At 41.7% G+C, this 144,179-nt stretch overlaps 1 protein-coding gene across 1 annotated transcript; it reads right to left on the bottom strand.

Moving 5' to 3' along the window:
• Nucleotides 1–56,208: 56,208 nt before the first annotated feature.
• Nucleotides 56,209–134,491, bottom strand: ACSL3 (acyl-CoA synthetase long chain family member 3). Its single transcript, XM_068967061.1, has 15 exons — nt 134,312–134,491; nt 89,003–89,419; nt 79,172–79,349; nt 77,863–77,972; nt 76,682–76,820; nt 74,916–75,066; nt 73,631–73,754; nt 73,015–73,086; nt 71,040–71,179; nt 68,888–69,060; nt 66,877–66,951; nt 65,642–65,833; nt 63,953–64,067; nt 62,417–62,574; nt 56,209–58,228 (listed from the first exon to the last, which is right to left on the bottom strand). Exons 2-15 carry the CDS (start codon nt 89,378–89,380, stop codon nt 58,071–58,073), a joined length of 2,163 nt encoding a protein of 720 aa, XP_068823162.1. The 5' UTR covers nt 89,381–89,419; nt 134,312–134,491; the 3' UTR covers nt 56,209–58,070.
• Between the last annotated feature and the right edge of the window lie 9,688 nt (nt 134,492–144,179).

The raw sequence follows: 144,179 nt of genomic DNA, 5'->3' as shown, positions 1-144,179 counted from the left end.
GCTATACTCCAATAAAAATTAATTTTAAAAAAATTTTGTTACGAACAAGGGAATGTCTGTAAAGCATTTTTCACTGTGTCTATTCCCTGGTGGCTCAGATGATAAAGGATCTGCCTGCAATGCGGAAGACCCGGGTTTGATCCTCCAGTTGGGAAGATCCCCTAAAGAAGGGAATGGCAACCCACTCCAGTATTCTTGCCTGGGAAATCCCAAGGACAGAGTAGCCCAGTGGGCTACAGTCCATGGGATAGCAAACAGTCAGACACGACTGAGCGATGTGAAAAATGCTCAAAAAATGGTTGCATCAATATGATTCCCTTCACCCAACTCACAGAGTAACATCACTCCATCCATGATGTTGTTATGCCAAAAACATATCAAAATGTATGTTCTGATATCAAAATGTATCAGAACACTCCTGACTATATAGACCCTTCTTCTCAAAGTCCTCCCCCAACTCCCAACTGGCAGACTGTGGAATAAGGCTCAGTATGCTTGGCCTCCATTGCGTGTATCTCACCCAAGAATGCACTGCAGAAAAAAAAATTCAATAGCAACAGTTTGGCTTCCTTTTCCTTTCTACCTACCCAAGATTGTATTTTCTAATTTTGCCAATAATAAGTTTATGAGTTCTGCAAAAACATTTTAGAATTTACAAAAATCTCACACCTACTCTATCTCATTTTACATTTAGATTAACCTCATTATAACATTGGAGAAGGCAATGGCACCCCACTCCAGTACTCTTGCCTGGAAAATCCCGTGGACAGAGGAGCCTGGTGGGCTGCAGTCCATGGGGTCGCTAAGAGTCGGACATGACTGAGCGACTTCACTTTCCCTTTTCACTTTCATGCATTGGAGAAGGAAATGGCAACCCACTCCAGTGTTCTTGCCTGGAGAATCCCAAGGACGGGGGAGCCTGGTGGGCTGCCATCTATGGGGTCGCATAGAGTCGGACACGACTGAAGCGACTTAGCAGCAGCAGCAGCCGCATTATAACATTTTTCAATATGGGATTAGAAAATTAGAAACAGGTAATATAATCTGTCCCAGGACACAAAAAGAGCAGGGGGAGGGCCAGGATTTCAAATCCAAGTCTTCCAGCTCTGAACCTTGCATTCTTCAGCTTCTGATCTAGAAGTAATTTTCTAGGAATTTCTACCATACAAAAATGATATTTCTGAGTATCTTTCAGTCTGGGTATGATGAGGCCCTACATCTGATTTCTTTTGACCCCAGGTCTAAACTTCAGGGAAATTAAATCGCACTTATTAAGCACAGCCTGGGGCTTCAAGACTTTAATTAGTCACTGTCCTTGTACGAATTTTCTGGAGTAAGAACTCAGCTGAGTCAAGTGCAATCTCCAGCAAGTAAACATCAGTGGGAAAACTCTCACCCTGGAGAAGTGGTTAAGTAGCCTGTCACACTAGTAGAGAAAAATAAAGTCCTAAATGTAACAGCCTCCAGAATTGACCAGATAGGATCATCCAAACATTAGCTGGACTCTGCTTCTTTTTTTTTTTTTTTTTTCTGCATCAAATTTAGTCAAATCTAGTGAGATGGAGTTATTTCCTTTTTATATACCTTGTTAATTATCTCTTTGCGTGTGTGTATACAGTTAAGGGTAACTGTAAGAGCTCTTTTTACCTTAATTGCTAAGTCGCTTCAGTCATGTCCAACTCTGTGCAACTCCATAGACGGCAGCCCACCAGGCTCCCCCATCCCTGGGATTCTCCAGGCAAGAACACTGGAGTGGGTTGCCATTTCCTTCTCCAATGCATGAAAGCGAAAGGTGAAAGTGAAGGCACTCAGTCATGTCCGACATATAAAGCTACCAAATTCTAATGAAATAAGTGTGAAAGTACCTAGGATTCTTCAAGGCATGTGTGGGTACTTCATAAATGCTTATTAACCCGGAATCTGCTGAAATTTCTTTCTGGGAGCCTTTTAGCTTTTCAAAGTGGACACCGAGGCCAGTTTTTATCCTAACCCTACCATGGAACCAAATATACCCAGAATACAGAGCTCTTTTGAAACCTTAGTTCCTTGCCTAAGGATTTCCAACCCATCAAAATACTACTAAGTAGAGTTTCAAAGTCAAAATGATCAGACTACTTTTTACCACAAACCCTGGAGAAATAAAACTGATAGCAACTCGTTAGAAAGGCTGAGGAAAAGCTATCTTGTGGGCTGGCCAAAATAGTCTATCACTGTTCAGAATTTTCTCTGGGATATTTCCTCTCTAAATATTGCAAAGAAAAAAATTAGCTGTTTCACACATGCATATGTCTAAAACCATTGGCTCAAATTTCACACACAGAGACACTGACAAACTCCTTCTCTCTGAAAGGAGAAATACAAACCAGACGGATGCTCCCTCATTTGCATTTCCCCCTCTCTGAGCTGCTTTCTCAGTAAATGCCATGATTTTAAAATGAAATCTGGTATGTTTCCAACATCCAAAATGTCTTTATTTGCACCCTGAAAATGCTGACGTCAATTGCCTTACAAATCCAAGGAGAAAAAAATACCAATTAATTGTGGTCGAGAAGACTGTTGAATCTCTAATAATGTTAGGCCCAGAGCTTGTCAGCACTGTATCTGTTGCCATAGTTACCTGTGAGGGATGAGAACAACTGCATATCACTTAGCTAAATGATCCCACATGGCACCTTAGTGATTATTAGAAGGAGATCTGATATTCCTCCAGTGAAGCTAGCAACCAAGTGAAATGGTCCCTATAAGCAGGGTTTTCTCAAGGTGTTTTTTTTTTTTTTCCTTCCAGATCCCAACAGAATGATCCCTCGAAAACTCTTAAAAGCAATTTTTATACCTTTGCTTTCCGAACAATTTAGAAATGCAATGTGACAAAAACTAACTTGCTGAATCACTCTGGACTGTATAATAATACCAGCTTTTCCCACTACCAAAGAGTGAAAAATATGTTAACATGCATTTTCCTAGCTTACAGGATAGCAACCAAACTGATCTTTTCTCTTAAATGGCTGGTTTCATTCCAAAGTAGTGTGGAGGGAATCAGTCCAAGGGTGTACTTTAGTAGGTGTATATTTTACTAACTTAAACGAATGAAGCACATTGTCGCATTTATTTAAACTGTTTATACATGTAGATGCGCCCACAATTTAAAGATTCTTGGCAGCATTTACTGAGCCCCATGCCCCTTCCATCGAAGGAGAGGGTTGAGAATCAGAAACAGTCTGTTTAAGGTTGGCCCCACTTGTTCCAGAAAGCTCACACAGAGCCATTCTTAGCTCCTTAGAGGCTCCTATAGAAAAACAGACACAAGAGTCAAATCCCTTTAGAGAAATAGTGTTAAATTTAATATTTAGCATGGAGAGGATTTAAAGTCTTGATGATAAGATAAATAATGCACTTGGCATATAAGACTAGATTGTGTTGTTAAACGAAATACACACACACACTTTCTGTGGTGAAATATACTAGAAGGCAGTGAAATGCACTAGAAGGCTGAGGTCCCACGCCTCAGTCAACATGTGCAGTGCCGGTCACTCTATATTTTCCAAGATGAAGGGTGTTCACAACTAACTGCTCTACAAATGTACAGGAAAAAGCCTTTTTTGGCCAAGAATTGAATATTGTTCTTTGCTTTTCAACAAGGAAAGTAAAGATAATGCAAACGGGGTATTAATCTTTCCCATCTGATACAAACTTTGCAAGAGAAACAGGCACACACCCAAGCATACCCGCACATCTACATAGGCATAATATATTCATAAACATGAGGATACCACCGGAATTTCAGAGTCCTAGGATTTAATGAGTAACATTTTGTTCCTATGGTTGTTTCTCAGCTGCCTGGGATAACCTGAAAGTTTCTAGCCTCATTTCCCTAGTGGTTCTGTGTCAGAGAGAAGAGCAGAAAATGAAATCAAAGGCCCTTATTTCATCAGCTGATACAGGAGGGGACAGCAGAGGGAACTGCAGGCTCCGGCTGGCAGCCAGCCCTTTTACTCACAGAGGAAAATTACCAGAACTCTCTGCAGAGCAGACTCGGAGCAGCTAGCAGCACTGCCTGGTGCTCTCCTCTCCTCTGAGACTGAGCAGACACGGCTTTATAAACACAGCGGCAGAGACAAACCAGGATTCCACGGCGAGGCAGAGCAGGCCGCCTCCAGCCAGGTGGTCCTCCTACCCTGTCTGTAGACATTGAACAGACGGCATGAAGCACTCATGGCAAAAGTACCGTCTAGAAGAGCCAGCTGTTTCTAGAATAGCTGCAACACTAGAAGCCGGCAGAACGGCCCTTGTGGCGAGGGTGGGTGCTCTAGCTTTTTCATCATACATTGTGGAAATGGATGCCCCCCAGAAACTCACTGGCTTATCCAGTCACCTGGCAGACATGAGTGCACTGCCGTGGACTCTGTCCTCCATGCCTCTGCTCTGGGATCGCAGAGTTGCCAGGGCCCACGGGACTCCCAGCACAGAGAACAGAGAAGGGAAAAGTCAACTGAATACTGTATTGTAGAGATAGTAGAGATGTCAGTTTCTTGTCTTAGCTTATATGAGTTTTGAGTCTTATAAAGATAAAGACCTCTGACTATACCCTGCTATATTCCAGCTCCTAGGAGGAAAACTGGTTCAAAATGGGGCTCAGAACATATGATATGAATGAAGGAATGAACAAATGAATGAATGAAATATTACCTACTTTTCCTCCATAACCAGCCCGAATCATCGAAAAAGCTATGTGCATGTGTGAGGTGTAGTGTGTGTTTCCATTGAAATCCAACTTCTGAAGTATAATTGGCCTTGTCTATCCACAGTTTTGTATTTGCAGATTCAACCAACTGGAGGTCAAAAATATTCAGGGAAAAAAAAAATTCCAGAAAGTTCCAAAAAGTGACACTTGAATTTGCTGTATGGCTGGCAACTCTCTACGTAGCACTTACTTTTTAAAAGCTTTTTATTTTGTATTGGAGTATAGCCGGTTAATGAACAATGTTGTGACTGTTTCAGGTGCACAGCAAAGGGACACAGCCATACATATACATGTATGCATTCTCCCCAAAACTCCCTTCTCATCCACGTTGCCACATACATTGAACAGAGTTCCATGTGTACATAGCACTTACATTTTATAGTCACAACTATTTATATAGCAGAGCATCATATTAAGTATTATATGTAACCTAGAGATGATTTAAAGCATACAGGAAGATGAGCACAGGTTATATGCAAATACCATGACATTTTGTACAAAGGATTTGAGCATCCTCAAAATATGGTACTCACAGAAATCCTGGAATCAATCCCCAGTGGCTACCAAAGGATGACTGTACTAAAGCCCAGAGGAAAATAAGATCTTTCTCTATGTATATAGTTAGACAATGAAAATAAAATAAGGTCTGGCCAAAGCATCTTACTAATTGGAGATTTTTGAGTCTAGCAATCCCATGGATAATCCATACATTTGAATATTTTAATAATTAATTCTTACCTTCCCTTTGTGGGTAGGAACCTGAGCCATCCCTAACAAAGGGAATATGGGGAAAACTGAACCAAGATCAACACTCTAAGGAAGGACTCTTAAGACACCACTTGAAGGAGAAAGGGGCTTCCCAGGTGGCTCAGAGGTGAAGAACCACCTGTCAATGCAGGCGATGCAAGAGACATAGGTTCAATCCCTGGGTCCCTGGAGGAGGAAATGGCAACCCACTCCAGTATTCTTGCCTACAGAATCCCACGGACAGAGGAGCCTGGCAGGCTACAGTCCATAGGGTCGGACAGAGTCAGACACAACTGAAGTGACTTAGCACACACACCGGAAAGGTGGAAAGCAGGCAGCTATCAGCTGACAGTGGAAATAGAACTGCTAAAATGCAACCACAGGTATCCTACCACCATCATCATCCACCGTCTCCTGGTTGACCCTCAGGTTACTTGTTGTCCCTCCCTGGTATCTCTCGGCTAGGCTTCCTGATGTGGATGCTCTCATTCCAAGGATCACATCTGCTCTGGACATTCTCTTTGACTAGATTTTTCCTGTATTCCAATTTCAGGTGAAGGGTATGCCCCTTCCCTCACCTCTGGTGCTTTAGAGCTACTGCCGCCAAGGGAGGACAATTGGTCTGGATACTCCAGAGCAAGGAATAAGGACCGCTGTGAGCCATTAGCCCCTTTCCAAGCAGATTCTACTGAGTGAGGGAGCTTTCAGAACTTCTGGAGTAGCACAATCTCCTGGGAAGGTCATTGTCAGTGATACTGGCAGCTAGGTTCTAAGTGCTCTTGCCTCTTGACTGTCTCTTCTTTAGGCCAGAGCATCTTGCAAAAGTACTTTTTCCAAGCTGCATTCACATAAAGGGTAAAAAGGTACAGCACTAAAGATTCTTCACCTAAACCTGCTCCCCCAGTTTAGACAGGCCAACAGTGCTGCTGCCCATCCACCCACATGGAAGAGGCAGCATGTTTCCATACTCCTACTGAACACAGCCAAGACATTACATGCTTAGTTCTCAGGAAAAAATGAGCTGTCAGTGGAAGACCATTAAAATCTAGCTTTTAGATTTTAATAATGGATGGCTAAATGAGTCCCAAAGGCCCTTTGGGGTTGCCAAGGTCATGTTTTCTTGTGATCTTCAGCTGAACATGCTGGAAGGGAAGATTCCGAAGAGCTGGGAGTGAGTATGAAAAGGAAAATAAACAGAATGGAGAGACAGCTGGAGTGTGGATGCCCGAGTTCCTTCTGAACTCTGTACAGGGAGACCTCACGTGGTCTCCTCTCTTCCCTTGGAAGCAGGGACAAAAGGACAGGGCCCTGCCTCAAAGCCAGACTGGGAACCCCAGCTCGCTTTTCAAAAGTCTGTGGGGATTTTTCTCTCTGGTCTTGAACTTGATACTCTAATATCTAATATCAAGAAGGGCCTCGATCCTATTTGCAAAGAACAAATAAAGACACAGATGTAGAGAACAAATGTGTGGACGCTAAAGGGTAAGGGGGTGGGAAGAATTGGAAGGTTAGGGTAAACATATATATATACTATTGATACTATGCATAAAATAGAGAACTAATGAGAACCTACTTATAGCAGAGGGAACTCTACTCAGTACTCTGTGGTGACTTGAATGAGGAGTCCAAAAGGGAGGGGATATATGTACACGTACGAGTGATTTACTTTGCTGCACAGCAGAAGCTAACACAACATTGTAAAGCAACTATACTTCAATAAAAATTAATGTTTTTAAAAAAAGGATAGCTTTGTTTTCACTTCTTTTCTATCTCAAGTATTATTCTCTATGCTTTGCTACTGTTGTGTAGTCGCTAAATTGTAAATCCTACTCTTTGCAGCCTCATGGACTGTAGTCTGCCAGACTCCTCGGTCCATGAGATTTCCCAGGCAAGAATACTGGATCGGGTTGCCATTTCCTTCTCCAGGGGTTCTCAATGCTTTAATCTCTTCTAATTTCCTTCCTTTCTCTGTTTTCCATAGCTCTGTTCTTAGCCCTCCATCCCATTCTCACCAAAATAAACGGGAAAAGAATTCTCAGGAGGGGAAAATATAACTTTCTCATTACAAAAATAAACTTTTGGTGTTTGTCCTTAGAGATTATTCTAAATAACATATAGGTTTCCACTCATTCAATAACTATCAAACTCTCTACCAAGCCCTGTGCAGAAGACACCAAGGGGAACAGAATAAAAACTCTGCTATCCTAGGAATCCTGCTGCTGGAATAATCTTTTTGTGTGTGCCTTAAGGTTTTCATACAGATAGAAGCCAGGCATTGTGGAAATAGAGTGGAATAAACTCTTAATTGTCCCCAGATATACAGAAGAAAGCTTCTCAGGAGGGGTGACATTTGAGCTTAAAGGATGAATAGTAAATCTCTGTGCAGTCAAAAAATGGAAAGAGCTTATGAGACTGAAGGAAAATCATCTTAAAACGTGAGAAGATGAAAAATGACTTGTATATTAAGGAGACCGCATCCAACAGCAGTGTTTAGAGATGAGACTAAACAAGTAGGTGGCAGCTGGGGGAAAGGGTCTTACTCTCTGCATTTAAAGGTTGAGACATTGTCTCATTTAGACAGGGGAAATTGAAGTGTTTAAGTCAAAGAGCATCATGATCAAGTTTGCATATTACAAAAATTCCTCAGGGGACTTCCCTGGTGGCCCAGGGGCTAAAACTCTGCATTCCCAATGTAGGAGGCCCAGGTATGGTCCTTTGTCAGGGAACTAGACCCCAGATGCTGCTATTAAGACCCAGCACAACCAAATAAATAAATTATTTTGATTTAATTCTTCCAGCCATGGTGCTGGAGATCATGAAGCCAGGACAAGACCAAGGGCAGGGAAACTAGTGAAGAGGTACTGACGTGTCCAAGCCAGAGGCGGCGAGGATCTGAACTAGAGCAGTGGCATGGATTAGCAGAAGGGGCTGCACATCTTTCGGCATTCAGTTCCCAAGGTAACTTTTTTTTTTCTGCCTCACACTGGGATGTAGAGTCAGACAAGATATTTGCGTTCTAAGGCAAGGATTGTGCATCTTCTTTGCTTATCTTTGTTAAAAATTATCTTGCCCTGAATTCAAATGACTAGCTCAGTTAAGTGACTAGCGGTGGGGGGCGGGCTGTCATTTTTGATGATGATGATGATGATTTTGATGATGATCATGACGATCCTCATAGAATGTGAGAACAAGCTTCATAGTCCCTTCAATTAAGATCGAACACCAATTATTCCTTCAAAAGGTTTGAAGTTAGGGTGGGAATACCATCATCAGAGGCCATTCTTGTCTTCAACTAGGACACCCCCAGACTCTACTAAACCTCCAAACCATAGAACAGAAAGATCTACTGAGTTTATGATGCTGAAACTTAAATATAGAGCTAGAGGCTTCCTCGGGTGCATTCTTTAAAAAAAAAAAACTTTTTATTTTATATTGGAGTACAATTAACAATGATGTGATAGGTTCAGGTGGACATCAAAGGGACTCAGCCATACATATACATATACCCATTTTTCCCCAAACTCCCCTCCCATCCAGGCTGCCAGATAACATTGAGTAGAGTTCCCTGTGCTATACGGCAGGTCTTTGTTGGTTACCTATTTTGAATACAGCAGTGTGTACATGTCCGTCCTAAACTCCCTAACTACCCCTTCCCAACATCCTGCCCCTACTTGCATGCATTCTTGCTGATGTTTACTCTGCTCTTTACTGCTCCACCAACACCTCCAGGCTCGTGTACTATCTTGCCCCTTCTCGTCGAACTTTCACCAGATTTTTCACACCTCTCACCCTTGAATATGTTGTTCCATCTAACTAGGCATCCTTCTCCCTGTCCACTCTGGTTAGGAGACTTCAGCTCCCTCTCAGTTTTTAGGTCCAAGGACATCACTGCATCTGCAACCATCTCTGATTCCAGAATGGAGTTGGTTGTTCAATGCTTTGTCCATAATACTGTGCTCAACACTGTATTACAGCACCTACATACTACATTGAAAGAAAGAAAACTTGATATGAACAAATTAGTGAAGAACTTAAGAAATGGCAACCCACCCCAGTATTCTTCCTGGGAAATCCTATGGACAGAGGAGCCTGTTGGGCTACAGTCCATGAGGCTGCAAAGAGAGACACATGACTGAGCGACTAACCAACAAACAACATAATCATAGGAAAAGACAAGTACAACAGTGAAGTATAGATTAGAAAGCTAACATAATCCAGCAATGACCAGTGATTAAGAACTGGGACAAAGTAGCGCCAATATGTGTATTTTTCTGGAGAGAGAGACAATAGCTTATGTGACTCTCAAGAGGGTCTACAAAACAAAATATTTAGAAACATATTTGTTCTAAAAAAGTGAGAAAAAGTTAACAAAATATTCTAAAGAAAATGAAATGCTCTAACATATTTCTGTTGAGGCTTGTTATACGATTATTTTATGGAACTGATTCATTAAATGCATCAATAAGGAACAGAAATAGTAAATGTAAATATATCAATTAAAAGGCAAATTTTAGCTCAAGCAGGAAAAGTAATGGAAATGATCCAATGAGCTTGGCTCTCAAGTCAGACAAAGCCATATAAGTTATCTAAAGTCCCACAGCACACAATTTTAGAATCTTTAGGTGTTAAAAGTCCCTAAGAGTATAAAGGTTATAAAAATGTATAAACTTACATTTCTTGAAATTCCATCAAAGATTTGGACAAAGAAGGGAAAGACATATACATATTATGAGCTTATTGACTTAGTGGGAGCCATGAAGTTCTCCCATGAGACAGAGAAGTTAAAGTAAAATCAATCAAAGTGCATAACTTGCATTCATGAAAATGGAATAAGTGATCATTCCCCTTATAAAGTTAAAGAATCTTTGACATTACAACACAAATACAGTTAGCACGTATCCTTAAGATTACAAACAAGAATCTGGATATATTCCAGGCCTAAATCTTGCTGATAATACTATCAATAGCAACAGACAAGCTTCAAGGGCCCAAGGTCCTTTCATCTGTCCTCACATGGTCCATAGGAACACGGCCTGTGGGGCCCTCCTAAAGGAGTCAATTATTTTCCAGTTATTTCTTCCAACACCCAGAAGACATGTTGCTGCCATTGCTCTTTGACAGCATGAAAGCCAGCTAACAAGCCAACAGCAAGCTTCATGTCAGCACATTCTGTCCATCAAGAGAATGGGTCCACAGAGAAAAAGCCTGAAGAAAGAGCTGACTTGCCACCAGAGGGACTGGGCCCTGTGAAATTCCCCTGACCACCTTCACAGATAGAGCCTCCCTTCTAAGTCAATCAAGCACCAGAGACCCAGAGACCACAAAACTTACCCTCTTACAAAGTGCCATCAAACAATGATGAGCTTGACTCTTCTGCAAATCACAGATACCTTGACAATCTAGGAAGGAATGCTCATTGTCTTTGCCCTGTGACAGCTTTAACCTAGAATACAAAGGTGATTTTCTGAGGCACCCTGACTGATCAACATAAAACCACAAAGAGCTATGAGAAGACACAGGACAAGAAACATCAAAACTGCTAGTATGTTCTGGAAAACCCCTAAGCTGATGATACTCACTGTGGAATAAGAAAGTCTTGACCTTTTCTCTAGTTGTGGTTTGCTTCTGCCCACTAGGAAGGGCCTCTTTCCCTTCCTCATCTTGTCCACTTCCTTCAAATCTCTTTTACAGTAACAGCGAAGAATGATAATCCCTAGAAAGTCATAATATCAGCTTGGGACTTTCCCGATGGTCCGGTGGCTAAGACTCCACCTTCCGGTGCTAGGAGTGTGAGTTCAATCCCTGGCTGGGAACTAAGAACCAACCTGCCATAGGATATAGCCAAAAAGTAAACTAAAAAAAAAAACTTATAATATCAGCTAAATTAGAATATAGGTATAATAGAGAGGCCTGGTATGCTACAGCTGATGGCCTGGCATTTTTCCACCCAATATTCATCCAGAATAAGTTCCTTACTGCCAACTGGATTATCATATAGGTACTTACTACTGAAAATGTGGTCCCCAGACCAGAAGAAGCAATAGCACTTGGAAACTTATGAGAGAAATTCAGAATCTCAGAGCCCCTGCACAGAGCTACCTGATCACAATCTGAATTTTTCTAAGATTCTCAGGTGTATTCTTGTGCATGTATTAATGTTTGAGAAGTCCTGGTGCAGAATATGGGCCTCCCAGCCAGGCTGTGCTAGTAGTAAACAACCCGCTTGCAATGCAGGAAATGCAGGAGACATGAGTTCAATACCTGAGTCAGGAAGATCCCCTGGAGGAGGGCATGGTGACCCACTCCAGTATCTCACCTGGAGAATTCCCACAGACAGAGGAGGCTGATAGGCTACAGTCCATGGGGTTAAAAAGAATCCAACACGACTGAAGTAACTTAGAACGTACGCATGCACGCACGAACGGTGCAGAATATACTATCTCTCCTATCACTGGCACCTGGAGGATGAGAAAGGGGAATGGCAGTCACATTGCTACTTCAACTATTGGAGGAAGGAAGGAGCAAGCTGTGGGCCCCAACATGTGCTTACTTAGTATAGGAAGAGGAGATTTGGATGGTGATGGTGGTATGCCTCTCTCAGATAGACTGGGGCCTGCAGACTTGAATGATTTTTGTAAATGCAGTTCAGCCTCACTCTACCTCTTTTGTAACTAGCTAACTTTTTTTTTTTTTTACCATTCACTGCATGCACAATTTCATATAATCCTTCTAATGATCTATCAGTAAGTTCTGTTACTTACCACCATTTGCAGAGTTGGAAGCCGAGGCTCAGAGTCATTAGTTAACTGGCTCAAAGTCACACAGCTAGGACTCTGTGTTTCCCTCCAGGCATGTCAACCGCAGTATCCACGCTCTTATCCTCAACACCAATGTCACTGCTCCTGTGTGGGACAGAGGTTCACGGCATGGCAATGAGCAAAACCTTTATGCACATCCGCATTCACATGACTGAGCTGCAGATGGTCGGCCAAAGAAGATAATGATGAAAGTTCAAGATTGCAGAGAGTCAGAGGCACATATTAGCTTTAAAGAGAAGGTCAGTACTTTGTAGGGAGGGGATCTTCCTCTGGTCCCAGGGAAATGGCTCCCAGGCTGTGATGCACGATAGCCGGGGCTCTGTGAAAAGGCTGCTTTTTGAAGCATTTTGCTGAAAGAGGGATGATCAAAGCTGATATCCTCCACAGGACTTTCCTGGCAGTCCAGAGGTTGGGAATTAGCCTTCCAATGCAGAGCATGGCAGCTCTCTCCCTGGTTGAGGGACTAAGATCCCACATCCCTTGGGGCCAAAAAATCAAAACATAAAAACAAAAGCAATATTGTAACAAATTCAATAAAAATTCTTAAAATGATCCACATCAAAAAAATCTTTTAAAACAAAAGCTGATGTCTTCCTTGAATGAAGCACTCAGAGCCACTGAGAGTCCCACAGTAGCATCCCTGAGATGAGTGCTTGTTCACTTCTGTGCTACCCCTTTAAGAGGAAAGTGGGCAAGGTCAGGTTACTAAGGGTGCAGGTAGAGGGAGGGGCGAGGGGTGGGGACAATGACTAATAGTGGGAGCCCCGTAAAAGGGCAGCTGGGAAGATTGTCACAAGCATAAGCGGGAGACAGGGGGCAGACATCCAGAGGAAGTGGTTTTCCTGAAGGCTTGCTAAGAGCACCAGAGGTTCTGGGAACACTGAGGACGCCGTGGGAAGGTGAGTGACCCAGAGCTTATAATATGTGTGTGCTTTTTGAGATCAGAAGATGTCTACTGACTGGCCCATTTTTTAAATTGGAGCCCTCGTGGATAAACAAGGCTGCCAAATCTGAAAATCTTCATTTTAGTCAAATTCAGCCTGATTTCCATTGAAGGCTATCTTGTCGTGGCTCTCCTGAACTTCGGAGCACAGGTGCCAGTCTCCTAAATAGTTGAGTCTACCTTCAAGGATCAGAAGGGAAAACAAGAGCAGAAGCACTTGGTCCGTTGCAAAAGTGAGTTGTTTGTGTGAGATATAGGCTGGCCTTGGGTCTCCCAGATGTCAAAATCAAAGTGACTGTATCCAGCGCAAGTGACTGTATCCAGGTGGCACAGCACTAAAGAATTCAGCTGCAATGCAAGAGACGCAGGAGACGTGGTTTCGATCCCTAGGTCTGGAAGACCCCCTGGAGAAGGAAATGGCAACCCACTCCAGCATTCTTGCCTGGGAAATCTCATGGACAGAGGAGCCTGGCGGGCTACAGTCCATATAGTCACAAAGAGTTGGACATGACTTGGCAATTGAGCAGACACATACCCAGTGCAAGAGGCCAAAGTGCCCCCCACCAGCCAGACAGGTGCCCTCTGGATTCCCCAAGGCCCTCGGCCTCCCTGCAGAAATAGGGCTTGAAAAGATGAGAGTTGTCAGAAGCTGTTCCATCTAAGATCCTGGGGTTCAAAGATGTCGATAGTGTAGCTCATGAGGGAAGCTGGCCAGCAATATTGCTTTCTTTAATCTGAGTGTTTAATTTTATTTTATATGGGAAATTCTCTTTAATCTTACAACAAAGAGGTTTATTTTAAGTCTTTCAAAAATCCCTTAAATTAAGGTTTGAGCCATAGGGCCAGAAATAGAGACATGCTACATCAAGAAAAGGTCGTTGATTTGTCTTGTGTTGTCTTGTTTTCTTTGGTTTGGTTTGTTTTCTCATCCCCCCTTCTGGATCTTTTTCCTTTTATTTCTAATCTATTTAATAAAAGATGAAAGTGGACTGGTTCCGAAGACAAAGCTGAAAGAAGGTTCTTTTCCTCCAGCGAGAGTGTCCTCATTCAGTGAACACGGGCTGGGCAGATCTGAATAACAAAGGGAGAGAGAGATTGATGTCTTACTCGAGGTCGTGTTGTACTGTTTACCCATTAACTAATTTGTGAAGTTGTGTGCTTTGCTGTGCTGTGCTTAGTCACTCAGCGTATCTGAGTCTTTGTGACCCCATGGACTGTAGCCCGCCAGGCTCCTCTGTCCATGGGGATTCTCCAGGCAAGAACACTGGAGTGGGTTGCCATGCCCTCTTCCAGAGGATCTTCCCACCCCAGGGATCTTCCCACCCCAGGGATCTTCCCATCCCAGGGATCCAACAGGAGTCTCCCACATTGCAGGAGGATTTTTTACTATCTGAGCCACCAGGGAAGCCCTTGCGAAGTTAGAGGCATCCTTAATTCTTTTTTTAACTTTTACACTAAAATTAAGAGCAATTAACATACGACTATTATACTAGTGGGCTTCCCTGGTGACTCAGTGATAAAGAACCTGCCTGCTAATGCAAGAGACTAGGGTTCAATCCCCTAGAGAAGGAAACAGCAGTATTCTTGCCTGGGGAATCCCATGGACAGAGGAGACTCGTGGGCTACAGTCCATAGTGTCACAAAAGAGTCAGACACATTTTGGGCAACTAAACACCAGCAACATTCCACTAGTACCATATTCCATACCTGTCTTTATATTTACCTACAAAGAGTGAGTTTTATGCTCACTAAATTGCACACATTTAATCTGTATAATTTTTTGTGTACCAATAAAGCAGTTTAAAAAAATCTGAAAAAAAAAGAAGGGGGAAGAGGAATGTCAGGCCACTTTGTCATACCCTTAGGCACGAGGGAGGAAAGAGTCAAGAGAAACTTTTAAAGAACCATGGACTCAAAGGGACTTCTGGGTTGAAACAGCCTTGGACTATATTTTAACCCCCAAAATACTCATTGTCACCAAAAGCAGGGGGTCTGGTTGCTCCCTGCTCAAATACCCTTAAAGAGTCAAAGTTGGTGGAAAGGAAAGTTTGTTTTATTTTGGATGCCAGCAACCCTGGGAGTGGTGGGGGACTCCAGTCCAAAGCCTGACTCCCCTCAGTAACAACCAATGGGCAAGAGCTTTCATAGGATGAGGGAGGGGGCTCCATGCAGAACAGCACAGTCAGCTCTGACAGTCATCTTCAAATTGGTCATCGGTGATCTGACCAGCGTCATCTTGATTGTTTTAAGTACAATTAACCTTCACTTCCAGGGTCGACTTGTTCCCATTTCCTTGAGGCCAGTTCTTGGAATTGTGGCAGCTTATGTCATGGCCACGGGCCGGTCATCATGTAGTTAACTTCTTCCACCTGCTGGGGGTTGCAGTGTGTACAAGCCAGCTCACAGGATATGGCTCAGAATATTATCTATAGTCCTTGAGAAGAAACTAAAGGTCCTTGACTATGCTTAATGACTAAATTATTATCCGGTCTCCTTTGACTGTTTTCCTTTGTTTCTGCATTTTCTCACTTCTCTGAATTAAACTTGGCGGTGGTGGTTTAGTCGCTAAGTCGTGTCCAACTCTTGCGATCCCATGGACTGTAGCCTGCCAGGCTCCTCTATCCAGGGGATTCTCCAGGCAAGAATACTGAGTGGTTTTCCATTTCCTTCTCCAGAGGATCTTCCCAACCCAGGAACTGAACCCAGGTCTCCTTCATTGCAGGCAGATGATTTACCACCTGAGCTATGAGGGAAGCCCTCACAACTTAGTCTTTGGCTAAACTTAGTGTTTGGCTAAAGTTTTTCCAGAGACAAAAGCAGGTGGAGGGCCTGGCCAGAGGGGTGGGGAAGCAGGGGGAAAGACCACTGGGTCCCGCTCCACTTCATTTTCACTACCGCAGATAGTCTTGAAAGTGAAACTGTTAGCCACTCGATCATGTCCGACTCTTTCTGACCCATGGACTAGCCCACCAGGCTCCTCTGTCCATGGGATCTCCAGGCAAGAATACTGAAGTGGGTTGCCGTTCTCTTCTCCAGGGGATTTTCCCCATCCAGGGACTGAACCCCTGTCTCCTGCATTAATTGCAGATTCTTTACCATCTGAGCCATTCAGTTCAGTTCAGTTCAGTTCAGTCACTCAGTCGTGTCTGACTGTTTGCAACCCCATGAATCACAACATGCCAGGCCACCCTGTCCATCACCAACTCCCGGAGTTCACTCAAAATTATGAGTGACTCATCGAGTCCGTGATGCCATCCAGCCATCTCATCCTCGGTCGTCCCCATCTCCCCCTGCCCCCAATCCCTCCCAGCATCAGAGTCTTTTCCAATGAGTCAACTCTTCCCATGAGGTGGCCAAAGTATTGGAGTTTCAGCTTCAGCATCAGTCCTTCCAAAGAACACCTGGGACTGATCTCCTTTAGGAAGGACTGGTTGGACCTCCTTGCAGTCCAAGGGACTCTCGAGAGTCTTCTCCAACACCACACTTCAAAAGCATCAATTCTTCGGCACTCAGCTTTCTTCAGTCCAACTCTCACATCCATACATGACCACAGGAAAAACCATAGCCTCAACTAGACGGACCTTTAGCAAAGTAATGTCTCCGCTTTTGAATATACTATCTAGGTTGGTCATAACTTTCCTTCCAAGGAGTAAGTGTCTTTTAATTTCATGGCTGCAATCACCATCTACAGTGATTTTGGAGCCCCAAAAAATAAAGTCTGACACTGTTTCCACTGTTTCCCCATCTATTTCCTATGAAGTGATGGAACCAGATGCCATGATCTTCGTTTTCTGAATGTTGAGCTTTAAGCCAACTTTTTTACTCTCCTCTTTCACTTTCATCAAGAGGCTCTTTAGTTCTTCTTCACTTTCTGCCATAAGGGTGGTGTCATCTGCATATCTGAGGTGATTGATATTTTTCCCGGCAATCTTGATTCCAGCTTGTGTTTCTTCCAGCCCAGCGTTTCTCATGATGTACTCTGCATAGAAGTTAAATAAGCAAGGTGACAATATACAGCCTTGACGTACTCCTTTTCCTATTTGGAACCAGTCTGTTGTTCCATGTCCAGTTCTAACTGTTGCTTCCTAACCTGCATATAGGTTTCTCCAGAGGCAGGTCAGATGGTCTGGTATTTGCATCTCTTTCAGAATTTTCCAGTTTATTGTGATCCACACAGCAAATACTGAAATCTCCAAGAATGCAGAGAAGGGGGAGGACAACAGTACAGAAGGGGACATGGAAGCCAACTGACAGTGGTTCTTAATGAAGGATGGAGACAGGGTGATGGGGGGAAAAGAACCTCCAGCCTCACCACAGGACATAACCTACACAGATGGTCAGATGTTTCTACCAAACCAGCTGGGTGGTTTAAAAACTTGCTAGAGGAGGAAATAATGGCAAATGAAGCAAGTGACAAAGGATTAATCTCCAAAATATACAAGCAGCTCATGCAGCTCAATATCAGAAAAACAAACAACCCAGTCAAAAAATGGGCAGAAGAACTACACATCCATCTCTCCAAAGAAGACATACAGATGGCCAATAAGCACATGAAAAGATGTTCAACATCACTCATTATTGAGTGAGTGAAGTTGCTCAGTCGTGTCCAGCTCTTTGTGACCCCCATGGACTGTAGCCTAACCAGGTTCCTCCGTCCATGGGATTTTCCAGGCAAGAATACTGGAGTGGGTTGCCATTTCCTTCTCCAGGAGATCTTCCTCACCCAGGGATTGAACCCAGGTCTCCCGCATTGTAGGCAGAAGCTTTACCATCTGAGCCACCAGGGAAGATCATTATTAGAGAAATGCAAATCAAAACTACGATGAGGTATCACCTTACACTGGTCAGAACGGCCGTCATCAGAAAGTCTACAAAACAATAAATGCTGGAGAGGGTATGGAGAAAAGGGAACCTTCTTGCACTGTTGGTGGGAATGCAAACTAATGCAGGCACTATGGAGAACAGTGTAGAGATTCCTTAAAAAAAACTACCATACGACCCAGCAATCCCACAACCAGGCATAGACCTTAAGAAAACCATAATTCAAAAGACACGTGAATGCCAATGTTCATTGCAGCACTATTTACAATAGCCAGGACACGGCTAGATGTCCTAGATAACCTAGATGTTCACTGATGAATGGATAAAGCTGTGCTACATGTATACAATGGAATAGTACTCATCCATTAAAAGGAACAAATTTGAGGTAGTTGTAGTGAGGTGAATGAAGATAGAACCTGTTATACAGAGGGAAGTAAGTCAGAAAGAGAGAAACAAATATTGTATATTAACACACATATATATAGAATCTAGAAAAATGGTATTTGCAATAGCTACCATCAAGTTTTTCAACATAGGATCACTAGTAGGAAAAAATTAGAATCAAACTAAGTTGAGGGAGAAAGCGAAAATGTTGCTCATTCAGTCATGTCTGACTCTTTCCAACCTCCTGGATTGTAGTTCGCCAGGCTCCTCTGTCCATGGAATTTTTCTAGGCAAGAATACTGGAGTGAGTCGCCATTCCCTTCTCCAGGGGATCTTCCATACCCAGGGACCGAACCTGGGTCTCCTGCATTGCAGGCAGATTCTTTCCTGTCTGAGCCACCAGGGAAGCCCCAAGTTGAGGGTAGGTAGGGTATTTAGCGTCCTGTTGGAGTAACAGTGGGCTCCTGCAATACACCTGAAGACCATGTTGGTGTCCATGAAAGGACCCTTTCTGCCTCTTAATTTCTATAGCGCTTTGCTGGAAAGCTTTCTTAAAACATCCATTCTAGTCTCCCTTGTTTTGTGTTTATTTGTACATTTTTCTTTTCCTCCATATTAGATTGTAAACTCCCCAAGAACAGAAACACGGTCTCTTCACCTTGTTCACACTCACTCCCCAGGGAGCTGCACCCACCCACCTGCACCTCAGTGACCACGAATATAACAAGTGGACCAGCAGCCTGAGTACGCAGTGAGAACAGACCCCCAGGCAAGCGCACACTGGAGACAGCTCGAGATACTGCAAATGCATCTTCTTGAGCCCGAGGCATTGCTTCTTTTCTAAGTGAAAATAAATTGCTTGAATTCAGGAAGACATTTCAGTGAAACAGACACCAGGTGAAGACAGCCCTTGAGGCAACAGAAGTAGCAGACAGAGAAGGAGGGAGCGGTGTTTTGAAGGAGAAAGACAAGGTCACCCTGCCCTCGGGGCTCATTAGTGGAAATAACACTGCCAGGGAAATAACATCTTTAAAGATGTCTCGAAATTTCCTGCCTGATCATAAAATTTCTGGTGGCAGTTTAAAGTCTCCAGAATATACAGGGCATGCTGTCTAAAAGCAACTTGATTGGCAATTAGGACAGCACAGATTCATGGAGCTAGTCTTGCTCTCTTTAGCTGATAATTAAAAAATCAGTGACATAGTAGGGGCTTGATGCTACTTAATGGGCTAACACCCTTGATGGCAACAACTAGTAATATTGGTGAATTCAAGATGTAATCCTCAACTTGATTTCCCGGGATGATTAGACAATGAGCAGCAAGACAGGTCATTTATTCATTTATATTGCAATAAAGCAGGCTTCCCTGGTGGCTCAGACAGAAAAGAATCTGTCTGCAAAGCAGGCAGATGCAGGTTTGATCCCTGGGTCTGGAAGATCCCCTGGAGAAAGAATGGCTACCCACTCCAGTATTCTTGAGTGGAGAAATCCATGGACAGAGGAGCCTGGCGGGCCACAGTCCATGCGGTTGCAAAGAGTCAGACATGACTGAGCAACTAACACTTTCAATTTGTTGCAGGAATGCGGACCCCTTCTGGGGCCCAAAACTGGGCTCTTGTCTAACACTCGGAAATGAATTGTCCGAGGAGACACATGTGCTGACAAAGCAAGAGATTTTATTGGGAAAGGGCACCCGGGTGGAGAGCAGTAGGGTAAGGGAACCCAGGAAAACAGCTCTGCCACGTGGCTCACAGTCTTGGATTTTATGGTGATGGGATTAGTTTCTGGGTGGTCTTTGGCCAATCATTCTAATTCAGAGTCTTTCCTGGTGGCACAGGCATCGCTCAGCCAAGATGGATGCTAGCGAGAGGGATTCTGGGAAGTAGATGGACACGCGGTGTCTCCTTTAGACCTTTCCCAAACTCTTCCGGTTGGTGGTGGCTTATTAGTTCCGTATTCCTTATCAGAATCTCCTGTTATAAAACAACTCATGCAAATGGTTACTATGGTGCCTGGCCAGGGTGGGCAGTTTCAATCAGTGTGCTTCCCCTAACAAATTCACTTTCACGATTCCCCACAGTGGGAGCTACTGCCCTCAAGTTGAGGTCAGCTGCCTTCATATATAGATGGTGTTCTTGGAAAGATATACAGGAATCCACATTGGCCAGACTGCTTCTGGATCCAGGGCCTCCATGGTGCAGAGATTATATCCAAAGCCCACAGATGGCAGTGTAGCAGAGACGTTTAAAAAAACATGAAGTCAAGAATCAAGCGGACCAGGTTCCATGCCTAGTTCTGCCTCTCAACACCCTCTTCTTGTAAGCTTCTTAACCCTTCTGAGCCTCAATCTTACTTATCTGTAAAATGACCATAATGTTAATACCTCCCTCAAGATTGTTGTGAAAATTAAATGAGATGAGGCTTAGTGGAGTGTTTAGTTGCTGATAAGTGCTAACAGAAATGCTATTATCATTATGTTTATTCATCTCTGAAAATGCCTTGTAAGTGAACCATCTCTCTTCACAGAGAATGAGCCATTTTGCAAATATTACTCCGCCTGAGAAAGAAGAAAGGACCCCTGCTGATGGTGGGGAAAACAAATGAAATGGACACAGGTAGACTTTTGCCTTCAACTCTTTGATCAAAGCTAGTCAGGACTTTGCAGGGAGCCTTTAAGATCCTACAGAGGAGACACTCCTTAAATATTTCACATCATTGTATGTTTATGGTTTCAGAGTAAATGAGGCTCTTTGAAGAGTGGTCTTGCATCAGTCATGTTCTTTCCACTGCTCATAGAAAAAGATCACTTCATATGGTGCTGGGATGTGATCATAAAAATAAGGATGGCAGACATAAGGCAGTGAAGTCAAGCCCTGCAAGCTGAGTGGGACTTTGCATCATGACTAATGAAAAAAGGATGGTATGACAGTGGCCATTCATTAGGAAACATTTGACTTTCCCCATCCCTGATGATGGAGTTATACAGCCAAGCTTGCCAAAGATATCCTGAAGAGGACAAGAGGGATGAGTTTTTTGAGACTGAGACCTCAAAAGAGAGAAAGAATGAAGTCCATCACTTCAGCTGATTGCACACCAAGATGTATAAACTATTTTGACAAATGAACACCAACACATATAAACTGCTTTGGCCAGCAGAATCTCATCTCAGGTGCCTATGTCAGGGCGTGCATGTGAGTGTGTGTGTGTGTGTGTGTGTGTGTGTGTGTGTGTGTGTGTGAGTGACTCTATGAACTGTAGGACTGTAGACTGCCGGGCTCCTCTTTCCATTGGATTCTCCAGGCAAGAATACTGAAATGGGTTGCCATGTCCTCCTCCAGGGGATCTTCCCAACCCAAGGATCAAACCGCCATCTCTTGTATCTCCTGCATTGCAGGCAGGTTCTTTACTACTGCGCCGCTGGGGAAGCCCTGCCAGCGTATCACCGGCCAAAGTACAATAGTGCTAAATGGTAGGGTTCATGGCCAAGATGAACTGGAAGAATTTTAAAAAAAAAAAAAAAAAGAAGAATGAAAAAGTTTGCCAGATGTTCAACAGGAATCTCCCTAAAACAAACAAAAAAATCAAAAAGCCATTTTTCTCAGCTATATATCTGCTATGATATTAACATATTCATTTAGATATCAATTTGTTGACTTTTAAAATATGGAGAAGTCAGGGTCACAAAGGTAAAGAACCTGTCCCTTGTCTAAGACCCACAATGTCTTCATTTCTGTTGAAATTGGGCAAATAATTCCCAAATGCCAATGGGGAGTCCAGGGCTGGTCAGAATCACCTGAGGAACATATGGGATCTACAGACGCCGTGAACTTACCCCACACAGACGGACCTCGGGCCCCAGGGGTGGGGCCCCATGGTTTTAAGCATCCCTGATGATTGTGATGGGTGACCAACCTTGGGAACTGTGGGGAAAGCCCATTTCCTTAGCCAGCTTTACAGAATCTACACCAGAACGGCATCTCCTCATTCGTGATCGCCCTTGGAACTCGCCGTTGGGAAGTTGTCCAGCAAGTTCCAAGAAGATAAAGGGACACCAGTAGCCCGTTTCCTGTAAGTATCCAGGAGTTTTCCTGCCCCTCTGCTGCAAAAAGTCCCTCCTTCCAAAGTCCTCACACTTTCTGCTTAAACCAGCCATTACCTTGAGCTGTATCTGAACCTTCCACTGTCAAAGCGGAATCCTGCTTACCCCTTTCCACACTGAAGTCTTTTCCTGTTGAGAATTTGGTAAATGCAATGTAAATTTACCCTTGGAACAAAGTGGCTAAATGTCTAGTAAAAGAATAGTGGGGAAATGATTACTCTGACAGGTGCTTAGTAAAAGTCCTAATGTGTCCATGGAGTTTCTGCTTTAAAAAAAAAAAAAAGACTGTTTTATTTAGGCTGGGGTGTATGAGTGTATGTGCGTTGGAGGGGAGGAGAGCTTTTGAGTCAGATTTAAGCAAAGCAACAAATTAATTGTGTGTTCCAATAGAGGAAAAACGATTTGACCTGGTATTTGGAAACTGGGGGAAAGACAAGCTTCTCTTATATCCATTTGGAAAGATGCCAGGGGTAGAGAGGCGGCAGAGGTGAGGGCTGGGGAAGAGTAGTTTTCTTTTTCAGTCACGGCTTTTAAATGGTTTAACATGTATTGCTTTGTCTTCATCTCTCTAAATCATATTTCAGAGAAAAAAAAATCCTTTAACCTCCAGCCTTCCTTCGTGAGGAAGAAAGATGTCATGAAAATATGCTTGTGCCAAAAGCCGGAAACGGTGGAAATGATAGGATTGTTGCCCTGACTCCGAAGGAAGTTGTCGGTCTCCCCACAGAATCGGTAGTCAAGCCGTCAGGACTGGTCCCCTGGCTGAGGCGCCCTGGCCCACTCTGTCCCATTACCCCTGCCAGTATTCTACCCCACCTCTAAAGTCAAATTCAGGCTGATGAGCTCTTCCACAATCTTCCTCCCCACTCACTGAGAGATCTTCCTTCCCCTGAACATTAGCTCTTCAGACCTTGAGTTGGAGCGATGGTTCTTAACTGCAGGTGACTTTAGGCCTCTGGGGACTTGTGACAATGTCTGGACACGTGTTTTTTTTTTAATTTATTTTTTAACTGGAGAAAATTTTCTTTGCAATGTTGGTTTCTGCTGTACAATGCAAAACAGTCAAAATTATATATATGTGTATCCCCTCCCTCTGGAGCCTCCCTCCCCTGCCCCCAGTTCACCCCCTAGGTCATCACAGAGCACCAGGTTGGACTCCCTGTGTTGCACAGCAGCTTCCCACTAGCTAGCTATTTTATACAGACAGCGTATACATGTCAGGGTTACTTTCTCAGTTCATCCCACCCTCTCCTTCCCCCACTTTGACCACAAGTCCATCTTCTCCATCTTTGTCTCCATTCTTTCCCTGCATAGAGGTTCATCAGTACCATTTTCCTAGATTCCATATGTATGCATTAATATACGATATTTGTTTTTTCTTTCTGATTTATTTCACGCTCTATAACAAGCTCTAGGTTCATTCACTTCACTACCACTGACCCAAATTCATTCCTTTTTATGGCTGTAATACTCCATTTTTCTGTGTATCACATCTTTCTTATCCGCTCATCTGTCAATGGACATTTAGATTGCTTCCATGTCCTGGCTGTTGTAAATATTGCTGCAATAAATATTGGAGTACATGTTGGACACATTTTTGTGATTCAGGTATAGTTGATTTACAATGTTATGTTAGTTTGTACAGCAAAATGATTCAGTTATACACATGCATATATATTCTTTCTCATATTCTTTTCCATTAGGTTATTACAAGATAGTGATAACAGTTCCCTGTTCTATACAGCAAGTCCTTGCTGTTAATCTATTTTATATAGTAGTATGTATCTGTTAAGCACAAACTCCTAATTTATCCCTCCCTCTACCTTTCCCCTTTGGTAACCGTAAATTTGTTTCCTATAACTGTGAGTTTGAGTAAACTCCAGGAGTTGGTGATGGACAGGGAGGCCTGGCGTGCTGCGATTCATGGGGTAACAGAGTCGGACATGACTGAGCGACTGAACGGAACTGAACTGAGTCTATTCTTGCTTTGTAAATAAGTTCATCTGTTTCCATTATTTTAGATTCTACATATAAGTTATCAGTTCAGTTCCGTTCAGTCGCTCAGTCATGTCCAACTATTTGCGACCCCATGAATCACAGCACACCAGGCCTCCCTGTCCATCACCAACTCCCGGAGTTCACTCAGACTCACGTCCATCAAGCCAGTGATGCCATCCAGCTATCTCATCTTCTGTTGTCCCCTTCTCCTCCTGCCCCCAATCCCTCCCAGCATCAGAGTCGTTTCCAATGAGTCAGCTCTTCGCATGAGGTGGCCAGAGTACGGGAGTTTCAACTTCAGCATCAGTCCCTCCAAAGGAATCCCAGGGTTGATCTCCTTCAGAATGGACTGGTTGGATCTCCTTGCAGTCCATGGGACTCTCAAGAGTCTTCTCCAACACCACACTTCAAAAGCATCAATTCTTCGGCACTCAGCCTTCTTCACAGTCCAACTCTCACATCCATACATGACCACAGGAAAAACCATAGCCTTGACTACACGGACCTTTGTTGGCAAAGTAATGTCTCTGCTTTTCAATATACTATCTAAGTTGGTCATAACTTTTCTTCCAAGGAGTAAGCGTCTTTTAATTTCACAGCTGCAGTCACTATCTGCAGTGATTTTGGAGCCCCCAAAAATAAAGTCTGACACTGTTTCCACTGTTTCCCCATCTATTTCCCATGAAGTGATGGGACCAGATGCCATGATCTTCATTCTCTGAATGTTGAGCTTTAAGCCAACTTTTTCACTCTCCTCTTTCACTTTCATCAGGAGGCTCTTTAGTTCCTCTTCACTTTCTTCCATAAGGGTGGTATTATCTGCATATCTGAGGTGATTGATATTTTTCCCGGCAATCTTGATTCCAGCTTGTGTTTCTTCCAGTCCAGCATTTCTCATGATGTACTCTGCATAGAAGTTAAATAAGCAGGGTGACAATATACAGCCTTGACGTACTCCAAGAATACACAGAACTATACAAAAAAGATCTTCACAACCAAGATAATCACGATGGTGTGATCACTCACCTAGAGCCAGACATCCTAAAATTTGAAGTCAAGTGGGCCTTATAAAGCATCACTGTGAACAAAGCTAGAGGAGGTGATGGAATGCCAGTTGATCTGTTTCAAATCCTGAAAGATGATGCTGTGAAAGTGCTGCACTCAATATGCCAGCAAATTTGAAAACTCAGCAGTGGCCACAGGACTGGAAAAGGTCAGTTTTCATTCCAATCCCAAAGAAAGGCAATGCCAAAGAATGCTTAAACTACCACACAATTGCACTCATCTCACACGCTAGTAAAGTAATGCTCAAAATTCTCCAAGCCAGACTTCAGCAATATGTGAACCATGAACTTCCAGATGTTCAAGGTGGTTTTAGAAAAGGCAGAGGAACCAGAGATCAAATTGCCAACATCCGCTGGATCATGCAAAAAGCAAGAGAGTTCCAGAAAAACATCTATTTCTCCTTTATTGACTATGCCAAAGCCTTTGACTGTGTGGATCACAAGAAACTGTGGAAAATTCTGAGAGAGATGGGAATACCAGACCACCTGACCTGCCTCTTGAGAAACCTGTATGCAGGTCAGGAAGCAACAGTTAGAACTGGACATGGAGTATATAAATTATATCATATGATAAATCTTTCTGACTTACTTCACTTAGTACAATAATGCCCAATACCCATGTTGCTGGAAATGGCATTATTTTCTCTTTTTTCATGGCTGAGTAGTGTCCCGCTGTGTATATATAAATATATTCCTCGCCTTCTGTATCCATTCCTCTATCAGTGGACATATAGGTTGCTTCCACGTCTTGGCTGTTGTAAATAGTGCTGCTATGGGAAAACTCTAATTCAAAAAGATACATGCACCGGGGAGCTCAGCTCGGTGCTCTGTGATAATCTAGATGGATGGAGGAGGAGGTGAGGAAGGTCTAAGAGGGAAGGGATACATGTATAAGTGTGGCTGATCCACTTCATTATACAGCAGAAACACAACACTGTAAAGCAATTATGCTCCAATAAAACATTTTATTAAAAAACGGACAAACAAAAAGAAACATGCACTCTGATGGACACACTTTTTTTTTATTGTCATCACTGGGAGGGAGGTGCTACTGGCATTTAGTGGGGAGAAGCTGGGGGCTGCTGCTAAACATCCCACAGCTCACAGGACAGCCCCCCAAGAAAGGGTTTCCAGCCCCAAACATCGGCAGCTGAGGTTAAGAAACCTGCCCTGCTGGAGTGCTCGCATGCTGACACGCAGAGCTCTCCCTCCTCTGCCCTTTCTCCTACTTGGCTTCCAGGACACCATGCCTGTCATGTCTCCTCCAGCCTCCCTGCTTTGTCCTCCTGTCACCTCTGTGGCCCCGCCTCAATGCCTCAACTTCTAAACACCGGTGTGTGCCAGGCTCGGTCCTTGGATTTCATCCTCCTGCCCAGTCTCAGTCCGGTCTACACCTTGAAATATCTGCACCCCTACCCATATCCCTCCCCTGAATTCAAATCTTGGTCCAGACCCCCCACCCCAACTGAATTCCAGGTTCACAGATGTTAATCGTTTCCCATGAACATCTCCAAGTCATCTCAAAACTCCACACATCCAAAAGTGAACTCCTGATCTTTTGCCCCAAAACCTGCTCCCCCAACCAACCTCAGTTTATGGCAATTCCATCTGTCCAGTTGCTCAGAGAAATAACCATGCAGTCATCCTTGACTCCTCTGTTTCTCTCACACTTTCAATTTACCATTAAATCCTGTTGACTCAAAACACATACAAAATCTGTTATCACCATGGCCCAAGCCACCCTCATCCCTTGACCAAGAGCATCTCAGTGGTCTCCTAACGGGTCTCCCTGCTCCTACCTCTAGCCCCTTCTCAGTTCAGCAGCCAGGGTGATTCTTTTAAAAGATGAGTCAGAATCCTGTCACTTCTGTATTCAGAATCCTCAATGGCTCTTATCAATACCAAAATAAAAGCCACAGTTCTTATAATTTCTTACAAGGTTTTACACGATCCTTCTGCTTCGAAATCCCCTAGTCTACCCTCAGCAATATCTTGCTGACTCATATCCTACTGCTCTTCTTCTTCACTCTGCAGCCACACTGGCCAGCCAAACACACGCCCAACTTCAGGACGTCTGCCTTGGCTGTACCCTCTGCCTAGAACGATCTCCCCCTAAAATTCCCCACGGCTTGCCCCATCAGTCTTTCAGGTCTTATCCAAATGTCACCTTCTCAGAGAGACCACGTGATTTAAAAATTGCAGCCTTCCACCTCCCTTTGTCAATTTTAATACTTTTCCCACAGTGCATATCACCATATTTTTCTTATCTAGCTCGTTTATATCACCATATTTTTCTTATCGAACTTGTCTAATCTTCCCAACAGGATGCAAGCTCTCTACAGGCCAGGGACTTTTGGTACAGCCCCCAGAGCAGAGCCATCTGCAGTAAACGCCCAATGTGATGAAGGATTGAATCCTCAGTTAGACTTCAAGATGCCATCACCCCACCCAGCATTATGTCCAGTCTCTCCTTTCGCTTCCGTCTGGCACTGATCCCTCGCAGAGGCACTTGTACACATTCGTAATTTCATTTAATTTATTAGGAACTCCATCCATTTCTAATTGAACATTCAATCTGAATGCTTAAAATGTCAGAAGGTATCTTCGCCACGGTGAAGGCTTCATTTATCAGTCTACGAGGAGTCTTGCTGAGACTACAAATCTCGCCTCGGAGGAGAGGCTGAGAGCGGAGTTTTTACACCATCTTGTGGACAGAGTGGGAACTACACCTCCTGGACCGGTTTGTCCTGTGTCCCAGCGCCTGAGACTTGAGGCTTCTGTTTACCTCTCTCTTCCGCATCCTAAAAGCAATGCAACTCCTTCTTTCCTCACTATCTTGACGTCCAAACTCCTCCATGACTGGGTTTTAGATTGGTGATCTCCTTTTTCAGGATTAAATCGATTTCCTCCTGGCCCAAAAAAGGAGAGAACCAAGGGTGCCTATGGTTTTGTCTTCTCCCAAACTGTTCTGCTTAGCAGCTTCACCCAATTCTAGTCAGTAAGTCAGGACATACTACAGGTAACTTCAGTGTTTCATATGGAAAACAACTACCCTACGAGGTACGATTTCCATGTCGTCATGGAAGGCCAACCATCTCAACCACCAGCCTGTTAGAACTCCTATAATATGACACTTTTGATTTCACTACCAGAACTCAGACTTCAGATTAAATACTCCTGGAAGAAGTGACAGCTTGATTTCCAATCACATCAACTTACATGTCTGGTATCCAACCTACAGGCATGTGTTAAAGAGTGAGGACAGAGGAAGGTTGCTTGTCAGCCAGAAGACAAAGTTTAAAGGCAAACCCCAAGGAGCAGAGTTTGGGACAAAGAAAGTTCAGCAGAGCCTTCAAATTCAACTTCACACACCCTATCCTTTGCTTCCTGCTCAGCCCATCTACCCCCAGAGTGATCTCACTACCTCCATCCTGTGTATTTGGGCTTGAGGAAGGAAAAGGGCAGATCAATCTTCATTTCTGAAAATTCAACATTAAAGCAATTGATAAAACAGTCCTATAACTCTCAAGAATCCCAAACTACAAATTAACTGCAGCCACCAAAGTCTGACAAAAGGCTATGGACACAGATGGATGGTTTGTCATTAGCCCATGGGTTGTTTGAAAGGGGCTGGCACTTCCAAAGGATGAGAAGTTTATTGAATCACTTTAGCCAAGATGCAGGGGGTTTTTTTGTTTGTTTGTTTTTGTGAGATCTGTAAAGAACACGAAAGAGTGTGGGGTCTTGAGTAAATGTAAACAGGAAGGAGAAGGGAAGAGAATAAACATTTATTGAGAGCCTACTTATGGAAAGCTCTATCTAGACTTATTACACACATATTTATCTAAATTGAACAACTCTCTTTAGAGACCAGCTCTGTGACCTTGCACTAGTAATATAACCTCTTCAAGCCTCATTTTCCTCATCTGTAAAATGATTCTGATGATGCAGAAAATTTTGATGATTCCTTAACACCTTAAGCTTAGAAGTACCCTCTGGTCCCACAATTCCTAACCTGGTGCTACATCCCAAGGAAGTGAAAGCGGGAACTCCAGCAGATATTTGTACACCAGTGTTCAACACAGCGTGGTTGTTGTTCAGTCACCCACTGGTGTCCGACTGTGTTCAACACACCATTAGCCACGAAAAAATTTTTAAATGGGAGCAGCCCAAATATCCATAAGCAGATGAATGAATAAACAGTATGTGCTACATTCATACATATAGTGAATCCAGCTTTTAAAAGGAATGAAATTCTGACACATTTTACAACATGGATGAAGCCTGAAAGCATTACGCTGGGTGAAATAAGACAAACACAAAAGGACAATTGTTGTACATGTCTAGGTACCTAGAATAGGTCAGTTCAATTCATAGAGACAAAATGCTGAACAACTACTGGAGGGCAGGGCAGGTAATGAGAATTAGTGTTAATGGGCACAGTTTCAGTTTGGGATGATGAAAAGTTCTGTAAAAGAAGAGTGAGAAGGCAATGGCACCCCACTCCAGTACTCTTGCCTGGAAAATTCCATGGACGGAGGAGCCTGGTAGGCTGCAGTCCATGGGGTCACGAAGAGTCAGACACGACTGAGCGACTTCCCTTTCACTTTTCACTTTCATGCATTGGAGAAGGAAATGGCAACCCACTCCAGTGTTCTTGCCTGGAGAATCCCAGGGATGGGGGAGCCTGGTGGGCTTCCGTCTATGGGGTCACACAGGGTCGGACACGACTGACGCAACTTAGCAGCAGCAGTAGCAGCAATACTGGATCAACCTTGTGCATATGTGAATTGCTCACTTAAAGTGGTTAAAATGGTAAATTTTATATTACATGTTTTACCACAGTAATAAACAGAAAGATAGAGAATGATGCTGAGTTACTATTCAAAGTTGTGTAACTCAGGCTCCCAAAATCAATGTTCTTTTGACTATATTGTCTAATTCCAAAGGGGTTTTATTATGGATTTGTTAAATTTGATTCTGTGAGAATACCTTGAATAGATGTTGTGAATTAACTGTGGTGGTTTTATTAATTACTGAAGCAAAGAAAGAAAAGACAGACCATGAATTTTTCCAAGTACACAATATGAAGTAGAAAAGAACCTTCCAGCCTTCCTCCCAAGCTGGGCCAGGCATGTCCGCTGGGAGACCCCAGCAGGACACCAATTTTTCTTCTTCTGCAGTTCGATGAGAAAAGTCTCCATGATGGACTTTTTTCCATGCACAGTGTAGAAGAATGTCTTTTGTCCTCCACATTTAATTGAGATGGAACATTCCAGGGCCAAGAAAAAGCCATGCATTTGAGGATGAGTAAGCTGGACATTATGGGAATGATGGTTACAGGATGTAGCTATTTGCCAAAAATGCGGCCTATGGGATTTAAGGACTGTGTCACATTGTTCTGCTTGATAATTTTTATTTAGATGAAATGAAAGTACTAATTTGATTTTCTTTTGAGGGGAAAAATGTCCAAAGTATACTAGGGTGTTGAGGGGGGGGTCATGCAAGGGTGCTCCCAACATATTCAGAGCCATGGGGAAGATGGGACGTCACCCCTGACCCAGAGGAAAACAAGAACAAACAAGATGAAATAGCCTATGCTTCCCAGTGAACCAAACACGGCAAGAGATAAGGGATAAAATGTCCAGGTTATGCTTTCCCCTGGAAAGAAAATAAGCCAAGAGGACTGTCACTCTGAAGACAAGTTACAGAATGAATTTCTCTAGATAGAGTACTTACCATATTTTCTCACCTCTTTCAAATCCTGCAGAAGTGCATAGTCAAGACAGAAAATAGAAAGCCCATAAGGTGAAGATTCAAATGGCTCTCCAGATGTAAGTCCATTTTAGGAGAAACTGCACTTGTGAGGATAGATTAAAATTGGGAAACAGGAAGAACAATGGGGAGCTTAAATGTTAAAGCTCAGTTGAAAAACCTTAATGGAGCACCCACATAGAAAAAACTGGGCTAGAATCCACGAAATAGAGAGTAAACATGACCTAAAAGAATATATGCACATACACACACAACTGAATCACTTATCTGCACATCAAAAATTAACACAATACTTTAAATCAACTATACTTCATTAAGGGGGCTTCCCCAGTGGCTCAGCAGTAAAGAGTCCACCTGCAATGCAGGAGACACAGGTTTGACCCCTGGATTTGGGAAGATCCCCTGGAGGAGGGCATGGGAATCCACTCCAGTCTTCTTGCTTGGAGAATCCCATGGACAGAGGAGCCTGGTGGGCTATAGTCCATAGGATCACAAAGAGTCAGACATGACTGAAGCGACTTACCCTGCATGCATACTTCACTGAAAATAAATAAAAAGAATAAACATCATCTACCGCCTAGAGTAATGAAAATAAAAACAAAAATAAACAAATGGGAACTAATTAAAAACTTTTGCACAGCAAGCGAAGCCATAAGAAAAATGAAAAGACAACCCTCAGGATGGGCGAAAATATTTGCACATGAAGCAACTGACAAGGGATTAATCTCCAAAATATACAAGCAGGGCATGCAACTCAATATCAAGAAAACAAACAACCCAATCAAACAATGGGTGGAAGATCTAAATAGTCCTTCCTCCAAAGAAGACATACAGACAGCCAACAAACACATGAAAAGATGCTCAACATCACTCGTTATTAGATAAATGCAAATCAGAACTATAGTGAGGGATCATCTCCCACTCGTCAGAATGGTCATCATCAAAATATCTACAAACAATAACTGCTGGAGAGGGTGTGAAGAGTGTAGAGAAAAGGGAACCCTCTTACACTGTTGGTGGGAATGTGAACTGATCCTGCCACTATGAAGGACAACATGGAGGCTCCTTAAAAAACTAAAATAGCACTAGTTTATGATCCAGCAATCCCACTCCCGGGCATACATCCGGAGAGAATCAGAATTCAAAAGGATGCAAGCACCCCAGTGTTCATTGCAGCACTGTTTACAATAGCCACACATGGAAGCAACCCAAAAGTCCATCGACAGAGGAATGGCTAAAGAAGACGTGGTATATATATATGCAGCAGAACATTAGCCATAAAAAAGGAACAAGATAATGCCGTTTGCAGTGACATAGACAGACCTAGACCCTGTCCTGCTGAGTGAAGCAATTCAGAAAGAAAAAGACAAATACCATATAATACCATTCACATGTAGAATCCAGAAAGACACTTCAGATTGCCTTATTTGCAAATCACAAACAGAGTCACAGATTAGAAAACAACGTATGGTTACCAAGAGGGGAATGAGGGGTGGGATGAACTGGGAAACTGAGATTGACATATATTTATTGCTATATATAAAACAGAAAACTCATGAGAACCTCCTGTATAGCACAGGTGACTCTACTCAGTGCTCTACGGTAGGTGACCTGAATGGGAAGGGAATCTAAAAAAGAGTGGATATATGTGTAGGTATAGCTGATTCACTTTGCTGTACAAAGAAACTAACACAATATTGTAAAGCAACTATATTCCAATAAAATATATATTAATTAAAAAACAATACTCCGAAATAAAATCAAAACAAACAAGAAAAAGAATAAGCATAATCCTCAACAGCCCAGTTTTTCATTTTTAAAAACCAGTCTCATAAGCAGAAAACTATGTTGATTCGAATAGCTAATTAAATAAGTAACATAGAAAGTTCTATATGAAGGCTGAATATATTTAACTTGTTCTCTTTCCTGAGTTTTTGTTAAAATGGTAACCAGAAAGTTTAAGTGAACATGAACCAGCAACAGTGAAGAAAATTAAAGGGGGTGGGGAGCTTAATGATAACACAGGTCTGGAAGTTAAAAGGTGGCTGAAGGCATGTTAAAATGAAAATAAGAAGAAATCACAGTCTGGTGAGTCTATGTGGAAAGGCATCCATTTCAGAAAAAAAAAAAAAAAAAAGTTTGTCTATTCTGCCAATAGACAATCCCCAGTGAGGTTCAGAACTCAGAAACAGCAAGAATGATGAGTGTAATGAAATGAAGGTACGTACAAGAAGCAGTTGCTCTGCCCCACTGAACTCATCTAAAACGCCTGGAAGCCAGACAGGATTCCCCACCTGTCCAGTTCCCTAAACACCAGAGAGTTCTCCTCAAAACAAGTCAAATGGCCCCGCTAGAAATATCTCTGCATTCTGGCATTTAGGATGCCCTAAATCTCCAAGGCCCTCCAGTTGACAGGTGCTGCCCATATACAGGACATTTTTATTGCCTCACACTTTAATTTGAATGAACACAAGGATAACCAGCCATTCAAGATAAAGACCTTTATTTTTTAATGTCTCCAATTTAAAGAAAAATGGGGCATAGATGAGAACTCAAAAAAAGAAAAGAAAACTCTAGTTAGTAATTGCACCATAAAACTAAATAAATAAAGGAAAATTGTAGACCAAAATAAGAGCTATTAAATTTTTTTAACTGTCAACAGAACAAATCATCAAAAGAGTTGGAAAATAAAACCCTGATAACTTTACCAGAATCAGGTCCAAAATACTAGAGATAAAAATAGATGATATAAAAGATAGCAGAGAGGCATCCCTGGTTGTAAAGAATCCTCTTGCCAGTGTGGGAGACACAGGTTTGATCCCTGGTCCAGGAATATCTCACACTGTGGAGCAAGTAAGCACACAACAACGGAGCCTGTTCTCTAGAGCCCAGGAGCCACGACCACAGAAGCCCATGCGCCTAGAGCCCATGCTCTGCAACAAGAAAACTCACAGCAATTAGAAGCCTGCACACCACAACTGGAGTCACCCCTGCTCCCTGCAGCTAGAGAAAAAAGCAACAGAAGAAAAGAAGCAATATACTGTTAGCACTTTGTATCCATGGGTTCCACATCCATAGATTCAACCAGCCACCAATGAAAAATATTCCCGAAAAATTCCAGGAAGTTCCAAAAAGCAACGAAGACCCGGCCCAGCTGAAAATAAGTAAGTAAATAAATAAATGAAGCTATTTTTTTTAATATGAAAACCTAGAAGACCAATCTATGGATCTAATATCATACTAACAGCACGTCTAGGAAAAAAGAGAAACAAAACACGTAGAAGAAAAGATTATCAAAGAAGTAATACAAGACAGTGAGAAGTCAGAGGTTCAGGTAGTAAGAAAAATGTCAAAAGGAGGGGAGTTTTCATCTCAGTCCGGAAGGATGAGCCAGATTCTGACCCATGGGGAGAAGTAGAGATAATGCAAGACCTGTAAACAAGAGTTTAGACCAGGAAAAAGCATAGTTTGTGCCCATGGAAACTGCATAGAATCGGCCATTTCCTTAGCATCAGCATCTCCAGGTACTAATCTAAGTCCCTGTGTACTGTAGCCAGTGGAATCATCACAGCCAGCTTACAGCTCTCATTTATGGGTCAGAACACTCAGCCGGGGAGAAAGAAGCAATATACAGTAGCCCTTTCTATCCACGGGGTCCACATCCACAGATTCAACCAACCATCAATGGAAAATATTCTGAAACAATTCCAGGAAGTTCCAACAAGCAAAACTTGAATCTGTCATTTGCCAGCAACTGTATTAGGTATTATAAGTAACCTAAAGATGATTTGAAGTATACAGGAGGATTGTGCAGATTTTATGCAAATACCATGCCATCATATACAAGAGACTTGAACACCCGTGGGTTTTGATATCTGAGGGGGCCTTGGATCCAATCCCAGAGGAAACTGAGGGGCAACTGTGTTACATAGCTGGTTGGTGCTAGAGTAGAACTCACCCACGATGTCCTCAGGTCCCAAATCCATCACTCATTCATTCAGCTGAGACTGATAAATGTTACAACATGGACGAATCTTGAAAATAGTATGCTAAGAAGAATGGAACTAGAGGAATCAACTTGCCTGACTTCAGGCTCTACTACAAAGCCACAGTCATTAAGACAGTATGGTACTGGCACAAAGACAGAAATATAGATCAATGGAACAAAATAGAAAGCCCAGAGATAAATCCACACACCTATGGACACCTTATCTTCGACAAAGGAGGCAAGAATATACAATGGAGTAAAGACAATCTTTTTAACAAGTGGTGCTGGGAAAACTGGTCAACCACTTGTAAAAGAATGAAACTAACTCACTTTCTAACACCACACACAAAAATAAACTCAAAATGGATTAAAGATCTAAATGTAAGACCAGAAACTATAAAACTCCTAGAGGAGAATATAGGCAAAACCCTCTCCGACATAAATCACAGCAGGATCCTCTATGATCCACCTTCCAGAATTCTGGAAATAAAAGCAAAAATAAACAAATGGGATCTAATTAAACTTAAAAGCTTCTGCACAACAAAGGAAACTATAAGTAAGGTGAAAAGACAGCCTTCTGAATGGGAGAAAATAATAGCAAATGAAGCAACTGACAAACAACTAATCTCAAAAATATACAAGCAACTTATGCAGCTCAACTCCAGAAAAATAAACGACCCAATCAAAAAATGGGCCAAAGAACTAAACAGACATTTCTCTAAAGAAGACATATGGATGGCTAACAAACACATGAAAAGATGCTCAACATTACTCATTATCAGAGAAATGCAAATCAAGACCATAATGAGGTACCATTTCACACCGGTCAGAATGGCTGTGATCCAAAAATCTGCAAGCAATAAATGCTGGAGAGGTTGTGGAGAAATGGGAACCCTCCTACACTGTTGGTGGGAATGCAAACTAGTACAGTCACTATGGAGAACAGTGTGGAGATTCCTTTAAAAATTGCAAATAGAGCTGCCTTATGACCCAGCAATCCCACTGCTGGGCATACACACTGAGGAAACCAGAATTGAAAGAGACACGTGTACCCCAATGTTCATCGCAGCACTGTTTATAATAGCCAGGACATGGAAACAACCTAGATGTCCATCAGCAGATGAATGGATAAGAAAGCCGTGGTACATATACACAATGGAGTATTACTCAGCCATTAAAAAGAATACATTTGAATCAGTTCTAATGAGATGGATGAAACTGGAGCCAATTATACAGAGTGAAGTAAGCCAGAAAGAAAAACACCAATACCGTATACTGACACATATATATGGAATTTAGAAAGATGGTAATGATGACCCTGTATGCAAGACAGCAAAAGAGACACAGATGTATAGAACGGACTTTTGGACTGTGAGGGAGAGGGAGAGGGTGGGATGATTTGGGAGAACGGAATTGAAACATGTATACTATCATGTAAGAAACGAAGTGCCAGTCTATGTTCGATACAGGATACAGGATGCTTGGGGCTGGTGCATGGGGATGATCCAGAGAGATGATATGGGGTGGGAGGTGGGAGGGGGATTCAGGATTGGGAGCTTGTATACACCCGTGGTGGATTCATGTCAATGTATGGCAAAACCAATACAGTATTGTAAAGTAAAATAAAGTAAAAATAAAAAAAGAAAATAGTATGCTAAGTAAAAGAAGCCAGTCCCCAAAGGCCACATACTGTATGATTATAGAAAATGTCCAGAATAGGCAAATCCATAGAGACAGAAAGTACTAGTGGTCACTTAGGGCTGGAATATAGCACAATGGAAGGTCACTGCTAACGGATATGTAGTTTCTTTGGAGGGTGATGGAAATATGCTTAAAATTAGATCCTGGAGATGTTTGCACTACTCTGTGAATATATTAAAAAGCATGAATTTTATACTTTAAATGGGTAAATTATGTGGTATGTGATTTATACCTCATAAGACTTTTATTTAAGGCATGATTAGATTTATGTTTTGGAAAGATCAATCTGGTAGCAGTGTGGGAAGAATCAGGAGTACAGAAAATGAACACATAAAGATCAGTGAGGAGGCTATTTTCACAGTTGAGGTGGGTGTTGGTGACAGACTGCCCTACGACGGTGGTAAGAGACGGAGATACAGATCATCCAGGAGAGATTTAGAAGGTGAGATACACAGGAGCTGGTGCCTAGTGGAAATAAGCGTGAGGGAGAAGCCTGAGATGACACCCAGGTCATGCTAGATGGATAAATGGTTATATTCACTAAGAGAGAGCATACTGAAAGAGCCAAGCTTGTTTTATGGACAGGATCATTATGGGTTTAATTTAGAGGTGCTTTGGGACTTTTAAATATAGTTGTTCAGTAAACAGAGTCTCTGGATTGGTATTCAGGGAAGACAGCTGGGGAAGGCAGTGTGTGGATTGTGTGCGTGCTAAGTCACTTTGGTCGTGTCCAACTCTTTGCAACCCCATGGACTGTAGCCCACCAGGCTCCTCTGTCCCTGAGATTCTCCAGGCCAGACTACTGGAATGGGTTGCCATGCCCTTCTCCAGGGGATCTTCCCGACCCAGGGATCAAACGTCTCCTGCATCGGCAGATGGGGACTTTATCAATAGCGCCACCTGGCTGTGGGTTCCCAGTGTGTTTTGGTAATGAAGTTTGGGGCTTGGACAAGATTACCATGGGAAAGAAGAGGGCTATGGGCTGAGCCTGAGCAACACTGTCTGTTTAAATGGCTGGCTAGAAGGAGGCACACCCACACAGGGAAGCTGAAGAAAGACCTAGAAGTGTAAGGGGAGTGGTGCCAGAGGGGAGTTATGCTTCCAGGAGTCTATATTGTATTTATATTTGTCTCGGAGAAGGCAATGGCACCCCACTCCAGGTCTCTTGCCTGGAAAATCCCATGGACAGAGGAGCCTGGTAGGCTGCAGTCCATGGGGTCGCTAAGAGGCAGACATGACTGAGCGACTTCGCTTTCACTTTTCACTTTCATGCATTGGAGAAGGAAATGGCAACCCACTCCAGTACTCTTCCCTGGGAAGTCCCATGGACGGAGGAGCCTGGTGAGCTGCAGTCCATGGGGTCGCAAAGAGTCGGACGCGACTGAAGCGACTTATCAGCTTATCAGCGTGATGTTATGATCTCTTTTATTCATTCTCTTTATCCTCATTCTCCTTTTTATTTGCATGTGCTTTATAATGTGCATTGTTCTATGCAATGAGTATGGGTGTTATACATCCCATGCTGGGCTGAACTTTTCACTCTGTGGGTTCATAAGCTCCATTTTCCGCCCATAGCTTGTAACTGGCTCAATTGCTCAATTACATAATTTTATGATTTTGCTCATTTATTTATCTTGGCAGGGCTGTGTCTTCACGGCTGCACAGGCTTCTCTACTTGCAGCAAGGACGGCTACTCCTTAGCTGTGATGCACTGGCTTCTCATTGTGGTGGCTTCTCTTGTGAAGCATGGGCTCTAGGGAGTGTGGACTACGGTAACTACAGCCTGCGGGCGCAGTAGTTGCAGCTCCTGGACGCTAGAGGGCAGTCTCAGTAGTTGTAGCACAGGGGCTTAGTTGCTCCAGGACACATGGGATCTTCCTCGACCAGGGATAAAAACCCGTGTCTCTTTGGACTCTGTGGGAGTAAGGCAAGGGTGGGATGATTTGAGAGAATAGCATTGAAACACGTATATTACCATATATGAAATAGATCACCAGTCCAAGTTCAGTGCATGAAACAGGGCACTCAAAGCTGGTGCACTGGGACAATCCTGAGGGATGGGATGGGGAGGGAGGGGGGCAGGGGAGTTCAGGATGGGGGACACATGTACACCCATGGCCAATTCATGTCAGTGTATGGCAAAAACCACTACAATATTATAAAAACTAGCCTCCAATTAAAATAAATTGTTTTTTTTTTTTAAGTGTCTCTGGCACTGGCAGGTGGATCCTTTAACACAGAGCCACGAGGGAAGCCCTAAATAATTTTAAATAGAGGAATTTTAATAAACACATAATAGTCCATCATAGGATTGTACCTTTATTTTAATCTATACCCCGGTGTTGGGTACAAGATTTCTTCCATGAGCCTTGTTACATTCCCATCTGCAGACAGGCCCCGTTTGTGTGTATCTCTGCCGTGTGACCATGTCTACTTTATTTAATATCCCTGAGTCTCAGTTTTTCTCAGCCTCAGGATTGTGTGTGTGCACGTGGGGCACTGGTGTATGAAGTACCCAAACAAGAGGTGAAGGGATTGCTGTGGACCAAGTGCCCAGGGAAAACAAAGATTTTAGATTCGACATAGCTCAGCTCAAGGAGCCCAGTTCCTGGTGAGAGGATCTCAGTCCACACTACAGTTCACAAGAGGCACATCTGCCTGGCGACTTTTGCAAACAAACAGCTACATGAAGTGGGACGGAGAAGAGGGGCCTGGGGTTGCAGTCATTCGACTGCCTCCTGAGGCGGGTTGAGGGAGACACTCCATCCACTGGTGCTCTGCTCAACAGCAGAACTGGCAAGCCACTCCCAGGGCTGTCAAAACCGGAAGAAAGAGCATGGGAAGATGACGGTGCAGCCTCATGAACCGGAAGAAAGAACATGGGAAGATGACGGTGCAGCCTCGTGGGACGGGAGAAGCCACAGAAGCAAACCCACCCACCACCACTCCCCCAAGCAGAGGGGGAAGGCATCGTGGGGAGGTCTGCGCCATGAACCCAGAGAAGTCTGTCTGTGGTCCCAAGGACGTGGCATCTCTTTCCTCCCCCATCTCTCCATCAAGGTGAGAGCGTGCATGTGTGCTCAGCCACTTCAGTCGTGACTGACTCTTTACGACCCGGTGGACTGTAGCCCACCAGGCTCCTCTGTCCATGGGATTCTCCAGGCAAGAACACTGGAGTCAGTTGCCATGTCCTTCTCCAGGCGATCTTCCCAACCACGGGACGGGATCAAACCTGCGTCTCTTGTGTCTCCTGCCTTGGCAAGCAGGTTCTTTACCATTAGCACCACCTGGAAAGCCCATCAAGGTGAAAGAGCCCCATAGAAAGACAGGGCAGAAAAAGGAGGGGAGCCTTCTGGGACTCCAATGGGTGTCTGCCCCTGTAGCAAGAGGCTCTGGGTGAAGTGGCCAGGGGAGAGGCGGCAGGTGTCTGAGGTCTCCTTCAGAAACTGAAGCCACAGAGTTTAGAAAACCAACAGCCAGACTGTTTGCACTGATGCCATACTAACAAAGGAAGTCCCAGAGGGTCCACAGTGCAAATTCTGTCCCCTTTCTTGAGAAAGAATTTAAAATTCCAGGATGGAGGCAGGAGGGAGCAAAAGAAGCCCTCAGAGAGGCTATAAATGGGCGTGGGACATCTTTATGAGGTCAGAGAAACACTCTATAACTGGCTTGTGGTGGTGGTTGCCCAACTCTATAAATTGACTAAATATCATTGAATTACACACTTAAAATGGGTGAATTTTATGGTATATAAATTATACCTCAATAAATTTTTTTTTTTAAGAAAAAGGAAACTAGTGGATGGAAAATTTTAATGGAAAATGTGGCTCTCATCATCAGATGCAAACCAAAATAGAAACTACTAGAATGACTTGCATGTCAGCAACAGGATAACTAGATTGCCCACTCTCGACCAAAGTTAACAAAGCTCCATTCTAAGGGTATTGTCGTTTTCCTGTCTGCACATAGCCAATGTGTGGTACCCCAGGACCATCATCGGTTTCAACATCATAGGCAGGCAAGTGACCAGTAGTCGTGGGTGTCTTGCTACAGTGCCTGTGTCCACCATTCTCTCTGCCTCTGGAAATAGACTTTCCTGCTGCCCAGAGTCCCCCGAGTCTGCAGGAGATGGGCTGTGTCTCTGCCCCATCAGGAAAATGAGAAGCCGCAGTTGATGACCATCCACATGCATGGTGGACAGCATCACAGGGCTGCTGATTCGTGGGAGGAGAAGGGATGGCAGACGGTTGCAGACAGAAGCATCAGTTATCCCCACGCAGCCCTTCCCATAAGTATTGCAGAGGAGGGACGGCAAGATACACGACAGCAAGGCTGCCTCAAGTTCTACAGAAAATACCTATGTCCTCCTCTTCTGCTTGATTCATGAAACAGTATTGGGCTTTCTGTTGTTATTATTAGCCTATTTCCTAGGAAACAGAATGACTCAAAAGGCATATGAAATTATGACTTATAATTGGGGGAAAAGGGAGGGATGGATGGAGGAAACACTTGACCAAAGATCCTAACCCAACACAGGGTCCCGAGTGGCTGACTTCTTTCCCCTTGTTTCCTGCATTTTAGCCCAAATTAAAGACTAAGTGATGAACGCAAATCTGTAGAAAACACTTACTCAGAATCTCTTACAAGAAAGACATAGTACACTAGACTTGGGGGATATAAAGAAATCACTACCCTCCAGAATTTAAATTTACCAGAGGAGTTAGGTTACATACAGTTGAAACAAAATACCAGTTGAATAGCCTGCAAAAATTCTAAGGTTTGATCTAGCCAGTCCACTATTAGGGAGCTATCCTATAGATGAGTTTTCACTCAGGCACAAAATATTAGTAAAAATTGTCTATTGTCACCCTGATCCTAGTAGTAAAAACTGAAATAACCTAGATGCCTGGCAATAAAAAATAATTAAATACATAACAATACATTCATACTATGGAATACCATGAAGCCACAAGAAGATCAAATTATTAATTACTTAGGTAAACTTATGCATGGGTTTCCCTGGTGGTTTACTGGTAAAGAATTCACCTTCCAATTCAGGACACCATTTGCAATGCAAGAGATGTGGGTTATATCCCTGGGTCTGAGAGATTCATTTCCTAGGCAGGTTGATAAGAAGTCTAGGGGTCCCCAAGGAGAGAGAGGTCTGGAATTCTTGAGGAGGAAGAACGGACAAACTTTTTCTCCTTCTCTACATTCCTTAGGATTATATAACAACAATGTATTCTGCCTGAGGACAGTCTCTGGATTAAACCTTCTGGCTAATTCTGTTATCTTAAAATGTAAATTATGGGAGTAGGTCTGTTGAGGTCTTTACAACCTCCAGACATTCTTGGATTCATTGGAGAGTATGTAACTTCATTGCTAACACTAACAAGGGGGCACTCTTTCTGCCCCCTTCTGAAGCCTACGTCAGAAGCTTTCTCTATCTCCTTTATACTTTAATAAAACTTTATTACACAAAAGCTCTGAGCAATCAAGCCTCGTCTCTGGCCCCAGATTGAATTCTTCTCCTCTGGGGGCCAAGAATCCCAGCGTCATGATTCAACAACAACCTTTCAGGTCTGTAAGATCCCCTGGAGTTGTCTGGTTGCTAAGTTTTGTCCAGCTCTTTGCAATCTCATGAACTGCAGCATGCCAGGCTTCTCTGTCTTTCACTATCTCCTGGAATTTGCTCAAACTCATGTCCATTGAGCTAGTGATGCTATGCAACCATCTCATCCTCTGTCGCCCCCTTCTCCTCTTGCCCTCAATCTTTCTCAGCCTCAGGGTCTTTTCCCATTAGTCGGTTATTCCCATCAGAATATTTCCCACCAAAATATTGTAGCTTCAGCTTCAGCATCAATCCTTCCAATGAATATTCAGGGTTGATTTCCTTTAGGACTGACTGGTTTGATCTCTTTGCTACCCAAGGGATTCTCAAGAGTCTTCCCCAGAACTGCAGTTCAAAAGCATCAATTCTTTGGCACTCAGTCTTCTTTATGGTCCAGCTCTCACATCCATACATGACCACTGGAAAAACCGTAGCTTTGACTAGATGGACCTTTGTTGGCAAAGTGATGTCTCTGCTTTTTAGTATGCTGTCTAGGTTGGTCATAGCTTTTCTTCCAAGGATCAAGTGTCTTTTAATTTCATGGCTGCTGTGACTGTTGGCATTGATTTGGGAGCCCAAGAAAATGAAATTTGACACTATTTCCATTTTTTCCCCTTCTATTTGCCATGAAGTGATGGGACCAGAGGCCATGATCTTAATTTTTTGACTGTTGAGTTTTAAGCCAGCTTTTTCATTCTCCTCTTTCACCTTCATCAAGAGGCTCTTTAGTTCCTCTTCACTTTCTGCCATAAGGGTAGTGTCATCTGCATATCTGAGGTTATTGATATTTCTCCCAGCAATCTTGATTCCAGCTTGTGCTTCATCCAGCCCAGAATTTCGCAAGATATATGCCACATATAAGTTAAATAAGCAGGGTGACAAAATACAGCCTTGACGTACTCCTTTCCCAATTTGAAACCAGCCCATTGTCCCATGTCCAGTTCTGTTACTTCTTAATCTGCATACAGGTTTCTCAGAAGAAAGGTAATGTTGTCTGGCATTCCCACCTCATGAAGAATATTCCACAGTTTGTTGTGATCCACACAGTCAAAGGTTTTAGCATAGTCAATGAAACGGAAGTATATGATTTTTTGGAATTTCCTTGCTTTTTCTATGATCCAGCATATGTTGGCAATTTGATCTCTGGTTCCTCTGCCTTTACTAAATCCAGCCTGTACATCTGGAAGTTCTCCGTTCACGTACTGCTGAAGCCTAGCTTGAAGGATTTTGAGCATAATCTTGCTGGCGTGTGAAATGAGTACAATTGTGCGGTAGTTTGAGCATTCTTTGGCATTGCCTTTCTTTGCAACTGGAATGAAAACTGACCTTTTCCAGTCCTGTGGCCACTGCTGTTTCCAAATTTGCTGGAATAATGAGTGCAGCACTTTAACAGCCTCATCTTTTAAGATTTGAAATAGCTCAGTTGGAATTTCATCATCTCCACCAGCTTTGTTCATAGAACTGCTTCCTAAGGCCCACTTGACTTCACACTCCCGGATGTCTGGCTCTAGGTGAGTAACTACATCTTTGTGGTTATCTGGGTCATTAAGATTTTTTTTTGTAGTTCTTCTGTGTATTCTTGCCACCTTTTCTTAATCTCTTGTGCTTCTGTTAGGTCCTTGGCAGTTTTGTCCTTTATTGTGGCCATCTTTGTATGAAATGTTCCCTTGATATATCTAATTTTCTTAAAGAGATCGCTAGTCTTTCCCATTCTATTGTTTTCCTTTATTTCTTTGCTTTGTTCACTTAAGAAGGCTTTCTTCTCTCTCCTTGCTCTTCCTTGGAACTCTGCGTTCAGTTGGGTAGATCTTTCCTTTTCTCCTTTGCCTTTCACTTATCTCGGCTATTTGTAAGGCTTGCTCATACAATCACTTTGCCTTCTTGCATTTCTTTTTCTTGGGGATGGTTTTGGTCACCACATCCTGTACAATGTTACGAACCTCTGTCCATAGTTCTTTCTGTGCTCTGTCTACCAGATCTAGTCCCTAGAATCTATTTGTCACCTCCACTGTATAAAGGATTTGATTTAGGTTATATGTGAGTGGCCTAGTGGTTTTCCATACTTTCTTCAATTTGAGCCTGAATTTTGTAATAAGGAGCTGATTATCTGAGCCACAGTCAGCTCCAGGTCTTGTTTTTGCTGATTGTATAGAACTTCTCCATCGTCAGCTGCAAATTATATAATCAATCTGATTTTGGTACTGACCATTTGGAGATGTCCATGTGTAGAGTCCCCTGGAGTAGGAAGTGACAACCCACTCTCGTATTCTTGCCTGGGAAATTCCATAGACAGAGGAGCCTGGCAGACATGACTCAGCAACTAAACCATCACCAAACTTACGTGTACTGACCTAGGAAGATGATCATTGTCCACTCACAATGAAAAGGATAGTTTCAAAATATACATTGTGGTCCAATTTTGTTCTATACTAGCTTGCTAGGGCTGCTAAAACAAATACCATGACCAAAATCTATTTTCTCACAATTCAGGAAGCTGCACATCAGAGGTCAAGGTATCAGCAAGGCTTTTTCTCCTGAAGCCTCTCTTCTTGGCTTGCCTCCTGTTCTTCCTTCTGTGTGTGTGTCTGTGCCCTAATCTCTCCTTGTAAGGACACCAGCCATACAGGCTTAGTGGTGGTGATGGTGACACAGTTGTTTCCGACCCTTTGCGACTCCACAGACTGTGGCTTACCAGGCTCCTCTGTCCGTGGGATTCTCCAGGCAAGAATACTGGAGTAGATTGTCATTCCCTTCTTCAGAGGATTTTCCTGACCCAGGGATTGCCGGGTTTCTTGCACTGCAGGCAGATTCTTTACCATTTGAGCTACAGGGAAGGCCCACTCTAAAGGCCTCATTTTAATTTAATTACCTCACTAAAGGCCCTGTCTCCAAATAGTTACATTCTGAAGTGCTGAGAACACATGGGCTTCAACACACGAACCTGGCGGGGTGGAGGCGGGTGGAATTGGGAGTTGGATACAATTCAGCCCATAGTTCAGTTCAGTTCAGTTCAGTCGCTCAGTCCTGTCCGACTCTTTGTGACCCCATGAATCACAGCACGCCAGGCCTCCCTGTCCATCACCATCTTCCGGAGTTCACTCAGACTCACGTCCATCGAGTCCGTGATGCCATCCAGCCATCTCATCCTGGGTGTCCCCTTCTCCTCTGCCCCCAATCTCTCCCAGCATCAGAGTCTTTTCCAATGAGTCAACTATTCGCATGAGGTGGCCAAAGTACTGGAGCTTCAGCTTTAGCATCGTTTCTTCCAAAGAAATCCCAGGGTTGATCTCCTTCAGAATGGACTGGTTGGATCTCCTTGCAGTCCAACGGACTCTCGAGAGTCTTCTCCAACACCACAGTTCAAACGCATCAATTCTTCAGCACCCAGCCTTCTTCACAGTCCAACTCTCAAATCCATATATGACCACAGGAAAAACCATAGCCTTAACTAGACGGACCTTAGTCGGCAAAGTAATGTTTCTGCTTTTGAATATACTATCTAGGTTGGTCATAACTTTTCTTCCAAGGAGTAAGCATCTTTTAATTTCATGCCTGCAGTCACCATCTGCAGTGATTTTGAGCCCCCAAAAATAAAGTCTGACACTGTTTCCACTGTTTCCTCATCTATTTCCCATGAAGTGATGGGACCGGATGCCATGATCTTCGTTTTCTGAATGTTGAGCTTTAAGCCAACTTTTTTGCACTCCTCTTTCACTTTCATCAAGAGGCTTTTTAGTTCCTCTTCACTTTCTGCCGTAAGGGTGGTGTCATCTGCATATCTGAGGTGATTGATATTTCTCCCGGCAATCTTGATTCCAGCTTGTGTTCCTTCCAGTCCAACATTTCTCATGATGTACTCTGCATAGAAGTTAAATAAGCAGGGTGACAATATACAGCCTTGACGTACTCCTTTTCCTATTTGGAACCAGTCTGTTGTTCCATGTCCAGTTCTAACTGTTGCTTCCTGACCTGCATACAGATTTCTCAAGAGGCAGGTTAGGCAGTCTGGTACTCCTATCTCTTTCAGAATTTTCCACAGTTTCTTGTAATCCACACAGTCAAAGGCTTTGGCATAGTCAATAAAGCAGAAATAGATGTTTTTCTGGAACTCTCTTGCTTTTTGCATGATCCAGCGGATGTTGGCAATTTGATCTCTGTTCCTCTGCCTTTTCTAAAACCAGCTTGAACATCAGTGAGTTCACGGTTCATGTATTGCTGAAGCCTGGCTTGGAGAATTTTGAGCATTACTTTACTCGCATGTGAGATGAGTACAATTGTGCGGTACTTTGAGCATTCTTTTGCATTGCCTTTCTTTGGAATTGGAATGAAAACTGACATTTTCCAGTCCTGTGGCCACTGCTGAGTTTTCCAAATTTGCTGGCACATTGAGTGCAGCACTTTCACAGCATCGTTTTTCAGGATTTGAAACAGCTCAACTGGAATTCCATCACCTCCACTAGCTTTGTTCGTAGTGATGTTTCTAAGGCCCACTTGACTTCACATTCCAAGATGTCTGCCTTTAGATTAGTGATCACATCATCATGATTATCTGGGTCATGAAGATCTTTTTTGTACAGTTCTTCTTGCCCATAACATGCTCTTAAAACATTCTGTGTGTATATGAAAGTTTTCATTTTCAATCTATATTTCTGAATTGCTAGAAATTTTATGAGTATAAATTCATCTGTTAAGTCAGTTCAGTTCAGTTTCTCAGTCGTGTCTGACTCTTTGCAACCCCATGAATCACAGCACGCCAGGCCTCCCTGTCCATCACCAACTCCTGGAGTTCACTCAGACTCATGTCCATCGAGTCAATGATGCCATCCAGCCATCTCATCCTCTGTCGTCCCCTTCTCCTCCTGCCCCCAATCCCTCCCAGCATCAGAGTCTTTTCCAAAGAGTCAACTCTTCACATGAGGTGGCCAAAGTAATGGAGTTTCAGCTTTAGCATCATTCCTTCCAAAGAAATCCCAGGGCTGATCTCCTTCAAAATGGACTGGTTGGATCTCTTTGCAGTCCAATGGACTCTCAAGAGTCTTCTCCAACACCACAGTTCAAACGCATCAATTCTTCGGCACTCAGCCTGCTTTACAGTCCAACTCTCACATCCATCCATGACTACTGGAAAAACCATAGCCTTGACTAGATGGACCTTTGTTGGCAAAGTAATGTCTCTGCTTTTCAATATACTATCTAGGTTGGTCATAACTTTTCTTCCAAGGAGTAAGCATCTATTAATTTCATGGCTGCAGTCACCATCTACAGTGATTTTGGAGCCCAAAAAAATAAAGTCTGACACTGTTTCTACTGTTTCCCCATCTATTTCCCATGAAGTGATGGGACCGGATGCCATGATCTTCGTTTTCTGAATGTTGAGTTTAAGCCAACTTTTTCACTCTCCACTTTCACTTTCATCAAGAGGCTTTTTAGTTCCTCTTCACTTCCTGCCATAAGGGTGGTGTCATCTGCATATCAGAGGTCAGCCACTCTTTAAAAACATTTTTCCAATGTTTTATGTCTGTAATTACATTCAAATGAAACTTTCTTTTTATAAAAGTGCCAAAAAATTAAAAAAAAAGTGTGTCTCAGTAGGATGGAGCCACAGTCAGGTCCTTTAAAGATGGTTGGTGTCACCACTGCAGGGGAGGCCGCTGGTCTGGGGACAGAGAGGAGACACGACAGGGACACACCCATGCCAAGAACCAGAATCAGAAAATCAGCCAAAGACAAAACCAAAAGGCAAATGAGGACTTTTGCTTTCAGGAAAAAGAGGAGGAAAGTGCAGTCTCTCTGATTTTCCATTTCTTGTGGGAGCTGCTTTTAAAGATTTGCAAATTCTCTACATCTGTGACCCACAGACTTGTAGTTACCAAAAAAGGGGGAACAAATTAGGAGATTGGGATTAACATACATACAATCAGTTCAGTTCAGTTGCTCAGTCGTGTCCGACTCTTTGCGACCCCATGAATTACAGCACACCAGGCCTCCCTGTCCATCACCAACTCCCGGAGTTCACTCAAACTCACGTCCATCGAGTCCGTGATGCCATCCAGCCATCTCATCCTCTGTCGTCCCCTTCTCCTCCTGCTCTCAATCCCTCCCAGCATCAGAGTCTTTTCCAATGAGTCAACTCTTCGCATGAGGTGGCCAAAGTACTGGAGTTTCAGTTTCAACATCAGTCCTTCCAATGAACACCCAGGACTGATCTCCTTTAGGATGGACTGGTTGGATCTCCTTGTAGTCCAAGGGACTCTCAAGTCTTCTCCAACACCACAGTTCAAAAGCATCAATTCTTCAGCACTCAGCTCTCTTCACAGTCCAACTCTCACATCTATACATGACCAGTGGAAAAACCATGGCCTTGACTAGACAGACCTTTGTTGGCAAAGTAATGTCTCTGCTTTTCAATATGCTATCTAGGTTGGTCATAACTTTCCTTCCAAGGAGTAAGTGTATTTTAATTTCACGGCTGCCATCACCATCTGCAGTGATTTTGGAGCCCCCAAAAATAAAGTCTGACACTGTTTCTACTGTTTCCCCATCTATTTCCCATGAAGTGATGGGACCAGATGCTATCATCTTCATTTTATGAAGGTTGAGCTTTAAGTCAACTTTTTCACTCTCCTCTTTCACTTTCATCAAGAGAGGCTTTTTATCCTCTTCACTTTCTGCCATAAGGGTGGTGTCATCTGTATATCTGAGGTTATTGATATTATTCCCAGAAACCTTGATTCCAGCTTGTGCTTCTTCCAGCCCAGCATTTCTCTCAGTTCAGTTCAGTTCAGTTCAGTTCAGTCGCTCAGTCGTGTCCAACTTTTTGCAACCCTGTGAATCTCAGCATGTCAGGCCTCCCTGTCCATCACCATCTCCCGGAGTTCACTCAGACTCATGTCCATCGAGTCCGTGATGCCATCCAGCAATCTCATCCTCAGTTGTCCCCTTCTCCTCCTGCCTCCAACCCCTCCCAGCATCACAGTCTTTTCCAATGAGTCAACTCTTCACATGAGGTGGCCAAAGTACTGGAGTTTCACCTTTAGCATCATTCCTTCCAAAGAAATCCCAGGGTTGATCTCCTTCAGAATGGACTGGTTGGATCTCCTTGCAGTTCAAGGGACCCTCAAGAGTCTTCTCCAACACCACAGGTCAAAAGCATCAATTCTTCGGCGCTCAGCCTTCTTCACAGTCCTCTACTATGTATAAAATTGATAACTCATGAGACAGCTCTACAGCACAGGGAACTCTACTCAGTGCTCTGTGGTGACCTAAACAGGAAGGAAATCTAAAACAGAATGATATGTGTATACAGATAACTGATTCACTTTGCTCTACAGCAAAAACACAGCATTGTAAAGCAACTATCTCCAACAATTTTTTTAAAGAAAATATTAGCGAATTATCTATACTTACTTAAATGGATGATCTGAAAAACAATATACCACCTGACCTGATACTGATAAAGTTGCACGTTAGAGGGGAAGGAGAAGCATGTATATGATCTATCGAATGTACATGAAGGGCCTAGAAAAGGTCTGCTTGAAGGACAGAAATGTCCACAGAATTCAGTTATGATAAAACTCAGATGGTGATGAACAGGGAGGCCTGGCGTCCTGCGATTCATGGGGTCGCAAAGAGTCGGACATGACTGAGCGACTGAACTGAACTGAAAACTCAGAGTCATGAAACAGTAAATAAGAGGAAAAAATCAGATGAAGGATGTGAAAATAAAGCTGTTCAAGAGGGAAGGAACTACCAGAGGAAACTTTTTTAATTTAAGCGTGGAAGATAGGGGCAGGTACTCACATATCACATTATAAAGATAGAACAAGCAGAACAAGACTGATTAGCAGGAGTGTAATTGAAGAAAGCGTTTCAAAAAACACCCAAATTCAGCTCCAAGTTGAATTGTGTCCCCCTCTCCCCACCACCGAAAAAGATACACTACAGTCCTAGATCCTAAACCTCAGAAAAGGAAACTGAAGTTGCTTCAGTTGTGTCTGACTCTTTGCGATCCCATGGACTATAGCCTGCCAGGATCCTCCTTCCATGGAATTCTCCAGGCAAGAATACTGGAGCAGGTAGCCATTTCCTTCTCCAGGGGATCTTCCCGATCCAGGGATCAAACCTGGGTCTCCCACATGGCAGGTGGATTCTCTACCGACTGAGTCACCAGGGAAGCCAAGGGGAGCTTATCTGGGGACAGAGACGTCACTGATGGTCTGGTTAAGATGAGGTCATTAGGGCGGACCTTAACCCAAGAGGACCAAGTCCTTATGAAAAGAGGAAATTTGGACCCAGAAGATGATGTGAAGCCTTGGGGAGAATGCCACATGAAGACAGAGGATTGGAGGATGCATCCACTTGTCAAGGAACGCCAAAGATCATGCAAGCCTCCAGAAACAGAGACAAGGAAGGGGCCCGGCCCAGCCGACACCTCCAGAAACATGAGTGATTCCTGTCGCATTAATCACTCAATTTGTGGTACTATTTTATGACAGCCCTAGGACACTAATATAAATACCAGATTAGAAAACACAAGTTTCTGGTTAGTTCTTTACCAAAACATGAGACAATTTCTAGCCGTCTTTCTTAAAAATTATTATTTCCAGGATCAGAAAAATAAAGCTTTAAACTAGTTGTTCTCATGGTGGTGGTTTAGTCACTAAGTCGTGACTGACTCTTTGCAACCCCATGGACTGTAGCCCACCAGGCTCCTCTGTTCATGGGATTTCCTAGGCAAGAACACTGGAGTGGGTTGCCATTTCCCTCTCCATAGGATCTGACCAACCCAGGGATTAACCTGCACCTCCTGCATTGCAGGCAGATTTTTTACTGCTGAGCCAAAAGTCGTTCTCATAAGCTTGGATTTTTATGACAGCAGTAAGTAATGCCATTGTAAAAAGTTTTTAAGAAAATATGAAAAGAAAAGTTAGTCACACTTCATAAACCACCTTGTGAGCACATTTCCTTCCAGGCTCTTCTCTAATGCAGTATACACACAACACATACACACACAACACATTTGTACATACACATACATACACAATTTCATGACCAGAAGGACCTACTGAATTTTTATTCCCACTCTCTTTCCCCAACCAATGCATAACATTAAATATAAGAAGTGGTAGCAATACTTTTCTTGCCCAAGTAATCAATCAGATGAGTGTTACATAACACCTAGCTGTTTAGGTATTACTATAAACATCAAAATAAAGGTCTTTGTGCAGGAACTCTCAAGCCACATCTCAGGTATTTTCGTAGATACCTAGAAGTGGAATTAATGGGCAGGAAAAAGAAAATTTTGTTTCTTCTGAATTTTTGCTTTTCAAAATAAGATGAACTATTGATCAGCTGAACAGGTTTAAGTCAGATTCTGGTGGCTACTTGTGACTGGCTATAGAATAGCTATCTTTTCTCCATTTGTGGGAATGTTTTTCTTTTTTTTTCTTTTATTCACCAAGGTCCTGATGCACTCCTCCTGAGGCAAAAGTCATTCAGACCCAGAGGTAGATAAGTGATGCTGGCGTCAGCTCTACAACTGAGCAGAGGACTATATCACAGGGCAGGCCAAGTACATAAGCAAAGGAGGGGAGCATGCCCTGGGCTTGCCTGCTAAGTGCCCAAAGGGTGCGGGGGGCCTGGGGTGGGCCATCCACAGGATGGGGGCGAGGTGGGGGGGGAGCTGGATCCCAGGGCACACACTGCTGGGCTGTTAGGGTGTTACATCTTACACATCAGCACCTTCCTATCCCATCCCCTCCCTTTCCAACCCAGCTTGAACCCCAACCAAATGGTAGAAGTTTCTTCTGAATGAATCCCACCAGAGTGAACAGTATTCAAAGGTATCAGTAAAAGGTGGCATTGATGGGGGCTTGCTGAAGACTGTTCTTAGAAGCCTGGAGGGACTAGAAAAATGCATGTAACATTGGTGGTGGTGGTGGTGAAGTCGCTCAGTCGTGTCCGACTCTTTGCGACCCCATGGACTAGCCTACAGGCTCCTCCGTCCATGGGATTCTCCAGGCAAGAATACTGGAGTGGGTTGACATTTCCTTCTCCAGGGGATCTTCCCGACCCAGGGATCAAACCCAGGTCTCCCGCATCGGAGGCAGACGCCTTAACCTCTGAGCCACCAGGGAAGCCCGAATGTAACATTAAATGTGGACAAACATATGCATCGTAATAATTTCAACACTTGAATCTGTTCAAGTCAGTCAGTCCCATGTCAAGGTCCTGGGACGAGAAGTGATTTCTAAACAGATGTGCTCTTACAGCCTGCAAGCTGCACAGGGACCAATGAGAAGGGAATCAGAGACAGGAGTCAAGTTTGGGGGGAACCCAATTGAAGAACAACCTATTTTCATGGCTCAAATCAGGCTACACTGATATATAGCCTGCTGTTTTTATAGGTTATGTCAGAGGAATCTTTACATGACAATCTTTCCATGACCTAGCAACCTCATCCTAAAAGTATAAGGTGTATTTAGGATGGTAGAAACATTAAGCTGCCTATGTTTAATAATCTGAGCAAAGCTAATGACAGGAATTAGGCACAATAATCTTTTTAAACTGATTCAAATAAAACAAACATTGAAGTTCCCCAGATGTTCTCTTAGTTACAAGACTACATTCAAAGACCTACTTTTCATGAAAGTTTAAGTTAGTACAAAGGTACTTATACCCAGTCTTAGCAGAAACCAACATAAATGGCAGCTGAAGGCAGGTTTCTGAGACATCAGGCAGGACAGAACACTTCCTCCCACAACCCCAGGATTCAACGTTGGTACAAAATCTAGCTATTTTATTGCTGCCACCTTGCAAATAGGGAAAGGAGTACATCAAGGCTGTATAGTGTCACCCTGCTTATTTAACTTATATGCAGAGTACATCATGAGAAATGCTGGGCTGGATGAAGCACAAGCTGGAATCAAGATTGCTGGGAGAAGAATCAATAACCTCAGATATGCAGACGATACCACCCTTATGGCAGAAAGTGAAGAAGAACTAAAGAGCCTCTTGATGAAAGTGAAAGAGGAGAGTGAAAAAGTTGGCTTAAAACTCAACTCAATTCAGAAAACTAAGATCATGGCATCTGGCCCCATCACTTCATGGGAAATAGATGGGGATATCATGGAAACAGTGAGACTTTATTTTGGGGGGCTCCAAAATCACTGCAGATGGTGATTGCAGCCATGAAATTAAAAGACGCTTGCTCCTTGGAAGAGAAGCTATGACCAATCTAGACAACATATTGAAAAGCAGAGACATTTTGCCAACAAAGGTCTGTCTAGTCAAAGCTATGGTTTTTCTAGTAGTCATATATGGATGTGAGTTGGACTATAAAGAAACCTGAGCACCAACGAATTGATGCTTTTGAACTGTGGTGTTGGAGGATTCTTGAGAGTCCCTTGGACTGCAAGGAGATCCAACCAGTCAATCCTAAAGGAAATCAGTCCTGAATGTTCATTGGAAAGACTGATGCTGAAGCTAAAACTCCCAATACTTTGGCGACCTGATGCGAAGAACTGACTCACTGGAAAAGACCCTCATGCTGGGAAAGATTGAAGGTGGGAGAAGGGGACAGAGGATGAGATGGTTGGATGGCATCATCGACTCAATGGACATGAGTTTCAGTAAACTCCAGGAGTTGGTGATGGACAGGGAAGCCTGGTGTACTGCAATCTACAGGGTCGCAAAGAGTCAGACATGACTGAGCAAACTGAACTGCTTTTACCCCATAAACTTTAACGCCAAACTTTATCATCTCAAGACTTTATGCTATGTGAACACTTATGTGCAGAAAACCTTTTATCACCACAGACTTAGCAGACAGCATGGCTCCTGTGCTGTCAAAACCCAAGGGAGGACAGGAAGGGCAGGGCTCAGAGGGCTCAGGGCAAGTGAGGACAGATGCTAGCAAAGTACATCAAGAACAGAACTCCTAGAATCAAATCTCCCTTCAAATGGATTGCCAGCCCAAGAAAGACAATTATTTCAGGAATGTCAATTAACTTTTATGGAGAGAGCTTTTCTTTCTTTGGAAAAACAAAATATTGAGTTTTAATATCAGAAATTTTTTACCTATCTTTATTCTTCAAACTTCATGTCAAGTCACAGATATATAGTCCATACCACATAGTAGCTATCTTGCTTCTTTTTGATGTGCACTCTTTCAGGCAGAAAGAGTAATAACAAGAAAACACTGAAAATGAATTCAGTGAACAACCGATTTTCATTATATTAAGTGTACAGTACATTCCAGTGTGGTCCATTATGTACAATTTAAAAGTGCATCTCCTCTAAAACATCACACATGTACATAATTCTTATCACAAAAGAACCCACACAGAGATTTATTGAGTTTCAAAGCTGAATCACAGGGAATAATTTTTGAAAACTATAAAACCTTGTGTATTTTGGAAGCAAAGTCATCCCAGATTAAACATTGCTGAAAAAACGTCAAGCTTTAGAGATCACGGACATTAAACCCATTACTTAAACCAAATAGCGTTTAGAAAGTAGCTAACACTTTGTTCTGTTGTCAATAAAAAACTTTCTAATGAAGTTTAAGCTAAGAAATACCAGCAGGGAGAGTGGAGACGTGGGGAGAGGGGAAGAGGGATGGAGGTGGGGGGCTGGCGCAAAGCAGAGATGGCCACCCATCTACCTGACTGTAAACTGCTGGACATATTGTTGGGCTTCCCTGATAGAGAGGTATCAGCCTGTAACGCAGAAGACATGGGTTCAATCCCTGGGTCGGGAAGATCCTCTGGAGGAGGAAATGGCAACCTACCCAGTATTCTTGCCTGAAAAATCCCACAGACAGAGGAGCCTGGCAGGCTACAGTCCACGGATTGCAGAGCTGGACACGAGCAAGACTGTTTCAGGAGAGACTCAACAATTCTCTATATAGCTTACTTCCAGAAAACAACAGTTCTCAGAAAACATTCTGTTTAGAATTGAGACACATAACTGAAAATAGACTGTTAGATAATTCTTGGAAGTTTCCCTTCAAGTTCTTCTGATTAAACCAATATTTATTTTTCTTATATTCAAATTATAGTTGTTGGGTCAGTTCAGTTCAGTCGCTCAGTTGTGTCCAACTCTTTGTGACTCCATGAATTGCAGCACGCCAGTCTCCCTGTGCATCACCAACTCCCAGAGTTCACTCAGACTCATGTCCATCAAGTCGGTCATGCCATCCAGCCATCTCATCCGTAGCCCACCCCCTTTTTTTTTTTCAAATCAACCAACTTTTTATTCTTGAGAGGATAATATTAAAACATACCAGTTTCCAAGTCACTAGAGATGGTTTGGATTAAAGTAATTAGAAAGGGGATGCTACTTAATCTCATTTCTTCCGTGTCATCTGACACCTGGTATCTGATATTTTAGGAATGACAGGAACCATAAAAAGTGAGAAAAATAGGACTGTGTACAGATTAAGCCAGCATTATTAGATGTTTCTGAAAAATAACTTTTATTCTGAATCAGTGATAAGCTACATATTCATCTGCCACTATTTCAAGTCACAATTATATTGACATCTCTCCTTTGAAACACTGAACCGTTTTTTCTACTTTCCAAACATCATTTGAAAGCAAATAATTATTCTAAAGATAAAGCATCAGAAACAAATTCTCTCCACCCAAGGTGACTTTAATTTTCAGATCACAACATTTTAGAGATACATCATTTAATTTTTCCTATTTTTACTTCTTCTTGGCAGTTTTTTCAAACTGAAAATTTAAACTATGACAAGAAAAGCATTCAAAACATAATACAAATATATACAAGAATACAAGAAAAGTTTAAAACAAAAATATTGCGTTACAGTATCTCCAAATATGATGTGCTCTTGAAATGACCAAAAACCACAGGGTGCAGGCCCACAACTCTCTCATATCCTACACAGATCTATGTTCATATCTCTTCATATATATGTATTTTTATTTTGCCTCTTGGTGCCTAAAGTAACTGAGACTCAAAAAGATACCTAATATGACATGTAAAACAGGGTACCTGTGATTTTTTTACATCCTAATCTGAACACATCTTAATTGGTACAATATTACTCTTAATAATAGGCAAGCGATACATATGAAACGACATACTATAATACAATGTTTTCAGAATCATAAACAATTTCTACAATGACATGAAAAATCTGCAAATTAACTCATCTCATTATAAAGTGAAATTCTCATGTATCATAGTAAGAATGCTACTATTAGAAGCATTCTAAATTATTTCATTTTCTAGTGTAGAAAGGTTATGGTAGAAAAAATAAGGTGCATTTTTAATAAGCTACCAACAGCCTGACACATATACACTCAGTGCAAACTATCCAAGAAAATAACCCTCATATTTTAATATGAGATGTTTCACTACACAACTCGACTAAAGGTAAAATGAGAAATAGCTTTCCAGCATTAACATGGCATAATCACAGACAATTCAATGTGTGTGTATATATATATGCAGTCAGTGAAAATAAAGAATAACATTCCCCATCCTTTGATTTATCGTTTTTAAATTCTACCTTACCTTTTAGAATTGGGAACAATTCTAAAAATTTAGATATTTTCCTAGTTTCCATAGCTAACTAGAAGACTAGATATTTTGATGGTCAGCTACTAGAAATTAATGATCCACTGGTGATACCCTTGCTGTGTTTCCTTCTTTACTATGAAACCGTAACCCTCTATTGCTATTTTGTTTCATGCAGCACCAACCCAACTTCATTTTTCCCTAAGAAAAATAAATATATAAAGAAGACACTGTGAGGCATATATTCACAAGGTCTCAATTTCTTAAAACATAAGTATGGGTATATTTATTTCTCTCAAATGCATACAAGACAATAATTACACAGCAACAAATCTTTAGTTCAACAATGATTTGATTCATAAGCATTTGAATGAAATTTACATAATTTCACATCCATACCCTTGCATTTTAAATACTGTAAGTAAAAAAGCCCCCCAAATAACCAATTCTTATATTTCCTATTTAGTCCTCTATACATCCAAACTTTAAAAAGTTACAAACTGAACATTATACAGAACATATAAATCATGTTTAAAAACTTGAGGTTTTAAAATCATTGCTCCCCAATAGGATTCATAAAAGTCCTCATGCTGACAAGTGCAGTCCTAGGTGGTAAAGTAAACTGGAGGAGGGGAAGAAAGAAGAGACAGACACAAGTTTGCTGTCTTAATATTTTACTAATCCTGTCAGTTAAAAATGGTGATGTCATGAGAAATAACAGTTTAGGTTTAATATGAGGAATGGACTCTGCCTCACAGTTTGAGACATGCATTTCAAGTATTTTCCTATTTGATCTGAGCTCCCTGCAGCAAACTGATGCTGAAAGAGAATAACTATTTTCTTCCATACATTCTCTCAATGTCCGCCTGGTAATGTGTTTTAAGCTCTTTGCGTTTCAGCTTGAAGGCATCTGTCACCAGACCAGTTTCAGGGGTCCACGGTTCAGGGCTCAAACGAATTTTTACTGGAATTTCAAACTTTTCCAGACTTGCTGAGATTGTGGAAAAAAGAAATTAAAAAGTGAACACAGAGTCATGAAAAATATACAATTAAAATTCTTAGCAAATAGTTTTAACTTCCTCAGTCTCCACACACCCATCAAAATGTAAAACCTACAGCTAATAAATCTCACTTCTAAGCAATTTATACCTCAGAAATACTAGAAGCAAAACATAGATACATATATAAGAATTATAATAGCAAAAAACTGTTTAGAAAATCTACATGTCCATCAACAGAATGAGTTGGATAAATTATGATATAGGCATAAAATGTACACAATTCATTCATTAAAAATAAGTTAGATCTATTGGTATGGGTATATAAAGATACTTGCCATATATTGTTAGGTTTAAAAAAAATGATTTTGCTTTGTGTTTGAACCCTACATAAACTTACATGCAACTCGATGTGTAGGACGAGGATACAGACAAAATAAACCATATGCCTCGAGGGGCTAGTATCCAGGATTAAAAAAAAAGGAAGTGTCACGTTTGATCTTATACCTATTTGTTTTCTTTGAATTTATTTTAAAAAAATCACTTTAGAGGGCTTCCCTGGTGGCTCAGTGGTAAAGAATCCACCTGCCAATGCAAGAGACACAGGTTCAATTTCTGATCTGGGAAGATTCCGTATGTCTCAGAGCAACTATGCCCATGCGCTTCATCTATTGGGCCAGTGTTCTAGAGCCCAGGAGCTGCAACCACTGAAACCTGAGCACCCTAGAGCCCGTGCTCCACAGCAAGAGAAGCCACGGCAAAGAGAACCTGCGTGATGAGAAGCTCACATGCTGGAACGAGAGTGGCCCCAGCTCTCTGCAACCAGAGAAAAAGCCCACACAGCTACAAAGACCCAGCACAGGCAAAAATAAAATAAATCATTTTCTACAAATCACTTTAAAAACTAAGAAATATTCAAGTTAAAACAGAAATCTAGTGACTGAGCCAGGATAGTTGCCGTGAGCTCTGAGGAAGAATGTGTGCTCCCTACTGTGTTTCTCACACACCGCTCGATACCAAGGAGATCTGCAAGAGGCGAAGGATTAGGGTGGTGGGCAAATGAGATCTGAAGAAGCACATTTCCTTATTAAGGCTGATTTACTTTTCAGCACTTGTTTCACAAATATTTACCAGCAAAAATTATTGTGTAAAATGCTTTAGTAAACATTGTTTTAAAATACAAAAATGAATAGTTTCTGCTCTCAACTGGTATACTATTGGGAAAAGGGTAAACACTTAGCCATAATAATACATATATTTTTAAAGAATTGAATTCAAGATATAAGTGCCTTGGGAACAAAAATGATATATTAACTTAAATAACAAAGTTTCATTCTTCAAAGATTACAAGTATTTCAGGAGTGGTTTCTAACTGGAAAAGCCACTATGAGAAAAAGCAATACGGTAGGGACCAAGCATTAAGGGACATGAGTCTGACAACACTGAGATGCATGGAGACTCGCACACAAGCCCTGGAAGCCCACGCTCAGCTATAAACAGTCAGCACTGCACTCCGTGATTGGACTCAAAACGACGCTAGCAACAGCAATATACCCTACACCAGGTTTTAGAAAAATGAACACAGCAACAATCACGTGACAGGCTGGGGAAATGGGAACTCTAACAAAAACTATGAGTATTCCTTCCTTATTTTGCTGTGAATATGTTTGTATATATGGTAAGCAAATACTTTTGTTTTCTTCCCCCAGTTCTCTTGTCATAATATACTAATAAGTTGACTTTATATCACAGTATTTAAGTTACAGGATATCAAAGTAGCAGAGTTAAAAAATCACTCAGGGGTGTGCAAACACTTCTGGAGAAAAGGTTCATGTATTTTCAGTTGCACACAAGATAACTGTTTAATGTTAGGTGACAGTCTGACTTTGTTACTGTCTTTACTTGGAACTTAAACTATGGTTTAAGGAAATGTATGTGGGTGCCAAGCTGACAATAGGAGGACTGTGGTGGTTTTATGCATCATCTGGACTAGGCTGGAGTTCCCAGTTATTCAATTTGAAAGTGGTTTTATAGATATGGCTAAGTCAGTTCAAAGATCTTGAGAGCTGAGCTGAGGCCCCCCTCCTCAAAAAAGAAGCAATTCTGCCTATGGACAAGGGCTTTGATCCCTGCCTAAGAGCTCCAGTTCACTTTTTCAACAGTCTATCCTATAGATTGCCAATTCTGTCCAGCCAGCCCCAGTGAAAAGGCACACCAATTGCCTGCCTTAAAAGTTTCCATAGTTAAATATATTCAACCTACTGATTCTTTTTTCTCTGGTGTGAATCAAATATAGATTTGTCTTAAAAATGAAGTTGGATCCCTTCTTCACATCATATATAAAAATGGATTAAGGACCCAAATATAAGGACAAAAACTACAAAACTCTTAGAAGAAAATATTTACTTGTAACTTAGATTAGGCAGTGGCTTCTCAAATGTGAAGTACAAGCAACCAAAGGGAAAAAAGGAAACTGTTCCTTACAAAAATTAAAATTGTTGTACTTCAAAGGATACCATCAAGAAAGTAAAAACACAACCCAAACAATGGTAGAAAATACTTACAAATCACATATCTGATAAAGGATTTGCATGTAAAATATATAAAGACCCATATAGTGACAGATTTTATTTTCCTGGGCTCCAAAATCACTGCGGATGGTGACTGCAGCCATGAAATGAAAAGACGCTTACCCTTTGGATGGAAAGCTATGACAGACCTAGACAGTATATTAAAGAGCAGAGCCACCACTTTGCTGACAAAGGTCCATGTGTAGTCAAAGCTACGGTTTTACCAGTAGTCATGTACAGATGTGAGAGATAGATCATAAAGAAGGAGGAATGCCAAAGAAGTGATGCCTTCGAATTGTGCTGCAGAAACTTGAGAGTCCCTTGAACAACAAGGAGATCAAACCAGTCATTCCTAAAGGAAATCAACCCTGAGTATTCATAGGAAAGACTATGCTAAAGTTGAAGTTCCAATATTTTGGCCAATAAAAGGAAATGAAGTGTTGATACATGCTATGACAAAAATATGGAGATGAACATTACATGCTAAGTGAAAGAAACCAGTCATAAAAACCCATATACAACATGGTTCAACTTGTACAAAAACTCTAGAACAGGCAAATCTACAGAAACAGAAAGATCAGTGGCTCCCCAGGACTAAGAGGTCTGAGGTATGATGAGGAGTGCCTGCTGATGGACACAATATTTCTTTTTTGAGGTGATGACAAAGACAATGAGGTGATAACAATCTGAAACTGATGTGGCAATGTGTACAATTCTGCCAACATACTAAAAAACTACTGTATACTAAATGGTTGAGTTGTTTGGTGTGTAAATTATGTCTGTTTATAAAATTTATTTTTAAAAAATATATATTAAGTATATAAATTTTTAAATTATGCTTAATTGTTTCAGTATTCCACCTTACAGAGAAACAATATAGGTTTCTAATTAAAGTTAGAAACCTAAACTTAATTCAGCATCAGTGCAAGGATTTTGAGTTACCTAGAAAAGCTGGAAACTATATTCAGGGTGACACGCTACAGAACATAATTACTGCTGAAATAAAGGGTCAGAATAACTTCATCTGATTAAATGAGATCTACATTTTTCATTATCTTGAATGACATATCTAAGGAGAATAAAAATACACACTTATATTGTACTTAACGCTGATGACTCAAACAGTATAGCTGTTTTTATTAAATCAAGACTATCAAACTACGTCTCTCTGTGCCCCCTCCACAATACACACACACACACACACACACACACACACAAAGGGGTAGAGGATACGTGAGTACAGCCAACCACCACCACACTAACAGCGTAGAGTCTTGGATGGTTCACTGTGGGCTGGGGTGTCTGGGAAGCCCAGCAGGGCCTTGCAAACAGCAGAGCAGAGTGGAGAAAGGGCCAACCCGGAAAACAGAAGCCAAGAGAAGAGAGCATTCTGATACGTGTACATCAGTGGTGGGCGTGGTGGCCTTGTGTGTCCCCAGAGGAGCCTGAATGGGGGTGACAAGCATGTTCTTCTCCCGACTAATGGTAGGAAAATATGATTGGTTTCTGAGCAGGAAATGTAACCTAAGCCCTTGTAACAAAAACAGAATAAACAAGTTTAAGTATTCTCTTCCCATCTCATTCCCAGAACCAGTTAACACTCTCACTCACCTGAAATAGCAGCTTCAGAAAGCACTTTAAGTACCTCGTTTTCCATTTCACTGCTGTTACACAGCTCCTCCCAAGTGCCATTAAGTCCTTTCTTTCGTGCTAATTCTGTTAGTTCCTTTTGATTTGGCACAACAAATCCAATGACGTAGGAATGATAACTGAAATATACAAAGGATGACTTAGTTAGGGCACTAAATGGCATATACCATGTTAACTGTGGTTACTGATTACACTCAGATTTAGTAGCCAACTCTCTACCATTTTAAAGAATACACATAAGGCATATTTGCCACACTTATTTCATGCAACTGCCAATTTTACTGTCTGATTCATAACACGTTCTGATGCTCTGGCAGAATTCATTGCTAAATAAACCTTAATCTGACATTTCATGATGAATTTCAGCTATGTATATAACTATTATGAATCATGCTTTTGAAAGAAATTAGAAAATTTATCTTTAAAAATTCACATCAACAGACTAAACAAAAATAAAAGCTAATGAAAGTAAGAAGCTGTTTTTAAAAAATTATGGCAACAAGTCAAACTAATGTGATTATATATATTTATTCTCATGTTATCATGAGAATTTGTACTCTAGAGGAACTCTAAGCACACCCACAGAAACCAGTCACCTGAAGAAATGACAGCATCATCAGAAGAAAGACAGTTCTGGTTAATATCACACCAGAAAATCCAGAACTGCTGGCATCACTAAAGAAAACACTTCATAACTAACAGAGGGCATAATCATTTATAAATCGATATGATAAATCTCTAAAGTGGGCTGTACCTCAAAGTCTATTTCTAAACTGGTTCTTCTAATATCAGATTTTATTTTTTCATAATAAGTATTATGTTAACTGCGGCAGTAAGTCTTCTAGGCTGGCCACAAAACACTCAATCACTACCACTGGGGAATGATTGCCACATACAGTAGTGTTATGGAAAAATGTGAACAGTGTGTCAATCTGAAATTCCAACACATTTCCCAAGAGTGCATTCCTGGGATTTTAACTTTAAACTCTCCTTCCCAGCTGCCTCTGAATCATCATGGCCGAGAGACGCTATGTGTGAAGCCACAGCTTAACCTAGCTTAAAGGGGAAAGGAAGCCCTCCTTTGGGGTTCCTGGGGCCCCAGGCAGGCTCAAATTGAGAAAGGGTAGTAAGAACTGAGCAGAGCACTGTTGGCCAACCAATTTCCTTCTTTACTCCCCTCTCCTCTAGACTGGTTGCGGGAAGCCTCCTTATGTAGAAGGACAAGTAGCTCAGAGAACCAAAGCAGCGGGAAGGAGGGTTATTTCCTTCACCTTCCTATCACATGGGACTCTGCACTGAGATGTAAAACAGAAATCAGACAGATGATGATGGAGAGGAGCATCACAAGGCAAGAATCAGCCAGTGGCTGTAATGAGAAGAGGAAAACACATGAGAAGGAAGAGGTCTCGGGATAATTATACAAAGAAGGCCAGCAGAGAAAGGAAGGGCCGACAGCATTACCAAATGTTTTAAGCAGCATAAATTCTATGCTCTTACCTGTTTGCATATGCACAAATGTTGTCTATTAGTGGGAGATTCTTCAAAGCAGCCTCCACCTTCCCAAGAGAAACATATTCTCCTGCCTGTAGTTTTACAAGGTCCTTCTTACGATCTGTGCAAAAACAGGGCCAGGAGCGGGGGCACATTGGAGGATAGTATTAACACACCTTTAATACATACAAATATTGACCATGCCCCACAAATACTGGCCATCCCCTAAGTAATTTGTGATCAGTTAAGTTCCTTATAAGAGTTATGCTGAAATTTAAAACACAAATAAAATGAGGCCTTTATTTCTGTACCACTGAATACATTTCTTTTAAAAACTTAGCTTCTTAAGGGACCCCATCCTCAGGGCTTCAGGTATGTTCTGCTCAACAGATTATGTCCCCAGGACACATTAATACCAGAAAGGTCAAGAATATATACTCAAGTGCCATGTGAAAGCTCACAGTCTATTGAAATAGAAGCAGGATGAAAAACCATATTACTTCAGTACAACATGGTAGTGCTAAGTGTTCAGACTCTCCAACTTGCTGATTTTGGGAGAATTCCTGCAAGTGAGGCCTGAACTGAGTCTTCAGAGAAGACTGAGCTGCAGCCAAGTGGAATGGCATTGGCAAAGAACAGAGCTGTGCCAGTTTGCACTACTGCAGCACAAAGGCAATGGGGGCACATGGGTGAGCGGGGCCACCCTCAATTGAGCCTCTGGGAGCCACTCAAAGGTTTCCAGCAGGAAAGCAGTCAGTGAGATAGAGGTTCAGTAATCACGTGGTGGCCACGAGAGGGTGCATTCAGCAGAGGCAGGCACTGCAACAGAAAGGAATTTCTTGCAACAGGGTGGCAAAAGGTGCAGACCTGACCTACAATCACAGAAACAGGGAGAGATGGACAGAACGATCTTGAGGCACATTTTACAAGGTAAAGCAGTGGGATATGGATTAACTATGGAGAGCTGGCTGCAGAGGCTTTCACCTCCTGCCAGTGTCTAGATGTCATGACTAGGATAGAAGTGCCATTAACTGAGACAAAGAACCCAAGAGGAGAAGCAGGGGAATGTATTTTTCACCTGTCAGTCCTGGTACTGAGCTGCCAGGCATTCCTTAGCTCTCAATGGCAAGGAAAGGAAATGCTTCAGACAGGCAAGAGTCTTGCCCAATAACCTCTGCATACACAAAAATGATAGCTTCCCGGGTAGCTCAGCTGGTAAAGAATCCGTCTGCAATGCAGGAGACCCCAGTTGATTCCTAAGTTGAGAAGATCCCCCAGAGGAGGGCATGGCAACCCACTCCAGTATTCTTGCCTGGAGAATCCCCATGGACAGAGGAGGCTGGCGGGCTACAGTCCATGGGGTCGCAAAGAGTTGGACATGACTGAGCGACTAAGCACAGCACACAAAAATGAATACTCCCTACTAAGAATTGGACTCTTTAAGGGTTATCTAGTAGTAATTAAAAATACCACTTCTGAATAGACCCTAAGGCCTCATAGCATGTCAAGCCTTATAAATTCCATACAGTCCCTCTTGCACATTTTTACATTCCAGGGCTGATACAGAGACCATACCAACATTACAGGAAGATGAATTCTTATACTATTAAACAACTTCTCTAAATATGCAATCTCTTTTTTGAAAAGACACTACAGGAACATCTACTTAAAGAAAAACAGTATCAGCTGGCTCACCAATGATCTTCAAACAACCATCAGGGTCAAACTCCCCAATGTCTCCAGTACAGAGCCACCTCTGTCCATTTTCATCTTCAAAAAAATCAGCTTTTGTTTTTGCTTCGTTTTTGTAGTACCCCATTGTCACATTTTGGCCACCAATAAGAATCTCACCCCTGGGATGTGGTTTATCGGTATTGAAGTATCCACCTAGTAAACAGAATGATTTAGAGTTAACTGAATAGTTTTATCCCTCACGCATCAGGTGAGTATTTGAAACTGCTAGTTTCCAAATAGGCTCATCTGATTTTGATCCAATTAGGGTTTCGCAAAGTAAGGCAGACACTATGAACAAAATTCATTATTAAATCTAGCTACAAATTTTCAGTTGCTTAACCATAAGCACTTCTGCTTTCAAACTACTATTCCGAGAAAAATAAACTCAAAACCCCAACAACTAGTGTATAAAACAGTAACATATGTACTGTGCAGGTCAGTTCCTTTAAGGATTCTGTAGAGACGCTTAAATATCATACTAATTGATAAAAGTGTTAAATTGTGCATTTTGAGAATCAATCTCAGTATAAAGTCAAACTAGCATATATTTAGAGGATTTATTCCTTACAGATAACTTCAGAATGGTTCCAAGTTTATGAAACATTTTCACTAGTTTTACTAAAAGACAGCTGAAAAGTGACACCCAAGGCTTAGAATCTCTTTGTATAAAAGAAAAGTGCATCCAAACAAACCAGAAATAACATGCACATGTTCATAGGAGCAAATATTTTAAAAATGACTAGTATTTAAATGGGATGAGCAAGAGATTTTTATGTAATTATAGTAAAAATTTCCTTCTGATAATTTTGGGTTGAAGCCCTCAGAGAAGAGAAGAGAAAAAAGAAAAGAATAGGTTAAAATCTTCCGTTTCATAGAATGAATTTTGTGATTTTGTTTCTATAAAATATGATCATTTGCAATTTATGGGCATTATTCATTTAATACGTCTTCGAATTTTCCCCATAATTCTTACTTGCATTTATGTAATAATAAAACAAGCAAAAAAACAATTCTTCAAAATCATCTCTGAAACAAGCAAAATAAATTCACTCATAGCTCTAGATAAAAATATTTCTATTTATAAAAAACAAAAGTAAGCACTTATGGGTGATTTTATATTCTAAAATAAGGAAGAAAATGAAGTACAGTTCTAATACTATACAAATTAACGCTCTGTGGTTAAAACAGGTTATTACCTTCCTCCCAGTTCTTTAATTTGATTTCACAGCAAACTAATGGTGCTCCCACTCTGCCAGTATTGTAGTCCCACACTAAGACGTAAACGAAAAAAAGTATTTGATTATGGTAGTTAATAAATTGCTTCATTTTTTTTTAATTACAAAGATTTATCCCAAAGCTTAGACATCCCCAGAGAACCTTTACAAGCAGAAGCAGCACATTGGTGAATCAGGCTGTGTAGCCCACACTGAGGTGTTTCAGGTCTTTAATCTGAAGTGGTTATAAACAAGACACTTTACAGAAGAGTCAGAATCTCCAAGAACCGTGGGTCCACATTTCCAGCACAGCAACAACTATAGCCCCTGACAGACAGGACAGGCCTGCTCCAGTTTCCCCAGATTCCATACCATCACATTTTCTTACACCCACTAAGTAGCTGCTTGGTTCATGATTCTGCCTTCCCTGTTTTTAAGGATGAAGGAGCACAATGGTTTACAGTTATTCCACTTTCTTACTTGACTTAACACAGCTTTGCAGGACAAATAACCTCTCCAGTCTTCAGAGTGAGACCTCTGAAGCTCCCCTCACATCAGCTTATGCTACCATACCCTATTTAAACTCATACAGTAAGAGTTCAGAGGCCAGGCTGGAGTTTCAGACTGTTCACTCTCAAAGATCTGGGGCAAGACTTCACCAATATTATGAGTTACTACTACTGCATTAGGTTTCAAGGACCATTCAAATATCAGAAATAAAAGTTTGATACATGATACTTTACAGATTTATTTACAACATAAACCATCACTACTTAATCGCACAACCAATGGAAAACTTAAAAATCAAAGAAAGTAAGGCTCCTTAGGAACTGAACGTGCATGTTTTTAAGAATGCTTGTGTATATTCTATGAAACAAGACTTACAAGCAGCTTCCAAAAATATGAAAATGATAAAGAACACAACGGCAAACTGGAAAATATGGAAGTAGTGCAGGATAAACCTGGCATAAGAATGGTACACAAAATCACTTACGGCAAAGAAAGGAAAATGAATAAGGTTTAGTGTGTACAAATATCTAGAGAAAACAAAGGAGAAGCATAATTTTTTCTTGGACTGGAGAACAAAGTAACTTTCCTCTATAAAAGGGCACATGGGGCACTAGACAGTCACCTGGGAACCACTTGGGTAATGGACCAGTCATCTAAACTTGTCACCATGATAAATTTCTGGGAATTAGATTCTCCAGACCAAAATTAGATTCTCTAGTTTCTCATTGCACTTATTTTAACACAGAACACTCACCTCAATAAACATTTCTGAATTTGACCCTTAATAAACCTAAACAACTAAACAAACACACTAATTTTTCTACATAAAAAGAAATTTAATAACTGATATAAGATCATATATGTATACAATATAGCTAATGTTTGTTACTAAACCTTTTTTTCTAGAATGCTGCTGCTGCTAAGTGTTAAGTAGTTTTTAATACTACTTATCATAGTTTAACATGAAAAACTTCTCTAGATGAACTAGTGACATTTAGATATACCTCAAGGAGATCCAACCCGTCCATTCTAAAGGAGATCAGCCCTGGGTGTTCTTTGGAAGAAATGATGCTGAAGCTGAAACTCTAGTACTTTGGCCACCTCATGAGAAGAGTTGACTCATTGGAAAAGACTCTGATGCTGGGAGGGATTGGGGGGCAGGAGAAGGGGACGACAGAGGATGAGATGGCTGGATGGTGTCACCGACTCAATGGATGTGAGTTTGAGTGAACTCTGGGAGTTGGTGATGAACAGGGAGGCCTGGCATGCTGCGATTCATGGGGTCACAAAGAGTTGGACACGACTGAGTGACTGAACTGAACTGAATACATTCTGAAAACTGATTTCAACAATCACAGTACTTGGGATTTACAGAAATATTTTAACTGATTTTCTATATACTTGCAAAAAACAACCCATACCAAAAGGGCCAGGAGTTGTACCCCAGCCTCTGTTGTAGACACCACTCTGCAGCAACACTAACCTTCTGTAATTGTTCCAGCCCCACAAGATTCAGTGAGTCCATACCCCTGACCAACAGGACAGCAAAAACAGATGTTCATGAATCGCTGTGTGGTTGCAGAAAGTGGAGCACCTCCACACAACAGAAGTCGAATATTTCCACCTAGCAAGCCTCGAACTTTCCGGAAAATAAAGCTAAAAAAAAAAAAAATCCAATCACAGAATTTTAAAGCTGAATAGGATTTTCCAAATCATTTAGACTAATCTCCCAATTTTGATATATAGGAACACCTCGAAGATAATTTAGGGTTCCATTCGAGACCATAGCAATAGAGAGACTACAACAATAAAGCAAGTCACTTCAATTTTTGGTATCTTGGTACATACAAAAATTGAGAGTAACAGTATTATGTATAAACAGCAACACATACCTTAATTAAGAAAATACTTTATTCCTAGCAAATGCTAACCATCTGACAATAGAGGGTCGCCACAAACCTTCCATTTGTTTAAAAAGAAAACCACAGTTACTTGCGAAATACAATAAAGCAAAACTGACATTTAAGTCGCTCAGTCGTGTCCGACTCTTTGCGACCCCATGGACTGTAGCCCACCAGGCTCCTCCCTCCATGGGATTCTCCAGGCAAGAGTACTGGAGTAGGTTGCCATTTCCTTCTCCAGGGGATCTTCCCGACCCAGGGATCAAACCTGGATCTCCTGAATTCCAGGCAGACGCTTTAACCTCTGAGCCACCAGGGAATGAGATGTTGAGATCAAGTGACTTATCCAAAGCCACAAAGCCAATTTAAGAGATTCTCTTGACCCACTATTTAAATCTAAATGTCTATCCAACTAAGTTTACTCGACCAAGAAAATGTGATTTTCTCTTAAGAACTGTAAGAAATGTTAGAATTCAAAATTGCCAGGTTTAATTTTGTATAGTAACAGAAATTCTTCGTTTATGGCCAGAATAATTAGTTTTATATCATTATATAATACATATTAATACTGAATAACTTTACTATATCTTCATGACGTTTATTATTAAAAGCAAATTATTTTTTCCTTTAGCTTATTTCATTAGAAATGTATACATGTCTGTAAATAGCAATTTAGCTCTTTAGAATTTCACTAATTCAAAGTATCTGATAAATTTAACAAGGAAACAACTCAAATATCTAATTGAAATGCTTCTGAAAATACAGACTGCTTACTAACTTGATGAAAAGAGGGGAAGGGGTTTGTCTGTATTTTAATAACTTTGAAAAAGGCAAAGACCAAAAGGCAACCATTTAAAATATAAGTGTCTATATAAATATATCTAATATATATGTTTGTATATATAGTAGTGTTAGTCACTTAGTCGTGTCTGACTCTTTGCAACCCCATGAAATGTGGCCTGCCAGGCTCCTTGGTCCATGGGATTCTCCAGACAAGAATACTGGAGTAGATTGCCATTTCCTTCTCCAGAGGATCTCCCTGACCCAGGGATTGAACCCAGGTCTCCTGCATTACAGGAAGATTCTTTACCATCTGAGCTACAGGAAAGTATATAAATACATATATGTGTGTATATAAATACATATATGTATGTGTATAAACATATGTGCACATATAAATACATATTATATGTGTGTATTATATATACATATATGTGTATATATAAATATATATATAATAGGTTTACAAAGCAGTTATGTATTTCACTGGAGAGATTAGTAAAAGGCAGGAAAAAATTATAAAGCTTTAAATGTGACACATTTGAAAACTATATTAATATCCCCATAAAAGTAATTTGAATGTCATACTGTTACTTTCTAATTTCTCAAATACTTTACAGTTAAATATACTTATTCTATTAGTGCCATGGGGGAAGGGGTGGAATAGGTCACAAAACATTTAATATCTGGTTGCCATTTTCTATTCATATAGAAATAAATTTAAAAGCAAAGAGAAACTACTTCTCAAAATAATTAAACTCATGTAAGTGGCCACCAAAGATATAAACACACTATTAGTACAATAAAATTTTTGGTGATAATATTTTTCAAATAACACTGAAAGCTTCTTTAATTGCTCATATTCTCATGCGAGATAGAATTTTTAGAGACCCTTAAGATAATTAATGTGAACAAATGATCAAATTATGAAGGAGAAGGAGAGCCTTTACGCACCTATCACACAGCGGAGTACTGTGCCCTTTTGAAATCTGTTCCATTTTGTAATTATAGGCCAGAATAAACAGATTGCGTTGAAAACTGCTCATTTCATTCACTTTATTCATGACATTTTTGTAGATTCGATCCATGATTTCCTAAAAATATACAAATGACTTAATACAGTCAACAATGCTCTCGGCTACCTTATTTAAAAGCTTAACATCAGATTACTATTTCCATTAATAGCGACATTTTAAAAGAGACATTCCGTCAATAATAAACTTTTAAAATAGAGCCACACTTTGTTTAAAAATGAGATTTCAGTAAAAGTAATTTTTAATAGATGTTCAGCAATAGTAAAGAAGGGGGAGATATTAAAAACCTTAGGGCAGTAATATGCCATCACTGATTCTTTACACTGCTTTGTTTATTTATCTGACTTGTGTGTGTTTGCTCAGCTGTGTCCAGCTCTTTGCAATCCCATGAACTGCAGCCTGCCAGGCTCCTCTGTCCATGGGACTCTCCAGGCAAGAATACACGAGTGGGCTGCCATTTCCTTCTCCAGGTTATCTTACTTATTCTGAGCTAAAAACTAAACTCACTAAATAAATGAACACCTATATGAAATGGCTTTTTAAATTCTCATAATTTTATCTTATGAAGATATGAAGTACTACATTCTCAGCTCACAAAAACCATGGGGTCATTTTGCTTGTTTGTTTTGATTTTTAATGCTGCACCCAGGAAAAAAATTTCCTTGCCTGCACTGTATTTTGCTTGCTACTGCTATTACTCTGATTTACTGACTTGAAATAGGTTCTCTCCACAATTTTATACTATATTTAATATTTATATGAATCAAAAATTTAAAGAAGGATATTATTAAAGAAACTACATACCTACTAAAACTCCAAAACTACTGATCATTTATATTTGACTTTGGAAAAACTACATAATAATGCTCGAATGTGAACATGTGGTGGGCACAGTAGTTCAGTCGTGTCTGACTCTTTGCAACCCTTTGGTCTGTAGCCCGCCAGACTCCTCTGTCCATGGGATTCTCCAGGCAAGAATACTGGAGTGGGATGCCATTTTCCTCTCCAGGGGATCTTTCTAACCCAGGGATAAAACCAGTGTCTCCTGCGTCTCTTGCACTGGCAGGAGGATTCTTTACCCTCTGAGCCATCCAGAACATTCGGTATCCAGTTAAAATTCAAACAAAATCACAAAGTCTTGTAAAATGTACATTAGGGGCACAGAAAATCACTATCGCCCCATTTCTATTGGTCTCATTCCCAGGTCCCTCCCTATGCCTGATACTAAATTAAGACACATAGTACTTCTGCGTCAGTCATCCAGTTGTGCCCAACTCTTTGCAACCTCATGGACTGCAGCCTGCCAGGCTCCTCCGTCCATGGGATTTTCCAGGCAATAATACTGGAGTGGGTTGCCATTTCCTTCTCCAGGGGATCTTCCCAACCCAGGGATGGAATCCAGGTCTCCCACATGGCAGGCAGACTCTTTACCATCTGAGCCATCACAGTGATTCTCAGGCAATTCAAAGTGGCTCCAACTTCTCTGTCTCTTTTTTCTGGCGTCCAGGCCAGACTCTCCCTAAGGGAGTCGGGAGGTGTGATTTGCTTAGCAGGAGATGATCTCCAACCTTTCCTCCTATCTCCTGCTGGGCTTCAAGTCTCTACTAACAGCAAACAGATATTACAAAACTGATTTGAGCAGAAGCTCTTTAAGGAAAGGAGTTGATAATATCATATGGAAGCTGAAACTACTATTAAGTTGATTGCTTAATAAATAAGATAAAAATGATAAAACATGATCGAATAAATACTTCAGAGATCAAGGTAATACAGGTAACAAATAAGGAGTAAATCCTACATAAACTACCTTGTCAACAATGTCTTTTCCACTAGCAGTTACATTCTGGAGATGCTTTTTTTTTAGCACTCAATATTGATTAATGGTCAATTCTTACCGGGACAGCTGCCATCAGTGTTGGTTTCAACATGGATGTATCTCCTTTGCTTCCTTTTTTTATTTTTGAAGACTACAAAGAGAAAAATAGGTTTACATAAAGTGATCATTATTTTAAAAATTCAATGAAACGCTTTAAAAATATATTACAAAATTCTGTAATTTTAGTCTGTGACATGACGTGGAAGTCACTCCGTTGGGTCCGACTCTTTTTGCGACCCCATGGACTACACAGTCCATGGAATTCTCCAGGCCAGGACAGTGGAGTGGGTAGCCTTTTCCTTCTCCAGGGAACCTTCCTAACTCAGGGATCAAACCCAGGTCTCCCCCATTGCAGAAGGATTCTTTACCAGCTGAGCCACAAGGGAAGCCCATTTTAATCAACTCATATTCTAAATAGATCTTAAAAGGCAAGTTCTTTTGAAATGATTAACTGTTATTCTTATAGTATACTATCATACTGAATGAAAATTGTGTTAAAGATAATTATGGTTTCTTTTTTTTTTAATTTTTGGCCATTTTTTAAAAATAAATTTATTTTAGTTGGAGGCTAATTACTCTACAATATTGTATTGGTTATGGTTTCTTAGTATCTCAAATCACAGAAATTCTGTTACCTGATCTGCTAAAGTCTGCGGTGAAGAGTAGCCGATGCGGCATCCATGGGAGAGACAGACAAGCTCAGCACTTAATTCTAAGACGTGGGCCAGAGGCAAATATCCAATGTAAACATCTTTCTCCCTAGAAGAAAAGGAAGATGCAAGAAGCAACAGTCAGGTGCTGTTTCTGTGGAAATTGACTGCAGTGGGGGCAAGCTTTAAAAGGCCATGGGAGGACCCTCTGGGCTCCACGTGTGCATGCGCGTGTGTGTATGGCAGAGCCTGGGGTGTCAGGGGAAGAGAACTACAATACAGCTCCTACAATACAGCCACAAGGAGGTGGCTCCGTTTCCAGTCCTCCTGGAAGGTGCTCCCTAACTGAGCACTGCACAAGCAAAGCTCTAGAGCAGAAGAGATCAGCACTCGGAGGGTGTAAAACAATGAGAAATTCTGAAGCACAGAAGAAATCCCCCAAGGAGGGATTTGACAGCTAATGGGATATCAAAAAGGACAGTTCAAAGAGAATCCACAACTGCCTGCCAGGAATCTCAGGAAGAGATTCTTGTTCCGAAAGTTAAATTATACATTATATAATAAAATGTGTATGTATACATGTGCATATTATTTCAAGAACTACTTCCACTGTCAAAATATGAAGGGCAAGTTCCTAGAAGGAACTAGTTGCTCTTAATTTTTTTCCTGAAAGTTATGCATACATAAGAGATTTCTATCTGCATCCCCAAATTCAATTCCACAGTAACATGTGTGTATTTATAATCGCTACACTTAAAGGCAACAAAAATATCCAACCGCTTTACAAGATCAGTCATCACAATACTGATTCCATCTCCGGGAATGTTATCCTCACTTCCCTAAAACTCCCTTCCGTCTGGCTTCCTCACTGATCTCTTTCCCATTCCCAGAGACCCACTCTCCCCCAGCTACTACCTGACTGTGTCTTAAAAGGAAAAATCAGAGACTGAATACAGAAGCTCAATAAATATATCCACTAAGTATTATCTGTTCACTGGAATTATAATACTGAGGTATAAAAATGACTAGATGGTAACAATATGAACTGACAAAAATATTTAAGACATTTAAATCAGGTCAAGTTTGCACTTTTAAAGTAAAAAGTAAATATTAACAATGATACCTTTTAAACCCCACAACTATAATTATTTTGTAATTTTAACGTCTTTTTTGAAGAAATGCCTAACTGTAAACAGACTCTGAAGGACTAACTTGATCATATACTATGAAACGACATTAACGTAAGTAATTAACGTAAATACCAACATACCCAAGTTCCGGAATCCTCTCTGCCATCCCAGTGATCCCAGCAATGATGTTGCTATGAGAGATCATGACCCCCTTGGGGATTCCTGTGGATCCGCTTGTGTACATGATCACTGCAATATCTGAGGGCGCTGGTTTGCTGAGGGGTTTGTTTTCTGCATTAGAGAAGAGACATACTCCTGAGAAATTTACCTATATCACCAATTTTTTCATAATCATTTGTTAACTCAACAACTATTAATTGTACTCACACAAAGGTCGATAAAATAAATCAAGTCCCTATACATGAGACATAGTCTACTTGGACAGATGTACACAAATCTATAATTTATAAGAGTTATGAAGAAAAATAAAGCAAGACCAGGTAAGAAAATGTTAGGAAAAGGGGCAGGAAACGAAGGTGAAGTAACTGCCAGGACCCTATCGTGCAATCTCCAAGGTCATGCCTACAACTCTGGATTTCACACTGCGTGGAAAGCAACGTCATTTTGAACAGGGGTTTGTCCGCAACAAGGATCACATTAGCTACTGTGTGGCTACCTAACTCAAAAAGGAAACAACAGAAGCAGAGAGACAAAAGGCTATGCCAGTGACTCGACTAAGAAATTAGACTAGGGTACCTAGGCATTTGCTAAAACTGTTCTCTACTTCATAGTGTGAAGCTAACATGGCTATACTCAGAATTCTTCCCCCTTTGGCACAAGCCCAGGCACAGCAGGCAACATCCTAGACAGGTGACACAGTAGAAAAACAAAGAGAAGTAGGTCATGGACAGCACCACTTCTCTGCCTGAATTAATCTTGGAACTACCACTACCCTAAACGTGGTCTTCTTCAGTAAACAGGGAAAACATTTTAAACTTGTTCCCAAGTGCACCCTTGCTCTCGTACCCGTCAAGATATATTTCTTGACAACTGTTATTACTTAAGTTCTTGCTTCCTAACCTGCCATTCACTCCTTTGTCCCATGGTGCCATTCTCCACTGCCACCACTTTCTAGGAACTGTTCTCTGAAGCGACTCTGGTCAAGAAGTCCAACAGTGCTTTTGCAGTCCGTGTGTCACTAGGGTCCTCCAGTGCGCCTGGTCCTATGAAAGACTCCCACCTCCTGAGAGGCTCCTTTCACTCGACCCCCATGAATCACACACCACCCATCTTCTTCCTTCTTCTCCAGGCAATTCGTGGTGGCCTTTGAAGGTACCTTTCTCCATGGGTGTCATCTACTCCCTTGGCTTTAATTAAAACCTGTTCTCAGCTTCTAAATCTTTTAACTCCAAACTTAACTCCAGCATACTAGACTTGTACACGCCACTGCCCACTACAAAGCTGTATTTGAATGTACCATGTACACCTAAATTGAACATGCACAAAATTAACCTCAGCATAACCCTGTTTCCAAGCCAAGTGAAGTATAGTCCTACCATCCTAATAGCTTTTATGAAATCCTACAAGTTTAATGACATCATTTCTAAAACTAACTTTAAACCATCTAAAAAGGAGAACAGGAAAACTGTATCATGTATAAAAGTATTTTAAATTAATTTCCAATAAATACCACTTTTAGAACATTCATAAATTAATGTTTGTATTTTTCCTTAAGTTTTTTTTAAAGGGTAGATGATGGTATACTTAGGGTGACCTTTCTTCCCAAAGTGATGATCTGGAAACCAGTTTATCACTTGATCTAACTTTAGAATCAGATATCTGGATCACGTCTAGAGAACACAGTCACTGCAGAACATACACAAGGAAGCAAGGAACCGCCACATACCCACGCTGGCCTTGGCTCCCAGAGCCTGCACGGCGGCCATGGTATGCACGATGACGCCCTTAGGGAACTCAGACCAGGTCGGCGGCTTTCCATCTACAGTGATGATGTGCCGCAGGCGAGGGACCAGAGAAACGATGTCCTGGAAAAACACAAGGATTCACTGCATTTTTCTCTGAACATGAGTGAACGTGTGTGCGTGCTCAGTCATGTCCGACTCTGCAACCCCATGGATTACAGCCCAGCAGGCTCCTCTGTCCATGAGAATATCCCAGCAAGAATACTAGAGTAGGCTGTCATTTCCTATTCCTGGGGATCTTCCCAATCCACAGATCGAACCCACATCTCCCACACTGGCAGGTGGAGGCTTTACCACTATGCCACCTGAGAAGCATATTCTTTATTACTCTGTATTAACGAGCTTGGCAAATAATACAGGGCACAAGAAAAGTAGTTTACCATGTTTCAAATTGTTAATTTCTTGCCTCAAAATAGCAAGGGTGAAGTGCACTGGCATGACTACCCCTTTTTTCAAATGGACAACTATTGGTTTGGAATATATGTTGCTGTTTTACAACATTAGATTTACTGTGTATACCTGTTGTTTGGTATAATTAGTCAATGAAATTAATTCCTTGCAAAAATGGGCTTATAAACACATACTGCCTGAACTACAGGGTAGCCAAATGTTCCCCATGCTTTAACAGGCAAATAAAGATATGGGAAGAGAGGAAGGGAATGCTCTTATAAGCTTGTTTAAAAAAAAAAGAGTCAGATATTATTGTTTTCATAGAGAGTTCAGAGACTAAAACTTCTTTCTCCCATAGTTTCATAAAGTCGTTAACTTCCCTTTAAAAAGTTCTGAAACTTGTACTCAATGTTTCAGAATAAGTGAATTACTAGTTTTAAAATAATCCTTAAAATTAAAAATTTACTGAAAATAGATGAGCACAAGATAGAAAAGCTGTAACCCCTTCACGTTCCACATGGATTTGGAGCTCTGTATGCAACTTAAACACAAATATATATGAAATCTACTTTTTCTTTCCTAAAGGAGACTAAATTATTATATTCCCCAACATTTAGAGAGATTTTAAAGATCATAAAAGAATTAAGTTTAATAACGAACTCATGATATTGAAAATTCTAAAGTATGGGACAGTTATTAGAAAACTAGTTCTCACCTTCAACTTTGTCTGCAAGAGTTCTTTACTAGTAATGATGTTGGTCACCTCTGTTTCATTTAATCCATGAACAATTGCTGGACCGCCTAGAGTAGCATACAGCGTAACAACTACAGGGAAAAGAAAGGGCAAGTCAAATACTTGGACATTTCATAGATGTACGAACTGCAATTAAATAAAGCCTCTGACCATTGACGGAACATCTAAACCCTAAAATGTTAGATCCATAATTTGTGATCTAATTGTGCTGTGTTATTCTAAATTATTTTAATATATTAACATGACACCTACTCACTCTTCTATAATTCCCCCACAAAATTTCAACATTTTAAAATTTTGTTTTCTTTCACCTACAGATGCTACTCTGGAACTGTAATGTTGATTTGACTTCTAAAACGTCAAAGTCACAGATGTTAACTATTTGATACTAAAATATAAAAAATATACCAATAAAATAACACACTGAATGTCATATTTAAGATATTATTTCTTTAAAAAAAAATAGCACTAATGAGTGGTAATACTATTCTAAAGTAGAAAAATTTTAAGAAAAACAGTCTTAGAAATGTCAAAATTAAATAATAATGAGGAGGAGGAGGACTTCTATATGCTTTCCACCTAACTCAAAAGAATTAAACAAAGTCACTTTAAGAGATAACTAAAGCTTCTTAAAAGAAACACACTGTAAACCCAAACCTGTGAAAACAAAAAGGTATACCAGTTTAAAAACAAAATACAGTGGAGGCATTTATAACAAGAAACTTGATGATAAAAATTATCTTTTCCATTTCATCTGAAGTATAAAACAATGTCCATGTTTAATACCACAATTGACACCATAACCTCTGAACGAAACTTCTCAGACTACCTCACAGGCATCACAACTTCCACAAGTTGTGTTATAGTTATACAACATAAAAATTCTCTATCGTTTAACTAGCAGCTAGGTTTGAGTATTGGAAGTGCTTTAGAGGCCAGCTGTCAACTGTAGAAATGGCCTAACAAGATGACACTAACTTTAAAGGACAATTCTGAGAAGGGGTAGCAGAGCAATGACCCACAGGTATAGATTTAGTTCGCCAGATCCAGAAAGTCCCCTCAGAGTAGGTTCAAGTCCTCTTACTACGTGGGTAATTTGTTCCACAACTGGTTCCTTTTCCAAAACAGACCAGTATGTCTTAAGTTGCAACAAAGGTGAAAATTAACATCAGAATTTTATCTCAGGAGGAAATACTTATCATAAATAGTAAGTATCATCTCTCCCACAACACTAGGTCCATGCTTCGAGAAGATAAGGAAGCCCACGTACGCTGAAAATTATACATGAAGCAGGCCTGTGCAGCGACCATCCACTCAGCCCTGGTTTCACAGAAGATGGCGATGTTGGTCTTCGGCTTCTGACCCAGCATCTGTAAGCCATTTCCAAAATTAAAGGCTCTCACAAAGACATCTTCGTAGGAAAGCCAATTATAGCTTCCAAGAATAACCTGATAAAACAAACAAAAAAACACCACAAAGAGCTTTCAATCATCAAAGTATTAATCTCCAGAAAGATGCCAGGATGTGTTCCAAATTTCAACAGAAAGTTATGTCTGTATATAAACTATTTTGTTCTAACAAAGCTAGAAAGCAAGTTTCAAGGGAAAACTCTATTTTGAAAATTAGCTGTTTTGTGGTATCTTCTATGACAACGCAAATTTTCTGCTAAATTTTTATCATTCGAGCAATTGTTTTTCTTTTAACAATAAGTTCTACTACTTAAAAATTATTGGATTTCAGTATCAGATAGTACAATATGATTCACAAACAGACACTGGCCAGACCCAAGCGAACAGAAATGTTTATGGCTATTCAATTTGAACTGCTGTAACTAATTCTGGATACACAATGTATTGATAAGACAAGTCTCCATTGATACAGCCAGGCAGGATGTAGCTATACTAGTCACCAAAGTCCCTCTGGAGAATACTCACTGGCTCAGCAGGGCTTTCATCATTTCATTTGTGCAGGTAACATCAAGTCTTACCTTAGTAGAAATCCCCTTTCAAGTGTCTTTAGGAATTTTCTCCAACTTAGATCAATAAATTCCTAATTTTACACAGATTAGACAGAAAGCTACTCTTGCTGCAAAAATACATGGACAGTTCCCAAACATGCCTGTGTCATTAACATATGTCTCACACACCTTAAAACCATCTAACCATATTCATTTTCAAAAATGCATTTCAATAATAGAAATAAGCAGGTTGGATGAATATAAAAATGGAAAAACAGTTGAATACTGCCCTCTAGTGTCCAATTCCAAGTTGGACTTGAGAAATAAATTCTTTGATGGATAAGGAGCTTCCCATGTGGCTCAGCTGGTAAAGAATTTGCCTGCAATGCGGCAGACCCGTGTTTGATCCCCAGGTTGGGAAGATCCCCTGCAGAATGGAAAGGCTAACCACTCCAGTATTCTGGCCTGGAGAATTCCATGGACTGTACAGTTCATGGCAGAAAAACATCTACTTCTGCTCTGACTATGCCAAAGCCTTTGACTGTGTGGATCACAACCAACTGGAAAATTCTTCAAGAGATAGGAATACCAGACCACCTGACCTGCCGCTTGAGAAATCTGTACACAGGTCAAGAAGCAACAGTTAAAACTGGACATGGAACAACAGACTGGTTCCAAACTGGGAAAGGAGTACATCAAGGCTATACATTGTCACCCTGCTTATTTAACTTATATTCACAGCACATCATGAGAAATGCTGGACTGGATGAAGCACAAGTGGGAATCAAAATTGCCGGGAGAAATATCAATAACCTCAAATATGCAGATGACACCTCCATTATGGCATAAAGTGAAGAAAAACTAAAGAGCCTCTTGATGAAAGTGAAAAAGGAGAGTAAAAAAGTTGGCTTAAAACTCAACATTCAGAAAACAAAGATCATGGCAACTGGTCCTATTACTCATGGCAAATAGATGGGGAAACAATGGAAACAGTGAGAGACTGTTTTTGGAGGGCTCCAAAATCACTGCAGATGGTGACTACAGTCATGAAATTAATTAAAAGATGCTTGCTCCTTGGAAGAAAAGCTATGACCAACCTAGACACCATATTAAAAAGCAGAGACATTACTTCACCAACAAAGGTTCAGTAGTCATGTATGGATGTGAGAGTTGGACTATAAAGAAAGCTGAGTGCCAAAGAATTGATGCTTTTGAACTGTGGTATTGGAGAAGACCCTTGAGAGTCCCTTGGACTGCAAAGAGATCCAACCAGTTCATCCTAAAGGAAATCAGTCCTGAATGTTCATTGGAAGGACTGATGCTGAAGCTGAAATTCCCAATATTTTGGCGACCTGATGCGAAGAACTGACTCACTGGAAAAGACCCTCATGCTGGGAAAGATCAAGGGCAGGAGGAGAAGGGGACGACAGAGGATGAGATGGTTGGATGGCATCACTGATGCCATGGACCTGAGTTTGAGTGGGCTCTGGCAGTTAGTGATGGACAGGGAACCCTGGCATGCTGTAGTCCATGGGGTCACAATGAGTCAGACACAACTGAGCGACTGAACTGAACTTGATGGTTAAGGCAACTGAAATTAAGATACTTGTTTAACTTTAGTAGTCCAAAACTCTCACTGCACCCTCCCCCCATGAAATGCTCAGCACAAGGAGCTCCAATGACTTCAAAAGGAGCTCTGTGGGGGTGAGAAAGCAGATGAGAATCTGACCAAAATGTGTAGGAACAGAATTATAATTTTTAAGAATTTCACACTCCAAAGATAAGCCTATGAGCTACCTCCTAGGTTCTAGAATCTAAATGAGTTTCATAAGTTTCAGAGAATATATGTGCTCTGAAAAAGCACTAGATATATGACCGAAATATATAAACTCAAAAGATGCTGCAAAGAAATCAAGCTAAGAGTTTAATTCAAGTGTAAGGGAATTCTGAATTTAATTCTTTAAACCACTGAATTTTCTAGGAGTGATCTTTCCCATAAAGATTATATTTAAGGGACTCTCCCTACACTGTAATTTTATCTAATTTCTGCTAGAAAAGGCTTCTGATCCTAACTTGGTCCCTATGGTTAGTCCAACCTGGAGGTTAAATTATCCTATTCCCTGCCTATACTGTTGAGAACTGCTGAAGAATAACAAACTTTTTAAATCCAGGATCACAGACCTCACCATCCAGCAATCCTATTGCATTTCCCTGGCATATTCATTTTCTCACCCTATCTGAAACCCCTCTACTCAAATGTCCTCCACTCTTCCTCTCTCCCTTCTCCATTTCCACCTGATGACACTATCTCACACTCCACTGAGAAATTAGAAATTAAACAGAAACTCCCTTGCTTTCCTACCACCAAGTTCAATACGGTACATGTACACACACAGTCTGCAGTCCCCAGGGTATGACAGTGGCTGAAGTGTTCCTGAAGGTAATCCAACTCACTAGGACTCTGAAGAGCTTCCTAAATTGCCATCTCTAGTCCTGACTCGTACTTGGATATCCAAGCTACTTTTTCACTTGAATATTCAACTAAGGATGACTTTAACTGATACTCCCCTCAAAACAGTCACTTCCTCCATCTTACCCTGTCATCCTAGCCCATCTCCTCTGAACTAATGAATGTTGACTGGCCAACTTCCACTCTTATTCCTCTTTAGCTCCTTCTCCCGACAGTAGTGAGTTTTTAAAAATGTAATTCCACGTACTGCCCTGCAAGTGTTCTGCCTCTCCAGTAGGAATGGAATCAGAACACCACAGTCTGCCTTACAAAGTCCTAAGGGCCCCAGACTTTGGCAGTGTCTCTGGGCCCGTCTCAAACCCTCTGTCCTGACTCACTGCCTATAAATACAACTTTGTCCTTTCTGTCCTTCAAACAGGCAGCACGGGAACCAGGATGAGGCAAGACAGGTGCTTAGGACACAAAATGTTAGGAGGCACTCAGACCGGAGACTATGAGCTCTGCACCCTCATGCTTCACCCAGCTGGGTTCATTCCTATTTCAGAGCCACTGCACCATCCTGTCCCACTGCAGAGAGGGTTCCTACCAGATCTTCACAAAGCTAGCTCCTCCGTGTCCTTCAAGCCTCCACTAGGCCATCACTGACTCGGAGAGGCTACCCCTGATCTCCAATCAGCTTTATTTCTTTACAATTAAATCTGTTACCTTCTTACTTATCATCTCTCTTCCTCCCATACAAACGTAGGATCCAGAGAAGAGTAACCTGTGTGTCTTGCTCAGTAGTGTCTTCCAGTGCCTAGGCCACTATTAGCACATACCGGGAACCCAGCAATTATTTGCTAAATGTGTGAAAAGAACTGGTGCAACCGAACAACTTCAGTTCACTCTGGGCCTTGGAGTCTTCCACCTCTCCTCCAGAAGACTCATTTTCTAAAAGATTTCTTTTTTAAAAAGTCTATATGCACCTGACCATTTAACTTCCATGGCTTCTTTTGTTCTGATCATCCTTCAATCATATACGTCCTGTACGCCCACCTCAAATATTCTCTTCTGTGACCCACGAGACATAAACATGTCTGACTGTCCTGAGTCAGGAAAATACACAACTAGTGTACCACGGAGTCTGAGCAGTTTCTTCATCTGTAAACCTACTCAAGGGCTAAAGGATCCCTCCAGTCACTTTGCTCCCTCACAGTTGATTGGCTGTATTCTTCCTCTGTGACAGGTGTGACATACACACAAGTAAATATCAGTGCTATCACTCAAACTGTTGCTGCCAGAGCCACAGGAAATCAGGAATTTACTTTTGTTCAGGAACCTATAAAATTAGATGCCTGGATTATGCTGATGAGGAAGGCCTCTTATCTCAAAAGAGAACTATAAAAATATAATGGAGATAAGATACAGAACATGCTATAAAACAAAATCACACAATACTTAACCAGTCAGGGCCCTGGAGAATGAGACAGTCTATAAAAATTAACTTTTCAGGTAGCTGAGTTTAATCTTTATCAGCATTAAAACTTTTACTTTAACCATGCAGAATAGAGGTATTTCAAAAGTATATACTTCCTACCTTCGACTAAGTTTACATTCCTCTCTGCAAATGAGCATCATTCTAAAGAAATTATTGTGAGGGAGCCAGAGAGAGCGAAAATATTCAGTAGATCTGGACAGTTGGTGGTAACCATGATGATAAGAAGGCAGCTAACCTCAACTAGTGTTTACTATGTGCTAGGCATACTGCAAATAACACTCACAGGAATTCTAAGATAGTTACTATTATTATCCCTATTTTACAGATGGGAATATTGAAGCATCAAGAGAATAAACATAATTTGCTCAAATCCCACAGCTATTAGTGACAGACTAGAATACGAATCCAGGCAGACTCACTCCAGAGTCTAAGCACTAAACCACACACTCCAATTGCACTACAAAAAGGAGTTGGGGTGTTATTGAGCAGGCAAGTAAGGCGGCCTGACTAACAAGTGTAAAAGGTCTGTGTTTGAATGGACTGCATAATAGTAGAGGCCAGAGTGGAAGCAGAAGACTTGCATAAAAGAAAGGAGGGGGCAGGGCGGGAGTGGAAAGAGCAGTGAGGAGGGAAATGAAAAAAGAATCAGACTCCTGGGTTTCACCTTGAGCCACCTGGTACACAGGAGAGCCTTTAATAAATGGCAATGACAGGGTGAGGAGCTAGTGTGGAAAGGAAAATCAAGACTTCTGGCTGGGGAGAGTATTAATATGATAACCAACCACAAATTCTGACCAAGAGATCAGCCACTATTTTTTATATAAATCAAGCATGTAAATATCCTAATAAGTCAAAAATAAAAGTCATACATGTGCAAACAGGATAAAACTGTGACTCAAGAATGAAATAACACAAAAGCAGGCACTAAGAGGAAAAAAAGCTAAGTCAACTCCTAAGAACAGAAACGAGTATTTCTAGTATCTTTTTTGAACAATACAGAAGAAGTAACACAGTGAAACTTCTCTTTCTAAGCACTATGACTGCATAATTCCTTCTATTTTCTTCGAAGGTATGTAAAACATATAGGGAAAAAATGTAAAGTGTCTCTGGTAGTTAGATCACTAAATGTTTAAGCTGGTTTCATGTTTTCTGTTTCACTGTAAAAAAAAAAATTGTATTCTTTGCAACTCTGTTCTATTACAAGTGCATGTATTTCAAAACTGTTCCAGAAAATCATCACTTCATTGTTAATTAATTTCAAAAAACATCAGTACCAGCACTTGCTTCAGCAAGTCTGAAATCAGGAGCTACCAACACTGGTTCCACAGGCTTCACTCGGCCACAGTTTTATAAAACCGTATTGAGACTCAGAATGGCAGCACAACAGTCCTGGACAAGCTTGCTGGGCCTCAAGAACACAGCAGCCTCTGCTTCTCTGCCTTCTGTTCTTCTACTCATCCCCCCAGAGACCTGTCTTGGTGAAGCTGACAGTATCAGCTTGCCCACACTATTGTAATAAGCCCACACTATCATGGGCAAAACTATAGCAGAATCATCACCACCACCTTTTCTTCCACTTACCTTCCCTTGGGAGCTCAAAACAAACGGGTAAGATAAAATGAAAACCAAGCTTCAGAGTTCATAGATTTGAAATGAAGGTTTCAGTATCTTTGTTTCAACCATGCCAGATACAGTCTAGGGTTAATCCCCAAAGCTCAGTCTCCCAAAATAGGGAGACAACTTTTGGATATTGCTCATCATTAGCTTTCTTTTCCAACATAAGATTATCTTCAAATATGGAAACTATTAAATGATGATACACTTCAGCAAAAATATTTCCCACTCTCAGTAAGAACTCTGAGCAAAGGCCACACTGCCTAAGCAACTCTACTCTTCCACTGAAGGGCAGGCTGTGAAAGGTCCCTTTCCCACTATTCTTTCATAGCCAGCTCTGCTACAGCTGCAAGACAATGGCTGTTAAATAAGAAACCAAGGGGTGGGGGTGGGGGAGTCTAGTTTAAGACACAGGGGAAATACCCCTGTCCAGCATGCAGACCAAGCCCACAGTTGCAATGCAGACCAACAGAAACTGGAGTCTCAGCTAATCTGCAGTATAGCACACCTTCTTGAGAAAGGTAACAGAAAATATTTGCTTCGTTTATGATACACAAAACCTACTTTCCCAATGGGACTTCCCTGGTGGCTCAGACAGTAAACGCATCTGTCTACAATGCGGGAGACCCAGGTTCAATCCCTGGGTCGGGAAGATCCTCTGGAGAAGGAAATGGCAATCCACTCCAGTACTACTGCCTGAAAAATCCCATGGACAGAGGAGCTTGGTAAGCTATAGTCCATGGGGCCGCAGTGACACGACTGAGCGACTTCACTTTCACTTTCCCAATGAGCCTAATTTCAAATAAGAAGAAATATTATGTATTTTTTATATCAAAGTTTATATAAAGGCTTTTGGAAAAAGTTTGATGAATTACATGCAAATTCATTGGCAAATGTCAGTGTTAGGCAGACCCCCTGACAGTGACGTAGTAGAGACAGAAAAGACTGTTAACTGAAAATACTTTTTCTTGACTTCTAACTCTTTTACTGGAGTTCAAAATATTTCTCTGTTGAATAAACAATGAATACAAATGCACCAGGAGGGAGGAAAAGAACCACATAACATTCACACATACATACAAACACACATACAAAAACATGCGCAAGGCTTAACAACTTTGCTTGTGACCACTGGGTTATCCGGCCACATTTAAGGAACAACTATGATAGCTCCAGGAGTTTATTTTGTCCTAATTATACAGATACTTGAATTAAGAAGAATTTCATATTCACCATATTTTTCTCCTTTTCAAATACTTGGGAACTAGTTTGCTGCTGTGAGTGCTGAATGACTGAAAAATAGTGCTAACTCCATAGAACGCATGTGGTGTGTGGGGGAGACGAGAAAAATAAAGCTTTCTGCTAAGATAGGATTTCTGTGATATATGCTACATTAAAAGTAAGAGAACCCTATCTTTGAATTCAAATAGCAGTAGGAGCTGTCAAAGGACAAAAGTGAATGTTTATTTTAGATACAAAAAGCACAGAAAAAGAAGGCAGAGTGAAAAACTTCAGCACTTAAAAGGTGTTTTCATTACCTTTTATAACTACCAGATCTCGCAAAGACAGAATGAAGGATGATGGTATGTATAACCATAAAAAGTAGTGACTAAATATGACAAAAATCAAACACCACTATAATAAAGTATTTTGCAAATTATAATCTATAGGCTAGAGCTGAGTAATCAGACATGTTTAACCATATGACATCAATTTCTCGAAATGTGCCGTTAACTAACCACAGCTAGATTTCAACTTAGCACCCCCTCCCCCCAAAAAAATCATTTAAGTGAGGCAAAAAACTAAGTCAGCAAAAGAAATATGAAAAATGCCTTAAAAGTAGAGTGAACATAGAATTTAAGGGGGCACTGTTAATGTCTGAGTAACAAGTACAAGTCAGGACTGTTTCATATAAAAGTAGATAAAACATCAGTCTATTTGACGGTTCGGAACACATACAGATTCTGTTGTCCAGAGTTAAAATAGAGTTTTTTAATTTCTAGGACTTACTGATATTAACTTGCTTGACATCTCCATTATGTTTCGAAGATGACTAGAATTTGTGTGGTAAAATTCATGGACCATTAAGTAAAACAATATCATTCTCAACCCCACCACCACCCCTTCCCTATACATTAAGTAAAACAACACACACACACGCACACACATTCTGCAGTAACAGGAGGAAATGCGAGCATCTCATTCCATCGCTGTGCTTACTTGGACTCTCCTCCAAGATCTGGGACTTCCTTCATGACCGACAGAAAAAAAGGCAGCTGGAGTCAGGATGTAATTGGAAAAGGTAGTTTAGAGAAAAACAACTTCACCTGCACAGGTATTAAACCTATAACCTAGCCAAATTCTCAACTAACTGCAGATCATCTTACTGACTCTAAAAGAAACTTTATCTTCAATTTTCACCTACCAGAGCTTCAAGAACAGTTTATAAGAAAAACACGCACCTGAGTTTATAAACAGCATTTTCACACCATTTCTATTCTTCACAGCGGCTGCGCCATGGTTCTTTAGTCACTCATACAGTTCTGCCCAGTGAATTCCCAAATGATAACGGAAGCTACAGCATTTACACTAGACACCACAAACTGTTCCACACACACACATATAGAACATATACACATACACACACACACACAAAATCTCTCCCACGTTCTTTCTCTATCGATTCTCTCAGGAGCTCTGAGCTGGGATTAGTCTAAGGAGCACAGAGCCAGTCAGCCTGGGTTCTGGTCCCAGGGGCAGCCCCGCCAGCTGCGATGCCCTTGGGCAAGTGGCCTCTCTGTGCCTCAGAGCTATCATCTGTAAAGGAGGGACACCCCCATCACACTAACCCGTGGGGCTTTTTTAAGTCTTATCTAAGTTGACAAATGTAAAGCTCTTAAAGCAGACTGGCTCATCAGGAATGCTAATAAAATGTCAGGAAGGATCATTACTTCCATGTGAAAGATAAAGACCCTGAGGCAAACTTGTTACGTAGCTTTTCCAAAGTCACACACAGCTGGTGGGTGGCAAGGACAAGGTTTCCACCCACAGCCTGGATCTGGAGTCCGGGCTCTGAGCCACTATGTGACATTGCTAGTAAAGGAGGTCTTATCCTCTGTTTTCAAATCAATAATGGATGGCTTAATATTTGTGAAAAGAAATTCTCCAGAAGAAAAAAACAAGGCATTTGTCACAACCAAAGTACCAAGACATTAAACATCCAATGGAACTTACGTTATAATCATAAAAAGCAGGTCACACCCCAAAACCCAGAGCAATCTCAAGCACACAGGTGCTTCTGGAACTACCAGGGAATACAGTTTCAAACCCAAACTGCCCTAGACTTTCTATTCCAAGTCTTGTAGACACTTAGGTGGCTCAGAAGTGCTCCACACTCAATATCTTTGTAAAATTCAGAACAAATCCAAACCAGGGGTACAGAAAGGGAACAGTGCAGTCTAGTCCCTCGTACCTCCATTTCTCCTGCCACATCAGCAAATTCCACTAGAAGCAGGTCGCATTTGTCCCTTGCCACCGTTTCTTAATTCAGAGCCAATTCAAAGGCCGTGAAAGATCACATTACCTTTTTAAAAACTTTTCCATTCGGTTGCACTTCATCTTCCTCATTTAGGATTTCACGTGTTCCCAAGAGTCTTTTGTCCTTGAATTTGTTTTTTGCATGCATGAAAACTTTATCGAGTGTATCACATCCAGGGTATAATACGGAGGCCAAACCATCCAAGCTGTTAACAGATCTGTATGCAGAGTCAGGTGTTGAATTTACAGGCTTTGCTTTAGTTCGGTTTGATTTTTCTTGTCTTGACTCAGACAAAAAATAATATGGAATGTATGTTAAAATAGTATAAAGTGATATTATGAACTGTATGAAATACAAAAGAATGGGGTTGATGGTGTGCTTCAGCTTCATGGAAGACGGTTTTGAAGACCCGTGGTTATTCATAGTGTTCAAAAAGGAGAATTAACAGCTTTCTGTAAGACTCTAGAAGGAAAAGAAAGCAAGTTATTGGTCAAAAATCATTCTCCAATAATTTTAAAGGGAAAGTCTTCACATTAGTTAGGCAGATGACTTCCCCCACACCCCCCATAAGCAGCTGCTGGGATACTGGCTGCCAGCAACATACTGTCCACTCCTGCTATTTGTGGGACACTCATTTTGTGCCATTATCTATTAACCATGGAATTTCTACAGAAAAGCTCCCACATCATTCTGTAAACAGGTGGCTTCTCCAACCTAACCCCATGTAACCACAAAGACTTCCCAGTGGTGAGGAGAAAGCAAGCCAGCGGACATACAACAAGATGGAGACCAACACTGCACCCACTTCCTGTTCTTCAGGGTCTCATTACATTCAGGATGGCAAACACAGTACAAAGGCCACATTCTCCTCTCTCCCGGCCCCTGGAACCACTCTTTCTTTCCCAGGGCGCCCCCTTGTCTGACTCCAGGCAGCCGCAAGCAACTGGAGTTAGCAAACGGCATGAAATTCCCTTTCCACAGAGATTCTAGATATTTTTCACTTTAGACAGGTTACATTATAAAGCAAGAAGGCAGCAGACTTTGATCATTTTATATGCTGCATTTCTCAGATTTATTGAGAATCTTCTATGTGTTAAGTCAGGGACTGGAACGGAGAAGGAAAGAGCCTAAGCCTCTCCTCCCATGGAGCGGATACATTCCTTGGGAGAGTTTAAGACAACTAGCGCCAGGTGGTGGGTGAGAAACCCCATGAGGAAAGAGTGAGCCCAGTCAGGGAAACACGAGGTGACCAGGCAAGGCCGCAGAGGCCGCTCTAGGACGCGGGTGGGCCTCTCTGGCCAGTGATACCTGAGCCGAGTGGGGAAGAAGGGCGCTAGGCAGAGGATGCAGCCTTCATACCGCGAGTAGCTGATACTATCAGTTAACAAACTACCAACTACTCCACCCAGCTCTACCTCCAGGACTGTGATTTCTGCCACTCTTCACCTCCACGCTGCAGAAATTCTATTCCAGCAAAGTGTGGCCGAGAGCCCCGAGGAATCCCTCCGCCCCGTCTCCGCTCAGGGCAGAAGCTCTACTGCAGATGCAGCAAAGCACGAACATGGGCACTGTGGTTCATCAGATCGACGCAGGGAGAGCAGCTCCAGACACCAGTGGCTGCAGCCAAGGCCAGGACCCCACTCAAGAGCAGAGGACAAGGTGCTGCCCCTGGAGCAGTGGGACAGAGGTTCTCCACAAGCCAGAGAAGCAGGCTGAAAGGACACAGAGCCCCTTAGCAGTCACTAACTTAGGACTGACTGAGCTGGAACTCAAAACAGACAAGTTCAAGCTCTATGGCACTGGAGAAAACAACGGAGACACTGGTCGTGAGCACCTAAGATGCAGCTGGTAGGTCCACAATAGAAAACATGCCAAAAGGAAGTTTGGCATCCAGAGAAGTTCAACAAAATCATGGAAGAGACACCGAGGAAGACCCTTCCTGGAGCCAGGGAAGCTCAAAGACTGCCTCAAACACAACTCCTACAAAGAGCATCTAGTCTAACTGGACACACTGTGGGGCATCTTAGGGCCTAGGGCTTTGTCCAAAACGAGAAAGCAATCGACTCGCTAGCAGTGTACAATATGTGCTGGGTGTGGCGCCAAAAGAGGCAGGTCATGGAGACAGATGGTTAAAGGGAGCCCTACTAAAACCGTGCTGTCACCCCCTGAAGAGGGTACTTCCAAGTAACTGCATGTGTTCCCAAGGCTGGGCCCTGAAGGAGCACCATCAGAGGACACCCACTGCAGAAAAGGTGAACGTCGCCAAAACCGGTCAGCTAAGTCACTAAACAAGCAAACAACACAGGGAGGTGTGGAAAAGGAGAGGGGGGCATTAGTCTTTAGAACTGCTGCAAGATATCTAAAATGTCCAGTTTACAACAAAAAATTAGGAGGCATGCAAATCAACAGAAAATTATGATCCACACATCAGGGGGGAAAACAGGCAGCAGAAATCCTCGAGAGACCCCAAATGTCAGGCTCAGCAGACAAGGTATCAAAGTAGTTTTACAACTATGCTCAGAGAACTAAAGGAAACCATTCTTCAAAAATTAAACCACAAATTCTGAAATTTTTACAAGGTAGGGAACCCCTCTGAATTTGCACACACATAAAGAAGCAGCCAAAGACTTTGTGAGAAGCCAAAGACTCCCAACTCATCTCTGGGCTCTGTTCACCATTCCCAGCTCTCTTCTTTGACAATGTGTTAGACAGTACCTTAAAGAATGAGTCCAAAGGATCTAGATTTCTGCCAGAAAGGGAATGGGGAGCCTCTGAAGGTTTCCATACAGACAAGTGGTACAATGAAACCAAGGGCCCTACCACTTCCAGGATACCAGAACTGCAGAGAACAGATGCACTTAATAACCTAGGAGAATGATGTTACCTCATTAAGTACTCTGAAATTTAATACTGCATGTTTCTATCTTGAATTTTAAAATACTGTGATTTAAAAAAACTAATAACAACCCACTCCTGTACTCTTGCCTAGAAAATCCCATGGATGGAGGAGCCTGGTGTCCATGGGGTCGCAAAGAGTCGGACACGACTGAGCGACTTCACTTTCACTTTTCACCTTTATCCACAGATGATATGACTGCATTATAGAAAATCCTGATGAATACACTGAAAACCTAACATAACAGAATTCAGCAAAAGATCGCATGACATAAGGTAAATATTTAAAAAATCAACTGTATTTCTATACACTAGCAATGAATAAAGAAAAGTGAAGGTAAGAAAACTTTTTTTACAACCCTTTCAAAAACACCTAGGATGAGATATAACAGGAAGTACAAAACTTGAAAACCACAAAAAATGGTTTAAAGATACTAAACACCTAAACAGAAAACATTGTTTAAGGATTTTAAGACTTAATATTGTTAAAATGGCAACATTCCCCAAACTGATGTACAGATTCAATACTGAAGCTTATCAAAATCTCTGCTCACTTAAGGGAGTTTGTTACTCTTAAGAGAGTAATTGTTTCTAAAATTCACACAGAAAAAAATCAAATCAAACTAGCCAGAACAGCCAAAACTTCTGAAAAAGAACAAAGTTAAAGGGCTCACACATCTTAATTTCAAAACTTAATACAAAGCAGTATTAATCAAGACACTGTGCTACAAGCAAAAGGACATACAGACTAATGGAACAAAACTGAGAATCCAGAAATAAACCTTAGGACAACTGATTTTCAATAAGACAGCAAAAAACTCAACAGGGGAAAAATAGTCTCTTCAACAAACAGTGAACAACTGGACAGCTACATGTAAAATAACAAAGATGAACCCCTTATACCATACAAAAATATTAACTTAAAACGGATCATAGACCTAAATATAAGAGCTGAAACTATAAAAACTTCAGTAAGTACTAATCACTGAGAATAAGCAGTGTTTCAGGAAGAGTACAGTAAAAGGAAGAGGTGGGTTCAGGCCTTTTCTGAAAAGTCTTCTTGGCCCAAACAGTAATTTACTATGATCTTCAGAGTGTGGACAAAGGAAGAGAGATTTTGAATAGATGATACCATATAGCGTGAATAAACACCAAAAGTTCAGGAAACAATCAACCACCCAGGAGAGCAGGGTAGGTATGAGGAGATGAGGGCAGGGTATTAAGGACCCCAAATTTTAAAGATCAAATTGTTGTGGCCTTTGATGCTGAGGAATAAACTTAGTTTACATTCCAAAGAACAGAAACACACAGTCTTAGAAAAAAACTGTACACCAAGGATAACCTGAAGGCAGTAGGAACTGGAGGGAAGGAAATTACATAGAAGATAACAAATAATCCTCTCCTCCACGGATCAGGAGGCTGTGTAGAGTATGACATGGAACAAGCAGCTAGGATCCCCGGCTCCTAACTGCCCAGAAGGTGGCAAAGGTGGCAGCTGTGCCTGCAGCCTTTCCAACAACTGAAATCTTTCCGCTTTAATACCCAAGAGTGGTTCTGTACCTGAATCGCAAGCAGAATAAAGCCACAAGTTACAGCAGAGGCAACGAAAGGAGGGCAAACAGTGTGGTGCCTTCAACCGAGACCGAAATACAATGAAGAGGCTGGTCAGTGGCTGGAAGACTCGGGCAAGGGAGGGGAATACAAGTCTGAACATAATGGGTTTAAGATGTCTGTGAGTCATCCAAACACACTAGTTGTGAAAGTTAAAAGGAGTCAGAGCTGCCCAAAGAGAACACACAGGAGATCTCCAAGATAAGTTCAAGAACAGAAAACTTTAGAGGGAAACCAATGCCAAGACTGAGGAAGGGGAAATCCCAAGGAAAAGATCAATGAAGGAGAACTTGGAGAGGGCGGGGTTAGGAAAGTCAAGGGAGGAGAGAGGCAAGTGGTGTCAAATGCAGCCTAGATGCAACAGTCACATGCAAATAAGACATTTGACTTTTCTACAGTGTTTTAGATAAACTAGGTAAAATAACAAAACTTAGAGGTCAATTGCATCCTTCCTATCTGCTCAAGTATCTATAGTGTTGACTGAAATAAAAAGAATATACAACCAAAAAGTCGAGTGTTTATGTTTTATTCTGCAGACATACTGAGGATTGAAGCCCAGGAGACAGGCTCTCAGATAGCTCTGAAGGACTGCTGCAGAGAGATAAGGATGGAGCCAGGGTATATATGAGTTCTGCAGAAACAAACCAGGTAGTTGCACATCAAAAGATTCCTGATAATTGAAGAAAAAAACAAACACCAAGTTAATGAATTTATTAGTGCCTTTCTATGCATAGGAAGATCCAAGAGCCCGGCTCACTGAAATCATTCCTTTGATATGCACCTGAACTGTCTAGGGCCGGCATTCTGTTGTTCTCTGCCCTGTATCTCCTGAGGATTCAGTTCAGGCAGCTGCAGAGGCTTGTGGCTTCCTGGCCGCAACATCCTTTGTTTACTGATGTGAATGGCCACATTCTTCATCCACATTAGGAAACCAGTCACAGCTACTGCATTATGTTGCCATACCTCAGAATATGATGATCACCTTCCAGAAAGCAAACCTGAACCATTAAGTCTATTAATCTTTCCTTCACAGTGTCGAGGTTTCCAATCTAGTTTAAGAAGGCCTCATCCATGCCAGGATTAAACCACTGGCACCCTACGCCCTATATTTTTTCTAGTATTTGCAAAATCTTTATATTTAATCAACATGGAGTTTATTTTTCTCCATTGTGTAAGGGAGAAAGCTAACTTTTTCTTTCAGATGAACTGTCTGAACCATTTATTAAATAATTCATTTTCTCAATTAACCAAAGCATCACCTTCAATAATAAGTTACAGTTCACACTTGGATTCAGTTCTCGACCCTGTTCTGTTTCTTGGATGTACCTGGACACAGCCCTGCTAACACACCACACCACACCAGGGACAGGCTCACAGCAGCGCTCCTTTATCTGTGGTCCATGGACCAACCCTTCAGAACTGTCTTGCTGCTGCTGCTGCTAAGTCGCTTCAGTCGTGTCCGACTCTGTGTGACCCCAGAGATGGCAGCCTACCAGGCTCTTCTGTCCCTGGGATTCTCCAGGCAAGAACACCAGAGTGGTTGCCATTTCCTTCTCCAAGGCATGAGAGTGAAAAGTGAAAGTGAAGTTGCTCAGTCGTGTCCGACTTCGCGATCCCATAGACTGCAGCCCACCAGGCTCCTCCACCCATGGGATTTTCCAGGCAAGAGTACTGGAGTGGGGTGCCATTTAGGGAAAGTGAAAGTGAAGTCGCTCAGTCGTGTCCAACTCTTTGTGACCCCGTGGACTGTAGCCTACCAGGCTTCTCTGTCCATGGGATTCTCCAGGCATGAGTAACTGGAGTGGGTTGCCATTTCCTTCTCCAGGGGATCTTCCCAACCCAGGGATCGAACCCAGGTCTCCTGCATTGCAGGCAGACGCTTTAACCTCTGAGCCACCAGGGAGTCTCAGAACTGCTAACTGCTAAGTCACTTCAGTCGTGTCCGACTGTGTGCGACCTCATAGACGGCAGCCCACTAGGCTCCCCCGTCCCTGGGATTCTCCAGGCAAGAACACTGGAGTGGGTTGCCATTTCCTTCTCCTATGCAGGAAAGTGAAAAGTGAAAGTGAAGTCGCTCAGTCGTGTCCAACCCTCAGCGACCCCATGGACTGCAGCCTTCCAGGCTCCTCCGTCCATGGGATTTTCCAGGCAAGAGTACTGGAGTGGGGTGCCATTGCCTTCTCCGCAGAACTACCTTAGAGCATATTTAATGGAGATTCCTCAGACCCATCTTTCCCTTTCTCACCTTCCGAATACCTACAAGCTGAAAAATAATGGTGGACTCGGTTTTAAACAGCAACCATGGGATTTTAATGTACACTAATATTTGAGAACTGCCGTCTATGGGGTCGCACAGAGTCGGACACGACTGAAGTGACTTAGCAGCAGCAGCAGCTGCTTTAAATATCTGATAAGGCCTTCACTAGTCACAGTTTGCAAAATTTTCTTATCAATTCTTATAGATTAAGATCAGTTTGGGGTATTCTTTGGAAGGACTGATGCTAATGCTGAAACTCCAATACTCTGGCCACCTCATGTGAAAAGTTGACTCATTGGAAAAGACCTTGATGCTGAGAGGGATTGAGGGCAGGCGGAGAAGGGGATGACAGAGGATGAGATGGCTGGATGTCATCACTGACTTGATGGACATGAGTTTGAGTGAACTCCAGGAGTTGGTGATGGACAGGGAGGCCTGGCATGCTGCGATTCATGGGGTCGCAGAGTCGGACACGACTGAGCGACTGAACTGAATTATATATAAATTTTAAAGATTTAATATTTCTTTATGGTGAAACACGATTTAAAAAGATCAAAAAGGAACAAATATATATCACTTATATGGAAAATCTAAAAAAATTATACAAATGAACTTCTTTACAAAACAAAAATAGACTCATAGACATTGAAAACAAACATGGTTACCAAGGGGGAAAGGGTGGGACGTGATAAATTAGGAATCTGGGATCAACAGATAAACACTACTATATACCAAATAGGTTCAAAAAAAAATACAAGGACCTACTCTACAGCACAGGAAAATATATTCAATATCTTGTATCTATAATGGGAAAGAATCTGAACCTATAATGGAAAAAAATCTGAAAAAGAATATATATAAATGAATCACTATGCTCTTCACCTGAAACACTATAAATCAACTACATTTTGAGATTTATGGGAAAAAAAAATACCATGACAAGATATACAAAGAATTTCAATAAATTTTTTTTTTAATTCAAGCAATAAAAAGGAAAACTGGGCAAAGAACACATACAGAGAAGCCCAAAAAAGGAAAAGCAGATGGCTAAAACATACAGACAATATGTTCTCCTAAACTTGTAATCAAGATTCAAATGAAGGCATACTAATTTCAATCCAATAGTTTCACAAACATGTAAAAGACTACAATCTCCAGAGTGCACTGAAGTAATCTGGTAGTATTTAAAACACACACACTTGGCAATCCCACATTCAGAACACTATTCTACAGAAAAGCAAGTGCTTACTAAGCACATAAAAACAAGAATTCAATAATTCATTTGCCAAACAAGTATTGAACACAAGACTCCACACCCAGAACTCTTTCAGAGGATGAAGTCATAGTCATAAACAAAATCTGGGAAGCAAACAGACCACGCGCAAATCACTATATACCAAGAGGTAATCAGAGCTACTGAGAAAAACAAAGCAGGTGCAAGGGAATAAATTCGGGAGAGCAGACGACCGCTGCATCATAAAACGTAAGAGGCGGCATCTCCCAGGGTGTGAGTAGACAGTCACCTGGATACCTGGGAGAAGAGCACTCTAGCTGAGCCCAGGGAGGAAGGGGACAGTAAACGGAGATGAGGGTGGAGAGGATGCTGAGAGGGACCAGATCCTGCAGGGCTGGCACCACCATGAGAACAGAGCTGGCACGAGTGAGACCATCTGATCTACTGTGCAAAGGATGACTGCGGCTGCTGCGGGGGCTCTGACGGGGATCGGATGATGATACTGGCAGAGATCAGAATGGGGATGAAGGAGGCAGTGAGAAAAGACCTGCTTCTGACTCTGTTTTGAAGGTACAGCTTTGGATACAGTGAGAGAGAAAAAGAGGAGTCAAAAGCGACTCTGAAGTTTGGAGCTTGAGACAAATGAAGTTTGAGACATCGAAAAAATACTGAGCTGCATTTACTGAGAAGGGAAGACTGCAAGAGGGCAGATTCTGCAACCCCCTCCCCCCCCCAAAAAAAACAAAAACAAACTAGTTCTGTTTGATGAGAGATAACTTTGGGAATTCTCAGCCTATTTATGATATGTCAAGTGTGAGACTGGCTGAGATGACCTCAGACGTGAGAACACATGCAGATGGCAGGCCCTGAGGCATGCCAACAAGTAGAAGGGCCAGGAGAGGGCAGGCGAGGAGGAGCCAGTGTTGCAGAGGAACAGAAGGGTGGAGTCGAGGAGGACCGATCAGCTTTACACGTGCTGTCAACAAGACAAATGTAAACCGAGGCACCGCTGAGTTGAGACTTCACATCCATTTTCAAAAAGGAAGAAAAAAAAGAACATGACAAGCACTGGCGGGAGGCGGGAGGCGGGAGGCGGGAGTGGAGAAACCGGAACACTTACTGATGCTGGTGGGAATGTAAAATGGTACAGCTGCTGCTGAAAACAGATGTCCCTTAAAAAATTAAACACAGAGTTAATACGATCCAGCAATTCCACTTGTGGGTATACTTCCAAAAGAACTGAAAGCATGGACTCAAACAGATATCTGTATACCAAAGTTCACAGCAGCATTTCATAACAGCTGAAAGACAGACACAAGCTGAATATTCAAGATAGGTAAATGTACAAACAAAATGTGATTGCCACACAATGAAATATTATTCAGCCTTAAAAAAAGAATGAAGTTCTGATACATGTTATACTCTGAAAACATCATGCTAAGTGAAATAAGGCAGACACAAAATGACAAATATCTGACTCCGCTTATATGAGATACCTACAATAAGCAAAGGCACAGAGACGGCGAGTTGCCAGGGGCCAAGGGAATGAAAGCTGTGTTTGCTGGATGATGGGAACGTCATGGAGACAGCTGATGGTGCACAACAATGTTAATATGCTTAATGCCAATGAACTAGACACTTAAAGGTGATTACAACAGTAAATTGTTATACATTACTACGATTTTCAAAAAAGGAAGTGAAAAGAAAGTCAAGTGAAAGTCACTCAATTGTGTCCGACTCTTTGCCACCTCAAGGACTATATAGTCCATGGAATTCTCCAGGCCAGAATACTGGAGTGGGTAGCCTTTCCCTTCTCCAGGGGATCTTCGCAACCCAAGGATCAATCCCAGGTCTCCCACATTGCAGGCAGATTCTTTATCAGCTGAGCCACAGGGGAAAACAACAATTTTTTTTAATCCCCCCAAAAAAAGAGGAAGGCTGAGAATTAGACACTGGATTTGACAATGTGAAGGTCACTATCGACCTTGAAAAGACCTGAGGTTAAAGATCAGAGCCCAACTGCAGACAGTTAAAGAAAAAATAAGAAGAGATCTCTAGGAAGAGGATTAGAGAAATGAGTAATAGGGCAGAACAAAGCAATTCCTTTTGTTTTAAAAATAAAGACATGGGAATTCCCTGGCAGTCCAGTGGCTCGAACTTGATGCTTTCATTGCCAGGGCCCAGGTTCAATCGCTGGTCAGGGAACTAAGATCCCACAGGCCGTGTAGGGTGGCTAATAAAATAAAATGTATAGTAAGAGATAGTATACCTTGCAAGGACAGTGATGGCTATGACCCAAAAGAGGAAAGATAAGGATTACAGTCATTAATCTGAATCCTAGAAGGACCGTTTCCAGGAAACTCCTGGGATACTCCAGCTGTCTACGTAAAATGACACAGTACAGTCAGCTCTCCATATCCACGGATGCAGATGACGGATATTAAGGGTCAACTGTGTGCAGAAGACAGTAACATCTTTGGGTAGGAGAGAGGGTGAGCATGGGACCCAAGTGGAAGAGGCTGGCCTCAGACAGGAACAGGAAGGCATGTGGGTGGGAAGGAGCTGGTGGGAGATCCTCTTCTGGGTGCTTCTATGTGATCCGAGTAACAGGAAGCAACACCAGCTAAGAGGGAGAAAGAAAGGAAACAACTAGAAAATTGAGAAAGAAAAGTGTAAGACAGTCATCTAGGAAAACAGGAGGGTGAGTGGAGTAGGAGACGGCAGGCTCACCGGCAGCCCACAAGGCCCGTCGTGGATGTGCAGTGAGACCGACCACGGCAGCCGCGCGCTTCCCTGACAGGGTCAGCTGGCGGAGCACGGATGCGCACCAGGGAGAGCGGACTGGACCAACGGAGGGATTTTATCAGGCAAGCACCAGAGCAAAACAGGGTAAAGCGGGGCAGGGGGAGACAAAGAAACGAAGACTGTTTCGAAGGTAGTGAATAAAATGACTGATAAGGGAATTTTAGCTTGAGAAGGAATACCATGAGGAGGCAAAGGTTTATGAGAAGGAAACAGATCAGCAGAATGAGATCCTGGCTTGGGTTCTAGAATTGTTGGAGTTGAGGTACTAAAGAGGAGTAAGCTGGAACCACAGGAGGTAGTAGGCAGTCTGCGTAGAATGTCTGAAGTTAGGATTGCTGAGGGTGTTTAGTTACTGCTCATGGGGAGGTGTAGATATAGTAATGGAGAAAGGGGAAGCAGAGGCAGACTGGAATATGAGAGCATTTAAAGACAGGAGGCCAAGGAGCGGAAAGGCTGTGGTACCGGAAAGACTGAAACCACGAAGACTCATGATAGGATAGGAGTACCGAGTGATAGAAAGCCTGAGGTTCTAGTATTCAAGGAACAAAAGGAGAGAGGACTACAACAAGAAGGAATTATGGTAAGCAGTACAGTTGGAAGGCAAGGCTTAGAGGATGTAGGTAGTACTGCTTCAAAGGCAAAAAGCTGTGGAAGTAACCAGATTAGGCCCAAGATGGAGTAGCTCATGCTAAACCCCATGTCACCAAAGTACAACCTGGCTAAGTTTCTGTGCTCAGCTTTCCCAGAAACTGCAGGCGTTTGTCATCCAATCAGCCCTGACTGCTCAGCACAAGTTACTTGACCCGGCTCCATTCCCACCCTTTGCTCCATATAAAGGAAAGTAACCCTCCTGAACCAAGCAGCAAATGCCCAGCATAATTTCCTTTCTCTCACTTATTGTTATCTATAAAAATCTCTTGCTGGGATTTCCCTGGAGGTCCAGTGGTTAAAAACCTGCACTTTCACTGCAGAGGACACAGTTCAATCCCTAGTCAGGAACTAAGATCCTGTATGCCACATGATCTGCTGGGAGAAAAAGAAAAAATCTCCTGCTTCGTACAGCTTTTTGGAGCTCCTTTCTGTCTGCTAGACTGGATGCTGCCTAATCCCTGAACTGCTGAATAAATCCTACTAGATAGGAAAATTATCTGAAAAAATTTTTTTGAACTGAAAACAGAAAACAATTTAAAATCAAAGAATGGTTAAAGAACTTATACATCCACAGAGTAGATGATATACAGCCATTAAAAATAAGCTATAAATACATGTAGTTAACCTAGAGGGACTTCAACGTATCGTGCTAATTATAAAAAAATTGAAAGCAGCTCTAATTGGTCAAAGTGCGTTAATCTATGAAGACTATAATAACATCCACCTTTACTATACTCTTGAAGTTGAAGTGAAGTTGAAGTGAAGTCACTCAGTCGTGTCCGACTCTCTGCAACCCCTTGGACTGTAGCCTATCAGGCTCCTCCGTCCATGGGATTTTCCAGGTGAGAGTGCTGGAGTGGATTGCCATTTTCTTCTCCAGGGGATCTTCCTGATCCAGGAATCAAACCCGGGTCTCCCGCATTGCAGGCAGACGCTTTACCGTCTGAGCCACCAGGGACAACTGCTAATTAAAATAACAAGATGAGTCAAGTTTAACTTTAGAAGATGACCTATCATTATTTTGGAGAAGGAAATGGTAGCCCATTCCAGTGTTCTTGCCCGGAGAATCCCATGGACAGAGGAGTTGGCAGCAAACAGTCCCTGGTGTCGCAAAGAGTCAGACTAAGCGAGTGCCATCAACATTATTTATGCAATGAAGATTAGTCAACACTAAATCTTTAAATGTGAAACTGTGTGATTATACCTAGTTAGGTTCAAACACCTGAAATGTTTTTAAAATATTCTATATAGATGGTCAACTGTATTATGTCAAAATAAGTTATTTACATCTTACATAATTTTACTTAGCTTTTGTTTAAACTCATAACAATCAAGTTAAAGGAAATCTTTCCCTGTGTCTATTATTTGAGAAGAACACAGGAGACTTAGAGTGGAGGCAGAAGGAGAGCAGACAGAATTATGAGTAATTGTCAGAAAACAGAAGTTGAAGTTATGAAAATAATTATACATAAAGTAATGGAGATTAATACTCACCTGCAAAATCACCTTCAAATAGTATGCTTCAGGAGTATATGAAATTCTGATGTTATGTTACCAAGGGGTATTAGTAATATCATAGTCATGCAACCTGTATTAACTCCCCCTCCCCATAAAAAGCTACAAATCCTCATATGAAAAGCTTCCAGAGACAATGTGTTTCAATAACAGTAAAAAAAAAAAAAAAAAAAAACTGTAAATGCCTGAATTTATGGGGTAGGGGGCACAGGCTGTCAAAGGGACTACCTTCACACTGTAATATTCCATGGTTCTGCCTGCTCGAACATGGTTCATCTACAACAATGTCACAGGCTCAGGAGAGATGCCACGTAACAGTGTTTCAACCCATCAACCTCCCCAAGTTGGAGAACTGACAGTGGAAACAGGCGTTTGCTCTGAATCCATGACCTGTCACAGCCACAGGAAGAACCAAGCCAATAACCCTTATGTTCACCCTGCCAATACAGTCTTCTACGCTCCTACACTCACCCCCACCAAGAAAATACATCGGAAACTTCAACTTCCAGAGCAGAGAAAGAACCCCTACACTTGAAAATTCTCCTACAAATTCACTGGGGGCAGAGGGAGTGACCCACACAGCGAGAAAAGGTGACAAGAAAATGCTCCAGAGGGGGTATTGTGATGCCCACAGACAATTAACCGATGTCTTGGTTAACCTTGCCCACCACCCAATTTTATTCCCCTCTCTCTGTCTTCCTTGTAGCCTACAACACCCAAATATGCGTCCAGACTACATAACTATTCATATCTGGAAAAATATTCAGCTTAGCATTTTATCTCTAACAAAGTTTAAGTAAGTGAACTGCACAGCGATGAAAAGCAAAAATCTGTATTTGGTGGCATGAAGTCTAACTATAATTTTCACCCGACTTGCAATAAATGGGAAGCAATTCTGAGTATCAAGCAACGAAGTACGGTGTAGGGAGCTTTGTATCATCTCATTTTAATTGTCACAAAAACCCAATTTCAAGCAGATCATGTCCAAAGACACATCTAACAGATGAGGTGAAATTTTAACCAACATGTTTGACTCCAAAGCCCATCTGAACTTTAATTCCCCACACTCCCTAAACTCTAGAGCTAATACTTTATTATTAGTTTAAAAGGGGGGAAAGGAAGATAAAAAGGCCCTCACTACTTATATATTCTCCTTTCCACAAAAGTCGCAGTCACATTCCTACAGAACCAAAAGAGTCCTGATAAATTATCCAAATTACTTATTTTGAAATGAGAAACTGGGGTCAAAAGGGCAGAAAGAAGGACTTCCTTCCCAGAACTAGGCTGTACTGAGTTGTAATGGGCAATGCAGCCAGCAGTTATGGTTTGCAATCAGTAAAGTGTTTCTTTAGGCAGGCCCCTGGCTCTGATGAACGTGTTTGCTTCCCTGACTCCCAATACTAATATCCTAATAAAAATCTGAAACATACACATCTGCTTCAGAAGAATGGTTTTAACATTCACTTACTGTGTGCACTGCTGGAAAAACAAAACACACCACCCAGACCCAACTGTAGGAAAAATTTAACTCTAACATATAAGCTAATTTATTACCTGCACTTATTCTCACTCTTCCTTTGCTGAAAAAGATTTTTCCTGTCTAAAACTTCAAATATTAATAAAATCTTTAAGAACTTTTAAAATGTGAAATCTGACCTCACAGCTGTTACTGTTTTATGAATGAAATTAGACTGTACAGCTAAAAATCAAGCCCATTAATCCATGTATGTACTTCCTCAATACAACAAATTAAAAAGGTCAAGAGATTCTGGACCAGAAAGTCTATTAAGGACATTTTTAGAGGACTGAGTCATGTTACCATCTGGATTAAATGAACTTTCAATTCACAACTAGGAAATGTGATGGGGAAATAATAGTTTGATCTTTTCTTTTTAAGAAAACTACGAGGCTTCTTTTTATTCTAATCTCAGAAAATAAAACTTCTGGCCCTAAAGACACATCGGAAGGGAAGAGAGAAGAAAGGGAAAAGGAGAGAAAGGAAGGAAGGAGGGAGGAAAATTCAAGTCTTCGCCATAAATATATTTAAATTAAAAACTGAAAAGCAGTTTTAAAAATCCCATTTAAAGTTGTATATCAGTGAACATGTACACACTGCTATATTTCAAAAGGAGAGCCAACAAGGACCTACTGTATACTACATGGAACTCTGCTCAATGTTATGTGGCAGCCTGGATAGGAGGGGAGTTTGGGGGAGAACGGATACATGTATATGTACGGCTGAGTTCCTTCAATATCCAACTGAAACTATCACAACATTGTTAATCAGCTATACACCAATACAAAATAAAAAGCTTAAAAAAAAATTGTGTCCAAAAAAAAAACCCTAGAAATTTAACCAGTCTCCCAAGGCAAATGAAATAAAAGCAAAAATAAACAGGTAAGATCTAATTAAACACTTTTGCCCAGCAAAGGAAACCATAAAAAGACAACATACAGAATGGGAGAAAATATTTACAACAATGAGACTAACTAGGAATTAATATCCAAAATGTACAAACAGCTATACAAACAGCTCACACAGCTCAGTATCAAAAAAAAAAAATCAAAAAATGAGCAGCAGACCTAAATAGACATTTCTCAAAAGAAGACACAGAGACAGCCAATAGGCATATGAAAAGATGTTCAACATCACTAATTAGTAGAGAAATGAAAATCAAAACCACAATGAGAATTTACAAATAACAAATAATGGAGAGGGTGTGGAGGAAAGGAACCCATCCTATGGTGGGAATGCAACCTGGTGCAGTATAAAACTAAAAACAGAGCTGCCATATAATCCAGCAGCCCCACTCCTGGGCAGATATCTGGAAAAAGATGAAAATTCTAATTCAAAAAGACACATGCTTCCCAATGTTCATGGCAGCTATTACTATTTACAATACCCATTAACTACTGCTTCTCAATGTCCTGAAGAAAAGCAACCTACATGTCCACTGACAGAAGAACGGGTAAAGAACACACACACACAAATGGGGTACTACACAGCCATAAAAAAGAGTATCACCATTTGCAGCAACATGGATGGATCTAGATATTACCATACTAAGTCAGAGAAAGATAATATCATAGATATCACTTATATGCAGATCTAACCACAAAGATACAAATGAACTTATTTACAAAACAGAAATAGACCCCTAAGACAGAGAAAACAAATTTATAATTACCAAAGGAGAAAGGGAGGCAGGGAAAATTAGGCACTTGGAAATAACATATACACACCACTATATATAAAATAGACCAACAAGGACCTTCTGCATAGTACATAAAACTATACTCAGTATTTGGAAATAACTGATAAAGAAAAAGAATCTGAAAAAGTATTTATATTCTATTATACATTCTTTATTGGAGAAGGCAATGGCACCCCACTCCAGTATTTTTGCCTGGAGAATCCCAGAGACACAGGAGCCTAGTGGGCTGCCGTCTATGGGGTCGCACAGAGTCGGACATGACTGAAGCGACTTAGCAGCAGCAGCAGCATACGTTCTTTACATATATATACAAGTGAGTATACATATTTTTATATATATAACTGAATTCTTATGTGTATTCTTTATATATATAAAAACTGAATCATTCTGCTGTATACCTGAAACTAACAATGTAAATCAACTATTAAAAAAAAAAATCAGCTTTCTCAAAAGGATAAAAATAATAATACAAATGGATCTACACAAAACAGAAACAGATTCTCAAAACATAGAAAACAAAACTCATGGTTAGCAAAGGGGAAGGGAGGGAGGTTAAATCAGGAGTATGGGATTAAAAGCTACAAAATATTAATACTATACATAAAATAGATAAGCATCAAGGATTTACCGTATAGCACAGAGAACTACATTCAGTATCTCATAATAATCTATAATGGAAAATAATCTAAAATACAGATATCTATCTGAATCACTTTGCCATATACCTGAAATGCACAATATTGCAAATCAACTATGCTTCAATAAAGGAAAAGCAACATTAAGTTTCAAAATTAAAATTTTGGAAATATTTTAAAAAATTAAAAAGCTGCTGAACAGAAACAACTTTACATAATCTTGAGTCCTCCACTGTACTTTTTAGATTTTCAGTCCTTCTATACTAATAGTTGAAATAACTTAGGACTCTTGGGTATTCTCCTTGAACTACAAATACAGTACCTTGACTTCCCTAACCTTGATTGAAGTGATTTAAATTTACTACTTTTATTCCACTTTCCTTTTCTAAATAAAGTCCAAGATGGATGTTTTTTCAAAACAGAAAAAATGTTGGGTCTTGTCATACAATTAAATAAGAAACAAAGAAATTAGACAGGGGAATCTTTATCTTTTTCTGCCTGACTTAGAACAAGGATTTTAATAAATACATCTGTGCACAAGAATACTCAAATACACACCTACACCAATCTCAGCTCTGCAACCAATTACTGTAAGTCATTGTTCAAGTCACTAAATCCTAATTTGCTCACCACTAATGTTGATGGAATTAAACTAGTTCTATTTCAAAACTATATTCTACTGATGTAAAGGACTCCTAAAATGATTTAGAAGTACCAACAGACCATCAAACATTGGAGATTTAAATAACCTGTGGAACCCAATTCTGTCTTCTATATAAGGTACTTTCCCCTCTCCTTTGCGGGGTAAAGGGAAAAGAAGTAAGAAAAGAGTTCTCCGTTTTAAATAACAAAACAAACAAGGAAAAACCCTCAATGAGAAGGCTTCTACAAATTCATTTCAAAAACTTAACATTTTCCAATCAGATGAGATTGTCTCCCTGGTGGGAAAAAGAACAAGTGTAAGAAAGGAGTACGGAAAGCCCTTACTTCCTTTTCATTCTGATTCACATGAATGTACTATTTAAACAGAAGTACTTTTTAACACAAAGTCTAAAGATGATGTGGGTGGTCTATGAGATTGAGCTGGTAGATCCAACAAAGAGGAGAGGAGTTCAGATCTGGGTTAAATTTCCTGCCAAGTAAAGGAGAACTGCTCAAATCAACATACACAAGTTTTAATGCATTGGCAAAATCAAATTTCATACATTCATCCTGATCTCTCACATCTCTGGCCACCTGGCTAAAAGAATGAGTCAAGCACCCCAGAAAAGGAAACTGCCAGGTGATCTTCTCTCACACAGATAAATGTATAAAAGCCTGAGGTTCACACGCAAGAAGGCAGTAAAGTAGATTTACCCATTGGACTGGCCCTTTATTCTTCCTTAGGGTTGCCAGATTTAACAACAAAAATTAAGTCCAGTTAAAAGCTGAGCTTCAATTAAACAACAAATTTCAGCGAACATATGTCCATGCAATATCTGGGACACAAAGTAAAACATTATTCAGTGCTTATCTGAAATTCCGATGCCTAGTATTTTGTATGGCAACCCTACTCCTATCCCCAGTCCATCACAAAGTGGGACAATCAGGAAACCCAACCACTCTGGTTTGCCTAGGACTTTAGGGTTTCCTGGGATTCAGGACTTTTTAGTACTAAAACCGGGGAAGTCCCAAGCAAACTAGAATGAGCCAGTCATCCTGCCATTAATCATTTCCTGAACTAAGCAAACCAATTACAGCCTGAGATCCACCACTAGTGAAGTGCGATATTAATGAGATAACTTTTCTGTACCTTATTTCCCCACATGCATGAAATTTAAAGTACAGTAGATAATAAGGGGGACTTCCCTGGTGGCTCAGACGGTAAAGAATCTGCCTGCAATGCGGGAGACCTGAGTTCGATCCCTAGGGTGGGAAGATTCCCTGGAGGGCACGGCAACCCACTCCAGTATTCTTGCCTAGAGAATCCCCATGGACAGAAGAGCCTGGCGGGCCACAGTCCATGGGGTTGCAAACAGTTGGACATGACCTGATGACTAAGCACAGAACAGGTAATAAGTGACTCTGGAAAAATGCAAAGGCATGATAAATGCTAGTTAGTATAGCTGGTTTTGGTACAAATTTCTTTTTCATGTGGAGTTTCAAAGCAGACAGGTATTTGCTTCATTTACACACTTTTTGTAAGATCTACTAAAGGTCCTACTACCTGCAACATTGGTTTGATTGCACATAAAACTGTTCAACAGATCTGTTCGTTTCAGAACTACAGCTATGCTCTAGGTTTGATGATGGCCCCTCATTCACCTGCTGTGTAACATGGACAAGTCAATCAGCATCCCCAAGCTTCATATTCACTATAAAACTGGGGTGATAACAAATACCTCACAAAACTCCCTTGAGAGAAAAACAGGAAAGTAGGTGAAAGTGCTCTACATAAATTAGAAAACACAATGTAAGTTTTAGTAGCATTTTAAATTTGTTTATATATATATATAAAACTGTGGGTACCAATATTAATATTTTGTTTTACCTTGATAATTTCTTCTTCCCTCTGATTCTGAAGGTACTAAAGTCAATTCAACTGTACTCTTACTGAGAGCTTAGACTATGGAGCCAAAAAGACTAGGCTTAACACTTAGCTCAACTACTTAATAAATGTCAGTCAGTCAGTTCAGTTGCTCAGTCATGGCCGACTCTTTGTGACCCCATGGACTGCAGCACGCCAGGCCTCCCTGTCCATCACCAACTCCAGGAGTTTACTCAAACTCATGTCCACTGAGTCAGTGAGGCCATCCAACCATCTCCTCCTCTGTCGCCCCCTTCTCCTCCTGCCCTCAATCTTTCCTAGCATCAGGTCTTTTCCAATGAGTCAGCTCTTCGCATGAGGTGGCCAAAGGACTGGAGTTTCGGCTTCAGCATCAGCCCTTCCGATGAACATTCAGAACATTCATACTAAATGTCACCTGAGATAAATTACCTAACCCTCGTTTCCTCATCTGTAAAATGGGTAGAGAAATATCTGTATCACATAAACACCTAATACATGTGAAGAAGATAACACTTGCCTCATAATAAGTACACAATTCCCAGCTGCTATTATTACTGATTTAATAAAGATTTCCTGGTGGCTCAGGGCTTCCCTGGTGACTCAGACAGTAAAGAATCTGCCTGTGATGTGCGAGACCTGGGTTCAGTCCCTGGGTTGGGAAGATCCCCTGGAAGAGGCCATGGCAACCCATTCCAGCATTCTTGCCTGGAGAATCCCCATGGAGAGAGGAGCCTGGTGAGCTACAGTCCATGGGGTCGCAAAGAGTCAGACACAACTGAGCAACTAAGCACACAATAAAGATGCAAAAGTTAGAAGAGGCTGAAATCACTTATATATCCTTGAGTCCCTTAGAAAATAATAATGGAAAATAACTATGCTTAACACATCTTGTATTTGGAATTGGTACCAGTCCACTCAGCCTCCTTAGCCAGCTAGTCAATTTTGGGAATTTCTTTCCATGAGCTTTAGTTAGATGATCACAAATTTATGTTTAAGAAAATACATATACTAGTATTTTTTTTTTGCATATCTAATATTTCATGCAAAGATTTACATGTCCTTGGATTTTACGACAAAGAACTACTGAAGCCCACTTTCTGGATCCCACTCCAGTTCCATTCCATAAAATGCTTTTTTCTTCTTTTCATAAACTCATTTATTTTACCATTAACCTGAACAGGTTTCAAAATTAAAAGCTACTAAGACAAAGAGTTGCCTTCCTGCTCCTCTCTTCCATTCTTCGATGTGCCCAGTTTTCCCTGCCCTCTGCAGCTTTTTCATAAATGTTCAAAAACTAGCTTGTGTTTTAAAAGCAGAAGGTGTAAGAAAAAGGAATCTACCTTCAATAGCTATGAGAAGTATTTGGCCAGACTCTAAGAAATCTTTTCATGTGAAGTCAGGGGAGCAGCAACCTTGACATTGTCCCATCTCCTTCCAAACTTCTAATCACCTACACATACAAAAAAAAATTATCAATAATTCCTCTTGCTGCACGACTATACACGCAACTAATACTTTCTGCTACCATCCAAATGTAGAATACTGGATCGAGTGAAGGCCATCAAAACTTCACTACTCTATAAAACATTTAAGTATGAGTCACTAGAATCATGGATAGAATTCCTTTTTAATCAATATAACTGAACATCAAGAAAGACATCAACTTGCTGTGAATCTGTAACATAGATTTAAAATACTATTGAGTAGTAATGATAACGAATCTAAATGTATTCACATACAATTCTATTTGTTAATGTTTTCATTTAAATTCTACGTGTCATTTTTAGGGGGACTACTAATAACTAATATTAATGTTAACTAATAATACTACTAGTAACTAGCATTAAAATAAAATTCTAATCAAAATTTGCTACTCTAGATTTCTTTAGGGGCTTTAAATGCTTCAACACAGCAACTACACAAAGGACATTTATTACATGTAAAACAGATCCATTTTTACATCATTTCTTAACTCTTAGAACTTCTGAATATGAGTAGCTCCCAAACGTGAAGAGGTAGAATTCTAAGTTTTAGAATTCAAGACACTGGATTTATCAAGTCATCTATGAAATTCTATTTATTTCATAATACAATTAACCTGGTTAATTATAGTCATAATACAACTAAGACTGGTTCCAAATCAGGAAAGGAATACGTCAAGGCTGTATACTGTCACCCTGCTTATTTAACTTATATGCAGAGTATATCATGTGAAATGCCAGGCTGGATGAAAAACAAGCTGGAATCAAGATTGCCGGGAGAAATATCAATAACCTCAGATAGGCAGATGACACCTTAAGGCAGAAAAAGAAGAAGAACTAAAGAGCCTCTTGATGAAAGTGAAAGAGGAGACTGAAAAAGTTGGCTTAAAGCTCAACATTCAGAAAACGAAGATCATGGCATCTGGCCCCATCACTTCATGGCAAACAGATGGGGAAATAATTGAAACAGTGACACTTTTTTGGGAGGCTCCAAAATCACAGCAAATGATAACTATAGCCATGAAATTGAAAGACACTTGCTCCTTGAAAGAAAAGCTATAACCAACCTAGAAGGCATATTAAAAAGCAGAGACATGACTTTGCCAACAAAGGTCCATCTAGTCAAAGCTATGGTTTTTCCAGTAGTCATGTATGGATGTGACAGTTGGACTATAAAGAAAGCTCAGCGCCAAAGACTTGATGCTTTTGAACTGTGGTGTTGGAGAAGATGCTTGAGAGTCCCTTGAACTGCAAAGAGATCCAACTAGTCCATCCTAAAGGCAATCAGTCCTGAATATTCATTCACTGGAAGGAATGATGCTGAAAGTGAAGCTCCAATACTTTGGTCACCTGATGCGAAGAACTGACTCACTGGAAAAGACCCTGATGCTGGGAAAGACTGAAGGCAGAAGGAGAAGGGGATGACACAGAATGCGATGGTTGGATGGCATCACCAACTCGATGGACACAAGTTTGAGCAAGCTCCAGGAGTTGGTGATGGACAGGGAAGCCTGGGGTCCTGCAGTCCTTGGGGGTCACAAACAGTAGGACACAACTGAGGGACTGAACAATTAACCTATGTGAACAATGGATTTCCTTTTCCCTTTTTGGGTACCTGATCAAATCTAGGCAAACTTATGAGACAGTTACCTCGGTCACTTTGCCATAGCACTTGTTTCTCCTCCACCCTAAGGAGATGAACTAAAATTTCCAAATCACTTCCTTCTGTATCCCAATCTAGCTGACTCTCAATAAAGGCAATACTAACTGTAGTCATTTACATAAGTGCTTTACTATTTAATAAATGTGCAGCAACTGTGACCGGCAGAAATAGCACAGCCAAGAGGAGCTACCCCATGTCCGAGGTGAGGGGCAGAAGCCGGAAGGACCCCCAGCCCGAGGGGTGGCAGCCAAGAGGAGTTACCCCATGTCCGAGTTCAGGGGCAGCAGCTGAGAGTGCCAGGCTGTGACAGTGCAGGACCCCATGCCCGAGGGGCGGCAGCCAAGTGGAGCTACCCCATGTCCGAGGCCATGGGCGGTGGCCAGGAGAAGCAACACTCCTGTGCGGGTGCAGGAATACCTAGAGGAGCTAGTCCACGTTCAAGGTCAGGAGGGGCGGCAGTAAGGAGATACCCCTCGTCCAAGGTAAGGAGCAGCAGCTGCGGTTTGCTGGAGCAGCCGTGAAGAGATATCCCACGGCCAAGATAAGAGAAACCCAAGTAAGATGGTAGGTGTTGCTAGAGGGCATCAGAGGGCAGACACACTGAAACCATAATCACAGAAAACTAGTCAATCTAATCACACTAGGACCACAGCCTTGTCTCAATGAAACTAAGATATGCCCTAGGGGGCTACCCAAGACAGGCAGGCACGGTGGAGAGGTCTGACAGAATGTGGTCCACTGAAGAAGGGAATGGCAAACCACTTCAGTATTCTTGCCTCGAGAACCCCATGAACAGTATGAAAAGGCAAAATGATAAGATACTGAAAGAAGAACTCCCCAGGTCAGTAGGTGCCCAATATGTTACTAGAAATCAGTGAAGAAATAACTCTAGAAAGAATGAAGGGATGGAGCCAAAGCAAAAACAATATCCAGCTGTGGATGTGACTGGTATTAGAAGCAAGATCCGATGCTGTAAAGAGCAATATTGCATAGGAACCTGGAATGTCAGGTCCATGAATCAAGGCAAATTGGAAGTAGTCAACCAGGACATGGCAAGAGTGAACGTCGACATTCTAGGAATCAGCGAACTAAAACGGACTGGAATGGGTGAATTTAACTCAGATGACCATTACATCTACTACTGCGGGCAGGGGTCCCTTAGAAGAAATGGAGTAGCCATAATGGTCAACAGAACAGTCCGAAATGCAGTACTTGGACTCAATCTCAAAAATGACAGAATGATCCCTGTTCGTTTCCAAGGCAAACCATTCAATATCACAGTAATCCAAGTCTATGCACCAACCAGTAATGCTGAAGAAGCTGAAGTTCTATGAAGACCTACAAGACCTTTTAGAATTAACACCCAAAAAAGATGTCCTTTTCATTATAGGGGACTGGGATGCAAAAGTAGGAAGTCCAGAAACACCTGGGGTAACAGGCAAATTTGGCCTTGGAATACGGAATGAAGCGGGGCAAAGGTTAATAGACTTTTGCAAAGAGAACGCACTGGTCATAGGAAACACCCTCTTCCAACAACACAACAGAAGACTCTACACATGGACATCACCAGATGGTCAACACCGAAATCAGATGGATTATATTCTTTGCAGCGAAAGAAGAAGCTCTATACAGTCAACAAAAACAAGACCAGGAGCTGACTGTGGCTCAGATTACAAACTCCTTATTGCCATATTCAGACGTAAATTGAAGAAAGTAGGGAAAACCTCTAGACCATTCAGGTATGACCTAAATCAAATCCCTTATGATTATACAGTGGAAGTGAGAAATAGATTTAAGGGACTAGATCTGATACATAGAGTGCCTGATGAACTATGGAATGAGGTTCGTGACACTGTACAGGAGACTGGTATCAAGACCATCCCCACGGAAAAGAAATGCAAAAAAGCAAAATGGCTGTCTGGGGAGGCCTTACAAATAGCTGTGAAAAGAAGAGAAGTGAAAAGCAAAGGAGAAAAGGAAAGATATAAGCATCTGAATGCAGAGTTCCAAAGAATAGCAAGAAGAGATAAGAAAGCCTTCCTCAGCAGTCAATGCAAAGAAATAGAGGAAAACAACAGAATGGGAAAGACTAGAGATCTCTTTAAGAAAATCAGAGATACCAGGGGAACATTTCATGCAAAGATGGGCTTGATAAAGTACAGAAATGGTATGGACCTAACAGAAGCAGAAGATATTAAGAAGAGGTGGCAAGAATACACGGAAGAACTGTACAAAAAATATCTTCACGACCTGGATAATCAAGATGGTGTGGGTCACTCACCTAGAGCCAGACATCCTGGAATGTGAAGTCAAGTGGGCCTTTAGAAACCATCACTACGAACAAAGCTAGCGGAGGTGATAGAATTCCAGTTGAGCTGTTTCAAATCCTGAAAGATGATGCTGTGAAAGTGCTGCACTCAATATACCAGCAAATTTGGAAAACTCAGCAGTGGCCACTGGACTGGAAAAGGTCCGTGTTCATTCCAATCCCAAAGAAAGGCAACGCCAAAGAATGCTCAAACTACCACACAACTGCACTCATCTCACATGCTAGTAAAGTAATGCTCAAAATTCTCCATGCCAGGCTTCAGCAATACATGAACTGTGAACTTCCAGATGTTCAAGCTGGATTTAGAAAAGGCAGAGGAACCAGAGATCAAATTGCCAACATCTGCTGGATCATGGGAAAAGCAAGAAAGTTCCAGAAAAACATCTATTTCTGCTTTATTGACTATGCCAAAGCCTTTGACTGTGTGGATCACAATAAACTGTGGACAATTCTGAAAGAGATGGGAATACCAGACCACCTGAACTGCCTCTTGAGAAATCTGTACGCAGGTCAGGAAGCAACAGTTCGAACTGGACATGGAACAACAGACTGGTTCCAAATAGGAAAAGGAGTACATCAAGGCTGTATATTGTCACCCTGCTTATTTAACTTCTATGAAGAGTATATCATGAGAAACGCTGGGCTGGAAGAAGCACAGGCTGGAATCAAGATTGCCGGAAGAAATATCAATCACCTCAGCTATGCAGATGACACCACCCGTATGGCAGAAAGTGAAGAGGAACTAAAAAGCCTCTTGATGAAAGTGAAAGTGCAGAGTGAAAAAGTTGGCTTAAAGCTCAACATTCAGAAAATGAAGATCATGGCATCTGGTCCCATCACTTCATGGAAAATAGATGGGGAAACAGTGGAAACAGTGTCAGACTATTTTTTGGGGCTCCAAAATCACTGCAGATGGTGATGGCAGCCGTGAAATTAAAAGACGCTTACTCCTTGGAAGGAAAGTTATGACCAACCTAGATAGCATAATCAAAAGCAGAGACATTACTTTGCCAACAAAGGTCCGTCTAGTCAAGGCTATGGTTTTTCCGGGGGGCATGTATGGATGTGAGAGTTGGACTATAAAGAAAGCTGAGCGCTGAAGAATTGATGCTTTTGAAGTGTGGTGTTGGAGAAGACTCTTGAGAGTCCCTTGGACTGCAAGGAGATCCAACCAGTCCATTCTGAAGGAGATCAGCCCTGGGATTTATTTGGAAGGAATGATGCTAAAGGTGAAACTCCAGTACTTTGGCCACCTCATGGGAAGAGCTGACTCATTGGAAAAGACTCTGATGCTGGGAGGGATTGGGGGCAGGAGGAGAAAGGGACTACTGAGGATGAGATGGCTGGATGGCATCACGGACTCGATGGACGTGAGTCTGAGTGAACTCCAGGAGTTGGTGATGGACAGGGAGGCCTGGCGTGCTGCGATTCATGGGGTCGCAAAGAGTCGGACACGACTGAACTGAACTGAGTGAAAGAAGTCAATCTAAAAGGTTACATACTATACTACTCCAACTATATGACATTCTGGAGAAGGCAAAGCTATTGAGACAGCAGAAGGTTGCCCAAAGTTAAGGATGAAGGAGGGATGAACAAAACAGGCAGAGCACAGAGGATACTATCGGTTCAGTTCAGTCCTGTCCAAATCCATGGAAAGCACAACAGCAAGAGTGATCTCTAACATAAACTGATAGTGATGCATCAGTATAGGTTCACTGACTATAATAAATGTACCACTCTAGCGCAGGACGATGAGTATGGGGGTGGCTGTGCAATATGGGAGGACAAAGGATATATGGGAAATCTCTCTACCTTCTGCTCAATTTTTTTGTGAACTTGAAATTACTCTTCAAAATAAAGTCTATTAAAAAAAGATATATCCAAAACTTTTTATAAAGTACATTGAGGTTTTCATTCATTGTTACAATGGTCAAGAAGAATTAGACATATAATAGTATTTCACTGTGTATATAATAATTTATTAATTTTACCTCAATGTTTTCTTAGTCACTTTTAAAGCAAGGTAGGTTAGCTGTCATTAGCCATTAAAAAAAAAAATACATTAACAAACATCAGCCTAAACTCACAGAGCCAGTAAGTACAGCTAAGAGTTAAGTAGAGCAAATAATTAAATATTTTGAGTCAAAATTCAGCATATCACTGCCTCACTATTAAATTCCTCATTCCCTACAAGACAGCCAGATATACTTTAAAAGGGCCAGGCCTTAAAATTAGATAAATCTCAGTTTAAAATGCCTGCTCTCTTTATTAGCTATGATTCTAGACATGTTCATTCATTTATTCATTTAACTATCCATCTGTCCATAGGGATGGGAGGGATCTTATCAATTTAACTTATTTCTGTACAAGTTTCCTCATATATAAGGAAACATATATATAAGGACAGCAATAACACTATGAACAATTTATACCCATATTTGTAGATTTCTATAAATAAAAGGCAACTCACTAGAAAACGGCATATGTATATTCACAGGAAAAAATCCAAATGCCTATTAACTATGAAAAACATGGTCAACATCACTAGTCATCAAGGAAATACAAATTAACTCAGTATAATTTTCCCCTATCAGATTTTTTTTTTTTTTTATGAAAAAAACCACAAGTATTGGTGAGGATACAGGAAACAAGGCAGCTTTGGCATTATTGGGGGAAGTGTAGCCACTATGGAGAGCAATCTGGCAGCAAAAGCTCAACACGTAAATTCCTATGACTTAGCAAATTCCTTCTGAGAAATCTGCCCTGGAGAAGCTTTGACACAGGTGCATACTAACTTTTACCTTGCTTTGTTAATTACTCTAACGAGACAAGTCCTAGAATTGAACTGATCCCCAATAAATGCTGAGTCTCCTCAACAAAGATTTATTGACCCAAACATTTTTGTACAAAAAAAGATCTTCATGACCCAGATAATCATGATGGTGTGATTACTCACCTAGAGCCAGACATCCTGGAATGTGAAGTCAAGTGGGCCTTAGAAAGCATCACTACAGACAAAGCTAGTGGAGGTGATGGAATTCCAGTTGAGCTGTTTCAAATCCTGAAAGATGATGTTGTGAAAGTGCTGCACTCAATATAACAGGAAATTTGGAAAACTCAGCAGTGGCCACAGGACTGGAAAAGGTCAGTTTTCATTCCAATCCCAAAGATTGGCAATGCCAAAGAATGTTCAAATTACCGCACAATTGCACTCATACGTAACACGCTAGTAAAGTAATGCTCAAAATTCTCCAAGCCAGGCTTCAGTAATACGTGAACCATGAACTTCCAGAGTTCAAGCTGGTTTTAGAAAAGGCAGAGGAAAAGAAAAGAAAGATAGCGCTAAGTCGTGTCTGACTCTTACGATCCCACAAACTGTAGCGTACCAGGCTCCTCTGTCCTTGGGATTCTCCAGGCAAGAATACTGAAGTGGGTTGCCATTTCCTTCTCCAGGGGATCTTCCCAACCCAGGAACTGAACACAGGTCTCCCCCACTGCAGGCAGATGCTTTACCCACTGAGCTACGCAGGAAGCGCCAAGGCAGAGGAACCAGAGATCAAATTTCCAACATCTGTTGGATCATGGAAAAAGCAAGAGAGTTCCAGAACAACATCTACTTCTGCTTTATTGACTATGTCAAAGCCTTTGACTGTGTGGATCACAATAAACTGTGGAAAATTCTGAAAGAGATGGAAATACCAGACCACCTACCTGCCTCTTGAGAAATCTGTATGCAGGTCAGGAAGCAACAGTTAGAACTGCACAGAGAACAACAGACTGGTTCCAAATAGGAAAAGGAGTATGTCAAGGCTGTACATTGTCATTCTGCTTATTTAACTTATATGTAGACTGCAGCCATGAAATTAAGACACTTACTCCTTGAAAGGAAAGTTATGACTAACCGAGACAGCATATTAAAAAGCAGAGACATTACTTTGCCAACAAAGGTCCGTCTAGTCAAGGCTATGGTTTTTCCAGTGGTCATGTATGGATGTGAGAGTTGGACTATAAAGAAAGCTGAGTGCTGAAGAATTGATGCTTTTGAACTGTGGTGTTGGAGAAGACTCTTGAGAGTCCCTTGCACTGCAAGGAGATCCAACCAGTCCATCCTAAAGGAGATCAGTCCTGGGTGTTCATTGGAAGGACTGATGGTAAAGCTGAAACTCCGACACTTTGGCCACCTGATGTGAACAGCTGACTCATTTGAAAAGACCCTGATGCTGGGAAAGATTGAGGGCAGGAGGAGAAGGAGACAACAAAGGATGAGATGGTTGAATGGCATCACCAACTTGATGGACAGGAGTTTGAGTAAATTCCGGGAGTTGGTGATGCAAGGGAAGGCTGGTGTGCTGCAGTCCATGGGGTCACAAAGAGTCGGACATGACTGAGGGACTGGACTGAACTGAAGACAAGAAGAGAAGAAACTGCAGGCAGTAATGGTATTTTCAAAGGCAGAGGTATTCAACAAAAGGGCCATTTAAGAAAAGTATCTGCCATAGGCTGATTAACCTCCTCAGAGGTATCAGGTACTAATCCCCGGAAGCGGTGAACATTACCTTACTTGGAAAAGGGGTCTTTGCCAGTGTTATTAAAGTAAGGCATTTGAGATGAGACACTCCTTGGCCTCAAATGCCATCAAATGTCCTTGAGAGAGACAGAGGCAGTAGATTTGACAGCCACCGTGAAAGCAAGGCGAAGATAAAGCAGAGATATGAAGGCCTGGAAGCCTGGAGGGGTGCCACAGGCGCCGAAGAGTGACAAGCTTCCTTTGTTTCTCAGAGCCTCTTGGGGGCGCCCAGGCCTGACAACACCTTGATTTTGGCCCAGTAACGCTGACTCAAACTTTCAGCCTCTATTAGAGAATAAATTACTCTTGCGTGTAAAATCCCATGGACGGAGGAGCCTGGTGGGCTGCCGTCCATGGGGTCGCTAAGTCGGACATGACTGAGCAACTTCACTTTCACTTTTCACTTTCATGCATTGGAGAAGGAAATGGCAACCCACTCCAGTGTTCTTGCCTGGAGAATCCCGGGGATGGGGGAGCCTGGTGGGCTGCCATCTATGGGGTCGCACAGAGTCGGACATGACTGAAGTGACTTAGCAGCAGCAGCAGCAGGGAATAAATTCCTGTTGTTTTAAGCCACCAAACTGTGGTATGACAGCAGTTCTAAGAAGCAAACACTGCACCTCACTCCACTGCCCTGTGTGCCATGCTAGATGCTAAATGATTTAGACATTATTCAGGTCTCTGAAGAGCCATTCAGATTTTTATGCAGCAGAATAGCATAATCATAATCTGCCTCATAACATTAAATCTAACCCCAATGTTAAGAATTTGTTAATGGGAAAAAACTAAAAACACAAAGATATATCAGAACCAAACGTCCGAACAGAAGATAAAGCTCTAAATCACCAGGCCTGGAAGCCTGGAGGAGTGAACCTGGGCAGAAAATCACAATGAAAGAGATGAAGACAAAAAAGGGGCAGAGGGATGAAACAGAGGTAGGAAAACAGAGAAAAGAAACACTTTAACTATGTGTACGTAATTAATTTTCTCAAAGGGATAAGAGAGACCATCTTGTGGATGAAATAAGAATAGGATGGCATACAGAAGACAGAAAAAGTTCTTGTAACTGAGTAACACCTAAAGCTTAAAAGTCAACAGGTATATTAGAAAATGAAGCTGAGAATATTTTTCCAGAAAGGAAAGCAAAAGCAATGAGGGAGAGAACAGGAGGTTAAGAAGATTTTTTTTTTTTAATCAGGTGTCAAATTAATCCCAAAGGCCAAGTTCCACTAAAAGTTCTACGAAGAAAGAACAAAGAAAATGAAGAGGCAGAAATTACTGAAGCATTCTGCAATAACCTATCCCAGAGTTGATGAACCCTAGACTTCAAACTGAAAGGGCCTGCTAAGTACTGAGCCGATAAATGTGGGGGTTGGGGGAGTGCAAACCTGAACTCCAGACACAGCCTTGTGAATCCTCAGGCCACCAGGTCTAAGAAATCTTCCAAAAAACCACCACCAAGTGGCCTACAAATCAGGTAATTCTATAATTAATCAGCAGAGAAGGATACTTTGGAGAGTAAAAGCATGTACTATTGTAAGATGAATTTGAAGGTGTTCCAGACAAACAAGGGTGGACAGTCATCCTTCCAATAACGGAGTAAGAATCCCACTGGCAGCAGATGGCTCCGCAACACTGCCAGGCCATGAACAACGCCTCCCAAGTTTTGTGAAAATTTTTTTTTAATGTTTATTTGTATATTTATTTGGCTGCGATGGGTCTTAGAGCATGTGGACTCTTGATTGCAGCACGTGGGATCTCACACTCTAGCCAGAGGTCAAACCTGGGCCCCTGCTCTGGGAGCAGAGCCTTAGCCACTGTGCGCGCATACTCCTTTGATAAAAGTCTGAGAGATAATTTTTAAGCCAGAATTGGTCTGTTTTTTTTTTTTTTTTATATGGATGACCTCATGTTTCCTTGATAACTTGTAAGTTTTGTTTTTTTTTTTCTTTTTTTTAAAAATCTTTAATTCTTACATGTGTTCCCAAACATGAAACCCCCTCCCACCTCCCTCCCCATAACATCTCTGTGGGTGATCCCCATGCACCAGCCCCAAGCATGCTGTATCCTGCGTCAGACATAGACTGGCGATTCAATTCTTACATGATAGTATACATGATAGAATGCCATTCTCCCAAATCATCCCGCCCTCTCCCTCTCTCTCTGAGTCCAAAAGTCCGTTATACACAGCTGTGTCTTTTTTCCTGTCTTGCATACAGGGTCGTCATTGCCATCTTTCTAAATTCCATATATATGTGTTAGTATACTGTATTGGTGTTTTTCTTTCTGGCTTACTTCACTCTGTATAATCGGCTCCAGTTTCATCCATCTCATCAGAACTGATTCAAATGAATTCTTTTTAACGGCTGAGTAATACTCCATTGTGTACACATACCAAAGCTTTCTTATCCATTCATCTGCTGATGGACATCTAGGTTGTTTCCATGTCCTGGCTATTATAAACAGTGCTGCGATGAACATTGGGGTACATGTGTCTCTTTCAATTCTGGTTTCCTCGGTGTGTATACCCAGCAGTGGGATTGCTGGGTCATAAGGTAGTTCTATTTGCAATTTTTTAAGGAATCTCCACACTGTTCTCCATAGTGGCTGTACTAGTTTGCATTCCCACCAACAGTGTAGGAGGGTTCCCTTTTCTCCACACCCTCTCCAGCATTTATTGCTTGCAGATTTTTGGATCGCAGCCATTCTGACTGGTGTGAAGTGGTACCTCATTGGTCTAAGTTTTATAATCTATTTCATAATGGAGGTCAGTCTCACAAGACTGTTCCCCAGTTGGTAGTTACAAGTCTCCAGCCAGCTATAAATCAGGATTTCCAGAAACTCCTCCTCAGGTTCAGCAATTTGTAAGCCTCCAAATAAAAATAAATTTGAAAAAGTAACAACAAAAAAATAATTTGCTAGGATGGCTCACAGAACTCAGGAACACTCTCATGTATATCAGTTTATTATAAAGGATACAACTCGGAAACAGACAAATGGAAGAGATGCACAGGGCAAAGGACCAGGGTGGGGGAGAGGACCACACAGCTTCCAAACTCCTCCAGGGGTGCTGCCTCCCCAGCACCTGGACAGAAATGTCCACCAATCTGGAAGCTTACCGAATATCCCCTTTTCAAGAGTTTTTACAGAGCTCAGAGTCCAGTCCCCTTGCCCCTTGCAGGAGACGGGGAGAGGGGTTCAAATCCTCAATGAGAATGGTTGAAAGTTCAAGCCCTCCAATCCCTGGGTCTTTCTGGTGACCAGCCCCGTCCTGAGGGTAGTCTAGGGACTGGGTCCTAAATCACTTCATTAACGTAAACTCAGGTGTGAGCCAAAGGGGCTTTTTTGAATAAGATTCTGAGCAATCAGGAAATTCCAACAGTCTTAGGAGTTCTGTGCTAAAAGTGGGGACAAACAGTGTTGCAATGAGCAAGGGCATGCGTACACTTTCTGAGTTAATATGGAACGTTTTCTTCAGATGAACTGCTGAATTACATGGAAGTTCTAGCCCCAGTTTTGCAAGAAACTTCCATTGTGTTTTCCAACCTGGATGCCCTCCGTCCCTCTCTGCCACGCCAACCTCATTCCTTATATTGAGCTCCTCCTCTGAACTCACACCTCACTCCCAACTAGCCACTACCTCTCACAACCCTTCCACCTCAAGATGCTCCTGGAGACAACATCTTTTTACACCTCAATAAAGTGTTAAACAAACTAAACATTTTTCATCTCTAAGAAGCACACTACCCGGGCACTATGCTGGAGAATACACAGGCACCCGTCTAGAAGGCAGGCCCAGTTTCAGAGTCAACGATGAACACCAGTTCTCAGACTCTAACACACTAGCAGCATGGCAAGTTACAGTGCAAAAGGAAAATGACTCCTGGTATAATTGCTGTGAAGGTCAATTCTCTTTCTGTAAAAATATCCAGTACAGTTCTAAGATTAAGTCATTCAGGTTCATTCTGGTTTTCTATGGAACTAAAACACACTCCCTACTTCATTTTAGAAGGAACTCAGTTACCCCAACCTTCTCCCAAACAAGAGGCAACAACTTCAGGGATCAAGTCAGTTTTCAAAGAGAACAGGAAGACTTCTAACTGTAAATGGTACAGCAAAAAGAAAAAAAAAACAGCCGAAGTCAAGGATCAGAACGAGGATCACTTCAAGCATGATGAAAGTAAGTGAAAATAAGAAATTTCTCTGATTGAAGTAACAAGTTTTCATAATTCTGGCCAAAATAATAATGAATATTTTATAACCCAGACACAGCAATGCAGAAAAACAAACTGTTTTATTCTAACAAAACCAATTTAGAAAATAATATTCAAAAGGTATGACTGAACCATATTGCTGTACACCTGAAATACTATAAATAAACTATACTTCAATAAAATATACATACTTAAAAAAAGATTTATGCAGCATTGTTCAGTTCACTTGCTCAGTCGTGTCCAACTTTTGCAACCCCATAAATCACAGCACGCCAGGCCTCCCTGTCTATCACCAACTCCCGGAGTTTACCCAAACTCATGTGCATCAAGTCAGTGATGCCATCCAGCCATCTCATCCTTTGTCGTCCTCTTCTCCACCTGCCCTCAATCCCTCCCAGCATCAGGGTCTTTTCCAGTGAGTCAACTCTTCACATGAGGTGCCAAAGTACGGGAGTTTCAGCTTCAGCATCAGTCTTTCCAATGAACACCCAGGAATGATCTCCTTTAGGATGGACTGGTTGGATCTCCTTGCAGTCCAAGGGACTCTCAAGAGTCTTCTCCAACACCACACTTCAAAAGCATCAATTCTTCGGCGCTCAGCTTTCTTTATAGTCCAACTCTCACATCCATACATGACCACTGGAAAAACCATGGCCTTGACTAGATGGACCTGCTTTTGAATATGCTATCTAGGTTGGTCAAAACTTTCCTTCCAAGGAGTAAGCGTCTTTTAATTTCATGGCTGCAACCATCTGCAGTGATTTTGGAGCCCCCCAAAATAAAGTCTGACACTGTTTCCCCATCTATTTCCCATGAACTGATGGGAGCAAATGCCATGATCTTAGTTTTCTGAATGTTGAGCTTTAAGCCAACTTTTTCACTCTCCTCTTTCACTTTCATCAAGAGGCTTCTTAGTTCCTCTTCACTTTCTGCCATAAGGGTGATGTCATCTGCATATCTGAGTAATTAGTATTTAATAAGTGAAAGTGAAAGACACTCAGTCATGTCTGACTCTGAGACCCCACGGACTATACAGTCCATGGAATTCTCCAGGCCAGAATACTAGAGTGGGTAGCCTTTCCCTTCTCCAGGGGATCTTCCCAACCCAGGGATCGAACCCAGGCAGATTCTTTATCAGCTGAGTCACAAGCGGAAGCCCAGTATTTAATCAAACACATGCAAGTGCCCTAGTAAATTACAAGTAGCAAACACATAAACATGGGGGAAACACACAAGGTTAACTGATAAAGTTTCAAAGAAGCTGAAAAAAGAAATAAGACAGAAACAAAAAAAGTCTTGAGCCAAGTAAAAGGAAGAGATGGAAAGAGAAGTAAAAGCAAAACAGCACTGATGGAGAAGCAGCTCACAAGAGCGCTGAGCAAGAAAGGTTTACAGATGAGGAAACAGCTCCGCAAAGGCTAACTGGTATGGGCAGCGCCACATCCACAAACAGCAGTGTTAGAAACAACTCAGGCCAGACCTGAAATGCAGAGTTCACAGGGTTCTCTTCACTTACTGGCTGCCCAGTCTCCCTTCCTATTCCCATCCCTTGCTACCATTCCTTTGACAATTACAGCTGACCCTTCAACAACACAAGGTTTTATAAATTACTATATAATTTCATAGTCGGCCCTCCATACTCATGGTTCCACATCCAGGGATTCAACCAACCTTAGACTGTGTGGTGCTATAGTACACACTGCAATGATGGGGAGGTGGAGAATCCACAAATAAGTGGACCCACACAGTTCAAACCCATGTTGTTCAGGGGTCAAGTGTACTTGGTGAGTTGAAGGAATCAATAAATGAGTCTTAGGGAAGGTCTTAATAGTCTTTATACTCCAAGGCTCCAGTGTTTTTGTTTCTCCCGGGATGTGACTTATGCTCACAGCTTTTCTAGTCCCCCAGAACAGAGGATGCCTCAATTGATTTGTCAATCCTGCTCTTCCCCAGTTGCCCTGGACATCCCCATTAGAGTACCTCTACCTTAAACCCAACTGTTTTTTTCAAATCCAATCTATGTCTCATTTGCTCAGCTGATCTTTTCCTGGCGACCTTGGTCAATAGGACCTCTCTAACCCCTATATTGCTCACTCAACATTAACCATATCTTTTATGTATCTTCAGACAGCTTGAACACTCTTATTCTTAAGGAATTAGTATTTCCTAGTCCCCTTTATGAAGAAGGCAATGGCACCCCACTCCAGTACTCTTGCCTGGAAAATCCCATGGAAGGAGGAGCCTGGCAGTCCATGGGGTCGCCAAGAGTCAGCACAACTGAGCGACTTCACTTTCGCTTTTCACTTTCATGCATTGGAAAAGGAAATGGCACCGCACTCCAGTATTCTTGCCTGGAGAATCCCAGAGACAGAGGAGCCTAGTGGGCTGCCATCTATGGAGTCACACAGAGTCGGACACGACTGAAGCGACTTAGCAGCAGTAGCAGCAGCAGTCCCCTTTATGGAGAAAACAATGACACCCCACTCCAGTACTCTTGCCTGGAAAATCCCATGGAAGGAGGAGCCTGGTAGACTGCAGTCCATGGGGTCGCTAAGAGTCAGACACAACTGAGCAACTTTACTTTCACTTTTCACTTTCATGCACTGGAGAGGGAAATGGCAACCCACTCCAGTATTCTTGCCTAGAGAATCCCAGGGATGGGGGAGTCTGGTGGGCTGCCATCTATGGGGTCGCACAGAGTCAGACACGACTGAAGCGACTTAGCAGCAGCAGCAGCAGCAGTCCCCTTTAAGTAATGTATGCTTGACGGGTTTGCTCACATGCTGGATTCACAATACCTTGTTCAGTTCAGTTCAGTCACTCAGTCGTGTCCGACTCTTTGAGACCCCGTGAATCGCAGCACGCCAGGCCTCCCTGTCTATCACCAACTCCCGGAGTTCACTCAGACTCACGTCCATCGAGTTCGTGATGCCATCCAGCCATCTCATCCTCTGTTGGCCCCTTCTACTCCTGCCCCCAATCCCTCCCAGCATCAGAGTCTTTTCCAATGAGTCAACTCTTCGCATGAGGTGGCCAAAGTACTGGAGTTTCCGCTTTAGCATCATTCCTTCCAAAGAAATCCCAGGGTTGATCTCCTTCTGAATGGACTGGTTGGATCTCCTTGCAGTCCAAGGGACTCTCAAGAGTCTTCTCCAACACCACAGTTCAAAAGCATCAATTCTTCGGCGCTCAGCCTTTTTCACACTTCCTGCCAAAAAACTACTTCTGAAGGAGAGAAAAAAAAAAAAAAGACCTCCCCTGTCAAGTCTCCCCTTTACCTGCCCTGTTCTGACTGTATGAAATATACTGCACAGTAACACATATGTTCGTATACCTTCTTCCCTTATACATATAATGTTCATACATTTCCTTTCATGAATCCTGAGCTCTTTTAGAGCAGGGACGATCCTTAGTCATTTTCAAATTCCCAGTGTCTTGCAATATATGCACTAATTTGAGTAGATTCCTTAAAAAAAAAAAAAAACTAGGACTAAAACTACTAAATGACCCAGCAATCCCACTACTGGGCATATACCCAGAGAAAACCACAATTCAAAAAGACACATGTATTCCCAATGTTCATTGCAGCACTATTTACAATAGCCAGGACATGGAAGTAACCTAGATGTCTACTAACAGATGAATGGGATAAAGAAGCTGTGGTACATATATACAATGGAAAGTTACTCAGTCATAAAAAGGAACAAATTTAGTCAGTTGAACTAAGGTGGATGAACCTGGAGTCTGTTATACAGAATGAAGTAAATTCTGAAATAGATGGGAATACCAGACCACCTGATCTGCCTCTTGAGAAACCTATATGCAGGTCAGGAAGCAACAGTTAGAACTGGACATGGAACAACAGACTGGTTCCAAATAGGAAAAGGAGTACGTCAAGGCTGTATATTGTCATCCTGCTTATTTAACTTATATGCAGAGCACATCATGAGAAACGCTGGGCTGGAAGAAGCACAAGTTGGAATCAAGATTGCCGGGAAAAATATCAATCACCTCAGATATGCAGATGACACCACCCTTATGGCAGAAAGTGAAGAGGAACTAAAAAGCCTCTTGATGAAAGTGAAAGCAGAGAGTGAAAAAGTTGGCTTAAAGCTCAACATTCAGAAAACTAAGATCATGGCATCTGGTCCCATCACTTCATGGGAAATGGATGGGGAAACAGTGGAAACAATGTCAGACTTTATTTTGGGGAGCTCCAAAATCACTGCAGATGGTGATTGCAGCCATGAAATTAAAGGACACTTACTCCTTGGAAGGAAGGTTATGACCAACCTAGATAGCTTATTCAAAAGCAGAGACATTACTTTGCCAACAAAGGTCCATCTAGGCAAGGCCATGGTTTTTCCAGTGGTCATGTATGGATGTGAGAGTTGGACTGTGAAGAAAGCTGAGCGCCGAAAAATTGATGCTTTTGAAGTGTGGTGTTGGAGAAGACTCTTGAGAGTCCCTTGGACTGCAAGGAGATCCAACCAGTCCATTCTAAAGGAGATCAGTCCTGGGTGTTCTTTGGAAGGAATGATGCTAAAGCTGAAACTCCAGTACTTTGGCCACCTCATGCAAAGAGTTGACTCACTGGAAAAGACTCTGATGCTGGGAGGGATTGGGGGCAGGAGGAAAAGGGGATGACAGAGGATGAGATGGCTGGATGGCATCACCGACTCGATGGACGTGAGTTTGCGAGAACTCCGGGAGTTGGTGATAGACAGGGAGGCCTGGCGTGCTGCGATTCATGGGGTCGCAGAGTCGGATACGACTGAGCGACTGAACTGAAATGATACTAATGCTTATATATGGAATCTAGAAAAACAGTACTCATGAACCTATTTGCAGGGCAGGAACAGAGATGCAGATTCGTGGACACAGCAGGGGAAGAAGATAGTGGGACAAACTGAAAGAGTAGCACTGAAACACATATACTGCCATATGCAAAACAGACAACTAGCAGGATGCTGCTGTATGACACAAGGAACTCAACAAGGTTACAAGGTGCTCTGTGACAACCTAGAGGGGTGGGGTATGGGGGTGGGAGGGAGGCTCAAGAGGGAGGGGATGCATATATACTTATGGCTGATTCAAGTTACTGGATGGTAGAAACCAATACAATATTGTAAAGCAATCATCCTCCAATTAATAATAAATTTTAAAAAAAGAAATATATATAAATAAATCAATGCCCACTACATATCCTCATAATACCTTCACAAACAAGCAGATAACTATAGTTAGCCAGTTTATCCAAAACATTGGTTATTTTGGTATTTTCAGTTCCAAATAAAAATTAGCAGATCAGTTAAACCCACTGAATCATCTGACAATTCTTTATTCCTCAAAATGGGAAACATGAAACATATTTCAGTAAACATAGTTCAGTAAAAATAGAAGCTATAGTTTTAAACAAAAAGAATTTAGGCACTTAAAATGTCAGGAAAACAGAAGCAGTCTGAAAACATTTATTATGAAACTAAAAATAGCACTCAGAAGAAATCACAAGATTCATTGTTTATAACATCTTCTTTATCAAAGAAAAACTATGATCAAAAGTCAGACGAAAGTATATACTATATTAAGGTGAATAAAATCAAGAGTAAGTCACATGTTAAATCAGCTTCACACAATACTGTGTAGTGAGGTTTTCTAGAAAGACTGTCACAAGTCAGTGAAAAGTGGCTGATTTTTAGGAATTTAACAGTTCTTGGCAATTTTCTGGAAATTGCTCAAGGCTCCATTTTGCACCAACAAGTAACAGCTTCCTCATCTATACTCAACCTCCTCCACTCAGACACTTTCCCATCAGCATGCTTTTTACTACGTTTATCTATTTTTTAAATTGAAGGATAATTGCTTTACAGAATTTTCTTGTTTTCTGTCAAATATCAACATGAATCAGCCACAGGTATATATCGTGCTACCAATCAACACTCTCTGGAGCAGTTTCCTATTCTTGCAATCCCCATTTTCCCCATCTTCCCCTTACTTCTGCTCCCCACCCCATCCCCACCATCATATCAGTATCTCCTGCCAAGGTCAGCCGTGACTTCCAAGTTGCTAAATCCAACAGATGGTGCTCCAGTTTTCTCACAAGAGCATTCCACAGTGCTGAGTGCTTCTCCACAGCAGCAGGGACACCTGCTTCAGGCTGTCCCTCTCACATGACTGGCCACTGTGTCCATCTCCTCGGCAAACTCAGCCTCCTCCAGTTTTCTTTCTAGTCTCTCCATAGGCAATCTCACCCATCATCTCTCCACTGATGGCACCAAAATGGTAAACTAGTCATCCATCATGCAACTTCCCCTTCTCCAATCCATTTACTACTGTTAATTACCACGTCTGGCAATTTTGCCTCTAAATCTCCCTTTTCTCAGTATTTCTGCTAACGATATAAGGCTCTAAGAATCAAATAAGCTAACATGAAAGCACTTTCATGTTAGCTTAAAAAAGGGGAAAAAAAATTAAATCTGAGTATTAGTATTCATTAAGTTGAAATCTCCTTGAAAGGAAGGACTTTACAAGTTCATCTTTTTATTTATTCCACATTATACATCTAGCACAGTACTTTGCAAATGGCATTCAGTAAAGGTACTACAATGAATTATTTGTACTGGTTTAATACACATTCAACTGAAATAGTCACACATTTAATGGCTTGTATTTCCCAAACCATGTCATCATTTGATGCCTAAGAGATTAGAATTTTAAGTCACTCTGTAAAGTATAAACTACATCAGGTACTTTTGATAAATATAATGCTACTTACCTAAAGTTAGAAAAAACTGTCATCTTTTTTTGGCCTTGCTTTCCTGAAAACATCCAAATCCCAGCCTGATGTCCAAAACTCATATAAAATTTCTTGCTTCCCAGCTGCTCATTTGAACGGGGAAAGTTTAAATATTACAGGAATATTTAAACTGTAAGTACTCAAAAGGCAGGCAGAATGACTTCTTGAAAAGAAAGTCCCTCTCTCATTTTCACACCTTGCAATGTGAGCTGGAGTGACATTCTGAGGAGGAACAGACACTGAGATTAAAAAACTACTGTTGCTCAAAAAAGTTCCCAAACTCTTGGCTATATGTACATTTAACTACAGCATCAGAATGCAAGATTGTCATCTGGTAGTATCTCACCAAATCAATTCAGAAATCTCCCCAGAAGAAAAGACAGGCTCTTCAGTAAGTGGTGCTGGGAACACTGGACAGCTACAGGTAAAATAACAAGTTGGAACATTCCTCCAAACATTTACAAAAATAAACTCCAAATTGTTTCAAGATCTAACATAAGGCGGGGCTTCCCAGGCGACGCTAGTGGTAAAGAATCCATCTGCCAACAAAGGTGAGGTAAGCAATGTGGGTTCGATCCCTGGGCTGGGAAGATCCCCTGGAGGAGGAAATGGCAACCCACTCCAGTATTCTTGCCTGGAAAATCCCATGGACAGAGGAGCCTGGCGAGCTACAGTCCATGGGGTCGCAAAGAAATGGACATGACTGAGCAACACAATCTAAGACATGACACCATAAAACTCCTAGAAAAGAACACAGGTAAAACATTCTTTGCATAAATCATAGCAGTATTTCCTTAGATCAGTCTCCCAAGGCAAAGGAAATAAAAATACAGTTCAGTCGCTCAGTCATGTCTGACTCTGCGATCCCATGGACTGCAGCACTCCAGGCTTCCCTGTCCTTTACTATCTCCCAGAGTTTGCTCAAACTCATATCAGTTGAGTCAGTGATGCCATCCAGGCATCTCATTCTCTGTCATCCCCTTCTCTTCCCTCCTTCAATCTTTCCCAGCATCAGGGTCTTTTATAATGAGTCAGTTCTTCTCACCAGGTGGCGAAAGTATCAGAGCTTCAGCCTCAGCATCAGTCCTTCCAATGAATAATCATGGTTGATTTCCTTTAGAATTGACTGGTTTAATCTCCCTGCCAATCCAAGAGACTCTCAAGAGCCTTCTCCAACACCACAGTTCAAAAGCATCAATTCTTTGGTGCTCAGCTTTTTTTTTAATATTTTATTATTTTTTAATATTAATTTATTTTAATTGGAGGCTAATTACTTTACAGTATTGTATTGGTTTTGCCATACATCACCATGAATCCACCATGGGTGTACACGTGTTCCCCATCCTGAACCCCCCCTCCCACCTCCCTCCCCTCAGCTTTCTTTATAGTCCAACTCTCACATCCATACATGACTACTGGAAAAACCACAGCTCTGACTAGACAGACCCTTTGTCAGCAAAGTAATGTCTCTGCTTTTTAATATGCTGTCTAGGTTTGCCACAGCTTTTCTTTCAAGGGGCAGGCATCTTTTAATTGACAAATGAGACTTAAAAGCTTTTGCACAGCAAAAGGAACAGTAAGCAAAATGAAAAGACAACCTAGGAGAGAAGTATTTACAAATGATGCAACTGACAAAGGGTTAATATTCAAAATATATGAACAGCTCACATAACTCTATCAAAAAGAAATTAAAAATGGGCAGAAGACCTAAATGGACATTTCTCAAAAAAAAAAAAAAAAGACATACAGATGGCCAACACACACATGAAAAGATGTTCGACATCATTACCAGAGAAACGAAAAGTCAAAACCACAATGAGGTTGTGATGAGGGTCACACCTGTCAGCATGGCTACCATCAAAAAGCCTACAAATAAATACTAAAGGAGAAAAGAGAACCCTACTACACTGTTGGTGGAAATGTAATTTGGTGCAGCCACTAGAGAAACAGTAAACAGGTACTTTAAAAGACTAAAAATAGAACTACCATGAGACCCAGCAATTCCACTCCAGAGAAGATGAAAACTGTAATTCAAAATGAACATTTGAGTACATGTATATCAGCGGCACTATTTACAATAACCAAGCCATGGAAGCAACCCAAGTGCCCGTCAACTGATGACTGGCTTAGAAAGAAATTTTATACATACTGATACTGGGCAATCCTAATTTAAACAAAATTGGAACCAATAAAAGGGTTGATATATAGTAGTTTATTTTACATACCCATATATTTACTTTCTTAGCGTTCTATACCACTTACTATTACAAATTATTAAAAGTAAATCATAAAAGGGAAATTCTTAAATTAGTATTTAATACTAGAGGAGACTAAAATAACATGAATGCAAAATGCCAGCTGGTATCATGGACTCAATCCTGGGATAGAAAAAAGGGCATTCATGGGAAAATTGGTGATATCTGAACATAGTTTATAATTTAGAGTATAGTATCAATATTAATCTTTTGTTTTGACACATGAACCAAGGTTATGTGACATGCTAATATTAGAGCAGGGGAGCTGGGTTATGGTATAGGGATTATGGTATATAGGAATATTCCCATATCTGCAACTTTTCTATAAATCTAAAGTCATGCCCAAATTTAAAAGTTTTCTTTAATAGTACCCAGTCTAATCATCCAAGCACTTGTCACCCACCATTTAAAAAAAAAAAACCCTCCCTAGACTAGATTTCCATCTAAATCACAACAGTCTATATAATACTCATTCACAAGTTCCTTCATTATACATATCATAATTTGTAATTATCTATTATTTGTATGATGACCTGTTTCATATTCGTTCCTCTATAAAGGCAAAAATGGCATCAATTCTGTTCTCTGCTACATTCCCAGCACCTTACATGCTGCCTAACACAGAATAGGAATTAAAAGCTCTAAGTGAGCAATTAACTAAATAAGGAATTGTTAAACAGGACAGCAGAAGAGCACACAAGCAATGAGAAATGTGTTGGGACTTTTGGGGGCTCTGACTTCCCAAACCAGGCAGGGATTGATTTTCCCGATCCATCCTTCCTTCAAGATGGACAACTTTAAATCATCCAGTGCACATAGCTCACAAACCCAGTACCTGAGACCCAAGGACACTAGGTGACTTGTCACCCCAGCCCCGTACATCCAGTGTACATCTACGTACATCCAGCCCTACACCCAACACTGCCATCTTACTACAGAACCAGCTCTTTTTACAGAAAAAGAATGAACTAGGTAAAGACTAAAAGGAAAATGCCAGTGACTGAAGAAGCCTTACTCATTCCTAAGTGTTAAGAACTGCACAGGAACACTCCAGAACACAAAACAACGGTCTATACAGTACACTCCCGTGTCGCCACACTTCTTCCCAGTAATAACCTTCTAACACACAATTTTAGGAGCAACTCAGCACCACCCCTCAACTCCTGAAACAAACCTGGGGAACCAGAAAAGGTTATCATCAAATGACTGCTCTCCTGGCCACTCAAACAAAACTCCACCGTGACAACTATTCAGCCAGCCACCAAAGAGAGGCAGCATAATATAACGCTTGGATAAGAGAGCTCTAGATTTTCAAACAGGCGGGTCTGATTACAGCTTCCCCTCTTACTCGCAGTCATCTGGGGGCAAGTTAATGTGTCCAAACAGCAGTTCTCTCCAGCTATAAAATGGGAATAACTACCACCTTAGAGAGTTGTTAACAGTTTTAGAGATACTATGCAGAAACTCTTCATAGGAAATCTGGAATGTTATAAAGGCTCAATAAGTGTCAGCTGTTTGTCATCTTATTCCGCTACAGTCAATTTCACAAGGCCTATTTCCTCTCAGCTGACAACATTCCAGGTTTCCTACGAAGAGTTTCTGCATAGTATGTTAACAACTCTCTAAGGTGGTGGTTATTCCCATTTTACAGGTGGAGAGAACTGCTGTTTGGACACATTAACTTGCCCCCAAATCACGGCAAATAAGAAGCTGTGATTCCCTCTGCAATTCCTAAATGACTCAGTGGTAAAGAATCCCGCTCGCCAATCAGGAGACAGGAGAGACGAGAGTTCGATCCCTCGGTCGCGAAGATACCCTGGAGGAGGAAATGGCACCCCCCTCCAGTGTTCTTGCCTGGAGAATCCCGTGGACAGAGGAGCCTGGTGGGCTACAGTCCATGGGGTCGCAGAGAGTCGGATACGACTTAGCGACTAAACAGCAAAATACACAATAGCTTAGAGCACATTTTCCAAAGCCAGCCTGGACAAACCAGCTCAATGTTTCTGGGCCTCGGGTTCCCCATCTGTGAAACGGGCTGGATCATTCCTACCCCGCTTGAGTTGCTCGGAATTACCCATTCCATTACCAGTGCATAATTAAAATACACCTAGGGAAAGTAAACCTTCAACTCCCAACCCCAAACGAATAGGATTCATCCCAGGCCCATCGCCTCCGATCGCGGCCAGAACAAATAACAAGGTCGACCCACCTCATACCCCTCAATCTCTCCTCACGGCCCGCAGCAACACACCCCCGGCCCGCCCCTCCAGCATGGGTTTCGGAAACCGCAGGGGTGTTTCCTCCGGAGGACCGCGTCAGAGCCCGGCTAGTGAAAGTGGCCAACCCCCAGCCCACCCCGCCCCCAAAGCGCCGGGAGGGAACCCCGCGCATCCTTCCTCCCCCGGACAGCTCGGCCGCTCGGACTGCGGTCCCCCCCCCCCGGATTCGCGTGGGCTCTGCGGCCCCGAGCCCCACCTCACCCGCTTCCCGGATCCCACGGCGGCACCCCTCACCCTCGCCGCGGAGTGGCCCGGTACCCCCGCACCGCCGGGCCAGGCGGCCACGTCGGGGATCCGGGGCCTCCAGGCCGGCCGCATCCTTCCCCCGGGCCAGGGTCGCCCTTGGGGCGCAGCCCTTCCGCACGCGGAGGCCCCACCATGCCCACCACAGGAGCCGCACTCACCGCGACGCCGGGGCCCCGGTTCCTCGGGCCCACGCAGGCCTGGGTTGCGCCCCCAGAGCACTAGCGCCCTAGGCCGCCTCCTGGGGACCCTGACGCTGCCGCCGCGGTCGCACTGCGAGGAGACGGCCGTCTGCTACTCGGTCCGCCGCCACCGCCTCGTCCCAGCCCCGGCCGCGGCGACAGGCGCGGACTCGCACACCGGCGCCGGCAGACCAGCGTCTGTTGAGCCGAACCGCCCGGGACGCGCACCCCCGGCCGGCGCTCGTTGCATATGCAGAGAGACCGCCGCCCATTGGCCCGCGGGCGGTGGCGCGTGCGGGGCTGGGCCTATCGAATTCCGGCCGGGAGCACGGCGGACGACCGGGGGCGGGGCGGGGTTACTACGGGTCATTCGCCCGAGCTGCGGCGGACAGGACCTAGCCGCAGCCTGCGCGGGGCGGGGGCTGGTCGGCGGGGAAGGACTGGACCGCGGCGGCGGGGGAGGGGAGCTGGACTGTGCGGCCGGGACGTAGGTGGAGGAGGAGCGGTCCGGCTCGGTCTGCGGGAGGGCCCTTCCCCTAGGGTTGGAAAGACCACCGCCTCGCCCCTCCCGAAAACTACAAACGCATATGTTGCTGTAATCTATAAATCTTAATATAGATCTGGAAAAAAGTGCGCCATTATCTTCCCTCTTAACTGGATTATGTGTTTCGTTCTTGCACAGATTTGTCAGATTTTGCGAAATAAAATGATTGGGGGAAATGTCTGAAGCGAGAGGGGGTCAGGAATTCAAAGCAGGTTTTTTATTCTTGCTTTGGCTTCACCGAACCCAGCAAATAGCCCATCTCCCCTCGGTGCACTCACTCTTTATACGCATTGTAGGCAGATGCTTTACCGTCTGAGCTACCAGGAAAGTCATATACAAGATTGGTACTTGTTTTCTAAAGGATAAAGTTGACCGCACAGTACTGTTTCTGAGCTTCTTTTTATGAAGCTGAACGTGTTTCTGTATTTTGAAGAGCTTGCCATTATATTTCACTTTAGACAGTACGAATGGGGAAAAGAGTACAGGTAGACTGCCTTCCTGCAAGCCAACAATGCAAAACACAAATGACTAAAATAGCAACTACAATACACTATTAAAAAGATGGCTTTCGTTATGCAAGCTGTAGTGGGGTTGAGCTTTTTTTTGTTTTTCTCTTTAATTCAACATATTATTTAGTGGTCTGTGAACGAAGTTGTAACTTTTAAGTCAGACTCGATTCCACAAGAAGTAAAACATTCGGAGGGTTTCATTTTGTTTTGAAGTAATGAAGGAGCTAGAAATAGCTACTTGAATAGTAAACCACCATGCGATGCCAAACTTATGTTTAAAGTAGGTGAAAGGTGACGTGCATGAGCCAGCCTTGGGCAAAAGCAGGGGCTCGATTTCCCAAGGGAATCTCAAAATCTGTGAAGCCGCCTGAACTTGAGCTGTCTGGAGTGATGAGGCGAGAAGCAAAGAAAGCTCACGCACCTTGGGCCCCAAGCCAATTTAACTACCTAAAGGAAAGGATCCCTGACCCAGGAAACCTGCTCTTCTTGCTAGAAGAGCTTATCTGTCGAAGCCCTATCAAAGGATAAAATCCTGACGATTTCTTATCTAAAAGACCACCATCATTCTGCATGCTGGGGAAAGTATACCATCAAAGTGGTAGTTCTAGAACCAGGAAAAGTCTCTAGAAAATAAGTAATTTCCAAGGCAGGAATCTTTTTTTATTCCCCATCGATAATCATAAAGCAGACTTGTAGAATTCCAGCAACATCCTAACATCTTCATTATCTCTTTCGATATTACTAGTGTGTGTGTGTGGCTAGGCAGCTGTGTGGATATGATATATACTTTTAAAAGAAAATGTTCCTTCTAAATTCTCATCCTGTTTGCTTACAGTAAACGGTAATATTTCCAGTCTATGATGTTTTGTTTTTTAAATAAAATAATACATGCATAACCGCTCTTCTTTTAGACAGGTTTTCAGTATATATTTATTTACAGCATCTGAAAAAATGAGGGAATTTGGTTGTATTTCCCCTCTTTTTTAGGAAAACTCCATTCAGAAGCTGTAATGGCCAACTAAATGAAAACACCCAACAGTTCCTTTTACAGTTTTGTTATTTCTCCAAATTGCAGGACGGTTGAGAGGAGATGTCTTCGTAATTTTCATGAACACCTAATGATTGTCTTCTGTGGAGGGGCCCAGGAATAGTTTGTGATTGTATAGCAGACTATATACTGCTAGCATTTTTCATCATCATTAAAATGTAAAACCAGAACCAGCTGATGTTTTTAAGTTCAACAGAAACATTTTTGTTCTTTCATTTCCGGTGGATTAGGAGGGGAAGACATTGGAGAAGGAAATGGCACCCCACTCCAGTGTTCTTGCCTGTGAATCCCAGGGATGGGGGAGCCTGGTGGGCTGCCGTCTATGGGGTCGCACAGAGTCAGACACGACTGCAGTGACTTAGCGGCAGCAGCAACAGGAGGGGAAGACAGTGATTGACGGGCTTTCAGGGTAGCGCGCGCAGCTGATAAAGAATCCGCCTGCACTGCAGGAGACTGCCGGAGCCACAGGTTCCATCCCTGAGTCGGGAAGATCCCCTGGCTGAGGGAATTGCAGCCCACTCCAGTATTCTTGCCTGGAAAATCACATGGACAGAGGAGCCTGATGAGCTATAGTCCTCAGGGTCACAGAGTCAGACAGGACTGGAGCTACTGAGCACGCACACACACAGGAGACAGTGATTGAAGCGATGTAACAGCCCTAGATCTCTGCGTTAAGATGGCTCTGGCCTCAAGGAGCCGAACATCCAACAACAATCAACTTAGATTATGACATTTATGTACCTCACTTAAATATAACTCAAGAGGCAGGGCAGATATAAGATGGGTTCAAGGACTCTGCCAGGTCACTGAGGACCTGAGTCTTTACATCTTTCACTCTGGCTTTCTCCTTAGACCATCACACTCACAGATGGCTACCACAGTTTCAAGTGTCACATGAGAACACAAGAGTGTGTAGCCAAAGAATAGGAGAATGTTTCCTAAACGTCACTTCTAATTAAGGAGGAAATCCTTTCTCAGAAAGCTAATGACTGACTGCTCCTCAAGTCCTATCGCCCAGAATTGGGTCATAGGGTCATATTCTAGCTGCAAGGGAAGCCAGGAAATATCAGCATTTTTGGCCTTTATAGTGGAAGGTGGACGCCATCAACACAGAAGTAGCCATGGAAAGGAATAAATGTAAGAAGCCCTGATCAACAGTGTCCACAACGGACATCACTGGAAATTACCCATCTCTGACTAAAAGTGGCTAAAACAATAAAATTATCTGTTATCTCACTGAAAATGTCCAGAGGAAGGCAATTCCAGGATTTCTTCAAAGGGCTCACTGGTGTAAGAACCCAGCTCCTTCTGTGTCTTTACTTGGCCACTCTCGGTGTTCATTTTCTTTCTCTTCCTGGTTACAGAATGGCTGCAACTGCTCCACGCAATTATTTATTTATTTATTTATTTGGCTGTGTCAGGTCTTAGTTGCAGAACATGGGATCTTCACTGTGTCATGCAGGATGTTTCACTGGAATGTGTGGGCTGTCTAATTGTGGCATGTGGGCATGAGAGCACGGGCTTTGTTGCTACACTGCATATAGAATCTTAGTTCCCCAACCAGGGATTGAACCCGTGTCTCCTGCATTGCAAGGCATTTTCTTAACCACTGGACCACCAGGGAAGTCCCTCCATTGTTATCTTTACACAATATTCCATTCAAAGCCAGAGAGGAAAATTGGCTTCTACGTGTCAGTACATGTTTCTCATCTTCCAAGATGTACTCAGCCCACTTCCCCTAAACCAGTAACTATCAAATGAAATTGCCCTGACAAGTTTAGCTCAATCATAGATCATTCACTAGGGCTGGGAGAGTATATTCTAACAAGTGGGGACAGAATATCATTTGACCTATGGTTCAAAGCATATCCCATATTTTGAAGTACAGGGTCCCACCCAAAAAAGTATCAACCTCAAGCTGACTCCTTAGCTGGGCCTTTCAGAATTCTTTGAGTTCTGTCAGGTGGCATGCAAATGATAGTACCCAAGGAGCCTGTAGTCATATGCCCATTGCTGCCACTCTGCAGGAAAATGGGCTTCTTATTTGCAGATCAGAGTTATATAAGATGCCATGAAGGCAGATCAGATACTCTGTGAGCCCTCCTCAGATTGTGGAACTAGCAAGACTCAGACAGCAGAATTGGAAGACTCGAGCCTGGGTTACATATTAAACCCAATAGGGACAAATTACTGCCTTACACTCTGGTAGAGAGAAAGCCCTGAAATAGAGATCCACAGATGCTGTCAGCATATCCTGGACTTGGGAATACCTGGGGGTAAGTTCAGGGTGCCAGCAGAATCTGCTCCAGGTGGACAACCAACAGTGTCTGCCTTTTGTTTCAAAAAAAGCTGGAATGTATTTCAAGAAATTGTCTAATTACTGAGTTTCAAGGAAAGAATCAGAATAATTCTAAGAGATCCTGTGTATCCCAATCTTGTGGTCCTTCTAGGAAGTCCTTTGCTACCCGGGTATCAGCTCAGAAAGGATGTATATGGTTGATCACGGGTTGAGATATCACATTGGAAAACCTTTATATCCACTGTAGACTATAAAGATCTCTAGGAAGTGACATTATCAAACTCAACCTCTTTCCGTGACATAGGATTCTATAAACACTCTAGTAATGTGCTCTTTCTTCAATTTAAGGTAGTTCAACTTTGTTCCACTTTAGTGGTTGGGAACCTTCCTTTTGGGAAGCTATCAGGGCTTCCCTGATACGTCAGTGTTAAAGAATCTGCCTGCAATGCAGGAGACCCTGGTTCAATTCCTGGGTTAGGAAGACCTCCTGGAGAAGGGATAGGCTACATACTCCAATATTCTTGGGCTTCTCTTGTGGCTCAGCTGGTAAAGAATCTGCCTGCAATGTGGGAGACCTGGGTTTGATCCCTGGGTTGTGAAGATCCCCTGGAGAAGGGAAAAGCTACCCATTCCAGTATTCTGGCCTAGAAAATTCCATGGACTTTATAGCCCATGGGGTCACAAAGAGTCGTACAAAACTAAGCAGCTTTCAAATTCGTGAAATGCTTTAAATTCCACTTTTACTTCTTTCTTTTCCAGGCTAGACTATCTTTTTTAAAAAATTCTTTTCCAAATGACCTGTCTTATCTCCCTTTAGTCGGTTTTATTTTTCTACTCCCTTCATTTCCTGGAAGACAAAACAGAATATCTAAACTATAGCAAGGGCCTGAAAATTGTAAAATATCTTGAAAGAAACCATTCCAAGTTCTTGCCTGTCAGAATTTCATTAAAATAGCCTAAAATTAATTGACTTTTTAAAGTGATCACATATTTCTTTTTATTCCCAGTTCATTTTGATTAATGATAATTTTCAGTTAAGGCAGTGAACATTTCTTAGCTATACATACTTCAGTTCGGTTCAGTCGCTCAGTCATGTCTGACTCTTTGAGAACCCATGGACGACATCACGCCAGGCTTCCCTGTCCATCACCAACTCCCGGAGCTTGCTCAAACTCATATCCATCGAGTCGATGATACCATCCAAGCATCTAATCCTTTGTCATCCCCTTCTCCTCCTGCCTTCAATCTTTCCCAGCATCAGAGTCTTTTCTAGTGAGTCAGTTCTTCACATCATGTGGCCAAAGTATTGGAGCTTCAGCCTCAGCATCAGTCCTTCCAATTTCAGGACTGATTTCCTTTAGGACTGACACATATTTATATGCCTAAAAATCCCTTCAAATCCATTGTTGGACTTGTTTACTTTTTTATGACTGAGTCTCTGAATACTTCTCTTTTATATTATAATACTTTTATTAAACCTCTGTAATTTACCAACTCATATGACTTTCCTATCCATCTTTTAAGCATATCTATAAAGAACTCTGAATTCAGGCAGTTATATTAAACTCTCCAATATAGCTAGTTTTCTGTTATTTTTCAAAGATATTCTGGAACAGAGACTCTATATGTGATTTTAAAAAAGAGAGAGAGAAAACCTAGAGTATCAACTAGAATCAATTTTGGCTGCATGTAACTGAAAATGCAAATAATAGTGGTTGTAATATGCAAAGGTTACACATATTCTGGGCTTCTCTGGTGGCTCAGATGGTAAAGCATCTGCCTCTAATACAGGAGACCTGGGTTTGATTCCTGGGTCGGGAAGATCCCCTGGAGAAGGAAATGGCAATCCGCTCCAGCATTCTTGCCTGGAAAAAAAATAAGGAGTATGAACCGGATACTCCAAGATTAGTACAACCACACCATGAAATCATTGTGTGTGCTTAGTTGCTCGGTCATGTCCAACTCTTTGCAACCCCATGGACTGGAGCCCGCCAGGCTTCTCTGTCCATGGGGATTCTCCAGGCAAGAATACTGGAGTGGGTTGGCATGCCCTCCTCCAGGGGATCTTCCCAACCCAGGGCTCAATCTCCCACACTGTAGGTAGATTCTTTACCGTCTGAGCCACCAGGGACCCAGAATGCTTCTCTCTTTCTGTTCTGCTATTCTGTGTGTGGTTTCTTCATATGTGACTTCCATATTCAAGGTCATAAAATAGGTGCTAGAGTTCCAGTCATCACATCCACATGGCAGTCATCAAGAAGGAAGAAAAGAAGAGTGTAAAAGGCAATAGAGAATTTTTAACAACAGAGAGAAACTTCTACATTTTTCTGATAGAGAACCTTCATATAATTGTGAAATAAGTAAATAACCCCTAAGCCTTCTCCTTGCAGGAACTGCCTTATTTCTTTTTAGAGTTCCTTATTGAACTTACGTCTCTTGTCTCCTTGAATCCTTTCGGGGTTTTTTTTCCTCTGGACCTGTTACACTTTCTATACATCATTATAAAATATTTGGAAACTGAACATGGATTCAATGCTCTAATTAATTGAACATTAATTCGACTGATATTGAAGAGCCAGCAGAGGACAGGTACTGTGCTAGATGCTACAATTATAGCATGTATTGAGACAAAAATGGTCCTGACCTTCAGGAAGCTTATACCCTAAGGTAAGACATTATAATAAATAGAAGGGGGTGACAGAGGATGAGATGATTAGATATCATTACCAACTCAATGGATATGCATTTGAGGAAACTTCAAGAGACAAGGAAAGACAGGGAAGGCTTGCATGCTGCAGTCCACGGGGCCACAAAGAGTCATGCATGACTTAGTGACTGAACAACAACAACAGTAAATAAATAAATGAATAAAAAGATTGTTCCAAAGCTGGAATGCTCTTCCGATATTTAAACAGGATGACCGGGAGCAAAGAGGAACAAAGAATTTTCGATAGGGAGGTCAGGGAAGACAACTCAGAGAGGTGACATTTAAGCCCTCATGAGGAACTGGCTGATATTTTTGGCAGGAAAGTCATCTTGCCGCTCAGAGAGCCTCTCCCAGAAACTAAGAACATATTCTTGTGGACATGACCTGGCATTTTTAGAAATCCTGCTCAGTTTGCAGAATCCATAAATATTATAACAAGGAGCACAGTCCCATCACCCAAACGTCCATTAGATCTTGCTTTGTCATTTAAGGCATTGAACTCAATGTCAAGTGCTCTGGGAAGCTCCCAAGCAAAAGTACTTTTCCAAGTACTTTTCCCATTCTCTCTGCTTTGTTCATGCTGTTGGTTAATCGGTGAGGCCTTCTTGGGTTACAAGGAACAGAAAATGCACGTTAAACTTGCTTAAGCAAATAAAGTTTATTGGTTACGAATTAAAGGGAGCATATACGCCTTCAGGGATAGTAAGACACAGAGCTCGAAAGGATTAGAAAGAGCGGCTTTAACTTTCTTCATTCCTCAGATCTACTTCCTTGGTGATAGCATTTGCTTCATCCTGACCCTCCCCTCCCCCCACCTCCAGGACAGCAAGGTGGCTGGAGGTTCTGGAAGACTCCTATCCCACTGGAAATTCCAACTCTGCTACAGAAATCTCATTTTGCCCAATGTGTCCACAACAGTACCTGATGTCTGTCCAGACCTGACTCACTTGCTGCATCCCAGGATCCAAGGGTGGAGGTCACGAGGGAAAGTGTTGGAAGGTGGGTGTCGATGACCCACAGGGTAATCAGAGCGTGTCCATTAAGAGAAAGGTGAAAGCAAACAAAAGCACCAGGTTGCATTACTATGAGATTAGTGCATCTTGTGGTGTATTAGGTCAGCTGTGTTTATCTTTCTCTGACTCCATGATGAGCTGTTTGAGAAGTACATGTTCATCTTCTTATTCCCTAAGGTCTGCTCTACGTGCTGACAGACAATACCTGCACCAAGTAAGCTCAACAGATATTTGCTAAATTCAACTATTGAATTCTGTACACACGTGCGTAGGAGTAGAGGGGTACATACACCAGCCATGGTATTTACAGTACATTTAAATCTCTCACAAAATATCAAACTGTAATTTTTTAAAATTTGACTGAGAAACTGTCCTCACACTACATTTGTTTCAGTTCTTGCTTCTGTGATACATAGTTTACCATTTTTTAAATTAATTATTCACTTATTTTATTACTTTTTTTTTTGGCTATACTGGGTCTTAGTTGCTGCAAGCACTTTTTTCTAGTTGCAGTGAGCGGGGGCTACCCTCTAGTTGTAGAGCCTCGCCTAGGGCTCTCAGGCTTCAGAAGTTGCAGCACCTGGGCTTAGTGGTTGTGCCTCCCCAGCTCTAGGACCCAGGCTCAGCAATTGTGGCACACGGACTTAGTTACCCCATAGCATGTGGGATCTTCCCAGACCAGGGATCGAACCTATGTCTTCTGCATTGGCAGATGGATTCTCTACCTCCAAGGCACCAGGGACGCCCCCTAGTTTATCTTAATAGTCATTCTTTCTACAGTGAGTTCATTTCTATACATATTTTTTCCTCAATCATATATTTCGATCCACATTTAATTTCCCATTTGGTAAGTCTACAGATCACTTCTAGTCTACTAAAGTTGTGCTCCGTGGGAGGTGGCATCAGCATCACCTGGTTGTTTGTAAAGAAAAAAATTACAAAATCTCAGTCAGGTGCAATCCCAGACCTACTTGAACCACATCTGCACTTTAACAAGATTTTTCAGAGGATTCATAGACAACACTTAAATTGAAGAATCACTGGTCTCCTGCTCTAGACTAGCACTGTCGTGTATGTAATTTAAAATTTTCTGGCAGCCACATTAAAAAGTACAAAGCAAATAAGCCAAATTAATTTTAATAGTATATTTTTTATAACTCAATCTATCCCAATTATTATCATTTCAACTTGTAATCAGCTTAAAAAATAATTAATGAGACACTCTTTGGGGTTACTGGCTTAAGTCTGGTGTTTATTTTGTGCTTACGGCACATCTCAATTTGGACTAGACCCTTTCAGGTGCTCAACAGCCACCTATGGTTGGTGGCCACTGCATTAATCAGCATAGCTCTGGACTGTAAGATGCATGAAGACAGTAGACCACGTCGTTTCATGCTCCACAGTGACCCAGTGCCAAATATAGTGCCTGACAGGTAATGGGCACTCAATAAATGTTAATCGAATGAATACATTTGAGTGGTTGTTGTTGTTCAGTCAGTAAGTCCTATCTGACTCTTCGTGACTCCATGGACTGCAGCACTCCAGGCTTCCCTGTCCTTCATTATTTTCCAGAGTCTGCTCAAACTCATGTTCATTGAGTCAGTGATGCCATCCAACCATCTCGTTCTCTGTTGCTCCCTTCCCTTCCTGCCCTCAATCTTTCTCAGCATCAGGGTCTTTTCCAGTGAGTCAGCACTTCCCATCAGGTGGCCAAAGTATTGGAGCTT

This window comes from Capricornis sumatraensis, chromosome 3, assembly GCF_032405125.1.
Source record: "Capricornis sumatraensis isolate serow.1 chromosome 3, serow.2, whole genome shotgun sequence".
Lineage (NCBI taxonomy): Eukaryota > Metazoa > Chordata > Mammalia > Artiodactyla > Bovidae > Capricornis > Capricornis sumatraensis.
This window is presented reverse-complemented; position numbering and strand designations above follow the sequence as displayed.

Bases quoted from the DNA above. Each gene is read 5' to 3' on its own strand.
- ACSL3 (XM_068967061.1), bottom strand. From the start codon at position 89,380: ATGAATAACCACGGGTCTTCAAAACCGTCTTCCATGAAGCTGAAGCAC. The intron at 77,973-79,171 runs GTACGTGGGCTT...TTTTCCCTGTAG, and splicing joins CTTCATGTATAATTTTCAGC to TTGTTACGCTGTATGCTACT. The intron at 69,061-71,039 runs GTGCGTAAAGGC...TTTTTTTTTTAG, and splicing joins AGTACTCCGCTGTGTGATAG to CTTTATTTTCCGGAAAGTTC.